The 144,179-nt window shown below is 41.4% G+C and overlaps 1 protein-coding gene and 1 pseudogene across 2 annotated transcripts; one reads left to right on the top strand and one right to left on the bottom strand.

Annotated features, from left to right (window-relative positions):
- Positions 1-7,985: 7,985 nt before the first annotated feature.
- On the bottom strand, positions 7,986-8,634 carry LOC308653396 (ubiquitin-conjugating enzyme E2 N-like; annotated as a pseudogene). The gene has a single exon. The product of its transcript is annotated as a ubiquitin-conjugating enzyme E2 N-like (transcript).
- Positions 8,635-35,299: 26,665 nt separating this feature from the next.
- KLHL6 (kelch like family member 6) lies at positions 35,300-122,962 on the top strand. The gene is made up of 11 exons (XM_081301075.1): positions 35,300-35,612; positions 64,252-64,417; positions 77,541-77,990; positions 84,200-84,437; positions 89,159-89,361; positions 90,698-90,911; positions 92,217-94,419; positions 120,730-120,851; positions 121,386-121,525; positions 122,288-122,457; positions 122,885-122,962. The coding sequence occupies exons 1-7, from the start codon at positions 35,320-35,322 to the stop codon at positions 92,516-92,518; spliced, it is 1,866 nt and encodes a 621-aa protein (XP_081157201.1). The 5' UTR covers positions 35,300-35,319; the 3' UTR covers positions 92,519-94,419; positions 120,730-120,851; positions 121,386-121,525; positions 122,288-122,457; positions 122,885-122,962.
- Positions 122,963-144,179: the final 21,217 nt, after the last annotated feature.

Raw genomic sequence — 144,179 nt, 5'->3', positions numbered from 1 at the left:
ATTACTTCTGCAAAACTCACTTTCATTCATGGATGAGCACAAAGCCATTCAAAAGACAAAGTATGTTGACTCCAACTTTGCCTACACTATAGCAATTGTTATTTAACCTTGCCAAAACCTCACAGGATGCCAGGTTCCTCAACTTTGTTGAATAGACAGTACTTTCCAACAGAGGCCACCCTGCAAGGAATTGTGGGATTTCTGAGACTATGAGTCTTTGGAAGGAGCCAAAAAGACAGATGTTTCTTTGCTACAATTTATTTTGGAGAATTTGATACTTCTTCCAGATTAGCATTATGTACAATGCCAAAATACAAAATCCAAAAGAAAAAAGTAAAAAGAGGACTTTCATTCTCAATCAGCCTTTATCCTGGATACAATTCCTTGATTTAGGAACTGAAATTGAAAATGGACAGTCCTTATTCCCTGAAGACCTTAAAAGAGCATGCTACAGGGATACTGCCACATCGATGTTCATAGAAGCACAATTCACAATAGCTAGACTGTGGAACCAACCCAGATGCCCTTCAATAGATGAATGGATAAAAAAAAATGTGGCATCTATACACAATGGAGTACTATGCAGCAATAAAAAATGACAAAATCATAGAATTTGCAGGGAAATGGATGGCACTAGAGCAGATTATGCTTAGTGAAGTAGGCCAATCCCTAAAAAACAAATACCAAATGTCTTCTTTGATATAATGAGAGCAACTATGAACAGAGCAGGGAGGAAGAGCAGGAAGAAAAGATTAACATTAAACAGAGACATGAGATGGGAGGGAAAGGGAGAGAAAAGGGAAATTGCATGGAAATGAAGGGAGACCCTCATTGCTATACAAAATTACATATAAGAGGTTGTGAGGGGAATGGGAAAATAAACAAGGAGAGAAATGAATTACAGTAGATGGGGTAGAGAGGGAAGATGGGAGGGGAGGTGAGGGGGGATAGTAGGGAATAGGAAAGGTAGCAGAATACAACAATTACTAATAGGGCATTATGTAAAATTGTGGATGTGTAACCGACGTGATTCTGCAATCTGCATTTGGGGTAAAATTGGGGGTTCATAACCCACTTCAATCTAATGTATGAAATATGATATGTCAAGAGCTTTGTAATGTTGTGAACAACCAATAAAAAAAGAAAAAAGAAAATGGACAGTCTTGCAAAATCTTCAATGGCATAGATGAGCATCTGTGTATAAATATGTGCGCTTAATCAAAAGGAACTTCTTAACTGATAGAAAAAGATGGAATTGGTAATATACCCTTAGAGAACTTGTGATAAAGGAGACCTCATCCCCAATGGTGATTAAAACTTTTTTTTTATTGTTGGTTGTTCAAAACATTACATAGTTCTTGATATATCATGTTTCATACTTTGATTCAAGTGGGTTATGAACTCCCATTTTTACCCGGTATACAGATTGCAGAATCACATCAGTTACACTTCCATTGATTTACACATTGCCATTCTAGTGTCTGTTGTATTCTGCTGCCTTTCCTATCCTCTACTATGCCCCCTCCCCTCCCTTCCCCTCTTCTCTCTCTACCCCCTCTACTGTAATTCATTCCTCCCCCTTGTATTATTTTTCCCTTTCCCCTCACTTCCTCTTGTATGTAATTTTGTATAACCATGAGGGTCTCCTTCCATTTCCATGCAATTTCCCTTCTCTCTCCCTTTCCCTCCCACCTCTCATCCTTGTTTAATGTTGGTCTTCTTCTCATGTTCTTCTTCCCTAGTCTGTTCTTAGTTACTCTCCTTATATCAAAGAAGACATTTGGCATTTGTTTTTTAGGGCTTGGCTAGCTTCACTTAGCATAATCTGCTCTAATGCCATCCATTTCCCTGCAAATTCTATGATTTTGTCATTTTTAAATGCAGAGTAATACTCCATTGTGTATAGATGCCACATTTTTTTTATCCATTCATCTATTGAAGGGCATCTAGGTTGCTTCCACAGTCTTGCTATTGTGAATTGTGCTGCCATGAACATCGATGTAGCAGTGTCCCTGTAGCATGCTGTTTTTAGGTCTTTAGGGAATAGACCGAGAAGGGGAATAGCTGGGTCAAATGGTGGTTCCATTCCCAGCTTTCCAAGAAATCTCCATACTGCTTTCCAAATTGGCTGCACCAATTTGCAGTCCCACCAACAATGAGCAAGTGTACCCTTTTCCCCACATCCTCGCCAGCACTTGTTGTTGTTTGACTTCATAATGGCTGCCAATCTTACTGGAGTGAGATGGTATCTTAGGGTGGTTTTGATTTGCATTTCTCTGACTGCTAGAGATAGTGAGCATTTTTCCATGTACTTGTTGATTGATTGTATGTCCTCCTCTGAGAAGTGTCTGTTAAGGTCGTTGGCCCATTTGTTGATTGGGTTATTTGTTATCTTATTGTCTAATTTTTTGAGTTCTTTGTATACTCTGGATATTAGGGCTCTATCTGAAGTGTGAGGAGTAAAGATTTGTTCCCATAATGTAGGCTCCCTATTTACCTCTCTTATTGTTTCTTTTGCTGAGAAAAAACTTTTTAGTTTGAGTAAGTCCCATTTGTTGATTCTAGATGTTAACTCTTGTGCTATGGGTGTCCTATTGAGGAATTTGGAGCCCGACCCCACAGTATGTAGGTCATAGCCAACTTTTTCTTCTATCAGATGCCATGTCTCTGATTTGATATCAAGCTCCTTGATCCATTTTGAGTTAACTTTTGTGCATGGCGAGAGAAAGGGATTCAGTTTCATTTTGTTGCATATGGATTTCCAGTTTTTCCAGCACCATTTGTTGAAGATGCTATCCTTCCTCCATTGCATGCTTTTAGCCCCTTTATCAAATATAAGAAAGTTGTAGTTTTGTGGGTTGGTTTCTGTGTCCTCTATTCTGTACCATTGGTCCACCCACCTGTTTTGGTACCAGTACCATGCTGTTTTTGTTACTATTGCTCTGTAGTATAGTTTGAAGTCTGGTATTGCTATACCACCTGATTCACACTTCCTGCTTAGCATTGTTTTTTGCTATTCTGGGTCTTTTGTTTTTCCATATGAATTTCATGATTGCTTTCTCTATTTCTACAAGAAATGCCGTTGGGATTTTGATTGGCATTGCATTAAACCTATAGAGAACTTTTGGTAATATCACCATTTTGATGATGTTAGTTCTGCCTATCCATTAACAGGGTATATTTTTCCATCTTCTAAGATCTTCTTCAATTTCTCTCTTAGGGTTCTGTAGTTTTCATTGTATAAGTCTTTCACCTCTTTTGTTAGGTTGATTCCCAAGTGTTTTATTATTTTTGAGGATATTGTGAATGGAGTGGTTGTCCTCATTTCCATTTGAGAGGATTTGTCGCTGATATACAGGAATGCCTTTGATTTATGCGTGTTGATTTTATATCCTGCCACTTTGCTGAATTCATTTATTAGCTCTAATAGTTTCTTTGTAGACCCTTTTGGGTCTGCTAGGTATAGAATCATGTCATCTGCAAATAGTGATAATTTAAGTTCTTCTTTTCCTATTTTTATGCCTTTAATTTCTTTCATCTGTCTAATTGCTCTGGCCAGTGTTTCGAGAACTATGTTGAACAGAAGTGGTGAGAGAGGGCATCCCTGTCTTGTACCAGATCTTAGAGGGAATGCCTTCAATTTTTCTCCATTCAGAATGATGCTAGCCTGAGGCTTAGCATAGATTGCTTTTACAATGTTGAGGTACGTTCCTGTTATCCCTAGTTTTTCGAGAGTTTTGAACATAAAGGGATGCTGTACTTTGTCGAATGCTTTTTCCGCATCTATCGAGATGATCATATGGTTCTTATTTTTAAGTCTATTGATGTGGGGAATAACATTTATTGATTTCCGTATATTGAACCAGCCTTGCATCCCAGGAATGAATCCTACTTGATCATGGTGTACAATTTTTTTGATATGATTTTGTATCCGATTCGCCAGAATTTTATTGAGGATTTTTGCATATAGGTTCATTAGAGATATAGGTCTGTAGTTTTCTTTCTTTGAAGTGTCTTTGTCTGGTTTAGGAATCAGGGTGATGTTGGCCTCATAGAATGAATTTGGAAGTTCTCCTTCTTTTTCTATTTCCTGAAATAGCTTGAAAAGTATTGGTATTAGTTCCTCTTTAAAGGTTTTGTAAAACTCTGCTGTATACCCATCCGGTCCTGGGCTTTTCTTAGTTGGTAGTCTTTTGATGATTTCTTCTATTTCCTCAATTGATATTGGTCTGTTTAGGTTGTCTATATCCTCCTGTCTCAATCTAGGCAGATCATATGACTTAAGAAATTTATTGATGCCTTCACTATCTTCTATTTTATTGGAGTATAAGGATTCAAAATAATTTCTGATTATCTTCTGTATTTCTGAAGTGTTTGTTGTGATATTGCCTTTTTCATCCCGTATGCTAGTAGTTTGAGTTCTCTCTCTTCTTCTCTTTGTTAGCATGGCTAAGGGTCTGTCGATTTTATTTATTTTTTCAAAGAACCAACTTTTAGTTTTGTCAATTTTTTCAATTGTTTCTTTTGTTTTGATTTCATTAATTTCAGCTCTGATTTTAATTATTTCTTGCCTTCTACTTCTTTTGCTGTTGTTTTGCTCTTGTTTTTCTAGGATTTTGAGATGAAGTATGAGATCATTTATTTGTTGGTTTTTTCTTTTTTTAAGGAATGAACTCCATGCAATGAATTTTCCTCTTGGAACTGCTTTCAATGTGTCCCATAGATTCCGATATGTTGTGTCTGTGTTTTCATTTATCTCTAAGAATTTTTTAATTTCCTCCTTGATGTCTTCTATAACCCATTGATCATTCAGTAACCTATTGTTCATTCTCCAAGTGATGCATGATTTTTCCTTCCTTCTTTTATCGTTGATTTTCAGTTTCATTCCATTATGATCAGATAAGATGCATGGTATTATCTCTACTCCTTTATATTGTCTAAGAGTTGCCCTATGACATAATATATGATCTATTTTTGAGAAGGATCCATGTGCTGCTGAGAAAAAAAGTGTAACTGCTTGATGTTGGGTGGTATATTCTATATATGTCAATTAAGTCTAGGTTATTAATTGTGTTATTGAGTTCTATAGTTTCCTTATTTAACTTTTGTTTGGAAGATCTGTCCAGTGGTGAGAGAGGTGTGTTGAAGTCTCCCATGATTATTGTATGGTGGTCTATTAGACTCTTGAACTTGAGAAGAGTTTGCTTGATGAACATAGCTGCACTATATATATTTATGATTGTTATGTCTTGTTGGTGTATGGTTCCCTTGAGCAGTATGTAGTGTCCCTCTTTATCCCTTTTGATTAACTTTGGCTTGAAATCTATTTTATTTGATATGAGTATGGACACTCCTGCTTGTTTCCGAAGTCCATATGAGTGATATGATTTTTCCCAACCTTTCACCTTCAGTCTATGTATGTCTTTTCCTATCAAATGCGTCTCCTGTAGGCAGCATATTGTTAGGTCATGTTTTGTGATCCATTCTACTAGCCTATGTCTCTTAATTGGTGAGTTTAAGCCATTAACATTTAGGGATATTATTGAGATATGGGTTATCCTTCCAGCCATATTTGTTTATTTATGTTACTAATTATGGTTTGTTTTCCTCTTTGATTATTTTCCCCCCTTTACTGTCCTACCTCCCACTGTTGGTTTTCATTGTTTTTTCCATTTCCTCTTCCTGTAATGTTTTGCCGAGGATTTTTTGGAGAGATGGTTTTCTAGCTGCAAATTCTTTTAACTTTTGTTTATCATGGAAGGCTTTAATTTCATCTTCCATCTTGAAGCTTAATTTTGCTGGATACACAATTCTTGGTTGGAACCCATTTTCTTTCAGTGTTTGAAATATGTTATTCCAGGATCTTCTAGCTTTCAAAGTCTGTGTTGAGAGATCAGCTGTTATCCTGATTGGTTTACCCCTAAATGTAATCTGCTTCCTTTCTCTTGTAGCTTTTAAAATTCTCTCCTTATTCTGTATGTTGGGCATCTTCATTATAATGTGTCTAGGTGTGGATCTCTTATGATTTTGCACATTCGGTGTCCTGTAGGCTTCTAGGATTAGGGATTCTGTCTCATTCTTCAAGTCTGGGAAGTTTTCTCGTATTATTTCATTGAATTTGGTTTGGACCTCTATGCCTTCCTGTATCCCAATGACTCTTAAGTTTGGTCTTTTAATGTTATCCCATATTTCTTGAATGTTCTGCTCATGGTTCCTTAACAGTCTTGCTGAGCTGTCTATGTTCTTTTCAAGTTGAAATCCTTTGTCTTCATTGTCTGATGTTCTATCTTCTAAGTGTTCTACTCTGCTGGTAGTATTCTCAATTGAGTTTTTAAGTTGGTTTATTGCTTCCTGCATTTCTAGGATTTCTATTTGTTTGTTTTTTATTACCTCTATCTCCCTGTGAAATTGATCTTTTGCTTCTTGGATTTGTTTATGTAATTCATTTTCAAAGTGATCTTTCATTGTCTGATTTTGCTGTCTCATGTCTTCCTTGAGACTCCAGATCATCTGAAACATGTATATCCTGAATTCTTTTTCTGACATTCCATCTGTTGCAGCTATTACCTCTTCTAGAGTTGAGTTGACCTGCATTGCTTGTGGTCCTTTCTTTCCTTGTCTTTTCATACTGCTCGCGTTTCTTTGTGCTTGGTGAAACTGTTGTGTTTTTGAAATTTTCCCTCTATTTATTTATATTGCTCTTGTATAGTTGAAAAATCTCCCTTGCTGGGCGGGTAGTGGCTGTGATCCTCCTCCAATTGGGGTGATCCGCCTACCACGTTGGCGGGCCGCTAGGTCTGCTCTGCCAGTCGGTCGCAGGTCTGCCCACCCTGCGGGCGCGGGTGGCGGCTCTGCTCGGCCCCTACTCCAATTGGTGTGACGTGTCTACCACGCTGGCAGGCCTCTGGGCCTGTTCCGCCGGTGGGTCGCAGGTCTGCCTACCTTGCAGATGCGGGGGGAGGGGGCTGCTCTGCCCTTCAGCTGGCCGCTGGGCCTCATCTGCCGGTGGTCACAGTTCCGCCTACCTTGCAGGCACGGGGGGAGGGGGCGGCTCTGCCCCTCAGCAGGCTGCTGGACCTGTTCTGCTGGTGGGTTGCAGGTCCGCCTACCCCGCAGGCGCGTGGGGCAGCTCTGTCACTCCGCAGGTTTCTGGGCCTGACCTGCTGGTGGGTCGCAGGTCCGCCTACCTTGCAGGTGCGGGGGGAGGGGGCGGCTCTGCCCCTCAGCAGGCCGCTGGGCCTGATCTGCCCGTGGTCACAGTTCCGCCTACCTTGGAGGCACGGGGGAGGGGGCGGCTCTGCCCCTCAGCAGGCCGCTGCTCCTGTTCTGCTGGTGGGTCGCAGGTCCGCCTACCCTGCAGGCGCGTGGGGCAGCTCTGCCACTCCGCAGGTTGCTGGGCCTGACCTGCCAGTGGGTCGCAGGTCCTCCTACCTTGCAGGTGCGGGGGAGGGGGCAGCTCTGCCCCTCAGCAGGCTGCTGGGCCTGTTCTTAATGTTCCCATTTTGATTCAAACAATCAAGCTTGTCCATCTACAGAATCTAAATGAAGTTAGACTTGACTACAGTGCATATTCTAAAGTACTGGTTAGCTGTTTTTAACCAATGCAATTAGTTCACTATAAAGGGGGGAGAAAGGAGCCCATAAAATTAAAATAAAACTACCTTTCCCCTCAAAACAAAAACAAAAACAAAACAAAACACCCTTACCCCTGGCAGCTAACCCTGATAGCTACCTTCATTCACAGTGCTTTATACTTAAGCCATGATGGGGGCTTTTATAAGCAGAGAGCCACCGCTTTTAAACATTTCACAATAATCCAACTTCTAGCCACGGCTTTTTTTTAAACATTTTTTTTATTTAGGTGTAGATGGACACCATATCTTTGTTTATGTATTTATTTTCTTATGTGGTGCTTAGGATTGAACCCAGTGCCTCACACATGTGAGGCAAGTGCTCAACCACTGAGCTACAACTCAGCCCTTGGCTCAAGCTTTACAACAGTAAATCAGGACAAAGCAAAGATTTGCTAATGTGTATTTAATCACCAAAGAACTGAAGATGTCTGAGCTTTCATTTTGTAATGTTTCTATTAAGACTGTGTCCACTAAATGCAAACAAAAAAGGAAGACGTCTTGGCAGAACAGGAGAAGTGAAGCACACTTGATGATAAGATGGATTTGAATATTATTCATATCATATAGACTAATCCATGCTCTAGCTATTTCTGTGGCTTGGTCTTGGTTGGTCTTCCACTGCTCCGCTACATCATTTGCTAACAGATCATCTGGATTAGGAGCACTTAACAAAGCCTGGATCCATAGCAGAGCTGTGCGGATCTGCAGTGCTGGAGATCACTTATCTTTCAATATCAGACATATTCTTCCCAACTTGTCTACATTAGGATGATAAATTTTGGTCATGAAATGTACTTTAGGTGCTGCCATTGGGTATTGTTCTGGAAGGAATAGTTTAGGCTTAAAAGTCCCTCCCTCAAAGGGGGAAACCTGGGGGCCAGCAATTTGAGTAAAGAAAATAACAGGTGTTGCTCTCATATGGTTCTGCTTTCATGCCAGGATCTGGTTCTGCCAGAAAATGCTGGGTTTCCTTGATGATCCTGCAGGGCAGCCTGGCCATCTTATCAGATCTGGAGTTTGGCCTCTGGTTTCGTCTCCGGCTCCGCTTGCCTCATGCATGAGTGGAAGTCCTGCTCAACTCACTAAATTCTAACAATAACCTAACAATAATATAGAAAGTAGTTTATATCTCTCTATTTAAAATTATTTGTTTGTTTATTTATTTATTAGGTAGGAAATTGAGGGATAGAGAGGTTAAGCAGCTTGTTGAAGTTTACACAGCTGAATAGTGGCAGAGCTTGGATTTGAACCCACACAGGCAACTTTCAGGGCCTTTGATCTTAAACATTGGGCTGCTGGTTCTCCAACTTTAGTGAATATCAGAATCACCAGGATGGTTCATTAAAACCTGAGTTTCTGGGCTCATCCCAGGAATTTCTGACTCTGTGGAGCTAGAGTGGGTCTGAGAATTTGCCTTTCTAACAAATGCTCAGGTGATGCTCTTCCCAGGCCCACAATTTGAGGATACTTGCAGTGGACTACAGGTGTGAGAGCTTTATGTAATTAAGACACACATGGAAACAACTTGGCAGGCTTGGAGTTGTGACATAACTATCCTTCATGGATTGTCCATTGGATTTTTATCTTCCAACTGTATATTATAAAGGAAAAGAACTAAAATAACATTTACTGGGAATATTTCATGGAGGATCTCGTCAACCCTATGAGATAGGTGCAATTACTATCAATCCTGTCAACAAGTGAGAATTTATAAAAGATTCATAGAGTATTCAGAAGAGAGAAAAGAGTCTTTTCTTTCTTCCTTTCTTTCCTCCTTCTCCTCCTCCTTCTTCTTTTTGGTACCAGGGATTGAACCCAGGGATATATTTAACCACTTAGCCACATGGAGCTTAACTAACTTGTCCAAGGTCACATGAAGTAAGTGATGAAGATGGGATTCAACTCAATTTATTAAATTCAATCCATCTGACGGTGTGTACTTCCCTGAACCATTATATTCTACAGCTTCTCTTAGAAGTCTACAATAGGAGTGGGTTTTTAGGGAAAGTAAAGCACAACTTCAAATACTAGGCTCATTGAGGGAACAGCTGCTGCTCCCCTGCGGACCACCTTCTCCAGTGGAGGGTCCATCAATGCGTCCTCACTGGAAACTTCAAGGCAGCCCAGGCCAGCAGCACCCTGCAAAACACGTCTGCAACTGTGAGCGCCCACTTGCTGCGTGTTTATTCTTAAGGAAAAGAAGTAAATTGAAGATCAGTTTAAATGCTAGAAACATGATTATAGCTTGTGTCTCACAGACTCTATATAATTTAGGATTTTTTTTTTTTCCTCACAGTAGACTGCTGTTCCACACTCAGAATTTTTCTGTTCACTTGTTGGTCCTACGAGGCTGGAAGCTCCTTGAGGGCAAGGTTGGTGGGCAGTATTTATTCACTTCTGTATCCCTTGGTGTCCAGTACTGTGGATGGCACATCCTTGATATTTAATAAATATCAATTAAACTTATTTTTTGGAAAAAGACCTGCCTAAAAATTCCTTTTCTTTGTTATTTTCTTGGATAGGTGATGACTCAGAACAGAGCCTACAGAGGAAGAGGAAGGGGCAGCCTGTGAAAGGGGTATACTTTGTTCAGTTTAGACACAGAGGTGACTTTCCGTTGAAGGGGGTTATTTTGAGAGAGTTAGAAATTATTTACATGTCGGTCAGTCTAGTAGCCAAAATGGTTCTCATTAAGTCTGGAGGAAATTCATGTCTCCGCTCTTCATTGTCTATTTGAAACTTTCCTTATTTAACTGTAGCTGCTCTTTACTTAGCATTCCTCTATGTCAGGTGCAGCACTAAGAACTTTCCATGACGATCTTTCATTTAATAGCCCCACAATGCTGTGAGTTGAGACCTTATAAGCCCCAACTTCAAGTCCATTTTATAAGTTGAGAAACTGAGGATCCAAAAACATTGAGCAAATTACCCAAGACCACACTCTGGTAAATGCAATAAGTAGAAATTAAATTCAGGTCTGTCTGACTGTAGAATTTGTGCACTTTCCAAAGATCTTTTGTTTTCCTGCTTCCTCATACAGGGCCCTTAAACCCATAAAAATGGGGTGACAGATTTTCATATTAAAATTCTTTTTTCAGCTAGGAGTGCTTAAAATCCCAATCATCCTTCTGAGAGTGTGGTGTCCCGTAAACCACCCAGAAGGAGGAATTTGTAAAAGGTCCATAGAGTATTCAGAAGGAGTCTCACTTTTCTTTCTTTCTTTCTTTCTTTCTTTCTTTCTTTCTTTCTTTCTTTCTTTCTTTCTTCCTTCCTTCCTTCCTTCCTTCCTTCCTTCTTTCTTTCTTTCCTCCTTTCTTTCTTTCCTTCCTTCCTTCTTTCTTTCTTTCTTTCTTTCTTTCTTTCTTTCTTTCTTTCTTTCTTTCTCTTTCTTTCCTTCCTTCCTTCCTTCTTTCTTTCTTTCTTTCTTTCTTTCTTTCTTTCTTTCTTTCTTTCTTTCTTTCTTTCTTTCTCTTTCCTTCCTTCCTTCCTTCCTTCCTTCCTTCCTTCCTTCCTTCCTTCCTTCCTTCCTTCCTTCTTTCTCTCTCTCTCTTTCTTTCTTTCTTTCTTTCTTTCTTTCTTTCTTTCTTTCTTTCTTTCTCTCTTTCTCTCTCCCTCTCCCTCTTCCTCTCCCTCTCCTTCTCCCTCTCCCTCTCCCTTTCCCTCTCCCTCCTCCTCCTCCTTTGTTTTTTTGGTACCAGAAATTGAACCCAAGGGTATTTAACCACTTAGCCACATTCCCAGATCCTCCCCCCACTTTTTTTTAGTGTATGTATGGAGGTTCTAGGGATAGAACTCAGGGGCACTCTGCCACTGAACCATATCCCCAGACCTATTTTGTATTTTATTGAGAGATGGGATCTCACTGAATTGCTCAGTGCCTCACTTTTGCTGAGGCTGGCTTTGAACTTGTGATCTCCCTGTCTCAGCATCCAGAGCTGCTGGGATTATAGGAGTGCACCCGGCCCCAGGGAGTCTCAATGTGAGTTTTTTCGCCCTTAACTTCTCTTGCCACATTTGCACCAGGAAGGATTAATGTGATAATTAACATTATTATGGATATGCTACATTGGCTTTTTAGGACATCTTTTTAATATGTTCTCTTTTCATTGGTGTACATGCACAGTGCTGACCAGCAATGCTGTTAATCCAAACTTGGTTTCTCTGAAAGTTCTTCTTAAGTGTCTTTTGAACCTGTTAAAATGTTTCTATATGTTTTTAAGAATCACAAAAGATCAGAGCTATTGCATTATATTATTTGCCTCAGATTTAAGATGTTAAGTCTAGAAAAACTTTAGTTAATTCAGAGATCTCTGGATAAAGGGGGTGATAGCTCTGTTGATACATATGAAAACTTCCCTTGAAATGGAGATGTTGAAAAAGCAGATTTTATTAACCTTTCATTTTCCTTGTTTTTCACCCCTCATCTAAAGATGTATTGAAATTCCGTAGCTTGAGATTTCAAACAGTCTTGACCGCATTTCTTTACCCTGGATGAAGTATCTTAAGGGTGAAAAGGACATCTGGTTGTTTCAGAATGAGATTGATTGGAAGTCCCCATCCCTAATTCCCTACCTGCTGCTATGCCTTGGTCTTATCCTTAGCTGAGCAGGTTCACAACATTAATTCTAGTACAACCAGAGTAAGACTGAGTTCGTGGGGAAGTGATGACAGTGGACGTGGGTGGCGGTGGCATTCAGTAACCTCCACCAGCAGTGTCAGAGGTGTAAACTGTAGAATCTAACACTTAGGGGTGATGAAAGTGGTTTCCTCATCAGGTCAATCCTTTGAGAGATATTGAGCCTTGTTGCCTTCATCTTTCAAGCCTAGTCACTCATCTCTTTTGGTCTGTTTTATGTTGCTATAACAAAATACCTGAAGCTTATGATTTGTAAAGAAAAGAGGTTTATTTAGCTCAGAGTTATAAATGTTTAAGAGTATGGTCTGTGTGTGGTGCCTATATCTGCTTGGCTCTGGTGAGGGCCTGTGGCAGATGGCATCACAGTGGCAGTGCACGTGGAGGAGAGATTCAGAGGGAGGTTCCAGGCTTCCTTATAACAACCTGCTTTGTGAGAAATCCTGAAGAGGTAGGAATACATTCCTACAAAACAGAAGTTCCTTGTAAAGGTCTAATAACCTCCTACTAGGCTCTACCTCTTGAAGATACCACCACGTCTCAACACCGCCACACTGGGGACCAAGCTTCTGGCTCATGAACTTTTGGAAGACACACCATATCCAATCCATACATCACCCATTGTGATCTTCATGCAGCTCCTCAAAAATTTAAAATTTAAAATATTAAAGTATAACAAGTTCCCACGTGTCCTTTTACTTTATTTCACTCTTTATATAAAATACTTTCTTTTGATGAGTAAATGGCAGATGTCATAGTATTTCACCTCTAAAACAGCATGAATCTCCTGCAAACAAGGACATTCTCCTACAAAGCCACAATGCCGTTATCACATGGAAGAAATGTAGCCTTAGATGGGAGGGAAAGGGAGAGAAAAGGGAAATTGCATGGAAATGAAGGGAGACCCTCATTGCTATACAAACTTACATATAAGAGGTTGTGAGGGGAATGGGAAAATAAACAAGGAGAGAAATGAATTACAGTAGATGGGGTAGAGAGGGAAGATGGGAGGGGAGGTGAGGGGGGATAGTAGGGGATAGGAAAGGTAGCAGAATACAACAATTACTAATAGGGCATTATGTAAAATTGTGGATGTGTAACCGATGTGATTCTGCAATCTGCATTTGGGGTAAAATTGGGGGTTCATAACCCACTTCAATCTAATGTATGAAATATGATATGTCAAGAGTTTTGTAATGTTGTGAACAACCAATAAAAAAAATTAAAAAAAAAGAAATGTAGCCTTGATATATCACCAAGTTTAGTTTATACTCAAGTCCATTCATATTCCTTACTTTCTGAAAGTGTCTTTATTGCTTGCTTTTTTGAGGAAGCAATATAATCAGACTTTAAATTTTTTTTTAGTTGTAGATGGACACAATAACTTTATTTTATTTATTTATTTGTATGTGGTGTTGAGGATTGAACCCAGTGCCTCACATGTGCCAGGCAAATGCTGTACTGCTGAGCCACAACCCCAGTCCATATCCAGACTTTCAATAACACTTTTGTGCTAGATCATTTCACAGATAAATTTGAAAATGCTCTAGATAGTTTTAAATATCCCAGGACTCAACTTTCATTAATTTTCTATTTCAAATCCAAATTCAAATTCAATATCATTTCATCTAGGAATATTTTAAAACCAAAATACTTGATGTAAATACTTTTAGAATGCTGGAATCTCCTGTGCCCAATATTCCTTACATGTTGAATCTAAAAAAAAAAAAAAAGACAAAACCCCCAAATGTCTTGCCTGTTTTATTTTGCTTTTTGAAAAAAATCTAAACATTTTTAAGTGTATAGTTCAATAGTGTTAAATATGTTCACACGGTCATGCAGCCAATTCCTCCAAAACTCTTTTTGTTTTGCAAAACTGAAACTCTGTACCCACTGCACACTAACTTCCATTTCTCCCTCTCCTCAACCCCTGGCAACTGCCATTCTACTTTCTTTTTTTTTTAATTGTTATTTTTAGATACACGTGACAGTAGAATGTATTTTGACATATTATACATACACGGAGTATCATTTATTCTAATTAGGATCCCATTCTTGTGGTTGTACATGATGTGGAGTTATACTGGCCGTGTATTCATATATGAAATTGGAAAGTTATGTCTGATTCATGCTACTGTCTTTCCTATTTTCCCTTCTCCTCTCCCTTCCCTTCATTCCCCTGTCTAATCCAATGAACTTCTGTTCTCCCCTGCCCTTAGTGTGTTTTAGCATCCACATATCAGAGAGAACATTTTGCCTTTGTTTTTTTGGGGATTGGCTTATTTCACTTAGCATGATAGTCTCCAGTTCCATCTATTTACAGGCAAATGACATAATTTCATTCTTCTCTATGGCTAAGTAATATTCCATTATGTATATATAGCAGATTTTCTTAATAGATTCATCTGTTGAAGGGCATCAAGGTTGGTTCCATAACTTAGCTATTGTGAATTGAGCTGCTATAAGCATTGATGTGGCCGCATCGCTATAACATGCTGATTTTAAGTCTTTTGAATATATACTGAGGAATGGGGATATCTGGGTCAAATGGAGGGTCCATTCCAAGTTCTCTGAGGAGTCTCCTTACTGCTTTCCTCAGTGGTTGCACCAATTTGCAGTCCCACTAGCAATGTGTGAGTGTACCTTTCTCTCCACATCCTCACCAACATTTATTGTTCCTTGTATTCTTGATAATTGCCATTATGACTGGAGTGAGATGGAATCTCAGTGTAGTTTCAATGTGTGCCATTATTCTATCTCTATGAATTGACCACTCTAGGTACCTTGTATAAATAGAATCACGCAGTGCCTTTTTGTGATGACTTATTTCACTCAGCATTGTCTTCAGGGTTCTACCATGGTGTGGTGTGTGTCAAAATTTTCTCCCTTTTTTAAGGTGGAATAATATTCCATTCTATGTATTTTCCACACTTTGTTTATTCATTCATTTGTTGATGGACATTTGGATTGCTTTCACTTTTGGGTTATGGTAAATGATGCTGCTATGAATATGAGCATTGTTTTTCTTTTTAAAATCCAGAATCTGAACAAGAATTATACTCCTGATATTCTGTTTATACATTTAATTTCTGCTAAAAATCAATGAGTCTTGATCTGTTGCTAGACACAATAAACTTGGACCACACTCAAAGGTACACGGACAGCATGGTACCTTGTATGGAGCTTGCTTAATCAACCAGATGCCAAATATGTGAACTCATGGTAGGAGCTGGCTCCCACATCTCATGTTTCTCTGCATTAGCCTTCTGCTTCTGCCTTTCTGTATCCTCATATGACTCCCTCACTCTGCCTTAGGGAAAAGGATGAGTTAGGAACTAGAAACTGTGAATATATGGCCTAGGCTCCTCTCCTCTTCTTTTGGGGACTGGCTGCTCCAACATGCCTTCTACCTTGCAATTCTGGAGATTAGGTGGGAGGCATGGACCAGACCCAGTCCACTGTTGCCATAACTGAGTGATAATTTATTGATTATACAGTATGACATTCCAACTTAGCTGTTAATAAAGTATTTGGCCTTTACCTCTTAACTATTTTTTAAAAATTTACATTTTTCAATTGGTGCAACTTCAGGATGAAAGGGAAAGGATTGCTGCTTATTGGGTTTCTTGAAGACCTCAATCATCAGGGAGACACTTGGATCTTGAACCTGACCATAGCTCACAGTGGCTCCCTCATGTTGCATAGATCTGCTCAGGACACCAAGTTCCAATTTGGAAGGTGGTAGATCTGCATAGAAACATGGGGTTGCCTAAGCCACTTTAGCATCAAACTGATTTGGCTTTCTTCCCCTGGTAGGAACATTCCTGTTCTCATCCCCAATTCCAGTTCTGAGAAGTAGAGCTCTCCCTCTTGCTACAGGCACAGGGACATTGTTAAAATTATTATTATTTTTTTTTAGACTCTGTTAGGATTTCAGAAAAGATATCCCAAAGATGGGCTTCTATGTGCTGAGAGTCCCTAGAACCTACGTCAGAATCTAAATGACAAACTCCTTCTGTACCCCTTCCTTCCTTCCTTCTTTTCTTCCTTTCTCTCTCTCTTTCTTTTTTCTTCCTTTAGTACTGGGGATTGAACCCAGGAGCACTTAACCACTGAGCCACATCTTAAGTCTTTTATGTTTTTTTTTTTTCAGGAGAAACCAGGGATTGAACTCAGGAGTGCTCAACCACTGAGCCCCACCCCCAACCCTGTTTTGTATTTTATTTAGAGACAAGGTCTCACTGAGTTGCTTAGTACCTCACTTTTGCTGAGGCTGCTTTGAGCTTGTGACCCTCCTGCCTCAGCCTCCCCAGCTGCTGGGATTACAGGTGTGCACCACTGCGCCCTGCTCTAAGTCCTTTTTATTTTGAAATAATTTTTAGTAAGTTTCTTAGGTCTTTGCTAAATTGATGAGGCTGGCTTTGAATTTGTGATCCTCCTGTTTCAGCCTCCCAAGCCCTTGGGATTAAAAGCGTATGCCGCTGGGCCTGGTTTCTGTGCTTATTTCAAATTACAGAAAAAGAGGGACTTCGATAGTCTCATATAATCTTTGTGCGCCAGGTGTGCATCCTTGAACTAGTCTCTAGACTTGGCTGTCTTGGATGATGGCACCTGCTCTAGATCAAATAACAAGGAGAAATAACAAGAGTTGTGTGATATCAGAAATGACTTCCTTCACAACAGAGGATGTGGACTGGCAACTTTCCATTAAATTAGAGCAAGGGAGGGGCTGGGGTTGTGGCTCAGGGGTAGAGCGCTCACCTAGCACATGCAAGGCCCTAGTTCTATCCTTTACAAACAGGGTGGGGGATGGGGCTCTGTGATTGAGTGCCCCTGAGTTCAATCTCTGGTATCTCCTGAAAAACCAAACCAAACCAAAAGAAAACACAGAAAGGACTTGAGATGTGAATCAGTGGTTAAGTGCTCCTGGATTCAATCCCCAGCATCACATAAAAATAAATAAATAAAATAAAGGTATTGTCTCTCTCCCTCTCTCTCTCTCTCTCTCTCTCTCTCTATATATATATATATATATATATTTTTTTTTAATTTTTTATTTTTTTTAAACAAGAGAGCTGGGCATAATGGTGCACAGGTGCACACTTGCAATCTCAGGAATTCAGGAGGCTGAAGCCAAAGGCCTCACAAGTTTCAGGCCAGTCTCAGCAACTTAGTGAGGCTCCAAGAAACTTAGTGAGACCCTGTGTCAAAATAAAAAAGATTTAAAAAAAGGAGCTAGGGATGGAGCTCAATGGCAAAGCATCTCTGGTTTAATCCCAGTACTAGAAAGAAAGAAAGAAAGAAAGAAAGAAAGAAAGAAAGAAAGAAAGAAAGAAAGAAAGAAAGACAACAACAACAAGAAGGTCAAATACTATAACCAACTTACCTAGTACAGCCTATGTGACTTGGGACAAAGCACCCAACTTCAATTTTGGGTCTTGGTTTCCTTGGTTATGTAACAGTGGTCTACTTTATGCTTTGAATATAGCCCTTGCTGCTTAGCCACTGTGACTTATTTTTTAAATGTCCATCTTTTCTTTTTTCTTCCGCTCTCCTTCCTCCTCCCTAATCTTTCCCTTTCTCTAATCTCAGGGGAAACAGGATTACCTTTTTTCCCCATCCTGGGCAAAAGTTATTTGTCCTTAAAGCACACACCCACCACAGGAACAAAGTAACTCATACTTGGGGATGGCACCAGAAGATCTCAGAAATGACTGTCTCCCAGATTAACAAGTGAGTTACAACTCTGAACAGAGAACACATGGAATATAGCCTTTGAGTCACCTCTTTAAAAGTCCCCTGTTGCCCTTGATGGGCAGAATCACAGCCTCTGGGACAGAAGTTTCCTGTGTTTCTCCTTTGCTAGCAAAGTAATAGAATTTCTTTTTTCTTAAAATGGTGTCCTCATTATTGGATTGGCAACTGGGACAAGGACCGAGATTTCAGTAACAGGTGTAAAACAGAAAAGTAATCAATATTATCAAGTTTTCAGGATAAAAGGAGATAGGACACATATAGAACACTTACCCCAGGAACATATCAATAATTGATGCTCTTTATTATATCATCTGTAACATTTTTTCAAGTTGCTGTGTGTGTGTGTGTGTGTGTGTGTGTGTGTGTGTGTGTGTGTGTGTGTTATTAGGAATTAAACTCAAGATTTCATGCATGGTAGGCAAGCACTCTACGTCTGAGCTACAGTCCCTGGCCCTTTAAATTACATTTTTAATCTGACTTACTTTGGGGAAGATTTCCCTGGGGAAGGACAAATTCTTCTGTGAATTGTTATGACTCTGGTTAGAATAATATTTCTGATGCAAAGGGTGGGGGTGAAGGAAATGTTTATTTCCCTGGGGAGATGGTCTATGGATGCGGCTCCCTTGACTACCTGGAACTGATCCAGGATAACATGTGGATGATAGATGGCCTATTGATACTAACAAAGACTATTGTACTGAAAGAATTTTTGGTCTGAGGCCAGCAGCCAGATTTAGAATGAAGTGCACATACTTTCTCTTCTTCAGAAAGGTTTGAATAATAATAACTAACTCTTGCAGAATCCTTAATATATACCAGCCACCTGTCATTGTTCTAGAGGCTTTGCATATGGTAATTCATTTCTTCCTTTCTACAAGACAGTGGGGTGGATACTATTATTATCTTTAATTTACCTGAGTAGAAACTGAAACATTGACCTGTGCTTAAAAAAAAAAACCATCAAAAAACCATCAATAACTGACCTTGCTTCGACCTTACACCTATCTCTATCCCTTGGTCCTCTGACTGTTCCTCCAGAACTGGAGTCTGACCTTGCTCTCCTTACTTCTTCCCAAGGTTAGCATTCTTTCACAAGACCCAAACCTAAAGGCCAGCTTCCTAAGGGCTGCCACCTGAGTAAGTCTGGTCCAGAGGGGAACCAGGATGTAATGCCAAAACAGGAAGAGTGTGAGGCTATGGGGTGAAATGTTTCAAAAAATTAGTATCTGTTGGAAAATTCCCTTCAAGGGAAAATTGGATTTACCCTTAGGGCAGGCATGGAAGCTGGAGGGAACCAATGTGGTGTCCATAGTGAGTACTAGATGGGGAGGACAGCACGAGCTCTGTGGAGGAAGGACGCTATGATGGTCAGCGTGCAGGGAGACAGAGGAGTGTCCAGTACTGCTCTACTTCCATTCCAGTGAAGCTCATTTGGACATAAGGGACGAGACTCCATACACATACCTTAAGATAGGGGGCTAGGCAGAATTTCTCTGAAATCCCAGAAGAGAGCCTTAACTGAACTGGAGGGTGCAAATTCAAGGAGGACCTCAGAAGGGTGAGGCAGGATGATGGCATGATGGTCAGTGTTTAATAGCCAGCTCTCAAGAAGACAGAAAACACTTGCTTTCTGTCTATGTAAGTACTTCTGTCATGGCCAGTTTCAACCACAAAAGGTCACTGAACTTAAAGTTGGGAAGAAATAAACACCATGAACTCTTTCAAGTTGGTGTGAGTCTCCCCCAGTATACTACATGTTAATTTTGGTTCTTTTTAAATTTTCCAAGGTTTTTTTTTTTAATAATTGCTGTTGAATACAGGGGCACTTAACCACTGAGCCACATCCCGAGTCCTTTTTATATTTCATTTTGAGACAAATTCTCACCACATTGCTTAGTGCCTTGCTAAGTTGCTGAGGCTGGCTTTGAATTTTCGATACCCCTGCTTCAGCCTACCAAACTGCTGGGATTATAGGGGTGCGCCACCTCGGTGGGCGAATTTTCCAAGTTTTTAACAAGGTACTTTTATTATTGCTTTATGAGCAGAAAACCCATAGCAAAAGTTAATTTTAAAAAAAGAAATGTGGGATTTCTTGGGATGGGTGGGATGGGATGATATGTGGGATGTGGAATGGTGCATTAAGAACAAATTTCCCTGATTTCACCCTTTCTGAGGGTCAGTCTAGGTCATCAGTTGCCTCTTTTCCTCTGGGATCATCTGCGGACTTGTGCCAGGTTTGGTTTGGTTCACAGCTACCCTTAAGTGGATTTATTAAGGAATAATCCACCTGGGCTTGGTGGTGCATGCCTGTAATCCCAGCATTTTGGGAGGCTGAGACAAGAGGATCGCCAGTTCAAAGCCAGCCTCAGCAATGGTGAGGTGCTAGGCAACTTAATGAGATCTTTTCTCAAAATACAAAAAATTAGGGCTGGGGACGTGGCTCAGTGGTTGAGTGCCCCTGAGTTCAATCTGAAGTACCACCCCCAAAAAGAAAAGAAATAATCCCTTCCTATTTTGTGGGACATTGTTTCAGGGAGAGGTTGATCAGAACCACATGGTGGGGGTCTTGGGAGCATTTGGCTTTCCTAAATTCAGGTCCTGAAAGGACATTCCAGGGTGATGTTTAGGGACCAGGCTATGTGGCCCTGAATAGAAAGTTTTTTAAAAGCTGTAATTTATATAGAATAAGCCTTTTTTCCTTTCTTTCATTTTTTCTTTTCTTTTTTACTTTTTAGTTTTTATTTATTTATATGTGGTGCTTAGGATGGAACCCAGGGCCTCACACATTCCAGGCAAGTGCTCTACCACTGAGCCACAACCCCAGACCACAGAATAAGCCTTTTATTCTGTTGACCAAAAGTGAAAAGTTATGCCATGGAAATTGTGTACTGTGTGTGAAATCTGTACATGAACATAAAGGCTTGACACAGATCTTAGAAAAACAATCTCCTCTGGGATGTGATTCACTAGTAGAATACTTGTTAACATGTGCATGGTCCTGGGTTCAATCCCTAGTAGAGAGAGAGAGAGAGAGAGAGAGAGAGAGAGAGAGAGAGAGAAATAATCCCCTTGGGATTAAGTTATGGAATATCTGAATCCAGTTTTGCCCTTAGATTTTGGTTCTGGGCTTCAGCCTTCTGCTCTTCCTCAAGCAACTTCCCAACTTCCTGTTTCTGACTAAGGCAGTCCCTAAGGGTTCACTCTTATTTTTGGAGCTATTTCTCTTTTGTTATTGTTATGATGGGATGTGGTTGGGAGGAGGGGTTGGCTTAAGGGGCCAGGGCTAGGCATTGATAGACAGGAGTCTAGGAGCACTGGGCAGCCTTGAGTGAGGCAGGAAGGAGAGGCCAGGCCAGGATGCAGGATGGGAATGTGAGAAGCTGGGGCCCTTCCCCTGCGAGCTCAGGATGCACAGGGGAGCCCTAGCCCAAGGTAGAAGGGCAGCTTCTCTGTCCTCTGGGTCCTCAGGTAGTAATTGGAGCCAGAGTGAGGCCACAAACTGGGAGGTAACGCTGCTCTTGTTTGAGGCCTGGGTGGATATTCCAGTTACCTTACACTGAAAAGTAAATACACACAAGTCCCAACTATGGTGCTTCAGTAGAGGGTGGATAAGAAACCAATTTAGGAGCTGCAAGTCTTGAGCTATAGTCTCATTTCAGCAACTAATTAGCCATTGGGTAAATAATTGACTTTTTATTTTATTTTTTAAGTATTAGGAATTGAACCCAGGGTCTATCACATGCTAGGTAAGTGCTGTGGCCCTCTTTATTCTATTTTGAGATAGGGTCTCCCTAAGTTGCCCAGGCTGACTTCAAACTTGCAATCCTCCTGACTCAGCCTCCCAAGTAGCTGGGATTACAGATGTGCACCATCGGCTATTCTGGCATTGTTTTGTGATGCGTTGTTTGAGATAATTGTAGGCTAGCCCAGGAAAGCTCTAAGGATTTAAGAATCTTTCTTAAATGTGGTCTGCAGGTGACTTGCCTACAACTCCTTCCTATGGGCTCTTATTTGGTCCATTGGAGGCATCTTCTAGTTGGTCTTTCAAATTTCATACTGGAGTCCTCCTTTTCCCTTTTTTTAAGCATCTGTGGAACTTCTGACATATCTCCATGCTCTACTAAGAAGCTACATCCCCAATGTTGACAGTTTTGATAAGTGTGCATCTAGGACCAAGGTTCTCAACTGGAGGCGGGGTGGGGGGGGATCTGTCACCTAAGGGACATTTGGCAATTACAGGAGACATTTTTGATTGTCACAACTGAGAGAGGACATATCCAGTGGGTAGTAGCAGCCAGGGCTGCTGCTAAACATTCTATAATACACAGGATGGCTATCCACAACACAGAATTATCCAGACCTGAGTGTTAGTGGTGCTATGGTTTGGCAGCCTTCATCTAGAACATACATGATTTTTTTTGTTTGAATTTTATAAGAATATTATTAAATCTATGCATTGTTTTGCAATCTGAATTCACAGTATTTCTTCAGGCAGTAAAGGAGACAGAGACTCTAAGCAAAAAGAATAAACATAGGTCTGAGGCCGAAAAATGGAGCAGATTTAGAGATAAACTATGTAGTTGCAAAATCATAGTAGAAGAATGCCCTGGTTTTGGAGTGAACAAATGAGGTTTGAATCTTCATTGATGTTAGATCGTGTCTTTTATGAACTCATATATAATCACTTGTCTTTGGTTTGTTGAAACAACACTTGCCATAAAAAGTCCGTTAAAGTGGCTGCCATGAGACTCCAGGGCACATTCATCTGAAGCACAGCGAGCTCAGCCTTCCTTCTCTCATGCTTATTCTTAGGAGTGGTGTAAGCCTTCTTTCTTCTCTTAGCACTACCACAAAATCCCAATACTAGATGAACAGTGTATTCCTTTTGAAAATCGTCAGACAAAGTGTGTCTGTTTTCTAGTTGCCTGCCAGTGAAGGCCAGTCTTTAGTGGTCAAGAGGACTTTTTTCCTTATCCTGGATCTTGGGCCTTTGCATTTTCTGTTGAATCTAAGGATTCAACCTTGGGGTGGTGGTGGTGATCTTCCCTGTAAGAGTTCTTATGTATGTCTCTATTTTAATGGAATTTTAGTGGCAGTTCCACATCATCTGTTGGGTTGGAAAGTAGGGTTAAATCTTAACTCTGTCTCCTAAGATCAAAGAACTGAGTGAGAGAAGAGATGCACTGGGATCTGGGTGACCTCACAGCCATTAGTCCTCTATAAGCTTCAGTTTCTATATGTTTAATTTGAGGAACCACAATACCTACTTTGAAGTATTATTGCAATCATTCATACAGGTAGTAGTTGGTAGGTGCCCTTCAACAGATGAATGGATAAAGAAAATGTGGTACATATATGCAATGGAATATTACTCATCCATAAAGAAGAATGAAATTATGGCATTTGATGGTAAATGGATGGAATTGGAGACTATTTGCTAAGTGAAATAAGCCAATTGCAAAAAACAAAGGCCAAATGTTCTCTCTGATATGTGGCTGCTAACCTACAGCAAGGGAGAGTGGAGAATGAAAGAATAGAAGTTCATTGGATTAGACAAAGGAAAATGAAGGGAAGGGAGGTGGGATGAGAATAGGAAAGATAGACATAAATTCCCTATGTTCATATATGAACACATGACCAGTGAAATTCCGCATCATGTACAATGACAAGAATGGGAAGTTATAATCCATGTAGGTATAATATGTCAAAATACACTTTACTGTCATGTATATAGAAAAAGAACAAATAAAAAATAAAAAATAGGTAGTGGTTGGTTAAGCACTTTCATCTGGTAGGTTTTCAATAAATATTGACTATTATTATTATTGTTGTTATCCTTTTATTGTCAAATAAAATAGATGTAGAAAATGGCCCAAACAAATAAGTAGCTTTGTGGATTATCATAAAACACATACATTCTTGTAACACCACTAAGGTCAAGAAATTGAGCTTTGTTAATCACTCCAATTTTCTTTTTCATGTGTTTCAGTCCAAAGTCAGCCTGGTAAAGTAATACATTTAGCGTATTCCTTTAAGATTTTAGCTTGGGATATATTTAGTTGGAGGGTGCCCCAACTGTTAGACCTCAAGTATAGCTGTTAAGGATGCAGTTGGGTATATAAGTCCGGAATTCAGGGAGCCGCCAAGGTCAAGGAACAAGTTTGGGCACGGTCAACATATAGGTGGCATTTAAAGCCATGGAACTGAAAAACAAAACAGGGGAGGGGGAAGATGGCGGCGAAGGGAGTGCATCACTCCCGTGTACCGCGTCACTGTTCGGAAGAATGATGAGTTAGAACAGCTAAAAACTATCTTGTTAGGAATTTCTAGCAAAACTGGGGTGCTCCAAAACCTAGTGGAAGGATTTTCATCGCAGGAGGATCAGCTACAGGGGCTCAAACGCGAGTGATTTGTCCGCACGGAGGGTCATGCCGCTTATTCAGCAAATCGCCCCGTGGCTAGAATCTGCGGCACACGCTGGGAAGCAAGAGATAGCAACACAAAGATACAGCGTTGCGGATTCTGTGGGCTCCTGCCAGCTGTGCAATCACGGTACACAGTGCTGAATTCTGGGTTTGAGACAGGGGAAGGAAGTGGTCCAGTTCGGTTCTCCACCAGTCAGACCACGGAGGAAGCCAGTGGCCACCATCTTGGAGAGTTGACATCATCATCCGTGTTTTCCACTGATCGCAGCTCATTCAACCATAGAACAGGTAATTTCAGGCTGCCATTCGCCTGCGTCTCGCAGACAAATTACTCAGGCGCAGTGCTAAAGAACCCGTGGAAACTGCTTCTTGGAGCCTGCTCCTATCAGAGCATGCACGGAGCCCAGAGTGGCCGAGTTCTGGCTCCCGGAGCTGCTCTGACCCAGGGCTGAGGAACCCGCGGAGACTGCTTCTCGGTCCGGATCCTGCTGAGTGCTGTGGGGGCCAGAGGAGCAGAGCAGAGCTGCAGCCTGCGTCCGGAACAGCCCCAGCGACCCGCTGGCGTGGTATCACTTCACCCCAACTCAGTAGGGGCCCAGCAGAGCCGCCGCCCGAGCCCGCAAGGTAGGCAGACCTGCGACCAACCAGCGGGACAGGCCCAGCGGCCTGCTGGCGTGGTAGACACATCACACCAATGGGAGTAGGGACAGAGCAGGGCCGCCACCCGCACCCGGAACAGGCCTAGCGGCCTGCCGGCGTAGTATCACTTCACCCCAACTGCAGTAGGGGCCCAGCAGAGCCGCCGCCTGAGCCCGCAAGGTAGGCAGACCTGCGACCGACGAGCGGAACAGGCCCAGCGGCCTGCCGGTGTGGTAGACATGTCACACCAATTGGAGTAGGGGCAGAGCAGAGCAGCTGCCCGCACCTGGAACAGGCCTAGCGACCCGCCGGCGTGGTATCACTTCACCCCAACTGCAGTAGGGGCCGAGCAGAGCCGCCGCCCGAGCCTGCAAGGTAGGCAGACCTGCGAACGACCGGCGGGACAGGCCCAGCGGCCTGCCGGCGTGGTAGACATGTCACACCAATTGGAGTAGGGGCAGAGCAGAGCCGCCGCCCGCATTCGGAACAGACCCAATGACCCGCGGGTGGGGTAGTCACATCACCACAATTGGAGAAGGGGCAGAGCAGAGCCGCCACCTGCGCCCGCAAGGTAGGCAGACCTGCGACCGACCAGCACAACAGGCCCAGCGGTCCGCAGGCGTGGTAGACACGTCACACCAATTGGAGGAAGGGCAAAGGAGAGCCGCTGCCCGCGCCCGGGACAGGCCCAGAGGCCCGCCGGCGTGGTAGTCATGTCACCCCAATTGGAGTAGGGGCAGAGCAGAGCCGCTGCCCGCACCCTGAACAGGCCCAGTGGCCCGCTGGCGTGGTAGACACGTCACACCAATTGGAGTAGGGGCAGAGCAGAGCCGCCGCCCGTGCCTGCAAGGTAGGCAGACCTGCAACCGACAGGCAGAACAGCCCCAGGGGTCCGCGGGCGTGGTAGACACGTCACACCAACTGGAGGAGGAGCACAGCCCCTGCCCGCCCTGCAAGGGAGACTTTTCAACTATACAAGAGTAATATAAATATATAGGGGGAAAATTTCAAAAACAAAACAGTTTCACCAAGCAGAAAGAAATGCGAGCAGTATGAAACGATAAGGAAAGAAAGGACCACAAGCAATGCAGGTCAACTCAACTTTAGAAGAGGTAATAGATGCAACAGATGGAATGTCAGATAAAGAGTTCAGGATATACATGCTTCAGATGATCTGGAGTCTCAAGGAAGACATGAGACAGCAAAATCAGACAACGAAAGATCACTTCAACAATGAATTACATAAACAAATCAAGAAGTAAAAGATCAATTACACAGGGAGATAGAGGTAATAAAAAACAAACAAACAGAAATCCTAGAAATGCAGGAAGCAATAAACCAACTTAAAAACTCAATTGAGAATACTACCAGCAGAGTAGATCACTTAGAAGATAGAACATCAGACAATGAAGACAAAGTATTTCAACTTGAAAAGAACATAGACAGCTCAGCAAGACTGCTAAGAAACCATGAGCAGAACATTTAAGAAATATGGGATAACATAAAGAGACCAAACTTAAGAGTCATTGGGATACAGGAAGGTATAGAGGTCCAAACCAAAGGAATGAGCAATCTATTCAATGAAATAATATGAGAAAACTTCCCAGACTTGAAGAATGAGACAGAATCCCAAATCATAGAAGCCTACAGGACGCCGAATGTGCAAAATCATAAGAGATCCACACCTAGACACATTATAATGAAGATGCCCAGCATACAGAATAAGGAGAGAATTTTAAAAGCTACAAGAGAAAGGAAGCAGATTACATTTAGGGGTAAACCTATCAGGATAACAGCTGATCTTCCAACACAGACTCTGAAAGCTAGGAGATCCTGGAATAACAAATTTCAAACTCTGAAAGAAAATGGGTTCCAACCAAGAATCATGTATCCAGCGAAATTAAGCTTCAGGATGGAAGATGAATTTAAAACCTTCCACGATAAACAAAAGTTAAAAGAATTTGCAGCTAGAAAACCATCTCTTCAAAACATCCTTGGCAAAACATTTCAGGAAGAGGAAATGGAAAACAACAATGAAAACCAACAGTGGGAGGTAGGACAGTAAAGGGGGGGAAAATAATCAAAGAGGAAAACAAACCATGTTTAGTAACATAAATAAACAAAAATGGCTGGAAGAACAAACCATATCTCAATAATAACCCTAAATGTTAATGGCTTAAACTCACCAATTAAGAGACACAGGCTAGTAGAATGGATCACAAAACAAGACCCAACAATATGCTGCCTACAGGGGACGCATTTGATAGGAAAAGATATACATAGACTGAAGGTGAAAGGTTGGGAAAAATCATATCACTCATATGGATTTCGGAAACAAGCAGGAGTGTCCATACTCATATCAAATAAAATAGATTTCAAGCCAAAGTTAATCAAAAGGGATAAAGAGGGACACTACATACTGCTCAAGGGAACCATACACCAACAAGACATAACAATCATAAATATATATAGTGCAGCTATGTTCATCAAGCAAACTCTTCTCAAGTTCAAGAGTCTAATAGACCACCATACAATAATCATGGGAGACTTCAACACACCTCTCTCACCACTGGACAGATCTTCCAAACAAAAGTTAAATAAGGAAACTATAGAACTCAATAACACAATTAATAACCTAGACTTAATTGACATATATAGAATATACCACCCAACATCAAGCAGTTACACTTTTTTTCTCAGCAGCACATGGATCCTTCTCAAAAATAGATCATATATTATGTCATAGGGCAACTCTTAGACAATATAAAGGAGTAGAGATAATACCATGCATCTTATCTGATCATAATGAAATGAAACTGAAAATCAACGATAAAAGAAGGAAGGAAAAATCATGCATCACTTGGAGAATGAACAATAGGTTACTGAATGATCAATGGGTTATAGAAGACATCAAGGAGGAAATTAAAAAATTCTTAGAGATAAATGAAAACACAGACACAACATATCGGAATCTATGGGACACATTGAAAGCAGTTCCAAGAGGAAAATTCATTGCATGGAGTTCATTCCTTAAAAAAAGAAAAAACCAACAAATAAATGATCTCATACTTCATCTCAAAATCCTAGAAAAACAAGAGCAAAACAACAGCAAAAGAAGTAGAAGGCAAGAAATAATTAAAATCAGAGCTGAAATTAATGAAATCAAAACAAAAGAAACAATTGAAAAAATTGACAAAACTAAAAGTTGGTTCTTTGAAAAAATAAATAAAATCGACAGACCCTTAGCCATGCTAACAAAGAGAAGAAGAGAGAGAACTCAAACTACTAGCATACGGGATGAAAAAGGCAATATCACAACAAACACTTCAGAAATACAGAAGATAATCAGAAATTATTTTGAATCCTTATACTCCAATAAAATAGAAGATAGTGAAGGCATCAATAAATTTCTTAAGTCATATGATCTGCCCAGATTGAGTCAGGAGGATATAGACAACCTAAACAGACCAATATCAATTGAGGAAATAGAAGAAACCATCAAAAGACTACCAATTAAGAAAAGCCCAGGACCGGATGGGTATACAGCAGAGTTTTACAAAACCTTTATGAGGAACTAATACCAATACTTTTCAAGCTATTTCAGGAAATAGAAAAAGAGGGAGAACTTCCAAATTCATTCTACGAGGCCAACATCACCCTGATTCCTAAACCAGACAAAGACACTTCAAAGAAAGAAAACTACAGACCTATATCTCTAATGAACCTAGATGCAAAAATCCTCAATAAAATTCTGGCGAATCGGATACAAAAACATATCAAAAAAATTGTGCACCATGATCAAGTAGGATTCATTCCTGGGATGCAAGGCTGGTTCAATATACGGAAATCAATAAATGTTATTCCCCACATCAATAGACTTAAAAATAAGAACCATATGATCATCTCGATAGATGCGGAAAAAGCATTCGACAAAGTACAGCATCCCTTTATGTTCAAAACTCTCGAAAAACTAGGGATAACAGGAACGTACCTCAACATTGTAAAAGCAATCTATGCTAAGCCTCAGGCTAGCATCATTCTGAATGGAGAAAAATTGAAGGCATTCACTCTAAGATCTGGTACAAGACAGGGATGCCCTCTCTCACCACTTCTGTTCAACATAGTTCTCGAAACACTGGCCAGAGCAATTAGACAGACGAAAGAAATTAAAGGCATAAAAATAGGAAAAGAAGAACTTAAATTATCACTATTTGCAGATGACATGATTCTATACCTAGCAGACCCAAAAGGGTCTACAAAGAAACTATTAGAGCTAATAAATGAATTCAGCAAAGTGGCAGGATATAAAATCAACACGCATAAATCAAAGGCATTCCTGTATATCAGCGACAAATCCTCTGAAATGGAAATGAGGAAAAACACTCCATTCACAATATCCTCAAAAAAAATAAAATACTTGGGAATCAACCTAACAAAAGAGGTGAAAGACTTATACAATGAAAACTACAGAACCCTAAAGAGAGAAATAGAAGAAGATCTTAGAAGATGGAAAAATATACCCTGTTAATAGATAGGCAGAACTAACATCATCGAAATGGCGATATTACCAAAAGTTCTCTATAGGTTTAATGCAATGCCAATCAAAATCCCAACGGCATTTCTTGTAGAAATAGAGAAAGCAATCATGAAATTCATATGGAAAAACAAAAGACCCAGAATAGCAAAAAACAATGCTAAGCAGGAAGTGTGAATCAGGTGGTATAGCAATACCAGACTTCAAACTATACTACAGAGCAATGGTAACGAAAACAGCATGGTACTGGTACCAAAACAGGCGGGTGGACCAATGGTACAGAATAGAGGACACAGAAACCAATCCACAAAACTACAACTATCTTATATTTGATAAAGGGGCTAAAAGCATGCAAAGGAAGAAGGATAGCATCTTCAACAAATGGTGCTGGAAAAACTGGAAATCCATATGCAACCAAATGAAACTGAATCCCTTTCTCTCGCCATGCACAAAAGTTAACTCAAAATGGATCAAGGAGCTTGATATCAAATCAGAGACACAGCGTCTGATAGAAGAAAAAGTTGGCTACGATCTACATACTGTGGGGTCGGGCCCCAAATTCCTCAATAGGACACCCATAGCACAAGAGTTAATAACTAGAATCAACAAATGGGACTTACTCAAACTAAAAAGTTTTTTCTCAGCAAAAGAAACAATAAGAGAGGTAAATAGGGAGCCTACATCACGGGAACAAATCTTACTCCTCACACTTCAGATAGAGCCCTAATATCCAGAGTATATAAAGAACTCAAAAAATTAGACAATAAGATAACAAATAACCCAATCAACAGATGGGCCAAGGGCCTGAACAGACAATTCTCAGAGGAGGACATATTATCAATCAACAAGCACATGAAAAAATGCTCAGCATCGCTAGCAGTCAGAGAAATGCAAATCAAAACCACCCTAAGATACCACCTCACTCCAGTAAGATTGGCAGCCATTATGAAGTCAAACAACAACAAGTGCTGGCGAGGATGTGGGGAAAAGGGTACACTTGCTCATTGTTGGTGGGACTGCAAATTGGTGCAGCCAATTTGGAAAGCAGTATGGAGATTTCTTGGAAAGCTGGGAATGGAACCACCATTTGACCCAGCTATTCCCCTTCTCGGTCTATTCCCTAAAGACCTAAAAAGAGCATGCTACAGGGACACTGCTACATCGATGTTCATAGCAGTACAAGTCACAATAGCAAGACTGTGGAAGCAACCTAGATGCCCTTCAATAGACGAATGGATAAAAAAAAATGTGGCATGTATACACAATGGAGTATTACTCTGCATTTAAAAATGACAAAATCATAGAATTTGCAGGGAAATGGATAGCATTAGAGCAGATTATGCCAAGTGAGCCAGCCAATCCCCAAAAAACAAATGCCAAATGTCTTCTTTGATATAAGGAGAGTAACTTAAGAACAGAGTAGGGACGAAGAGCATGAGAAGAAGATTAACATGAAACAGGGATAAGAGGTGGGAGGGAAAGCGAGAGGGAAGGGAAATTGCATGGAAATGGAAGGAGACCCTCATGGTTATACAAAATTACATACAAGAGGAAGTGAGGGGAAAGGGAAAATAATACAAGGGGGAGAAATGAATTACAGTAGAGGGGGTAGAGAGAGAAGAGAGGAGGGGAGGGGAGGGGAGGGGGGATAGCAGAGGATAGGATAGACAGCAGAATACATCAGACACTAGAATGGCAATATGTAAATCAATGGAAGTGTAACTGATGTGATTCTGCAATCTGTATACCGGGTAAAAATGGGAGTTCATAACCCACTTGAATCAAAATGTGAAATATGATATGTCAAGAACTATGTAATGTTTTGAACAACCAACAATAAAAAAAAATAAAGCCATGGAACTGGTGAGGTTACCTAGCATGACCAGCCAGGTGAAGCACAAATGAGGAGTCAAGTTATCACTTGGTTTTGTGCTATAATAATTAGATAAATATTTATTTCTCCAAATGACCCCTTTCAACTATGAAGTACATAAGGACATTCTTTTTCAAGAAAACTCTTTTCTAACTACCACAGAATATCAAAAACTTTGTTCTTTGAGGAAGTAAGAACAAGATATCCTATACTTGTCTGGTGAATCTAAATCACTTTGACACACATAGGCAGAGGCTCAATTTCCAGGTCAGGTAGAGGGAATCAGATAAAGGGTGTTATGAAAGTCTCTCTTAGATATTGTGTCACACGTGAACTTTTGGGGGACACTTCATATCTAAATCATAACATGGTGACAAGGTGGGGATAGATGAGACAGAGGAAAACTCTTAGAGGATGAGTGAGTTACACCATGGACAATTAGAATTCAATGCTCTAGGGATACTCTGAGAGATGGTGTAGAATATACTTCAGTATTGAATCACCAAGGGACAAGGGAGGAAGTGTATCTGTCTATACAATCCTGGCCCTTGGTTGAAGGTCATTCTTGGGAGTTGTAACTCTCTAGCATTTCTGGTGAGCTGGCATGCACTTGTAGATGAGGCAGAGTGATGCTTTGTACGTGTGTGTGGGTGAATTTTTGGGGGTGACCTTCAGGATGGGCAGAGGGGATACAGCATGGCACCATGGTGGGTGCTACAATTGTGTGACCTTATTCACTTTCATGACTTTTAAATGGAGAATAGAGTACTGAACTGCACTGGTTTAGTGGGAAGATTGAGTACATTAAAGTTCATAAAGTGTGTTTTAGCTAACTTTTCAGTGTTGTGACCAAAGAACAAGAACAACTTTCAGGAATAAAGGTTTATTTGGGGCTCATGGTTTCAGAGGTCTCAATTCATAGACAGCTGACTCCATTGCTGGGGCTCAAGGTAAGGAAGAATATCATGGGATAAAGGCCCAGAGGAAGAAAGAAGCTGCTCAGCTCATGACTTGGTCAGGAGGAGGGGAGGAAAGAGAGAGAGAGAGAGAGAGAGAGAGAGAGAGAGAGAGAGAGAGAGAGAGACAGTGTGTCCTCAGGGTCTTCAAAGGCATTCTCCCAGTGACCCACCTCCTCCAGCCATGCCACATCTGCCACCAGTGATCACTCAATCCATTCAAACTAGGATGGTCTGATTAAGATACAGCTCTCATAATTCAATTATTTTACCTCTGAATATTCCTGCAGAAACACAGGGGAAGGCTCATAGCAAAACCATAAAAAGTGCTTATTATAGTCCCTGGAACATAGTTAATGTCCATAAATGATAGTCTTAGCAGCAATAAATTAATGTGGGGAGACAATGACTTTTCCTCTGTACCTGACTTAAAACTTTCATTTATCACTATAATTTGTGTTAAAGGAGACAACTGGCTAGAGTCAGAATATGCAATCGTGGCTTTGGGATAAAGATTTTTCTTTGAAGCATCCCACTTCTGTGGGAACAGAACCTATTTTATGTGAGATTATAGAGCCAACTAGCCTAGCGAGATAAAATTATTTTCTCACTAGTAAAGTTTTTGCCAATAACTTGTGTGTTTTGTTGCCCTGTAGGGAAGTAAAATTTCCACAGGACAGAATTTGTACCCATGAAGAACATTTACTAGGTCATGCTGAATCTCAGAGTACATCCATGTTGACATAGATGCCAAACTGTGTTTTATTTTTAATTTATTTTTTACCATTGATCTAATCATAGATATAATCATACCCTTAGTATATCTCTGTATGTTCTTGCCTAGAGGAAAATGGAAGGGGAGTGTAAGGAAACAGAATCTGCTCATGTTGGAGGAAGGAACATAAAAAATACTAAGGGAATTTGGTAAACAGCTCTGTCATGAATGAGGAATCAAGTTTATTCTTTATTTGAGATGGGTGGAGCGGAGTGTGGCCAATGTTGTTTATAATTTGAGAGGTTCCAAGAGATAAGGTATGAGAGGGATGGGTTGTGTGCTGTCCTCACCCCTCCTGGAGGATGGAATTAGAATCAGGTAGGTGGAAGTCGAGTCTCCTGGTCAAGACCCAGAGGACAAGAGAGGGTTGTGTGTGCCCTGTGGAGGCACAGGGGGTGGCTCCTTCCCTCTCTATGTGTTATTGGGATCCTATTTTGTTCAGCTATCAGATGGTTGTTCCTCAATCTTGGAAAAGGTGGTCTAGTACCAGGAGATGAATAATATCTTGTCCCTTCCAATAGCCGTAATCCTTCTGTATTTCTTAGATTGATTTGGAGTGGCCAAGCAGTCCAGAAGTCTGATGGAGATCTTAAGAAATCTTTTCCTTTGGTAAAAAGAGATGGAGGAGACAAGGCCTCCCTGATTTTTCTTCCTGATTTTCTTCCTGATTTGTGAAGACATGATGTTTGGCACTGTGGAAACTATTATGTGACACTAAGGGGACATCTTCATAGGATGAGAGTAAGGAAGTAGAAAGATGGAAAAATCCTGTGTCCTTTTGCGCTGAGATGATGAATCAAACTTGGGACTCATTGCTTTTGCCTTCTTTTACTGTGAAATTCCTAGTATTTAAACCTCTTTTGATAGGCTATTTTGTTACTGAAGCCCAAAGCATCTTCATTGAGAGAACATAGGATAAAGAATAAAGTTTGGAGGAATATCAAGACCCTGATGTTAGGAGCAGGGATCCATAAAAGAGAGCAAGGCAGAACTGGACCTCCTGGAGAGGACTTTGAATACCTCTGACTGTGGGAAGGGATGGACTCTTATCCATCAGGAGGACTGGCAATATTCCCAACTGCCCGAGGGTGGATGAAAGCAGGAGTAGAACTTTGTTGAGGTGCTGTGGACTGTTGCAGCCATGGCAAGCCCTACAGTTCCATCTATGGGAGACAGAGGAGTCAGGGCCAACAGGATATTTCAGCCCTGGTAGCTAATGGTGGTGTAGGAAACAGAGGCATTGGAGCCAAACAGGGGTGTTGGAACCCTGCCACTCATTTGATCTAAGCTTCAGTTTCCTTAGTTATAAAATGAGGAAATTCATATCTGCCCCACTGAATTACTATATGGGTTAAGATACACTTAGTCCTATAAATTCCCTAGGATATAGTGGTATTTCAAATGATAGCTATTGCTAAGTAATAGAGACCTACAGAGATAACAAACATACTTTATGCCTTTCGAGACATAGTCTGTTGCTGTTGGGTGAGATGGGGCCAATTTAAGACTTGCTAGGGTCATCAGGTGTCAAACTACTCTAACTAGTTTTCTAAGAGAAGACCCTGGGGATGGAGTTTCTGGAAATGATTTCTTTTCTTCCTATAGAAGTAGATTCAAAACAACAGACATGTGTTTTGGGTGGGAGACAGTAATGATGTTTTTCCTTGAGCAGGGAGGAAGGTGAATACCCAAGATGTGTAGGGCCAGCAGCATCAGGAAACTTAGAGATAGGTGGGATTTCTCAAAGCACACGGAATACAAATGTAAATAACCAGAGCTTCCTGCTCACGGATGTGAGGTGGGATGTGAACCAAAATAACCACTTCTGGAAAGTGGGAGACGCTGAGAAGCCACCCCTTCTCCCCTAGAGTTCCCTCCTACACGCCCACTCTAAGTAATTTCTAAGTCTGTGATAATTCACAGAAAGAAGAAGAATAGGGAGTTGCTGGCGTTTGTAGTAACAGGATGAGAAAGTGCGAGACTTCCTGTTATGTGCGTGTGACAGCTGGTGATAAGTGGAGGGCCCTGCACAGGAAATCCGCTCAGCTTCTGCAATGTGACCTGCCTGAAACTTGGGCGCTCCTTCAGTCAGGATGTCCATGGCGGGACAAAGGGAATCCTGGACCATGGGCGACGTGGTAGAGAAGAGTTTGGAAGGGCCCCTGGCACCCTCTACAGAAGAGCCCTCCCAGAAAAGTGGAGAATTGGTAGAAATCTTAAATGGGGAGAAGGTGAAATTTGACGACTCAGGACTGTCCTTAATTCTTCAGAGTGGCCTGGAGACCCTCCGAGTGGAAAACGCTCTGACAGATGTCATCTTGTGTGTGGACATTCAGGAATTCTCCTGCCATCGCGTGGTTCTTGCTGCGGCCAGCAACTACTTCAGGTCAGCGTGCCTGGAACCAGAGCCAATCTGGGTGCAGGTTGCAAAGAAAATCAGTGTTGATGTGAAAGCCCAAGCTAGCTAGTTTGCTTTCACATTTATAGTTTATACACATCTATTGAGGTTTGTGTGTCTACTTAAAAGTACCAGAAAAGGAGGTATTGAACTTTAGTTTTTAGGATGTAGGCCACATTTTGAGAGAGACTGGCATCATTTAAAAGCATGTTTATATATAATTGTGAACTTTCTGTGTATATGTATGTCCTTGTTCCAAAGGATGGGATATGACTTAAGTCATGGGGATTTTTTACCCTTTGTTCTGACTAACATGTTGGAAAAATAATGATGGCTTTATTCATCAACAGAAATAGAGAAAAAGGATGTGGCCCCTCTTAGCGAGTGAGTGACTTGCTCAAAGTTAAGGGCCTTTGGGTGTATGCAGGAGGTAGTGGGAAATTTAGGGCAAAAGGCTCTGGTTCCAACAGATCTGTGGTCTCAACAGTGGGAGGACCTGGTGTCAGGAGACCTGGGTTCCATTCCATTTGATCTCCTCTTGACCATGAGACTAAACGGAGGGGAGTCTCTTAATGTTCTGAATTTGTCACCTGTCAGATGAGGACAATGATGATTACCTCTCAGGATTCTTGCAATATTTATACACGAGGGTGAAAAGAGTCTGACAGAGTGCCTGGCATATGGTGGACTCTCATGTATCTTCATTGAAATTCTTCACCCCATTCTGCTTTATTCTGCTAAGAATTACTTTTTGAGGGTTTACCACGAGTAAATTCCTGCAGTAGGAAAGTGGGAGAATCAAGAACCCAGTGAACACAGCTGGATCCAGCATTGTCCACGTGAACAGGGACTCAGGCAGGGAACCAGTCCAGGAAGACAGTGTGAATGCAGAAGGTATTTTGGGAATGTGAAAAAGAAATACCTTTATCATTTTGCTTATCAAGATTCTTTTTAACTCTGGCTGAGGAAATCAAGTATCCTGGAAGGCGTTTTATGTTTTTATTTTTTTGAGGTACTTAGGGGAAAAAATGTCTCTCTGGAATTCAAAGAGCAGAATTGGCTGGTTGTTGTGGGATAGAGTAGCTCCTGTATGTTGATAAGGTAAGGAGATAATCTTGAGTTTGTGGAAATTCATGCCTGTTATGCACCCGGTAGACATATTTATCTGAATTTATTTTTGTAGTGGTATGATGGAGATAACTGATGTCCCCTTTTATAGATGAGGAAATAGAAACCCAACATTTTATATCTGGTCATTATTGCAGCAGGGAATCTGTACATTCTAGAGGTCCTGGTTTTTAATGCAAGTTTTGGGCTTCTTTTCACAGGAAGCCTAGAAAGTAGAGTGCAGTCATAGCCATAAAAATGTGTTGACATAGATAATCCAATAGTATCAATCACTTGCTTTCACAATTGATCACAGACCTTCTGGGGGTGAATGAAAGCTAATTTTGCTCAATGCCCTGGGTACTTGTTTTAGAGTCATTCTTTCTGTTTTGAGTCACTGGGAAAATGCTAAAATAAAATGTATACCTGATTAGTAATTTTGTTAATGGGACAGGACCTATGGGACAGGACCACTGGCTGTGTGCCCTCGGCACATCACTGCTCTATTCTAGTTCTTGGGTTTTATTCTGCTAAACAGAAGGTGTCTGGGCTCAGATCCTTCCAGCCCTGTTGATCGAGGACACTTAGGGCAAGTCTCTGCCAGTCCTCAGAGGAGGTGGTGGCAATGAGAAGTTGGAGGCACACAGGGATGAACTTATCTCTCCATGTATGCAAAGTTTTTCCCAAACTGTCTGGTCATGAGGGGAAATGCCTTCTAATCTTCAGAACAGTGACTTTAGATCTAGGTATTTCCAATGTGGCTTTTCTTCTGTAATGAACACAGATCTGGAGACAGGATTCTTTTTTCAGTACTACTATTAGTAATGGCTTCTTTTTGTTGAACTTTTGTGTAGGCCGGCCCTGTACCACCAGTGTCTCATACACTAACCCATTTAATGGGAACAACAAGGCAGCAAGGTAGGGATTTCATCCCCATCTTACAGAGGAGGAGCTTAATAAGAAAGTAGCCAAGTTAGGCTTTGGAACGAAGACTGAGATTGAGTCTGACACTGCTTCCCTGCCTCTCCTGCTGTTTCTAAGGTTTTGAGAATCATCTGGAGCTGGGTTTTTCTTATATTCAGACTTAAGAAGGCCAAAGAGGCTCCCCACACAGCCTTCTGTGCTTTGGGAGGGTTTGGAAGCTGGCTGTAAAATTATATAGGCTTTTCCCCTTTTGTTTCTTTGAGAAAATAAACACTTTGCTCTAAATGGCTGACTATAGTTTACTTAACCAGTCCTACACTGACAGATATTTGGTTTGGAATCTCTTGCTGATGTGGACAATGTTGTAATGAATACTCTTATGCATGTGCCATTTCATATGTGCGCAAGTGTATCTGGGGATGCACTTCTGGAAGATAGTTGCTAAGTTAAATGCATCTGCAGTCATAAGAGATTTGGCCAACTTCTGTCGGAGACAGGTTGAATCACTTTACATTCTCCATGACTTTACCAAAAGAGAGTAGTATCAAACTGTTGAACTTTTGTATTATACACTGACAACTTAGAGCTGTATATATTTACAGGATATAAGAGATGTTATGATTTTTTAATACAACAAAGAATGACCAAATCAAGCCAATCAACCCATCATCACCTCAACATTTAACATCTTTTGCAACAAGAACATTGAACTGAGGTTTTGTACCTTTTGATTATCATCACCCCAAGTTCTTCAGCCCCAGCTCTGCCATCCATAATTCTATTTTCTGCTTCTATCAGTTCAATCATCTTAGGTTCCACATTTAAGTGAGATCACATGGTATTTGTCTTTCTGTTAAACCATTGAATTTTTGCCAGTTGATAGATGAAAAAGAATATCTCAATTTAGTTTTATTTTTGCATATCTCTTATTTTAATAAGGTCATGTGTTTCAGGGTGATCTGAAGTTCTTCTTTTGTGAACTGTGTCTTTATATTGTCTTTCAAATTATCATGTTTACTTTTAAAAATTAAAATTCATTTTTTATCAAAGATATGCAAATAGTTAACAAAAAGTCAAATAGAATTTTGAAAAAACAAAAATTCTTCCTCACTACCTCTATCCTTCAGTTTTGCTCACCAGAGGCCACCATTTTCAACTTCTTTTTTTCTATTTTATCTCTATATTTCTTTCTTCTCTCTCTCTTTTTCTCTTTCTCTCTTTCTCTTTTTTTTCCCCCGGTGTCAGGGATTGAACCCAGGGGCACTTAACAATTGAACCACATCCCCAGCCCTTTTTTAATTTTTTATTTTGAGACAGGGTCTTCTAAATTGCTTAGGGCCTTGCTAGGTTGCTGAGACTTGTTTTGAACTTGCAATTCTGCCTCAGCCTCTCAAGCCGCTGGATTATGGGCATGTGTCAACAGGCCACTGGGCTTGGCTTATCTCTATATTTCTATAAAAATATACTTATGCTATTTCTTGATTTCTCAATATTAGATATCATTTGTTTATTTCAGATGAGAACATAGCATTTATACCTAACTCCCTTACCATACACTCCCCAATCTCTCTCTCTTTTTTTAAACTTTATTTTATTTGTTTATTTTTTCAATAACCCAGTACTTCACAAGTGCTAGGCAAGTGCTCTACCACCAAGCCACAACCCCAGTCTTCTCTGTTGTCTCTTAACATATTGTCATTGTAAACTTTTTGCTGAATCTCTGTTGAGTTTACATGATCATGTTCGTGAATATAGTATTTCCTGTGGAGCCAAAAAATACAATATATTTCCTTCTTTGTAAACTTTAAAAAAAAAACATTTATTTTTTAGTTATAGGTGGACACAATACCTTTATTTTATTTTCATATGCTGGTGAGGATCCAACCCAGTGCCCCATGCATGCTGGGCAAGTGCTCTTCCTCTGAGCCCCAGCCCCAGCCCCTTGTAAACATTTTTGTTTTGTCTGAAGTTACTAGTCCACTCCTGGGCTAGGGATGCAGCTTAGTGGTAGGGTACTTGCCCAGTATTTGCAAGACCCTGGATTTGATACCCAGTACCACAAAAAGAAAAAAAAAATCCATTCCTTTTTCCATTTGCTTAGTTTTTTTTTTTTCATTTTCATTTGCTTAGTTTTTGAAGTGTCTTTTTCTCACAGTCTCTCATCATGCTCTTTAAGAACCTACCAGTTCCATCCCCACCCCACCCCAAGTTCTCATATCCAACACATGTTTTCTGGACTTGCAGCCCAGCTATTGCCCAGCTGCTTTCCACCATCCCCCAAACTCTCTCTGACTCTCTGCTTCGTCATATAGAGCCTCTCTCTCTTCATCCCCCTCTCTTCTCTCCTTCTTACTCTGATGAAACATATCCTCCAATAACTTCTTAAGAAAGGATGTATGGAAGGTAAATTTTCTAGGCTTTGCATGTTGAAAATATCTCTATTCACTTGATACAGAGATTGATAATGGTTCCCCAAAGACATCTATGTCTAATCCTGGAACTGTGAATATGCTACTTTAAACGGCAAAAGGCACTTTGCAGATGTGATTAAGTTAAGGATCTCGAGATGAGAAGATCATCGATTGTCTGGCTGGGCTCAATGTAATAACCACTCCTTACTAGAGGGAGGCAGGAGGATCAGAGTCGGAGTGAGGAGCCATGGCAGTGGGAGCAAAGGTTGGAGTGATTGGCCTTGAAGATGCAAGAAGGGCTCAAGGAATGTTGATCACTTCTAGAAGAAGAAATGAGCAAGAAAGCAGATTCTCTCCTTTAGCCTCCACAGGCAACATGGTTCTGCTGATCCCTGGGTTTGGGCTCAGTAAAACCCATTTTGCATTTCTGATTGCCTGTATTGCAAAACCATAATTTTTGTTTTTTCAAAAGCAACAGAATTGGGACTGGGAATGTAACTCATTGGTAGAGCACTCACCTAGGATCCTAGCATACGTGAGGCCCTGGGTTCAATCCCCAGGACTTGGGGGGAAAAAAGCCACAATGCTTACAGTTTTTCAGTAGTTTGTTACAGTAGCTATATGAAATTAATATGCTAAGATATAGTTTTTTGTTTTTTTTTTTTTTTTTGGTGCTGGGAATTGAACCCAGGGGAGCTTTACCACTGAGCTGTATCTCCAGTCTGGTTTATTTTTTATTTTGAGATAGGGCCCACTAAGTTGCTGAGAGTCTTACTAAGCTGCTATGGGTCTGACTAAATTGCTAAGGCTGGCCTTGAGCTTGGATCCTCCTGTCTTAGCCTCCCAAGGCCCTGGGATTAGAGACATGTACCACTGAGAATTCTTGAAAATAATTGTCTTTCCAGATTTTGAAAGTATTGCTACATTGTCTCTGGATTCCTTTATTGCTATGAAGAGGTTTGATGCTCTTCTGATTTCTGATCCTTTGTCTGTGATCCTTTTTTCTCTCTAGGAAATTTTTAGGATTTTTAAAAAACAATTTTTAAAGAAATTCTAAAAAATTTAGAAAATAGGATTTTCTCTTAAAAATGTTTTTATTATAGTTATACATAATATCATACTGACATAATTATACATACATGGAATATATTTCCATCCTCAGTGCTTCCTTGTTTCATGGTTATGTTTTATGTGTTTGTCTCTCTCTCTCCAGGTATTTTCCTCCAACCACTTTGATATGGATTTAATGGCACCTTTTAACTTGAAGACTTATGTCATCTAGTTCTAAGAAATTTTCTTGGGTTTTCTATAGTAATTGTCCACTTTTTCTTTATTCTCTAGTTTTGGGTCACCTGTTCAGTTGATATAGATTCCTAATCCTCTAGCTTTCTTCTCTTTTTTCCTCTATTTTCTATTTTTCATCATCTTATCTTTTTATTTTACTTTCTCTAGTTATATTTCTCAAATTTGTCTTTCCACCTGCTGGGATTTCAGTTTTAATTTCCAAGGGCCCTTTCTTATTTTATGAAGTGTTGCTTTTTTTTTAAAGAGAGAGAGAGAGAGAGAGAGAGAGAGAGAGAGAGAGAGAGAGAGAATTTTAATATTTATTTTTCAGTTTTCAGCAGACACAACATCTTTGTTTGTATGTGGTGCTGAGGATTGAACCTGGGCCGTGCTACCAGGCGAGCGCGCTACCGCTTGAGCCACATCCCCAGCCCCACCAGCCCCTGAAGTGTTGCTTTTGACAACATCCTGTTCTTGTTTTAATGTGGATTGTATTTTCCTTAATCTCTTTGAGATTTATATATATATATATATATATATATATATATATATATATATATATAAATACTTTTCTTCAGTTCCTTGTGATGGCTCTACATTTCTATTTTTTCTTTTTAGTCTCTTTTATTTCAAAGGCTATATTCAAATATATATTCAAATATCTAGTGATCTTTAGATATCAATTCATACTTACAAGTGAAGAGTGAAGCACTAAAAAGCTAATGGATGCTAGGATGGGGTGGGGTGAGGCTTTGTTCTGGAGTCATGGTATTGAGCACACTTTTTGTTGGGAATTTCCAGATATTAGTATTAAAGGTTTTTGCTCCTTGTACCAACTTTCTAAGGAAAGAATCTCCATATTCCTACCTAGGAAGATATAAGATTCGTTGTTTGCTTTCTGGGAAAAGAAGAAGACAGGGTATATCACTTTTTGGGTTTTAGATGTATATTTAATTCTCCTGTTGCTGGTTCCCCTCCCTCCGCTGTGCTTGGGGGCACAGGTTGTGCCAGGTGTCCATGAATTGGTTAAATTTCTCCAGAACAAACCTTGTGTGTCCTTAAGTGATTGTTCCTTTGACAGGAATGGTAGGGATGGTGATCTGAGCGCAGCGAGATGAAACTGCTTCTTTATATAGAATCTCAACCAGTGCCTGTGTTTGGTCCTATTCTGACCCTCCTTGCATCCCACCTTCATCTTCTAAGGTGGTCATGCGTAACCAGAGTCTTTCTGGGGTTCTCTGGAGAGGACCAGCTCAGGATGTCTTAGTGGCACTTTGGTTTCAGCTTCTTCCATATGGATCTTCTCTGAGTTTTTTACCTTCCCAGTTATCAGGAGGAATTCTGAGATGGCAAGAAGTAGAATTCATTCCAGGCTCAGCTCTATGTCTAGTCTTCTGTGACTCTCAGAGGAGGTACTGATAAAACTAGCTGTCATTCTGTCCCCGATGCACTGGGCTTTATCTTTGGTATCAGGTATTGCACCTAAGTGCTTTATAACAGTATCTTGTTTTATCTTTACAATATTTACTTCAAAGTGTTGTTATCATCCCCACTTCTCAGAAGCAGAAGCTGAGATCCTGAGTGGTTAAGTAACTTGCCCAAGGTCATGAGCTAGTGGAAGGCAGAGTATTGCTTTGTCCCCCCTCCCCCCACCCCAATTGTACTGGGAATTGAATCAACCAGGGCAAATTTTCTATCCATGTCCCTTAAAACTTTTTTTTTTTTTATCTTAAGACAAGGTCTTTCTAAGTCGTCCAGGCTGGCCTGAAGTTTGTGATCCGCCTGCCTTAGGCTCCAGAATAGCTAGGATACAGGTGTGTGCCACCATGCCTAGCTCTTCTTGCTCTCTTACATGTGATAATTGGTGATTTTTGCAAAGACCTGTTACTCGTAAAGAACTAAGCAAAATGAAGAGGATGCATATGGCAATAGCTCTTATTACTCTGTGACTAGTTAGATTTCTGTTAGCTAAAGAGATAATGAAACCAATGCTTTGTGATACTTTTTATATGAGGGAGAAAACCTTTTTGGCTACCAAGTATCCCATTGTTTCTGCCACAAACTGTCCCTAAACCCAAACAAACACATAGAGAAGCAATTTCAAGAATTTATTTGTGATGCCAGGAGACTAATGGGTGGGAACATGTTAACCAAATAGGGAGTACATTAGTAACTCAGACAATGTATTTCCTTTTGGAAGTCTATTTAAAAGTCTTGGTAGGAATGAGGAAGTTGGGGGGAAAAATGTTTGGTTGAGATTGAGAAAAGGGTGAAAGAGATTAAATCTTAAAAAGTAGCCTATATACATTTAAATGTCAAACAGCCAAATGGCAAGATGTCCAAATATTTATTGGCAGAAAATTTGGGGAAGTATAGATTTAACATCTCTAATATATTCTTTATTTTATGAAACTACTAATGTCTATTATAAGTTCACAATAAAGCTGCCATTTGTGTTATGCCTTTGGACAGATCCCAAATCAGTCACTGGAAGGGGTTGTGTGTGCTGTGCTCTGAGTCCTACCTCGTGAAGGGCTTCCATCTAAAAAAGGGCTTCTCACCACTTGGGGGGCTCATATCACTACAGAATATGGTGTATTATGTGACAGTGGTCTGTGAGTGTCAGAATGGGACGTAATAGTGATAAGGAAGCTGTTACAAGGCTTCCCTCAGTCCCATAGGATGACTGGCCCTTTCTATAGGTGTATGAAAGCTGTCAGGCTGAGACTGAATCCACAGCAAACTCTCTTGTTGCTGCTGATGCCTGAAGTCTTTGCCTGGATTCTGACCCCTGCTGTGTACCTCAGTCTCTGGGTCTCATTCCCCGAGCTTATCCTGAGGAGATTTAGCCCACAAGCTACAACAATCAAGCATAAAGTCAGGAATGAGAAGGGAATTGTGGGTACAGTCCATGCATTTGTTATCATTATTACTTATTAACCAGTGACTGGAAGGCAGAGAGTGGGGCAAGAGGCTACTTGTAGGCTATGTTTCCATGTTGTAATCCTTAACTCTTTCTCCATAATGGTGTTAGGTGTCTAGAGAGGAGCCAGCAAGTCTAGGTGATAGAGTAAGTGAAGAAAACAGGAATGAGACAAGGCTGAGTCTGAATTTAAGAATCTGGCAAATGGTGAAAGCGTTGAGGACTATGGCCGTCATTGTAGGTACATTACCAGTGTCATGTCCTGTATTTTATACTTTTAATATTTCCCAATATTGTGGACCAGAATCAATAAGGTGGTTAATATTTTAAGCATTGGAGCTTTATAATCACTTTCCTGCAATTCCAAAATTTCCAAAGAGCTTCGAGATGAAAAGTTTTTTTAAAAAATAATTTATTTGACAACCAAATCTGACTTGAACTGTAGTCATTTGATGGAGATACCTGCCCTAAACTGAAGTAAGGCTACTTATGGCAATTGTTGATATATTCTCTCCTGTAATGCTAACACATTAAATTAAGTTGTGCTGGAGGTGCTATATAATATTGAATACAAGAATTCTGAATTCCAGAGCACATGTGGCTATAAGATTTTTGGGTAAGGGATTATGGGACTTTCTCATAAAGCTAACAGGTTTCATTGTGGTGTTGTCTACCTTTTATTCACATGCATGTTTTTACATATTTGTAAATGTAGTTTTCATACAGTTTTGCATCTTGCTTTGCCCCCCTCTCGTCATTATGATCTTTTCCCTATGGTATTCCATAGTTTTGTAATTATCACTTATTTATTTATTTTGCTACCAGATGCATAATATAAAGATCATTCTCTCTCTGTGGACATTTAAGTTGCTTCCAAAATTTTGTTTTTATAAATGATGTGGCATGATAATCTTTGTATTAAGTATTTTTTTGTTGTTTAGAATATGGAAAGGATGACATTTTTTGAATACTTACTACATGTCAGGCACCTTGCTTTGCTTTGATTTCATTGAATCCTCACAACAACAATCTCAACAGTTAGATAACTACAATCTCAACAGTTAGATAACAAGTATATAGCATGGTCTCCATTTCACTTTCAGTGGAACTCACTTGGATAAGAAGAATGACTTTTCCATGGGGAAAACAGATCTGAACCCAGAGGACAGAAATGTGGCTAGTAGGGTGTTTTCCAGTGTAAGACCATTAAGTCTCCCCAACCCCCATGCACCTAGTATGGGCTGCATAAGCTGAAAATGAGGAGAAAATGTAAAAAGTACCTCCCTGTACAGGTACACACACGCATGGGCAGGATGCTGTCAGAGCATTCATCCCAATTTTTGTCTGAGGTCTCAGCAAATAAACCCCAAAGCAACAAAGACCCAGCATGTCTGAGAACACCCATCTAGGGCAAAGGGTTTAATAAGAAGTAAGAGGGTGGGTCAGGGTATGTGAGGTAAACACACGCTCTGAAAGAACAAGATCTCAAGATCCTGTAGGCCATCACTGGGCAAGCACCAGAAATTACTTGGTCTAGTGAAAGAATTCATGACTCTGGAAGTTGAGTCCAGGTGCTGCCATTTACTGGCCGTGTAAATCTTGGAGGGACTGCTTGGCCTGTCTGGGACTCAGCAATGTTACCTACAATACAGTCAGGCTAGTGGTTTATGTCTACTTATCTTGGTGAGTTGCTATGAAATGCAAATAATAAAATGGATTTATTTGTGAATTTATTTGTCTGCAAACATTTTATGTGCAATAATAAGTCAGATTTCTTAGTTTCAGTGAACAGGAATTGACTCTGGCTTATTTGAGGAGAGGAATTTATGTAAATGATAGTAGGAACTTGGAAATCCCCCCCAATCCCCAAACAAATCTGAAGAACCAAAATGATAAAACAGACAGGTGCAAAGGAGGTCAGGCAGCAGCCGGGACCATAGCCCAAGGCCACCCTGAACTGTGTGGGGAGGACTCCCCAGCTGCTGCTGTCCTGGAGGCCACAGCTGCACAGCTGCAGTCTCTGCTGTTGCTGCATCGCTTTCTCTGAAAACTGGAGGTTGCTACTGCTTCTGCTGCCTCTGCTAAAATTGGCTCTCTCCTCTGTCCCTGCTTCTTAGACTCACTAGCTCCCAGTTCAGAGCCTGGAGTTGATTTATCTGATTGACCAGGGCTGAGTTTTACATGTTAATGCCTTAGATGGAATAGGAACTGAAAGATAATACCAGGCCTTTGTAATTACTGGAGTGGGAACTGGCTTCTGCCATCACTGTGTCTCATTCAGAGGGATAATTCACTACACCTAGGTAGGCTTTCAGATGTTGGACAACTGGAAACTGACAAGTGTCTATAATATGTACCTAAAATGGACCAGGCTTGCATAGAATGCAGAATAGGTACTAAGGTACCATGAAAACTATACAGGCATTAGGGGATTCTGTGACTCTTGTCACATTAGAGATATGGATTCTGAGAACCTAGTAAGCAAGAGGACAGTTATTATTAGCACTTTCACTCTTATTCTCCCCTAAACCATGAGCAGTCCTGTGTTCACTTGTGGGAATGTGACACAAAGGTGCCATCAGCCATGGGTAGACTAGAAACAGATTGAAAAATGTGACCTATGTGGAGGCTGTGACTACACATTGTCCTTGGCACTACTGCAATGGCTGGCATTCAGCAGACACCCTGTAAATGTTAGAAGTGAGTAAAACCTCGCTTTTCCTCCTGCTGATTTAGTTACTGATGAAGTAGCATCTGGCCTGAGCAGGAAGTCCTTACAGAGTTTGGAAGCTATCACATGCTTTAGAAAAGGGAAGAATGATAAAGTATTGCCTTCACAGGAAAAATTGAAAAGAGCATTTAAAAAATCCAAAATGTTTCAGAACGTTGAAGATTTAACAGGTTACTCGTATCATCATCTGGATACAGATGTGCTATGCCTATAGGGTAGGTGATTCTTGTAGGAATTTAAATTTTTTTTAAGCACCGGGAAGTTGTGCTCTCAGAACAGAAGTGCAATCAGGTCCTTTGATTTTTTTTTCTACTTTTTAAAAATTGGTGCATTGTAGTTGTACATAATGATGGGCTTTGTTATCACATATTTGTTCGTGAACACACTATACCAATATAATTTATCCAGTATTACTCTCTGGCACATCTGTCCTTCCTCCCCATCTCCCACCCATGGTCCCTTTCTTCTATTGATCTCCCTCTGATTTTCATGAGATCCACCCCTACCTTTCTTTTCCCTTTTCCTCTCTAGCTTCCACATATGAAAGAAAACATGTTCCTTGACCTTTTGAGTTTGATTTATTTTGCATAACATAATGGTGTCTAGTTTCATTAATTTTCCGGCAAATGACATAATTTCATTTTTACTTATGGCAGGTCCTTTGATTTTTAAATTAAAGTTTCTCTGTCACCTCCACTCATGGTGTCTAAGCATGTGGGACTCCTTTCAACCAGGAGCAGAACATTTATTCTTCTCCAATTTTGAATAATCTTGTGTGTAAACTCCCAAATAAATCACGACAGATAAATACGTCTATGATTCAGATCAAGTCATGAGCACATCTCTGCATCAAGCCCATGGATACCTGTCCCTCCATTAAAATGTTTTTATAGAACTGAGTGCTAATATGGTAAACCCAATGGCATAGGAGAAGGGCTGGCCACATGCTCAATGGTTGTGTTTTTGGTAAAACTGCCATGGAGCTTACCATCCATCATGTTGCTCAATATTTCCGTACTAGTTAGCATTTTTGTTTTCAAGGGATGGAAGCTCAACTCAAATGAGTTCAGACAAGGAGGTAACATACATCATAGGAATTGCTGGGATGTAGCAGAGCCCAGGGAGAAGAGGAACCAAGTCCTCAAACACAATCAGGTTGCTCTCTCTCCTCTTCCCACTTGTCTCATGTGGAATTTTCAGTTTAAGTTCTGCCACATGGTTGGCAGCTTGCCTATTGGCAGATCTGAGACTCACTTCCCCCAGCTTTGGTTCTAGAGGGAAATTGAAGGACTTTCTTTATCTTGAGTCTGAAGAGTCCTTGGGGAAAAAACTGATTGGTCCAGCATCATTCAATTTCCCATTCTTCCACCAATTGCTGCCATCAGGGGGCACTATGATCAGCTCAGCTTAGGAGTTCACCATTGGTTAAAGAGGGATGTTTGTGTATGGTGGAGGGGAGGAGAGAGAGAGAAAGAAAAGAAAGAGGCAGGGAGAGAGAGAGTGTGTGGAGAAGGAGAGAGAGAGCGAATCAGATCAGGAAAGACAGAAAAAGAGACAGAGACATCTGCAAAAATGTGAGAACTCCCACATGAATAACATAATTTGAGTAGGACTGGTTGAGGAGAAGAGAATTTCCCAGAAAAGGAAGACACTGGATGAAAGGAGAAGCAAATGTTCACTAAACAGGAATCAAATCCTGTTTTTTTTTCTTTCACCAGCCAACTTACCATATTTCTGTATTTGCTTTGGCTGTCCTTAGCTTGAATTTTAATAACAGTTTCCTCTTTAATCACTTAATTCTTGTCTTCTTATTTTGGTTGGCACTGCTTTGAATTTTAAAACCCATCTCCTTCTTTAGGATAAGCCATCTTAAATTCTTTTTGGCAAGTCCATCTCTATATAAAGATGCCTTCCTTGCTATGAAAGAAGATCATTTAGGCAACTGTGTGCCCCCCACCAGCTGTAAGGGTATGTGTTCTTTCATTGCATGTATATTTCGTGGAAAGCTTGAAGGTCACAGTAATTACAGGAGTGTTGATACTGCTCTGACTTTAAAACACAATCAAAATAAAACTAGCAAGATAATCAAGGATTTACAAAAAGTAATAGACATTCATCAGATATGAATGTTGTGATTCAGGTCCCGGGGTCAAGTAAGAGCTTACTGAATTCAAAAGACCCTATGTCATGTAGAATAAGCTTGGGTTTAAAGAGGGCAGAAGAACAAGACATTTTGGTATTGGGAAAATAGTGGGAGGGGCAGAGGCCCAGTGAATAATTCCTGGAAAGAGAGGTTAGCAGACACAACACACACACAAATGGACAGAAGAGAGTAGAGATTAGGAAGAGATAGGAAAGTATCAGGTGTCTCACAGCATCCTTAAGGCTCAGGACAGCAGGTTGGGTTGGAGGGAGGTGGCTGTCTCATTTGCTGGTGGACCCAGAAATGGAGAAAAGAATTCTTAGTAACCTCTATGAAAGTCATCCTTGTTCCCACACGTCTTCACCTTACTACTGTTCATTGGCAAGCCTTCAGTTGCAGAATCCTGGATCATATTACCTCTCCTGGAGTACAAATACCTGGAGAGGAGGGAATGCAAAACACTAAACTTTTGTTACTGTAGTTTGAGTGGGTTTAAGGAAATTTCATCTGTCCATTCATATAGTCAACCAATGGACCCAAATTTACCAAGTGCTTACATACTCTAGGCCTGGCATAAGGTATGCAAAGGTGAATGAGTTGTGGTTCCTTCTAACCTGGAAGACACAATCTAGTTAGGGGAGAAAGATGAGTAAATCAATGTTTAGAGTATGGGGTGACAGGCACCACGATGGAGCCCTGACAAAGGGCTATGGGAGCTACAGGAGGGCATATCAAGCCAGAGAAAAAGCTGTCATAAAGGTCTTCCCAGAATAGATGAGAGTTGAGGCATGAGTAGGCATTGGCCAGAAGGGGCCAAGTGAAGGGGAGAAGGAAAATACATCTGGGGAGGAGGTACCATGCAGGGCCAACGCAGGAACCACAGGGAGAAGAGCAGAGGTGCAGTAAAGGAGATGTGTAGTCAGGGAGAGGGGCAGGTCAGGTCATGACAGGTTTTGTTGGGCGAAGCTGAGGGGTGAAACACATGTCACAGGCAGTGAGAAGCCAAGGAGGAAAAGTTAAACAGAAAAACAATATGATCTGAGATCTCCCTATAGGGTCAAGGTCCCATCAGTCTTTGGAGACCCTCAGGTGGTTTCAAGAAGTTACAGTGAGAGGAGATAAGGGTCAGAATGAAGGCAGAGGCGGTGGCCTGGGGAGGCAGACTTAAGATGCTGAGTTCTATCTGAGGGCCTGCAGGGCAGACAGACCTCCCATGGCCCAGGGAGAGGCTGCACTGCCTAGTGAGAAAGGGGAAGAATGGAGAGTGGGAAGATTGGAAGACAACTACACGGATGTCACACTTCCTTGAGGGTTGACTCTGAGCTTCAAGATTGGGAAGAGAAACAGGAGGTAGTGTGACCCTAGCAATCCTTCATGTGCCCACACATCCCATTTTAGAGAAATGCCCAAAAACATAATGAATAATTTAAAAGTAAGTCAAGTTCTGAACTTGAAATTTTTGAACACTTTGAAGGAGATTCACACTACAGTTATTACTAAAATCTCTTTCCCTTACCTCCGGAGCAGACCAGTGTTAGTTTTAAGGTATCCTCCTTTGAAAAAATTTTCAATTTTTATTTTTGGTATTGGGAATTGACACCAGGGGTGCTCTGCCACTGAACTACAACCCTAGTCCTTTTTGGTTTTTATTTTGAGAAAGGATCTCACTAAGCTGCCAAGAATAGCTTTGAACTTGCAATCCACTTGCCTCAGCCTCTTAGGAGTTGGAATTACAGGCTTTTCTTTAAATTTTCAAAAGCCCTCTATCTCAGAGGACCAGTTAGAAATAGAAGCCCCTTTCTCTGCAGTCCACATTAGGACGCAAGACTTGGAAAGTGTAGCAGGGACTAAGTGAGACTGGGTCCTGGTACCCCTGGTTAGCACAACCTTCAGGGGCTCCTCTTCCACCTCTGGCCTCACAGCTGCTGCCTGTCAGAAGCTCCTGCCTTTCTCCCCTTTCCCTCTGGCTTCTGTATCATGAAAGGCTAAGGAGGAGGCCTGGCTATCCAGATTGCACTGTGATAGCTGTCAGAGAGAGTAGTCTGGAATACACACACCATTGTCCTGTTACAACAGGCATAGCTTTGACTAGGGGAGCCTCAACATCTGAATACCTTAGGGTGAAGACTGGACTCACTGTCAGTTTGCAAATTTCTAAGTGGTTGGAACCAGGGAATGTTCAAAATATCTCTAGACAGGGCCAGTCTTTGAATTCTGGTCAGTGACAGTGGTCAAAGGGAAGCTAGCCGGCATCCCGGGGGGAAGGGGTGGGATGGAAAATGTTCAGAAAAAGAAGGTGATGTGGAACCTCCAGGGCAGTAGCCTGGTCAGGATGTGGCAGTGGACAGTAAGCACAAATGCTGACTTTGCTCCTGACCCTATAGGGAAGTGAGAATCTAAGCAAAGCTCACAAAAGAGGAGTGTGAAGGAAGTGGTGTTTGGTTAGGGGAAGCCAGGTTTTCATCACCAGCAAAGATGTGGGAGATGTACAAAACCAAAAGCAAATTAAAGCAGAGAATAACCACTGTGTTCTGTAATATAAAAATCTCTAGGTCCTGGGATAAACAGCAATGAACATGGAATTCTAATTCAGAGAATTGCTAGGTATTATGTTTCCTTGACACATGCCTTGGACAAAGTCTCTCAGGAGCTTATTGCTATTTATTCTCATAGCAGTTAGAGGAGAAATGTGGGTTTCGAGTTTGGGGTCGAGTAGGCAAATCTATGGGGCTTATTTGAAGTATGGGACTACATTGTATGTGTGGCTTACTTTCCATCCATCCATCCATCCATCCATCCATCCATCCATCCATCCGTCTGCCCAACAACTACTAGAAGTGTCTACTCTGGGCCAGTAATTTGAATTGAGAGAGAAATAAAATCTAATCCCTTTCCCTCAGATGTTTATTAGTCTAATAGAGAAGACATATTAAAACCAGACCACCAAAGTATATCAGAGAGGCCTGCCTGGAGCCCAGGGTGCTGATGTGAACGTTTTGGAAACTGCTAGTCACTGGGTATAGCTGCACCGTAGGATGGGAAAGGAAGTGCACAGACCACATTGTAAAGGACCTTTATGACAATGTTGACAGGACTCAAGGTTTACTTTTTCTGGTCACCTGTAATATAATCTTCATTGGCCCTTTCCTGTTCAGGATTTCTCTTGTCCGGTTGTATTAGTTGGAACTCTGCATTGCAAGTGACAGATAGTCAGTTCATACTGGTTCAAACATAAAGGAAAAAAAAAAAAAGAATTTGTTCATATGCTTTCAGTTCTTTTGTGGAACTGAAGATTAAACCCAGGACCTCATGCATCCTGGACAAGTGCTGTATCACCTAGCTACACATCCAATTCTTGTTCATGTAATTTTTTTTTTGGTACCAGGGATTGAACCTAGGGGTGCTCAACCACTGAGTCACCTCTCCAGCCATTTTTATTTTTTATTTTGAGACAGGGTCTTGCTAAGTTGCTTAGGGCCTCACGAGTTGCTGAGGTTGGCTTCGAACTCACAATCCTCTTGCTTCATCTTCCTGAGCCATTGGGATTAAAGGCATGTGCCACCATGCCTGGCTTGTTCATGTAATTTTAAGATATCTAGGAGTATTGTTTTATGTATAGTTGATCCTTGTCCTCAAACTAATCTCATCAGGACTCAGTCGCATTTTTTTTTCTCTCTCATTACTGCTTTCCTTTCCCAGGGAGGGTCTTCACACAGGGAGGCAAGTATCTTTGAACTTTCATTTCTACCAGTTTAGCAATCTCATGGGAGGAGAGCTTCTGTTCCTCAGTAATTCCAGAAAAGTTGTGGAATTGGCTTTGCTTAGATCAGCTTTGTTGTGTGTCTGTCCCTAACCAGTCACTGTGGCATAGAGGACATAACATGTGACTTGGACTGTGTTCGTGTCTGGTCTGAGAGGTAGGGTCAGCCCCATCCAAACATCCCAGGCTAACAAAGGATGAGAGGTAGCTCCCAATGGAAAATATGGGTACTCCTACTGAAAAGGATAGGAATGGTGCTGGGCAGGCAAAACAAGAACTGCCCATTAGATCTGAGACTGAGTCATTGCTGAAGTCTGCCACAAGCATTGTTATGATTGATGTTCTGTCCAGCCTGGTTGTGCAGGACAAAACAAGCTCTTCTTTCTGTTATAAATTTGAATGGAGTGAGTTACATGGCATGTTGAGACATCAGCAGTGGTCCCGTGGGTCTTGAAGGACTCTAGTTCCATAGTAATATGGCCAGGTTCTGATATCTCCGAAAGGTCCAGGTATCCTTGAGGAGTGGTGAACTTAGCCAAGGAGCATGGCAGACAGCAATTCTTTTAAGGTTTGGTAATGCTTAGAGTCCATGATGGGAAGCTCTGGGTTTCCAGTTTCACCTGTCATTTTGGTGCAAAGACTCAGCAGTGGCTGGGGGTTCAGAGTTAACTTCAAACTCCAGAGAGAAACGTAGAGAATTGTTATTCTTGTGTCTGTACTGGAGATGGCCATGAATATTCAAATGCTTCTCTGAAGATGTACTGGTCAGTTCTCCATTATTATAACAAAACATCCAGAGGCTGGGTACTTTAAAAAGAAGCTATTAAGCTCACCATTCTGGAAGTTCAAGGGTAGAGTTCTAGCACTGGCTTGGGTTTGGTGAGGGCCTCCTTGGCTGTGTCACAGGAACAGTGTATCATGGTGGGAGTGCATGCTAGAAGGAGAGAACACATGGTGAGACAGGAAGCCAGAGAGCACTAGGGAGGGGCCAGTATTGCTCTCCTACAATAACTGTCTTGTGAGAAGTCATCAGTGTCCCATGAGAACCACCTCAATTCCCTCTGAGTGCAGTACCCACATCAGCCCAACCACTTTGCACTAGGATCCATCTTTTAAAGTTCTCACCACCATACACCACCACAAGGAGGACCAAGCTTCCAATACATGAACCCCTGAGGGACAAACCACATACAAACCTCAGCAGAAGGCATCACTCCAGCTGTATGCAGTTTTCACCTCCAATGAACTGTACTACTCAAATATAAACTGTGGTGCCTTTTCTTTGCATCTAAACTAGGGGAAGACTAAGAGGCCAGGATGAGGCCTTCTTTCATCTGAGCTACACAGGTTAGGAAGAAGAGATTAATTCATTCTCATTCTAGGATTCTAGGGGGCTAGATCTCAGAAGGTGAAAGGGAGACTCTACAGCAAGAGGGGACTTTCCTGGGACATGTCTGCCCGAGCACTGCAGCAATTTTTTCCCTTGACTTTAATCTTTATTGAATCTCCTTCTAAGATGTGAACCAAGGGAGCCTGTGTAGGGGAGTTGGGGTGACTTCTTTCTAGGGAAATTGTTCTTAAGCTTTACTTTGCAAAGGAATTATAGGTGAGGCCCAGAGAAGCCTAATAAGATACATCTCCCTAACCCTACTGCCGAGGATTTTAATTCAGTAGGTCTGGGGTAGATGGGGTTTGGGATTCTGGGTTCTTAACAGGTACCCAAAGTACTAGGCAGCTGGGCCAGGGAACATGCTTTATGACCTACCTCCTGAGGCTGCTGTATCTGGAAGCTGAGGATGTAAGCAGGACTCTAGTGTTGGGATGGGATCCGCATGATAGGACTGAGGGACAGCTTGAAGTCAGAAATTGGGCTGAACTGAATGTTTATTTGCTTCTCTTGATTAGGACTATGTGGAAAACAGCAGGAGGAAGATTTCAGTGCCTTGAGCTTAGAGTTGCTGGGAAGCATACAGAGTGATGTCATGCCATACCAGGTCACAGTTGCATCTGCTGACTCCCTGCTTTGTTTGCAGTGGAAACCCCTATGATTGGCTGCATTGGTTTTATAACCAATAATCCCTTTTTAACAATAGAGGTCATTGTGCAGCACAGGATGACTAGTTTGAAACATTATTTTAACTGATTGCATACACATGGACACTTGTATTCTTGAGTAGAACTTCACTTACTTTGTAACTAACATTAAAGCCAGTCCACCACAGAAGATCTATCTCAGTGAAGCAGAGGAGTCAGTTCTTGGTATAAATGGGAATAGTGATGGGATTGGATGCAGAATAGAGTAGAGGCAGGCAGGGAGGAAGCCAGTATAAGACAGTGGAGCTGATGGGGTTTATAGGGCTTAGATTTGTGTTTGGAGTTCAGAGCTATGGTGGGTTGGGGAGTGAGTGAGCTATAAATAGTCGAACTGGGTGAAATGTTCTGAGCTGCTGAGTTTAAGAATTACAGGAGCCCCTAGAACTCATCAAAGTTATAAGTTGAATGCTTGAGTGCATGTGTGTCCTCCTCAAATTTCAGGCTCTGGGATCTGGGGCTGTGATGTGTTCATCATCATGGGGGTGGAGAGCACATGGGGCAGGACTCCCCATCCATGTCCTCTACAGGGTGCTTAACCATTCTTGGAGTGGCAGATTCCTGTCAAAAACAAAAGCAAAGGAACTAGGAAGGACAAGTTGACTCATTCCTTCATTTGCTCATTCCCTCATTTTTTCTGGAGACCAGGTCCCTACTGGGTGGGAGCGCTGGTCTAGTCCTTGGGGATACAGTAGCAAATATGGCAGAACTCAAACCCTCAATCAGTTCACATTCTAGTCAGGGGACAATTGTTAAACCAGTTAACAAGTAGGTGATAGCAGGGTTATGAAGAAAAATGCAGGAAGTGCAGGAAGAGAAGGTGTTAGGGAATGACTATTTTGGTTTGGGGACAGCATCAGGGAGAGCCTCTGAGGAGGTGACATTGGGGCAGAGATGTGAAGTAAGGAGTAGGCCCAGTAGAGATTAGAAGGATGCAGGGCCCAGGCAGAGCTTGACTTCACCCCAGAACACCTCAGGCTGCAGATGTTCTCATGGCTGATGTGGGAGATGGGCTCACTGGCTCAGGCTTTTTGGGGTCAGCACTGATTCACTGTACTAGGCATCTGGCTCACTGTTATGAGACCGTTTATGCTGTAAAATGAGGATCCTAATAGCTACCTCTGTTTTACAAGAAACTCATGAGAATTGGTCAGCGTCTTTGGAAAGTAGTTTTTATTATACAATATCTTAAATGTATGCTATGAGTTAAATTGTTACCAATTAATCCAGCTATGTGATCAGAGAACAAAATGTGGGCTGGTACACTTAGGGCTGATGCTGAGCTGACACCCTCCACCCCACCTATACAAAATTTGGCCTTGAACTCTTGCTGATTTTCTTGCACTGTTGAGTTATGGACCAAATCCAAAATGCTAGGTTCTGGTCACCATTCCATTGCTGATCACCTGTGAGGACCAAACTTTAACCACAGTTTTCCTGGATCTCCTGGCGGGAGCAGTGGGAGCCCTAGAAATTTAATTTTTGAGAAATAGATTTCTCCCCAGTTTCACTTTATTCATATTCAGTATGGTGGCCATGGCCCAGGGCAGTCTATTTAAGTGGCAGAAAAATAAGCAAAAACATCTTGGAAAAGAGCAGTGAAATGCTGGGATTTGGGAATCAAATGTGAGAGAAGGACACTGTTTTTAAAATACTTCCCTCCTTTCTCTCAGGCACAGTTACTGAATTAATGTCTTTAGAGCAACCTGTGCGTTGGTGTTTCCCTGGCTCTGGATGGATGGTGGACAGAAATATAGCAACTCTGACATCAGTCATACCAGTCATCCAAACACATCAGGCCAAATGCTGCCAGGTCAAGGGTCACAAGCTGAAGCGATGCAGGGTCCGCCCAGATACCTGTGGGTATCTCCCAACAGCCTGCTAAGGTCCTATGATCTGGTCTGAAAGGCCTTCCTTGATTGAGTGCTTACCAGGTGCCAGGTTTTGGGCTAACCACTTGATGCACATTACCTTGCTTATTCTTCCAAACAATTCACGGAGGCAGTGACTGTTGTATCATTGAACAGAGGAGCAAACTGATGTTTATTCACTTGCACTGAGTCCCGCAGTGAGTGCTGTGTTGAGCATGGAGCCTACTATGGACTGCAGCCCTTCTCTGCCTTCCAACAGCTAGCCAGCAGCTCTTCTTCCTTGCTTGCTCCTAGAGTCCCCCAAACTCCTTTGCTTTTGCACATCCAATTCACACATAGAAAGAAAGCCACAAGTGCCTGAGCATTTTCCTACTCCTGGGTTGGCCTTAACTGAAGGCTATCAGCAGTACCCACTGTCATAGCCTATTGCCTTTGCCTCTTTTGGGACCACTCTGAGGTATGTCTCCAGATCCTTGCAGGGTCAGGTTGAAGTGATTTTCTGCATGACTTTGGTCTTACTTGGCTTCCTCCCTTAACACATCCCTAGCATAGGAGGATCTTCTCCTGGAGAATCCAGGCACCAGTTGGTATGGGCTGAGCCGGGGCAGGATGTTATCAGTGATTGTGAATCCAAGAAAGAATTTGGATGGGGAATCTAGCAGTGACAGCCCAAATAAAAGTCCAAGTGACCCCAGAGAGACCAATAAAATATCACATTGAAATACATATTATTTATTTAAGAGTCCTCCTGTGTGTCAGGTGTCACAGGAGACCATTAACATACTTCATTAATGTTAGAACATCTCTCCATTAGGGTTTTTTAGTTTTCTTCTGAATGTTGAAGATCACAAATTGTCCTTGACTTAACAATAATTCAATTTAATTTTTGATGGTGTGAAAGTGATGTGCACTCTGGAGAAATTGTACTTCGACATTTGAGTTTTATTTTTTTCCCCTGTTCACCATGTGCTGTCTCATACTCTGCTGTGGTGCTGGGCAGTGGCTCTGAGTCACACAGCTCCCAGTAAGTCATTTGATCACAACACTAAACCACAGAGGCTCAATAGCACACCGTGTTACTACACTATGATGTTCAGTAGGTTAGGTGTGTAAAATGCATTTTTTGTGGGGATTGTAAAATGCATTTTTTGTGGGGATTGTACCAGGAATTGAACCCAGGGGTGTTTAACTCTGGGCTACATCCCCAGCCCTTTTTATATTTTATTTCGAGACAGGGTCTTGCTAAGTTGCTTAGGGGCCTTGATAGGTTGCTGAAGCTGGTTTTGAACTTGTGATCCTCCTGCCTCTGCCTCCCAAGCCCCTAGAATTACAGGCATTTGCCACCATTGAGTGGCTTAATTACATGCATTTTTATTCTATGATATTTTCAATTTACTATGGGTTTAGAGACACATGAACCCATAGAATGTTGAAGAGGACCTACATATGGTTTCAAAAATATTCACCTTTCACTAATCTTAAAATCACATTTGAAGTGAAATAGCATTTCTAAATTTGATGCTGGTGGGTTTCCAGAAGTGTTGCATCCATTATGTGAAACTTAATCCAACCCCATGATCATGCCCACTGAATGACCTATTTTCCATGTATTTGAACATAGGATGTTCATGTGGATGATCGAGGGATAATTGCAGATCTGGGTGACCCTGACACCGTGTGCAGGATTGATGCTGTAGAACTGTGCTGCCTAATATGGCACCACTACCACTTGTGACTGTCAAGCATTTGAACTGTGGCCGGTCTCAACCAAGATGATATTAAGTCTAAAATATAAATGTGAGATTTTTGCAGACTTAGTGTGGCAAAATAATATAAATTATCTTATTAGTAATTTGAAAATATTCCTTTCATGTCAAAATGATAATATCAGGTCTACACTGGGTTAAGCAAAATAGGTTATTAAAATGGGTTTTCATCTCTTTTTAATTTTTTAAAAGTGTGATGACTGGGACATGTCAAATTACATATGTCATTACAGACCTACTTAGCAGCACTGCCCTAGAAACTCCAACAAAGGGAGGCTCACAGCCTGAGCTTGTCCAGTTCCTCCAAGCGAGAGGCACTAGCTGAGAAGACATTGTATGGTTGACCAGCAGGATTTTTTAAATGAAATCAGGAGGCAGCAAGGCGAGACCTGCATGACATCACTCTTAAAGGCACATGATTGTGGTTCTGCAGACAGCGCCCTGCTGCTGACCAAGAGGATTTATGACTGAAGAAAGTGGCTTGTAAACCGGTCACCTGCCCAAGTGACATCATTGCTTCTTTGGTCCCAGGCTGGGATTTATTAACTTGGTAGCCTGGAATTCATATTTGCTCTTCCTTTCATGCTGTCATAGTCTTGTGAGAAGAAAGACGCCAGTTGGGGGAAGACAGAAGAAGGAGGAGGAAGGAGGGGTGGGAGGGTCATCATTGGTTAAAGCAACAAAGACAGAGAAAGGAGGACAGAGGGACACCAGAGGGCAAGATCTCACTGGCTAAAACAAAAGCTTTGAGAAGTCAGCAAGTCAAATGATCCCTCCACCCTCGTGAGAGTGTGTGTGTGTGTGTGTGTGTGTGTGTGTGTGTGTGTGTTTGGACTTTTGGATGTTTGATCCTGGGAAGCCACAATCTACCTTTGTCTTGCAGATTAGGTAAAGGGGAAGGGAAACAGATGAGTGATTACAATTCATCTTAAGACAATTTATTTCCAGTCGTAATAAATAGGAGGTGTGGGAAAGGAATGGGGAGCAGGACATAAGGATATAATCCCCTCTGTGTCTAGATGGATGTCCCAGTTTGGGGACCCCTATTTTTTAATACCAGGGCTCCATTCTGGGACCTTCCTATTTCAGTGATTTGACTGGGAGATAATTGTTCTCCAGGCAATATTCATTTGTACCTGTTGTTCAGGTATCTGAGACTTATAGAGTTCACTGAAAACTAGCTAGAGAAGTTCTCCAGCAGCCTACTGCCTCGGTTAATACATTTTTCTGGGAAATGTCCCTGGCATTGTCACAAGCCTTGCAACTCTGTTTGGAGGCAGTTAATTCTTGACTCCAGGGGCATCCATCACCAGCAAACTATGGTGAGAATATTCCTGTTAAAAATGTTCTCTCTGAGCTCTGCTGCTGTTTATGGACCTTCAATGGCTCCCCATTGTCCACTGAATAAAAACCTAGTGCCCTGGCCTGCCTCCAGGACCCTTCACAATCAGGACCCAGGTTTACCTTCCCAGACTCCTCTTACTACCTCCTTTCAATCCATGGACCCCAGCTGAATCACATGTAGAATCTTATAATGACCCTTTACCATTGTGCTCACATGGGTGACTGGGAGCTGTGGCTCCCTGCCAATGCCCAGCGTTTTCAGAGAGTCTTGTGTTGTATATCACTAGCTGGGGAGAAGATCAAAATTCTAAATTTGAAGAATTGTTTTTGCCCAATGTTTATACCTTTTGCACCACTGTAAAGTTGAAAAATCCTGTCAAACCATTATAAGTTAGAAATCATCTGTATTTGCTAGTTCTTTTATCTGCCCTTCTTCTTTATGTTCCTTCTACTCATAGTGTTTTTTTACCTGCAAATTCTATCCATAACTTTCACATATCAAAATTTTCCTTCTCCATGAGCAGCCACTGCTGGCTTCCACAGCACATTGTAGTCTTTTATGGCCTTTTGTTTGTGCCTATATATCCCTGCTAAATTGTGAACTATTAGGGTTTGGGGTTAATAGAGACTGTCAGTATTAGTCAACCTGAGCTGTTATAACAAAATATCATATACTCGGTGGCTTAAACAGTAGAAATTTTTTTTCTTACACTTCTGGAGTCTGGAAATCTGGGATCAAATTGCTAGTATAGTTGGGGTTTTGTGAGGGCTCTCTTCCTGGCTTGTAAATGGCCTCCCTCTCCCTGTGTCTTCATGGTCTTTCCTTAGTATATAAGTGAATGTGGGGGGGGGAGATCTTTTTCTCTTCTTATAAGGACACCAATCCTGTCTGATTTGGATAACATTTTTATGACTTTGTTTAATTACGTCCTAAGTCCCTATCTCCAAATGCAGTGACATTGGGAGTTAGGATTTAAACATATGACTTTTGGGAGGAACATAATTCAGTCTATAGAGTTCCACATTTGGTCCTTTAAAGTCATGCCCTTCTTAAATGCAAAATACATTGATTACATCCCAACAGCTCCCCAACTCTTAATTTATTTCATTGTCAACTTCAAAGTCTCATGTAAATATCATCTAACTCCGATATGGGTGAGATTTGAAGAACAACTCATCTTAAGACAAAATTTCTTTGCAGTTGTGAACCTGTAAAACCAGAATACAATAGTGGGACAGGATAGATATTCTCATTCCAAAGGGAAGAAATAGGAAAGATGGAAGAGATGGCGGTTCCCAAGGAAGGGCCAAACCTAGAAAGGTAAATCACATTTCATTTTAAAGATTGAGAATAATCCTCTTTGGTTTGATGCTGTGCCCTCCAGATCCAAGGAGGTGGCAGTATCACTCCCATGCCTGTAAGTGGGAGTCCTGTCCCCAAAGCTTTGACAGAGGCTGTCCCACCTATTGAACCAGGTTGCCCTGATTCTGTATCTCTAAATCACCCTCCAGTGATTGTTTTTTCCTCTTGAGGAATAGTGCATGTTGTCAGTTGAGTACCTGAATCATCTTGTCCCCCACCATCAAGTCCAAGTTCAATAGCTTTTCCTCATTTGCCCAGCCTCCATCCCTTCAGTTCAAACTGGCAATGTTTCATGTAATCCCGTAAGTATTTTATCACCCCAGGTCATTTTATCAAATGATAGCCCTTGGTGCTCCCTTCAGAGCATGCTTTCTCATGTTTTATAATGTTGGTATGCTGAGAATTTCCCTAGTATTTAATTTCTGTTCCTTTTTTGCTTAAAAATCCATCTCCAATTAATTGCTCTCCCTTTTCGTTTTACTAAGTAGTAGGAAGGAAAGCTGTTCCTCAACCCTGCTCAGAAATTGCCTCAGCTAAATATCTATTTAATCACGTAAGAGTTCTACCTTCTACAAAATACTAGAACACTGTGGTGTTGAGGGTTTTTTGTTTGTTTGTTTGTTTTTTGGCCAATTTATGAGAGCAACATCTTTCTTCCAATGTACAATAACATGTTCTCAATTTCCATGTGAGATCTCACCAGAAAGACCTTTAATGCCTATATTTCTATGGACATTCCGTTCAAGGCAATCTAGGCTTTTTATAGCATTCACCTCAAAACCCCTCCAGCTTCCACCCATTACCCAGTCCCAAACCAGCTTTCATATTTTTAATTATTTGTCATAGGAACGCCCCATTTCTTAGCAACCAAATCCATCTTACCTTGGGTTGCTATAACAAAAGACCATAGAAAGGGTGGATTAACCCACAGAAATGTCCTTTCTCACAGTTCTGGAGGCTGGAAGTGAGATCAGGGTGCCAGCGTGGTTGGGTTCTGGTGGGGGCTCTCTTCTTAGCTTGCAGCTGGTCACTTTCTTGCTGTGTCTTCACATGGTGGGGAGGGAGAAAGAGAGTGGGGCGGTGGATTCTGCTCTTTTTCTTCTTCATGTAAGGTTAATAATACTATCAGATTAGGATCTCAATCTTTTGACCTCTTTTAATCTTAATTACCTCCTAAAGACCTATCTCCAAATATAGTCACATTGGAGGTTAGAGTTTCAATGTATGAATGGGGAGTGGGGGTTACAATTCACTTCAGAGTACTGCTTAATATTTAAACCCGTCTCATTCCTATCCCAGTATCTTACATAGAGTGAGTGTTCTGTAAGTGCATGTTGAATGGAAAGAAATTGAATTCCAGCACCTTCAGGGAGTGGTTTTTATAAGCTGTGCTTTCTTAGCTTGTCGAATTTCTGAGGTCTCACATCTACTGGAAGGGCCACAAAGAGTGAACAGGTTTTTGTAGGAATGGGCTGAAGGAATTGTCTCAGCTACAGCTATTAAGGATCAGACTCATGGGGTAAGAATGTTGTGAGGCTGTTATTCATCCCCAAGAGAGATTCCATCTAGAATGTAATGCTAACAATCATAATTCTTCTAAGCATTTGGATTTGTTTTAAAAATATCTATCACAAGGATTATGAAATTGTGCATATGACTGAATTGCATTTCTTATGTGTAGGCTGGACCACCTGTGATGATGGTGCTGCAGCCACGTGGTGGGCATTTTGACCTCAGTCACAGATTAGTTTCATGTTCCCATTCATGGTTTTCTATTGTCTTCCCTCCTATTTTAAATTTACGTAATGTTGCCATATTTTTGGCACCTTTAAACAGAATTTGGTTACAGAATTTCAGAAATCTTTTCAGAAGCATAGTAAGATTTAAATGCATTTTAAAAATAAACAAAATTGCTCATACAAATTCCCTGAGGACTAGCAGCACACAAAAAAAACTTACACATATGAGCCTGGTATTGGGTGAAAAAAAAAAAAGCCCGTGTTTCTTCTTATCTATTAGTTAATGGGTTAATCCTTAACAAACTTTAAAAATAGCTCTTAAAGCCCCATTACAGATGAGAAAGCTGGAGCTCATGGAAATGAAAAACACGTCCCATTTTTGAATTGGTAGGGCTGATGTTCAAACCCTCATTCATCTGATGCTAAAATCAACATTCTTTCAATCCTGTTCCCCTGCTTTCAAGATAGAGGCAAAGTTCATTCCTAGGGAGGATCAGGGCCAAAAAAGAGACAGAGTAATCACCTTGAGGAGTTCTGGTCCTGGGAATCCATGGACAAGTGTTCAACCTCTGGGCTGAGGGGCAGCTGCAAGAGCCATTTGCACTGTTGGAGGGAAGCTGGGTTCTGAATGGTGAGGCTAAGTTCAGGCCACAGGAGAGCTTGTATGAGAACTGAGTCAGCTACTCAGGAGACTGAGGCAGGAGGATCACAAATTTGAAGCCAGCCTGAGCCTGTTTTAAAACAAAAAATATAAAGGGCTGGGTTTATAGCTCAGGGGTAGAGTGCCCCTGGGTTCAATCCCCAGTACTAAAAAATAAAATAAACATCAAAAAATCCCCTGTTTGGTACTGAGCAATAAGAAGGAAAGAACAGATGAGGCTTTGAAATTTCCCAAGAAGGATCCCCAGCATTTTGAGTCCATAAAATAGATCTGAAACTGGTGTTGGGGACCTCAGTTAGCCTTGGCAGAGCAGGACATTTCAGTTCAGGAAGCGCTGACTAAATGTCTGATGTGTGGTGGGTGCTAGAAAAACAGCCACAGCCAGGGTTCTGATCTTGGGGACCCCCCACTGTTCTAGGGGGACAGACAGGTCTAAAAAGGGATCTCTTTAGGACAGATCTGGAATCAAGGGTCCTAGTAGGATTCATATTCACTCATCTTTCTTCCAGGGCCATGTTCTGCAATGACTTAAAGGAAAAGTATGAGAAGAGGATCATCATTAAAGGGGTGGACGCTGAGACCATGCACACGCTCCTGGACTACACATACACCAGCAAGGCGCTCATCACCAAGCAGAACGTCCAACGGGTCCTGGAAGCTGCCAACCTCTTCCAGGTATGTGAACAAAGGGGCTTGGTGCTCTTCTCTTAGGCAGGTGAAAGCAGCAGTCCCCAGAGCCTACCTGGACTGGCTCCCAGGCCTGTATCTCACCCCACCACACACACACTTAGCTGGGCCTGTGCTTACTTGAAAGTCAGAAGATGTTCATTTAGAAAATTTATGAGAGGTGGTGAGATGGGACATTGACTCCTTCATGAGATGAAGTCAGGGGATCTGGGTGCCTAGAACATAGACATGGTTCTTGACTGCAGGCACAATGACACATCTTGCAACAGTCTAACTGGAGCCAGACCTGCAGCCAGTGCTTCATATGCATAACCTATGATTCTCAGCACAACCTGGAGAGGTGACTACTTCCCCATTCATGAGCAGGGAAAATAAGGCCATTCAGAGAATGATTGACACTGCTGTGATTTGAACCCTGGGTTTTCTGATTCCAGGGTCCACATGCTTGCTACAATACCATGCAATTTCTCAGGCAGTGATGTCTAAGTTCTGGGGGAAACAGGGCCTGTTGTGATTACACTATGTAGTGACTGAAAGAATAAGACTGAAAAATATGGGATATCATTGAAAACCCTCAGAATTAAGTTTAATTTTAATATAACATGTATTTCTTCCCATCCAATTATGTTGGCTTCAATGTGGTTACAGTAATTATATTTAACTTCATAAAATAATTAGACCCATAGATGATGTTAGTTGCATCCACAATTGTATCAGGGGTCCCATCCCAAGTCACCATCTTTACCTGAGTCGAAGGTCACACCATTGAAATTGAGTCTAATGGGTTCAGGCAGAGACTGTCTCATTGCTTGGATGTTGAGACTTATCAGAAACATATACAATATGTATATACAGCATACTTTTTAGTATTTGCAAAACCGAGAGAAAATAGATACTTTCATTCATTGCTGGTGGAAGTGTGTAGAAATTTTTCTGGAAGTCATTTGGAAACAGATATGAAAAACTGAAGGAATAATTATGGATTTTCAAAGTAGTTCATATAAATAGTTCTGTAGTGAATTGGGTTATATTCCCTAGAAAGATATGTCTGAGTCCTAATCCTTAGAACCTGTGAATGTGACCTTATTTGAAAAGAGGGTCTTTGCAGATGTAATTAAATATCTTGAGATAAGACTATAATAGCTGGTATCTTTGTGAGAGAAAGGAGAGAGGGGGGTTTGACCTGAAGGCAAAGGTGGATTGGGACAACAGAAATGTATCCTCTTAGAGTTTTGGCGACCAGAAGTTCAATATCAAGGTGTCCGCAGGGATGTATTACCTCTGGAAGCTCTAGGGATGAATCTTTCTTTGCCCCTTCCAGTTTCTGGTGGGTTCTGGCATTTCTTCCATCTTGACCACAGCTAATCTCTGCAGTTGTGGCCACATTGCCTCTTCTTTGTCCACAGGTCCCCTGAAGGTGTCTGTGTTTTATAAAAGTATATCTGAGTACATCTAGGTACCATGCTGAGGAGAAACACCTCCTCTCAAGCTCCTTGTCTTAATCATGTCATGTGTCATATAAGTAATATTCACTCCTTTGCCACACAGGGTAGTATTTATAGGTTCTGGGGATTATGGCATGAACATAACTTTTGGGGGCCCAACATTCCACCCTCCACAGAGGGTTTCTTCAAATACCCTCTGATGAGTTGATTCTTGGCAATCTAGTCATGTTTTGGATAGAGGCCTTGATATGCTAGTTTGAAGCTCAGTGTACGTAGGCCAGGGTGGAAAGCCAGTGGACAGGAGAGTTTTTCTAGTGCTCTCAGCTAGCCTGCCAGTTTTCTTTTTATAGGGGGTTCCTAAATGTTAGAACCCATTGGGCTTTTCCTAGGATTGCTCAGTTTCTCCAGATAAGGCTCTTTTCTTCTGCTCCAGGGTTATTAGTTTGTGTGTGTGTGTGTGTGTGTGTGTGTGTTGTGTGCAAATCTTCACTTAATCCCTATATTTTCAATATGATGCCTGCATGTGTCTTCTTCAGGTTCTGGTGTCCCTGAATCTAGAGCTTCTTTGGGCATGACTTCTCCAGAAATTAAATCTTCTTTTCTAGTGGGAGTGGGATAGGAATTATTAGACCATAAGAAGTTAGGGGGTGAAAGGAGGCACAGGAACTTCTTCATCTGTCCCCCTGCTGTCAGTGGCGCCTACCCTGGCCTTCCTTCTTCCATAAGACCTCAATAGTCCTGCTATTTTGGGTTCAGAGGGGCAAGCTTGTTCCCCTTTAGGCCTGACCTTCCCTCTCAGCAGTCACTTGCTAGTCTCTTGTTTTCTGTGGTTTGGGGTTACTGGTGCCGCCTGGTTTCATTGAGGATGGTGTTTTATGTTTCTGTTTTTTGTTCTCCTTTCAGTTTGGGGTGATTTTTCAAGAGATAAAAACTCTTACGATATTAAAGACTATGATCTTTTATAATGTCTTTTGAAAATATTTGCCACTGGTCATTTAACTCATAATTTTAATTATAGCTTTATTCCACGTACAAAAGTGTTTAGTCAGATCTATTCATCATTTCCTTATTTTTTTGCTTTTGGTATACATTTTTAGAAGGGCTTATTTAGAAGGGCCTTCCATCGCTTTTTCTTATGCTTATTCACTTATAACTTCATTTAATCTTTTGTATTTACAGCTTTGATATTTAAATATTTGTATATCCGGAATTATTTTGGCATCAAATATTTTCTTCTCCAATTCCCTTCTCCACCTCCTCCTTTGCTTCCTCCTCTTCCTCTTTCCCCATGTTCCCCAGGTGATGAGCCTCAATAGAGAGGTTGGTTTTAACAAGAGAAGTGGGAGAAGGAAGATAGGATAGAGATAGGACAAGCTCTGTTCATTGTTGACTCCTCGACTCTGGTAACCCAACCTTAAAATTTTTCCAAATCTCTTTCTAAGAAAAAAAAAAGTAAGTTTCTCCCTGAGGCTATTTTAAGAAAACTAGAGAAACACTCTGTGGACTTCTGGGTCTCCATTTAATCTACTGATTTCTCTGGACTACTTGCTACGAAGTCTCAGATATGAAAAACTGGTCACAAAAAATAAAAAAGAAAGTCAAACTTGAAAAAACAAACTGGGACTCCTTTCATATGTGAAGGATAAAAATTAATAGGTCACTGAAATCACTTCATAGTTTTAAAAGAATTATTCTTTGGAATGGGTAAAACATGCCCATGTTCCAATTTCAGGAAGGCTGAAGGGAAGGCAGTGAGGGTTCGCCATTGTCACTCTTAGGTCTTGCTGTTCTTTCTGTTCTATGTGCATGCAAGACGATATGCACATATACCAGTCCCATTCATTGCTCTCATTTTACAGACACAGATGTTGGTATACTCTATTTCACATCCTGCTTTGTTTTATAATATATTTTGGAGATTGTTATAGGTCGGTGTGTGTAGAGCATTGTGTTTTCAATAGCCATATAATATCATTAAAGTCTCCTGAGATGGGACATGTTCTCCATAATGGTCTCAAATAAGGCAGAGAGGGTAGAGGGGAAAAACCATGGGTTCAGAATCAAGCAGATTTGGGTTTAAACCTCAAGCCAGCCATTTGTTTGCTGTGTGCTTGTGGACAAGTTACTTTTCTGAGCCTCAGCTTTCTTGTTTGTAAAATTAAGATGTAAAAATTAAGTTGTTTGTAAAATTAGCTCTCCTTCCAAGGAGTGATATTGTGAGGATCCAATGAGATGATGTTTGTAAAGTACTGGACATATAATAGATGCTGAAGAAAAGTCTCTTCCCATAATTTGTGTGTTAATTTTTACTTTACTTTGCATGGTTTGTGCCTTGGATAAACTGGCTGACACTGAGATACAAGAACATTTCCCTAAGAATCCCTAAGTTTTTTTCTTTTTTTTTTTTTTGGTACTGAAGATTGAATCCAGGGATGCTTAACCACTGAGTCACATCCCTAGCCTTACAAAATTGCCAAGACTGACCTCAAACTTGCAATTCTCCTGCCTCAGCCTCCTGAGATACTGAGATTACAGGCCTGCACCACCATTCCTGACAACATCCCTAAATCTTTTTGGTGTTATCCCCCCCATCCCAAATTAGGATTATAAAGTACCATGTTTAAGTTTATTTATTTTTTTATCATGTCCACATGGTATGAAGTGAACAGATGCTTTATTTCAATTAACTCAGTCATAGGTAAAGAAAAGTGTGCTGGAGTTGAAATTTATGATCATTTTTTAACACCCACAGAAGCCGGCACCTCCTTCGTTGAACTGAAATCAATGGCTGTGAGATTCTCTCATGTCCCCCACCCCACCTGATAGTAAAGGTTTCTTCACACCACAGAGGTGACTCAGTTTGTTTTCTGCCTGTCCCTTTAGGTCTTCTCTTAGTCTTTTTCTGTTACCCATCAATTGTGGTTTTCCCAGAATTTTCCAGTCCACAAAGGGCCAAATCGTTGACCAAGTCAGTTAACACTCACTGTTTGGAAAGAGCAACTTCATTAGCTGCTGGCCAGTGTGCAGACTGGTGGCTCAAACCAATTGGGTATGGCTTGACATGGGACAGTTCCTTTCAGGAACTGTGTACAAGTACTGACTGATCTACCCACTACAGGACTTTTGAAGCAAGCTGACCAAAATTTATTGGTTGGTTATAGGAGAAACAGCTCTTCTCTGAGTACTTTTTGGAGAGATAAAGGTAAGAGAGACATCTAAAAGGAAAGGACCAGGGGACTTTTTCTGTGAGATGATGTCTTTGAGATGAATATCACCCAGCAGGGTGCCTTAACTGGACCTCCAGGCTCTGAGTTCTAGGTAAGCAGCCAGTAAGAAGCCATAGACACCAGACAATGATTGTATAAAGTTGGCAAAATTTCTCAATCTTGGAGAACTTCACCATGCTCATTACTTTTGTTTTTACTCATTTACTTTCACTTTTTCATTTTCTTATAAAAACTCATGAAAAAAAAATTAGGGCTTGGAAGCTTATCTACAAGGCAGTAAGAAGATGTAAGGTCAGGGTGGCCATATCCTGTATTTAATCTTGGAAGAGAAAGATTTTTAAAATACAGAGCAGTTGGTTAGAAGCAGCAGCTTAGAAGAAGAAAAACAAAAAACAAAAATCAACACAGGTGGTTCTCTGTGAGGAAAGAAAGGGGGATGCTGGTCATCTTGCCTGGCCTGGGAAGAGTCACATGATACCTCCATGGTACCCTAAGAGTAGCGACATGACTTCTTTTCATGGTGACCATTTGAGAAGACTTTGGTGAAGATTCCAACGTTGCTTATTTTCTAGTTAGTTCTTCTGTGTGTGACAAATGAATGCTCATGAGACCTATGTGGAAGACAGTCTTGTGGCCAGTGGCCAAACCAATTGCCTAGGTTGGCTCCTGACTTTCTAATCCATGGAACATAGTAGACACTCTATAAATATTGGTTGGATGAGTAAATGTGTGAATGAATGTGTGAATGTGTCATTCTTGTTTATTACTACAGAGTAGTAGGACTTCCTCATAAATTACTTAAGAACTCAATGAATATTACTTGGCCTGGCGCTTAGAAATGTCATGGCTGAGTAGAGGAGGAAGAATTCCACATGCTAATACCAATAAAGTGCTTCAATTTAAAGTATCTACTAAGCGCCACACACATAGTAAAAAGTAGGTAATGTGCAAATAGATTTCTGTTGTCATTGACGGGGGACCCACAGATTAGATTATATCCACTTAACACTGGAGTAGCTGATCACCCTAGGTAAGAAAATCAGCTCAACTATTTCTTTTTTCTTTTTTGGTACGAGGGATTGAACTCATATATCATATCCCCAGCCCTATTCTGTATTTTATTTACAGACAAGGTCTCACTGAATTGCTTAGTGTCTCACTGTGACTGAAGCTGGCTTTGAATTTGTGATCCTCTTGTTTTAGCCTCCTAGCTGCTGGGATTTCATGTGTGCGTCACTGCTCCTGGCTCAACTATTTCTTTACTGTCATCTGGATAAAGTCTTAACACTTTTCAGATGAGGAAACTGTGGCTCAGAGACAGTTCAATTCGTCAAGTGGTGAAGCTATGATCTGGAGTTTAAATCTAGAACTTCTGACTCCATATTAGGCTTCTAACCCCTACCCCCAAAGTGCTCCCTCCCAGTGGCTGATCCAAGCACATTCCAGACAGGAAGGAGGAACATTGACTGGACCTCACAGACTGGGTAAGAGTTCAACAAGTGGTGGAAGGGTTGAGGGGAAAGTACTCCAGGCAGCGTCTCTCTGCACTTGTCCCACCTTAGTGAGTGGGTCTTTTGCAGGTCTTACCTCCTTTCTTTCCTGCCCTCTCCTTATGGCTTCCAGGAACAAGCAGACCTCTCAAATAAGATTAAAGCAAGGACTGAAAGGAGGGGGATGAGAGCATCCTAAGGGACTGGGGGCAGTAACTCCAAGGCCACTTAGTCATTAGGGTTGATGGAATGCTGATTTGGACTAAAATAATACTTCAGTTACTGTGGAGAGGATTTGTAGGCACCTCAAGGGAGATGAAGGATCACGTGGGAGAAGTCTCTAAGGTCTTAAGGTTTTGGAGAATGTAAAGGGGAAGGGAAGAGGAGATTGGAGATGAGAAACATAGGGTACATCCTCTTTTTAAATTTTTTATTAACATGTGTAAACTATATATATTAATGGAATTTAGTGTGATATTTTCATATAGGCATCCAGCATGCACTGATTAAATCCAAATTTTTTCACCCTTCCCTTACCCCTTCTCAATCTAGTAATCCCAGGTTGATTTTTCAAAGTTTCCACATATGAAAATACAAAATATTTATCTTTCTGCATAAGTTCTATTCATCTTGCTGAAAATGATGGAATTTCATTCTTATTTAAGACTGAGTAGTACTCCATTGTGTATTTATACCACATTTTCTTTATCCATTCACCTGTCAATGGGCATCTACGCTGATTGCATCTTAACTATTGTGAATAGTGCCTCAATGAACATGGGCACGCAGGTATGTCTTTGGTAAACTAATTTCATTTCCTTTTGATATATAAAAAGAAGTGGGATGTCTGGATCTATTTTTATTTTTTTGAGGAAGAGTAAAATTAGCGAGATGGGGTTTTATCAAACTCAGAAGCTTCTACATATCACAGGAAACAATCAATAGAGAGAAGGGACAACCTATAGATGGAGGAAAATATTTGCAAATTACTTATCTGACAGAGGATGAATATCCAGAATATAAAAGGAACTCAAAAAACTTTAAAATGTAATCCAATTAAAATCGGACATATAATCTGAATAGCAAGATGTTTTTCAAAAGACGAAATACAAATATATCTTTTGTCAGACCCTTTTCTAGTTGCTGCTGGAAATACAAATATATCTGCCTCTTTGGGACAGATATTTCTCATGGGAACTGCAGTCATGTCTCAAGTGGTTTATTTGATCATATTTTTGGTCTCTCTGAAAGAGAGTCAGGTGCTGGCTGTATGCAGCCTTTTGTTCACATGTCTCCCAAAACAGGAAGTTGCCAGTTTGTTGTCATTGTCTGTCATCTCAGCTCTAACAAGTTCATGTGTCATGGGTATACTCTGAGAAAGAACATTTACCCTAAGGTCTTGCAAAATCTTGTGGCAAAGCAAAAAAAAAAAAGTATTAAAAAATAAATTCTTGTTCTCATGATTGCCCTGCACATCACATCAACCAATTTCTAGTTTTTGGTCAGGATCATGGGATGCTGACACTCAAAAGTGTTATTAAAACATATTTTGGGGAGACATAGATAACTTGGAGCCCCCTGCCCACCCTGTGTTCATAAAGCTGTTTGATATTTTTCTGGCATTTTGTTAGCTTGACAGTGCACGGTACACTGTCAGAGTAATGTTGAGTGAGGAGAGTTAGCAAGAAGAAACTGTGTATGTGTGTCCATGGGTGTGTGTGCATGTGTGTGCATGCACCTGCATGTGAACACTTATATGTAGTTCTGGGGACTGAACACAGGGCCTCAGAATTGCTCTCCTAAGCCTGTAAGCAGAGATTGTGAGGATCATTTTGCTGCCACTAGTTGAATGACTTCAGGCAACATTCTCTCTGTCTATATCTATGTCTATATCTATATCTATATCTATATATATGATATATATATACGTGTATATATATATATATATATATATATATATATATATATATATATATATATATTTGTGGATGGACACAATACCTTTATTTTGTTTATTTAATTTTTTAATGTGATGCTAAGGATTGAACCCAGTGCCTCACATGCAAGTGCTCTATCAATGAGCCAAAAGTTCAGCCCTCGGGCAACATTCTTAACTCTGAATTCTTGACTCTTTCCTCTATACAAATGGTAATACTAATATCCTCTTTGTTTACTTGTTGAATGAAATAACAGATAGAAAAGTGTCTAGCACAGATCTTAGTACATGCTAGGTGTCTGAGAAATGGTTCCTTCTATCTCTCCTTCCCCCTTTTCTCTTCTTTTGTTGCTGCTGGAAATAAAAACACAAATATGACCTAGAACCCGCCTTTGAGATGCTAGTCTCAACTGGCCAGAGTGCAAGGCAGAACACAGATGCTCCACAGAAGGGGCAGGTATAACCCAGTGGAGCAGAGAGAAGAATTCACTTTGTGTTGGGGAATTGGAAGCTATCAAAGAGGGAGAAAAAAAAACTCCATAGAGAGGTAGAATTTGTCTACTTCTTTTCCATCCCCCGATTTTCCATTTCCCTCCTTTCTGTTTTTTTTTAATATTTATTTTTTAGTTTTCGGTGGACACAGCATCTTTATTTTATTTTTATGTGGTGCTGAGGATCGAACCCAGCGCCCTGCGCATGCCAGGCCAGCGCGCTACCGCTTGAGCCACATCTCCAGCCCCCCTCCTTTCTTTTTACACAATTTTGACCCAGAATTTAAAATGTCCAGAGTTGGGGAAGGTTCCAAGCCCAGCCTGACCAGACAGGGCTCCATTTCTCTTGATGTGGCTCTCCCTCATTTGTTGGCTCTGTCCTCAGGTGGATGGATACCAGGGAGTAACTCAATGTCCTCTGAAAACTCAGTTCTCAGAAAAATGCTACATGCACAAACAAGGGTTTGTGTACACTTGTAGGGGTTCACAGACTGTCTGAAGCCAAACCACTGGTCTCTGCTTTAATACCTGTGAGTGAAGAAAACATCCCTATGAAGGTCTTCGATCCTCAACATGGTAATGTCATCAGGTATCATCACCTCTTCCTCCTTCTTGGGTAAACTTAAAAGGAACCTGTGTTGAAAAATCAGGTGAGCTATTCTGAGTCATTCCTTAAAAGTCAGGCTCTTGAGGAATGTGGGATTTTAACAGAGTCTTGGAAAAGCAGGATTGTGCGGGCCAAGCAGATGGCGTGAGCATCAGAAGGCACAACAGGGATTCTCAGGGAATGTCTGGAGGTGAGGCAATGGGTCTAGCTGTGGCTGCAGTACTGTGAGGGAGGGTCATGGTGATGTCAAGAGCCAGCTTGTGGACGGCTTTGAGGGGTTGGAGGAGGACTATTTTTGGTTTCAGACTGTGGACTCACTGGACTTGGGTACATAGCACTGGTCACAGTTGTAATTGTACATTCTTTGTGTGATTAATTGATTAGTGTCTTCTGTTCCTCTGGTCTATCAGCTCTCATGTCCCATGAATTATCTGTATCTAGCATGAGTCAAGAATATCCAATTTAATGGATACTCAATATATATTGGTTTATGAACAGGTAGATTAATGGCTGAATTAACAGTTTCAGAGTGGAAAGAGACAAGCTTGGATCAATGTTTCTAACAAACATGGGCTTTAGTACTTGATTTGATTTTGTCTCTGTTTCCTTTTTTGTTTATCAATGGGTGTCACACAGGGATGGAAATTGGCATCTTGTTGGTCCATCCTTCCTGTGTCAGGGCAGATTAGATTGAGCTCTGCGGTGAAATGTACAAATGATCTGCCAGTCCCTGTCCCCCCCCCCATCTTCCACATGTTATTTGACCTGAAGCACCTTGAAATAATGCAAAAACACACAGTTTTGGAATTAGATGGGATTATTTCATTCTTTTACTCTATTTCTTTTTTTAAAGTACTTATTTTTTAGTTTTAGATGGACACAATATCTTTATTATTATTTTTTAAATGTGGGTGCTGAGGATCGAACCCAGTGCCTCATGTATGCTAGGTGAGCACTCTACCACTGAGCTACAACCCCAGCCCTGGCTCTATTTCTTATTAGCTTCATCTGTAAACAAGGAATGATCCCAAATATCTATTTCATCATGTTATTGTGATGATTAAATAACTCTTAGTATAAAGAGTTTGGCATACAGTAGGTGTCTTTGTTTTGTTTTTTACATTTAAGTTGATTTTTTTCTCATTGTGTACTTTAAAACCATAAGAAAAATATTTTTATAAGTTTTCCTTGATTTTAAAATGGTCATGTTTGGTATGGAAAACATTGTCTATACAGCAAAATATTAAAAATTCAAATAAAACATTTTATCTACAGTCATTATTAGCATTTTGTGTATTTCCTGTTATGGTCTTTGCTCCTGAGAAACTTTGTCTATTTTAAAAAGGTAATTCCTATATACAATGAGAGAGGCTACAAAAGGGTAAGCAATGAAAAGTAATTCTCCCTTTAACCCTGAACCCAGCCATTAGGTTCCTTTCCTAGAGACTACCAATGCTACCAGGCCTTAAATGGCGCCCTATGGAGAGTCTAAATTTCTAGAAATATCTGTTTAACTTCATATTGTCTTCCTCTCATGTGAAGCTAGCATGGTGGATACGGTGTCTTACGCTGGAGGCCGCGGTTTAAGAGAGTTTCCTTTTAGCTCTCAGATGTCTTCATGGGCAGGGCCAGATAGGACTCTAGTGGCAAGTTCTGAGGGCTCGGTGATACTTGGTCTCGGTTGTGTATTTTTGTTCTTTGAAATGAAAATCTGCAAACAACTGAACAGATGTTAGACTTCTGGGTCTCAACCGTTGACACAGTTGCTCAAGCGAGGAGCAGAGCGGTTGGAGCCACAGACAAGGGGACTGAGGCAGAAGTTGTGCTTTCTCCAACTTTACTTTGAATCCCAGGGAAATATTTTCTAAATGGACAGTGGGAAGATGTGGTCTGATATGGAAAGATTATATTTTGCAGTTGAGATCAATTCAGAAAGTCAGGAATGCATGTCTCCAGGATGCTCTGAACCTGAGTCAACTCAGTCCACTCTAAGACCACTCCTGTACCTACCCTTTCCCTCAGATTCCACAGTCCTATGTCCCTTCCACCCCATATCCTATCACCAGATCTCTCCTCTGCACACTTCACCCCTGCCTGGCCAGATCTGTCCCATCCATCCTCTCACCAGAACCTGCCTTCTCCACCATGCCCTTCCTCTCAGCCTTTCACTTTCCTCTCCTTTCATTAATAGACCTGCCCAAGCACACTGAGAACTCGACTCTTCAAGGGGCCCAGTGGACAAAGAGGGAAGATAGGAGACTGGACTTGATAAAAGCTAAGCTCCATAGAACAACAAATAAGAATGGACTGATGATGCATCTGAGACAACTCATCTGTAAAATGGGCATTAAATAATATAATGGATATGACACTGCTTCAAAATCTGTAAAGTGCTGTCCGAACACAAAAGATTAAGATTCTCATGAGGATGATGATAAGTTAAACTGGGATATGGAAGCCAATCAATAATTCTACCAATTAATTTTTAACTATTAAAATGATACTAATTCACTTTAGAGGATATATATATATATATATATATATATATATATATTACAAATAAAGATAGGAAAAAAATTCTTTCTCATGGTCTAATTAGAGAGTGTGGTTCCTTGGATTACAGTTCTTACTGAATACCTTATCCATCTCTGTGGGACCTGTTTATGTGGGAGGACTATTGTTCCTTTGATGGTGAATTTTGCTGTATGACTTACTGTGGCCAGTTAAGTGTGAATGCAAATAGCACAGAGCCACCACTGAAGCTCTAAGAGCTCTTGTGTGGTTCTGCCATCTTTCTTCCCCTTCTGTCATGAGACCAGCATATTTCACTTATGAGCTTTTCCTTCATCTGGGTCCTGGAATAAAGAGCCCTGTGAAGGACATACAGTAACAGTGAGAGATAATCGTTTCTCTTGTGAGCCCCTGAGGTGTGAAGGTTGTTTGCTACTGCAATATAATCTGTTCTAAGATACCTATATTGATGCACAGGGAAATAACACTGTTAATACTTTAGTCTATTTTTTTTTCAGTGATTACATCATATATATTTTTCTCTATAAAAATAGACTTGTAAATGAGCATATTATTTGGTGAAATGCTTTTCTCATCTGCAACAATTTCAACATATAATCTTAGAAAATAAGGATTTAAAAGATAAGTATTTTTTCTTAAAATACTCATAATACCAAAATTAATAATACTAAAATTAATAATTTCTTCATATCACCAAATATCAGTCATTATCAACATTTCTCCAACAGTATTTTATTCTTTATTTAAATCAGAGATTTAATTTTGCAGGAGACTTAGTTTGCATAAGTTGATATGTTTCTTAAATCTCTGTATCTTTAGGTTTGCCCTCTCCTTCTCTTTTTGCTCTTGTAAATATATTTGTTGAAGAAACGGAATCAGTTGTCCTGGGGAATTTCCCACAGTCTGGATTTTGCTGATTGTGTTTTTATGGTGTCACTTAGCATGTTCCTCTTTCCACTGTATTTCCAGCAAATGGTTTATTAAACCTAGAGACTTGGGCTAGGGATGTAGCTCAGTAGTAGAGTACTTCCCTTGCATGTGTGATGTCCTGGGTTTGATCCCCAGCACTGCAAAACTAAATAAATAAACAAACAAACAAACAAATAAATAAATAAATCTAGGCTCAATTAGATTCAGTGACAGATTAAAAAAAAACTCAATACACTATAAATATCTTCCACATCATTTATTATCCTATGATAATGTGTGTGTTTTTTTAAAATGATTATGGAGTTGTTGACTAGAGCAATGTATCATTAATTTATCTAGGCTGTTGTTGGACGTTTTGGTTGTTTCTGCTTTTGCTACTCTACACAGCTCACTGATAAACATCCTTGTGGCAGTCCACTTTCTGGCCTGATTAGCTCCCTTCTATTCCATTAGTTCCTGCGGATGGTGGATGCCTGCGCCAGCTTCCTCACAGAAGCCTTGAACCCAGAAAACTGTGTTGGAATCCTGAGGTTGGCAGACACACACTCTTTGGACAGTCTAAAGAAGCAAGTTCAGAATTACATCATTCAAAACTTTGTGCAGATTCTGAACTCCGAGGAGTTCCTTGAACTTCCCGTGGACACTCTGTACCACATCTTGAAGAGTGACGACCTTTATGTGACTGAGGAAGCTCAGGTGTTTGAGACTGTGATGAGCTGGGTCCGCCACAAACAGTCAGAACGACTCTGCTTGCTCCCCTGTGTTCTCGAGAACGTGCGCTTGCCACTTTTGGACCCGTGGTACTTTGTGGAGACGGTCGAAGCAGATCCTCTCATCAGACAGTGCCCAGAGGTCTTCCCACTGCTCCAGGAAGCCAGGATGTACCACCTTTCTGGCAATGAGGTGAGTTGGAGATGAGAGATGCTATGTTTAACCAGATTAATTAGAAGATGCTATACTGTTCAAAATTTGAGTCAAGAAGTTCCAGAAGCCCTGAATGCCTGATCTGTAAAATGGGGATGATACTACATTTTCAGACAGTTACTGAGAGGATTGGGTGACAGAGGAAACCACCCAGCACCACACCTGATGCATCCTTGCTCTTCTCAATTGTGTGAGAGCAGGAGGTTGATGAGGGGCAATGCGTACAGACAGGACCGTGCCCTGTCCAGAGGCATGCCACTTTCCTAATTTGTCCACTCTGATGAAACCTTATATCTCTTGGATGGATTCTTATGTTACTTTACCTTGGTTCAGACTTTCATCCTTTGCTTCTCAAACTTCTTGAAAGTTCTCAGAACTCACCTCCCTGCTCTCAGTCTGATCTCACACTGATTCATTTCCACAAGTAGGATTATCTAAAACTCAAGTGTGAGCCTCTTGCTCATTGGCTTACCTTCTTCACTGGATCCCCGTCATTTCTGGGGTGAAAACCACCCTTCCTGCCTAACCCCCACCCAGCTTGGCTTCGCTGGCATCATCTCCCACCTCCCTGTTCTGCTCTAGTCTTGATGTGTTGCTTGTTGTTCTCCAAAGTGGAAGTGTAGTCCAGTCTCCAGGCCAAGGCTGGTGATATCCGAATGCCTTTTTCTTTTTCTTCCTCTAGTCAACTTCCACTCCCACCTCAACACTCAGTTCAAGCATGTTCTTCAGAGACCTATGTGTGTTCTTATAGCATTTGGTGACTTCCTTAATTATAGCACCAGCTGTCATGTGGTAAACCTTGAGTTCAGGATCTGTAAATTCCTTTAGGTAGAGAGCTTGTTATAGTAGGAAATGTAACTTACTGGACTTTTCATCTCCAGATCTTAGAAGCGAGTCTCTGGTGCATAGTGAGTTGGTGGTCAATGTTTACTGAGTGCTTAGACAAATACCAGGATGGTGAATACACAGAGCATCTGGATCTACCTGGGTCTCCTTAACAATTTCTGAAGAATTTTTTTTTTATTCAAAACTTTATAAATGTGAGAGCAAGTATATTACAGAAGAACAAAACTGGCAGGAAGTAATGCTATAGGGACATCTTGCTAATGATTTGTACACATGCAGACCCATATACATGTGTCACTATACAAGAGTTCTGAGATTAGCCACCAAGCCTTCTTTGTTAGGCCATTGGGGAAAACCTTACCCAAAGGTAGCTCAGCAATCATTTGAGGCTCCTCTGGCTCTTCCCCCCACCCCACCGTGTGTCTTTTTCTAGCTCTCTGTCATTCTTAGATCCACTTTTTATTCATTCATTCTGGAAATGTTTCCTTAAATATTTGGTAGAATTTACCAGAACCTGAAATTTTCTTTCTGATATTTTTTAAAATTACAAATAGCATAATTTTCATAGATACAGTTCTATTCAGGTTATCCATTTCTTTTAGAATGAGCTTTGGTAGTTTGTCTTTCAAAGAATTGTTTCACTTCACGTAAGTTGCTGAGTTTTTTAGCATACAATTATTCATAGTATTCTCTTATCACCCTGTTATTATTTATAGGATCTGTTGGGATATCCAATCTCTCATTCCAGATATTGGAACTTCATATCCTATTTTTTGTTTGTTTTTTGTTTTTTTGTTCCCCTGAACAGTTTGGATAGAGGTTTATCAATTTTATTTATTTTCTCAAATAGCTAACTTTTGGTTTTATTTTCACTATTGTTTTTCTATTTTTTAAAATTTATATATTTCTACTATGATCTTGATTATTTTCTTTCTTCTGCTTATTGTGGATTTAATTTACTCTTCTCCTAGTTTATTAAGGTAGGAGCTGAGAACACTGGTCTTGAGTTTTTTTCCCCTTAATAATAGCATCAGTGCTGAAAATTTCCCCATAAGAATTACTTTTCTCAAACCATATATTTTAAAATGTTGTGCTTTCATTTTTCACAGATAAATCCTGAACATCAACTTATGTCTTAGTCTATTTTGTGTTGTTATAAAAAATAACTGGAGGCTGGTAATTTAAAAATTAAAGAGGTTTATTTGGCTAATGAGACAGTCTCTGCCTCACTAACCTTTTGGTCTGACAGAGACATTGGGACAATTAGACTATGGGAGAAGCCCAGATCACCATCCACATAGGTCCTTTCCCATGGTGGATATGTGGGAACTTGGCAGATAATTCACACTGGGTATCATACAACTGCAGAAAGGTTTCTCTTAGGTCAATTTAAAGTACAGAGTCTTGGCTAACTGTACTTCCAATATTCTATACTTGAACATGCTAGTTACTTTTGCTTCTACCTGCTATTTTCTAAGACCTTAAGATACAGGCAATAATTTCTCTCATATAGAAAGTCTCTATCCTGTTTTCTGCAAAAATTATTATAATTACACATCTTCACTGTCTTTTGTGTTTTCAAGGTCTGGAGGGTGGGGTGGGGTGGTGAGCAGATATGGGTTTTAATATTAACTGTACAATTTATTGACAGTGTAATTTCAGGCAAACTACTTTGCTACTCTAAGGCTCAGTCCTAATCTGTAACACAAGAATAATAATATCTAGCAAGAGACAGAACTGTTTTAAAAATTGAATAAAATAATAAATGAAATGTGTGTAGTACAGTGCTTAGTACAGTGTCTAGTGTCTGATAAGTGTCCCACAAATGGAAGCTGGTGTTATTCTCACTCAATTCCTTTATGGTTGCTCTGTCTCCTACAATCAAGCATTTTCTTCTCTGGAACTCAAATCTCTTGTTTCACTGGTCTCAGTCTTTTGCTGCCTTATTTCTTCAAATCCTGAAGAAGGCACTTTCTCATTTCCATTTTATATTCTGGACAACTGAATCAATCACAGATCTCCAAATTGGGTCTCATTTCCAATTGGTCTCTTGAACTGTAATCTGTGCAGTGCTTGAATGATCTTGGGTTTATTCCTGATGGCAGTAGAGTGAGTTCAGAGGTTACTCTTGTGAATACACTCCTCCTCTTAACCTTCATTTCCAACCTTCATCTCTTCTTCCCTAGACTCTTCTCCATCTTGTAGGCTGGTGGTAATGATAGAAATTTTAGAATCTTAAAAGCAAATGTTGATCTACATTTTGTTTAAAAGTAGTAGCTGGAACCTTCATTGGAAGAGTTTTTTTTTTTTTTTTTTTTTTTTAGGACAGAAAAAAAGTTGCCTCTTCATTTAATTGCTTTCTAAGTTTCCAGGGACTAAGTTGGTCTATTACAAAGGTTTTCCTGACAAGTATGATATGGGAAGATGCAGGCAGAGGCTCACTCTTGAGGACAGCTTTGTTGACCAATATGGTCATTTCTATTTGTCCTCAAGTATAACTCTGTGAACAATGAGCAGTTAGTCAGGTACAACTGTTCATTTTGGTTCGTTTGTTTGTAGTACTGACAATTGAACCCAGGCAAGTACTCTACCACTGAGCCATATCCCTAGCCCTATCTGTTCTGTTTTTAACAATCTGAAGTTAAACTGGTTAGACCTGATCGTTGAGTGCAATTCATTGGAAAATATTTATGTAAGTCTACAACAAACTTTCACATCTCTGACTTCAAATTGACATCTTTCAAACCTTGGGGTTTAATATTTTACCAAATTTGCAATTTGATGATAGTGACTGCACTCAGCACTATTAAGTTACAAGCTTAGTTACAAGGCAATTCTCAATATCCAACCAATCACATCACCAAGATGATTGTATTAGTTAATTGTATTAGTTATCAATCATTGAAAAACAAACTACCCCAAAACTCAACTGTTTAAAACAAAACAGACAGCTGGTGGAGCCCGCTTGAAGAACACTTGCCTAGTATGTGCAAGGTTCTGTATTCAACCCCCAGCACTGTAAAAAAAAAAAAAAAAAAAAAATTCAAACAGCAAACATTCTCAAGTCCTGGGTGGGGTTAGGCTGGGTATTTCTGATGCAAGATCCCTTACCAGGATGTAGTCATGTTGCGGGGGCTACAGTAGTTTCAAAGTTCAAGTGGAGTTGTAGGACACACTTTAAGCTAACTCACAGAGTTGTTGGTGGGCATCAGTTTTTTTTACTGGCTGTTGGCTGGAGGCCTTGGTTTCTTGCCATGTGGGAATCTCCATGTCAGCTGACTTCCCTCTGAGAATGAGAGAGCAACCAAAATGGAAGCTGTCATGCCCCTTGAAGCCTGATGGACCATCATTGCTGCTCTACTATTCATCATAGAGATCAGTTCTGGAACAGTGTGACGAGAACTACATAAGGTGTGATTACTGGAAAGCAGGGATCACTGTGGCCATTGTGGAGGATGGTTACCATAATAATGTAGAATGGAAAAAATAGTCCATGTAAGAGGCTGGGTTACCTAACTTGCCCATCCATCCATCCATCCATCCCCTCATTCACTCATTCACCCTACGCGTATAGAAACCCATAAGCTCCAGTTGTTGGTGTTGAAACCCACAATTTTAGTTTACACCAATATTTGACATTCAGGAGCAAAGAATACCCTGTCAGCCCTGGGAGCCAGGAAGTAAGGCTATTGCCAGTCCAGGTCCCCATCAGCCTCCACTGCCCAGAAGGTTGTTGAGGCAAGAGAGTATAAGCCTGGTGGATAAGACAGGAAGCTTCCAAGAGAAGGCTGAGGCCTGGTTGTCAGAATTGAAATAAGAGTCACAGAGAAACCAGTTCTGAAGGATGATGCTGTCCTTTACACAAAACCCAACCACACCTAAATCTCCTCTGAAAGAGGACCAGATTGGTGCTGGATGTTGTGTCTCAGACGTAGGTAGGGGAAATTTAGGGACAGGAATTAGGGTTGGTAGCTGGAAGGAAAGTTGCAAAATGTCAAAGTTTGTCTTTGGTGCCAACTCATTGCTTAGATCCTGTCCTGCTGCTTTGGTGCCTTCAACTGACTCCAAGTTCCCTGGAGCATCCCTCCTGACCTTCCTACTTTCTACTGTTGATGCCCTCAGGCTCAGCCCATTGCTTAGGGTTTGTCCTGCTGCAAACTCTATGGCCATGGTCCAGTCTCAAGAATTTACTGGAGCTGGTTCTTTGGCACAGAAAAACAAGGAAATAAAGACTCATGGAAAAGTCAAGATTGGGTGTACTGTGGTCATTGAATTCACCCTGTAAGGACTCAGTCTTTGGTAATGTAACCAATTTGTCAACACCAGTAAGCAAAATCAAAGTTCTATAACTGTGTTAGATCAGCCTAATTTTGTAGGAAACAGTGGCTGCTTTGGCAGTGGACAAGGGGGCACTACCTCTCTGACTCTCATCAGTACTCCCAAGGAACCTCCCCACTGAGAACCAAGGATGGGATGCAACCAGGAAGAGGCAGCTCTTCCTTGCTTAGTGATAGCCATTGACATCTGCTACTGCTCCCACAAACAGGACAATCTGATGAGGGTTGTGTATGTGCCAGGTGCCCCACTCTACCTCATGACATCAAGAGTGTCCACAATGACCTAAAGACACAGAAACAGTAACAAGCATTTTACAGAGACTGTATCACTTCTCCAAAGTCACATGGCCACAGGGGATGGAAGCCCAGTGTATTTGACTTCCAAACCCCTGGTTTTACAACTGGATTCAAATACCTGTAGTGTGGAATTCCTTATTCAAGTCTCTGAAGGATCATAAACTGTGTAAGGACCAGTTCCCCAGCCTCTCTGGCTCTGCTTCTTTTTCCTCCTAAGTTTCTGCTCTATATGTCACTGTAAAGGACTTTCCTTCCAAAAGGAGGTTGGTGGAGAGCAAAATCTGAGATATTAAGAAATTGAAATCAGGGGAACTGGGAAATAGCCCGAATTGAAATTCAAGAATTTAAGGCTTCAGACCAGGTAGGAAGCATGGGAGAGGGCAGTAAGTACATTTGATGGCAAATAGACATTGTCTTCTTAAAACAGAATAAAAGAAAACCCAATAGGTAACATTTATTGAGTACACATTACACACCAGGCTCAAGAGTAAGCACACTATATATCAAGCTACTTAATTCTCACAACAAACACATAAGGTAGTTAACACTAAAATTTCCATTGTATAGATGACACAGAGGCACACTGAGGTGAAGTCACATGGTCATACATACAGATTTTGGAATTGGGACCTGCTCCATATGGCTTCACAGCCTGAGCTGTGCTTCATCATGTTATTCTGCCTATATGTCCCCCCCATTGATTTTCAGATCATTTCGGAGCGCACCAAGCCCAGGATGCACGAATTCCAATCTGAGGTGTTCATGATCATTGGTGGCTGTACAAAGGACGAACGGTTTGTGGCAGAGGTAACCTGCCTGGATCCCCTGAGGCGCAGTCGCCTGGAGGTGGCCAAGCTCCCATTGACTGAGCATGAGCTGGAGATTGAGAATAAGAAGTGGGTGGAGTTTGCATGCGTGACATTAAAAAATGAGGTCTACATCTCAGGTAAGCAGGAGCCATGTGGAGCCAAAGCAAGCCCATACTCCGCGATAGCATGTCACATTTTCCCAAGTGAAAGCCAGGGAACCATCCTATGAGAATGACTGTGAGTTGGCAATGATGTAACTCTGACTGGGTCAGGTCATGGAACCAGGAGCTCAGGTAGTCTTACCTGGAGAGTGCATTATTAATTAATAAACTCTAAAACGTGAGCAGCATTGTACTGGGATCTAGGGGAGCAGGCAGACAGGTCCAGTCCTTCTGGGAAAAGGAAGAAGTGATACCAGGGTTTATTCAGGGTCTGCTACAAGCTAGCATAGGACTCTGAACCAGGTGTGGGAATATAGTAAGGAATGAAAACTTCTGCTCTTCTCCCAAACCTGACCCCCTCCTAAGTTTATTAGGTCATATTTTGAGAGACTTTGAAGTAATATGAAAAGCATACATTTTTCTTGCTAAATTGTCAATTATTCACAATTACTTTATGGCTGACTTCAATTAGACCTGAAGTTGCCATGCAAGTCAACAGTATGTCCCCAGCCACTAGTATTATGCCTGACTTCAGAGTAAACAATCAATGTTTATTGAATGACATAGTCTCAACATTTTTTATTGCATAGTAGATGAATCTACTTTAATAACATTTAATCATTTGCTCTCACATTGATTCTGTAAGGTAGATAGGATAAAACCGAGGCTCAGAGAGGTTCTAGAATATAACTAAGGTCACACCCTGGTAGGTGTCAGGCAGGATCCCAACCCAGGTGCTGAGCCTGAGTCCCAGGCTCTCATCCTCACATCAAAAAACTCAACCCTTCTTGGGACCCTAGGGGAGAGTTGAGCATCCCTTCCCACCCTTGGAGGCTTTTCTGCAAATGAACTTGTTTGGGAAGAGCAGCTTCCCAAGCTGGTTTCCTCCAAAGTGAAGGGCAAGTCTGCTCTTCTTTGTATATATTCATACCATCGATTAGGTTCTAGTTTTATTTTATATTGTATAAATATTTGTAATTGTTATAGAAAATTCAAACAATACAAATATAGAAAATAGGTAGTTTGTGCCATTATAATTCTATATTTTTACAAAAATAGTGATATTGTTTTGGGGTAAGTAGTATTAGTGATGTAACAATCCTAAATCTCAGTGAATTAAGATGATAGAGTGAGGGGAGGGGTCCATCTGCTTCCACTCAGGCCCTCAGGGACCCAGCCTTCTTCCATCTTGTGATGCTTCCATTTCCCACATGTGGCGTTCATTTAGGGAAGACAGAGAAACCCAGTGGGTTGAGAAGGCACATATCCTCATAAAAGCCTCTCAGCCTGGAAAGCGCACCTCGATTCTGCTCACATTCCATTGGCAAAGACTAGCTGTGTGCCCTTCTCTCCCAGCATACAGGTGTCCTGGGAAATGTCGTTTAGCCTTGTGTGGGGGGAGGGAGTGGGGAACAGGGTTGGTGGTCATAATCCATCTTTGCCATTTATACAGCACGTTATTCTACCACTGTCCTTTTCCTCTTGAATTTATTGTTCATTTTAAAGTGATACCAGCAATACATGCAAGCATGCTTGTCTACACAGTTAAATCAACAGAAACGTGTACTTCCATTAGCAGTATAACCTGGGTATCGTTACATGTTGGCACAATGGATGTATGTATGTTAAGTGACATACTACATGTCAGTTACATGGTGAGAGCTCCATGAGACCTATCATTTTCACCAGTGCTTTTCCCTTCTTTGGTAGTGGGGATTGAACCCAGGGATGCTTTACCTCTCAACTACATCCCCAGGCCTTTTTATTTTTTATTTAGAGATAGCATCTCACTAAGTAGCTGAGACTGGCCTCTACCTTGTGATCCTCCTGCTTCAGCCTCCTAAATTGCTGGGAATACAGGAGTGTGCTACCAGGCCTGACACCACTGCTCTTCTTTTTGCCAGCTGTAAAGCAGTCTATTGAATGAAAAAAAACCATCATTTTTTACAACTTTTTTTTTAAATCTCCTTGGGGGGAAAAAACCCACTTCAGTAGGCATTCTTAAACACTTAAACTTTATATACTTGTGCTCCTCTTTGGAAAGTTCCTGGAAGCAGTCAGAAGATCTGTGAATAGAGAAATTTGGTATATATTGCTAATTGTCCTCCAGAAAGTTTGTATCAATTTGTTGTTCAATCAGTGTTGGATGACAGTGCCCATTTTCAACATCTTTGCTAACAATTTTAATTATCAATAATTTACATTTTTAATAGACTAAATTTTTAAATTTATACTTTTGGAGCATTGGTGAGGTTGGACATATTTTTACATAGTTATTAGCTAATTGCATTTATTATAAAAAATTATCTATTTATACTCTTGGGCTGTTCTATTGATTGTTGTCTTTTTCTTACTAATATTTGGGAGGTCTTATTATGTATCCTTTGCCTTTTGTGTTGCAAACAGATAATGGTTGTCTTTTTAACTTTGATTTATATTTATATAGTCATTTTCTTTCCTATATAATTCCGAGTTTCATGTCATGCTTAGAAATCTTCTCCCTGTCTGCCAGGACGGTGGTGCATGCCTATAATCCCAGCGGTTTGGGAAGCTAAGACAGGAGGATTGTGAGTTTGAGGCCAGCTTCAGCAACTTAGCCAAATCCTAAGCAACTCAGCAAGATCCTGTCTCTAAATAAATATAAAACAGTGCTGGGGATGTGGCTCAGTGGTTAAGTTTCCCTGGGTTCAATTTCCAGTACCAAAAAAAAAAAAAAAAGAAAGAAAGAAAAAAGAAATCTTCCCCCTCTCCCCAAGATTATTAAGATGGTTTCTTATATATTCCCCAATTACTTTTACAGCAGTTACATTTGACTTTTATTTTAAATGTAATGTGAAATCGGTATCTAACTTAATTTTTCTCCTAATGAATAGAAATTGTTCTAATAACATTTATTAAATAATTCTATATATTTTAGTCCTGTTTGTGTCCTTGTTATTAATTAATCAGTTTGTCTACTTTTGTGCTCATACTGTAGTGTTTTTATTTTAATAGCTTTTAAGCATATTTTAATATTTGCCGAGGAAAGCCTACTTCATTCTTTTTTTTTCAAATATTTCTTAGAAGTTTTTCCAGTGATGGAGCACTTGCCTAGCATGTGCAAGAAGGCCCTGGCTTTCCTCCCCAGCACCAAAAAAAAACAAAAAAACAACAACAACAGTTTTTGGAAAAGTATACTTTAAATTGGCCTTCAGGGAGCCAATCAGAGTGACTGTGCATTTGGAATGAGTGTGCAGCTCAGCAGTAGAGCACATAAGAGCCCTGAAAAACAAACAAAAATACCAAAAAAAAAAAAAAAATCATCCTAAATTTTCTTTTCTCAGTGAAATTTAAAATTATCCTGTAGAGTTCCCTTTAAAAAGTCCTTCAGGCACTGAGTATGCAGATCCCCTGAGGGAGGGTTGGTATCCCTGCAATAACGTCTCCACACCCACGCATACACTGTGCTTCCAGTTAGTCAGATTTTCTTTAAAATCCAGAAATAAAATCATAGAGCTTTTTTTTCCTATTTTAAATAAAGATTGCATATATTCTCTGAAAGTTTATACTTACTTTATAATCTTTGACATTACCTAAATGGGATCAATATCATACTGTTTTGAATAGAGACTTCTAAAAGGTGTATGAGCCAAAGGAAAAATGGTCAGAGTATAATGAATAAGAAATTCAGAGAAAAGGAAGCTCAGCCTCCCTTAGAGTCAGGGAAAACCAAAGTGGGATAGCAGAGAGAGGAGCAGGGGGACTCTCCCCTGCCAGCTGTGGGTGGGACATGAGGAAAGGTCATGCCACAGCTTCCCAAAGATGCTTGGTGTGTGCTCATGCCTCTGACCTAGAAATCCCACTTTAGGGTTCCACCCTAGAGAAACACTTAAACCTGTGACCCAGAACATTGTCAGTGATATTTTTCTTTGCCCCACTAGTGCACATTCATAAGTCTGATAAATATAGTCTTTTGCTTCAAGCAGTTGGTGATGCTGCATGCTGGTGGAGAAATGGAAACATAAAGGTGTTTAAATGTTTTATTAAAGTCACCCCAAAAGGCAGCCCTCCTTTGTCTTGGTCTCTCTCACTAACTGCTGAATTATGTATTTTCTGTTTATCAAGAGAGTTGTCTTCAATATTGACCAATTCACTCTCAAATGAACTATTGTGAGAACCTCTTACTTTATAACAAAAATTAATTTTAGAAAAGGGCAAGTCCCACTTGTATTTTTACTAGATCAGAGCTATGAACCAAGAGAACTTTGTAAGATTTCTTGCTGATTTTTCCAAATTTGTGTCTTTGCTGTTTTGTTTAAACTTAGAACTTGAACTGCCTTCTAATTTACCAGGTGGTCAAGGTCCTGCCATCTCTGCCCGGTCTCACTCCCTGCTCCTTGTGGGCAAAAACACAGAGTCCAGGCTCCCTCTGCGTCCCACTCACCCAGGTTGAACTCCAGTGGCACTGATGTGGCACTGCACACCATGAGGCCATGGCTCCCCTCCCAGCCCACCCACCCCACCCCCAGATCCCTGTATTTGCTTTGTCTCCCCCGAGTCTTGCCATAGACCATATTCACCTTCAGAATTTCTCTTGTCTCCCCTTGGAGTGAGGCTGGCATGAGGATTTAGCACTTTAGGAGTTCTAAGAAATGATGGGAGAAGCTGCATTTCTGACTCATCTGGTGGTTTCTTAAATGTTTTGTTACTTCTTATAGGTGGCAAAGAAACACAGCACGATGTTTGGAAATACAATTCTTCAATCAACAAGTGGATTCAGATTGAATATTTAAACATCGGCCGCTGGAGGCATAAAATGGTGGTGTTGGGTGGCAAGGTCTATGTCATTGGAGGTTTTGATGGCTTACAGAGGATCAACAACGTGGAGACCTACGACCCCTTCCACAACTGCTGGTCGGAGGTGTGGGAGATTATTTCTATGACTAACTCTATCTGTGTTATTACTTCAGAGCTTAAAAAAAAAGGCACGTGCCTATGATGGTGGCCAGCATTTTGATTGCCTTGCTCCTATGGAGAACATTTTTGGTGGCTCTGAACATTCCTTTCCCTAGGAGTCAGGGCTTCAGCATTGCTGATCAAATCAAAGCAATAATGTCCTTCCAGGTGGGGAGGCTTTCTCTGGGCAGCCACAGCCCTCTATGTGGAGGCTGTGGAGGGGAGGCTTACCCTGCCCTGAGATGGTAGATCCCATGGTCACATGTCCGGCCCAGTGTCTTGTCCCCTCAGATGCATTCCATGAGATTCGTCTCCATACCAGGCATGCGGGCGTCCGCCCACTGCACTGTTTGTGAACCCAGAGTCATTTGGTCATGTTTAGAAGTCAGCCCTTATTTATTTCCCCATTAATGATGAACCATTTACATGCCCACATGTAAGACTCTCAATGTGACCTCAGGTGTATGTCATACTCAGGAAAAGTAAAGTGACTTCGCCTCCCGTAGTTCCAGATTATTCTCAAGTTCAAATTTTCTTTCTTCTCATCAGAGCATATTCCAGCTTTGGGAAGTATAAAACACAGTCACTGTAGGTACAAGCAAAGGTCCCCAGATCACCACAACATCCAACAAAGGCCTGTCAACCTGAAAAGTGCTATATAGAGAGCCCTTAACATCTCTGGGGGTGTGCCCAACATGTTCCCCAATCATCAAGTCCCATCACAAAGTTACTCCATGACTCAAAGAGGTTATGCAAATAGGTAATAGGCTCTTAAAATTCTTTTTAGTATCCTGGGATTTACAAGGTAGAAGTACAAGTCTGTCTTAATCCCCAAAGTTGCAATGTGCCCTCAAATGGCTGGTTAAACCCATATACTAGCTTTTATTCCTGGATATAAACACTAAAGACAATCAATGCTGTCACATAGTAGGCACTCAGATATTTTCTGAATGAACATGTAAATGAATATATATGTTTGAAAAATCATTTTCCTCCAACATTGGCTGACTTCATCTATATAACACTTATTTCTGCCTGTACCCTCTCCTTCCTTGAGAACTAGACTCGGGAAAACAGGTGGGAACATCCCAACACACAGCTTGCCCTAGCCTGCCTGTATGGAGGCTGGGAAATGCATGCTTTGATTCTCTCCGCATCTTAAGAAGAGTCAAGCCCACGGGCCTTGTCAGTTCAGGAGAAGGATGCCCAGGTTTGCATCCCAGAGCATATGTCCTGTGAGTTCTTCCAGCAATTTAGGCAGCATAGCTGACACCTTTTTCTTGTGCCCCATGTCTCTGCAGGCTGCACCCCTCCTTGTCCATGTCAGTTCCTTCGCCGCCACCAGCCACAAGAAGAAGCTCTATGTGATTGGGGGAGGGCCTAATGGAAAACTGGCCACGGACAAAACTCAGTGTTATGACCCTTCCACCAATAAATGGACTTTAAAGGCAGCCATGCCTGTGGAGGCTAAATGCATCAATGCAGTGAGTTTCCGGGACCGCATCTATGTTGTTGGTGAGTGAGTGACGGTTCTTTATTTATCTGAGGTCCCCCTTCATGCAGCTATGCCAGAGATCAGATATAATTCTCTTGAGAATTCCTGGATGAAGTGGGTGGAGCTGAAAAGGAAGAAAAGTTGGGGTTGGTTCAGGTCTTGGTGGATTTTCCTTTACAGTCCTAGAGGCAGAATAAAAACTGTTTAGGGGTAACAAAACAGATGGATACTGTGGCCCAGAGGAAGAGGCCTGAAGTCATTGCAGGAGGAAAGTTGTTTTGTAAACATTAGGAATATATAAAAGTTGAAATGTGCATGGTATAATAAGTGCCCAACCAGTGGTAGCTATTATTACTTCCTAGTTTGTGTTCATGGAAATTTCTCTCTCGCTGCTTTTTAGGGGCTCTGAGAAGTTACATTTAGTTGAGAGAAAAGTCTAGCCAGCCAGACCACAGTTGGCATGTAGTTGTTAAGGATGGTGGCTCCCAGTTAGAATAACCAGGGAGCTTTTGAAAAAAATATGGGTAACTGGTTCTTACCTCAGACCAATGAAATCAGAATTCAGGAGGGAAGGAGGTTGCTGGGGAACAGTACAACTTTTTTTTTTTTAATCTCCGGGTGATTTTAATGAGCAGCCAGGGTAGAGAACTACTGATGAAGGAGGTGCCAAGATGCCAGGAAATAAATAACTTCAGTGAATGAGAGCTATTCAGAGAAGGCATTTGGGGGCAAAACATTGGAACAGATTAAGGGGAAAACACTTTTCTCCCTTGCTTTAGATTTCTCCTGTGTTCATGGTTAGTTTCCTGACTGTTCCAAAAGTCTAATCTCAAGATGGTTACCTTGGGCTTGTGTCTCAAATCATGCTGAGTCTCTGAAGAGATGCCAACCCGGCTACTGCCAGGGATGGATGATTTCTATCAACCAGTGCTCTACCGGATGCTTTATGTGCATCTTAGAACCACCATGGTCTTGGTGCCCATGGTAACAGAATAAAAAGTGCAGAGCTGGGATTATGGACCACGTCTTCCAAAGGCACCATGTTTCTTCCCAGGAGCAGTCTTAAGGTACCTTTTGTTAGCTACGTTAAGCCAGTTGTTCTTTAGAACCAGGACTGCAGAATTGGAAGGACATTGTGAGTCATCTCGGTGGCAACTTGCTCCTCTTAGGATCCATCCTGGCTTCCTGGGAAAGGGCCATCAATCCACTGTTTCTCTTGGCAAGATGGGAGTCCTGCCCTAACCGGAAGCAGAATTTTAGTGGCTAACGGGATAGAAACCCAGAAAAATGGTAGGATGCTTCCCATGTGTGTTCTTCCTCTCCAGGAGGGGCCATGAGAGCACTGTATGCCTACAGCCCTCTGGAGGACAACTGGTGCCTGGTGACGCAGCTCAGCCACGAGCGGGCCAGCTGCGGCATTGCGCCCTGCAACAACCGGCTCTACATCACCGGCGGGCGGGACGAGAAGAACGAGGTCATCGCCACGGTACTGTGCTGGGACCCCGAGGCTCAGAAACTGACGGAGGAGTGCGTCCTGCCCCGGGGGGTGTCGCACCACGGCAGCGTCACCATCAGGAAGTCCTACACCCACATCCGGAGGATCGTGCCTGGAGCTGTGTCTGTGTGACTGACAAGGGACCCTGGAGGGCGCCATGGGGAGCACTTAGTTCTACCTTGTGCCCTTCATCCGTGTCCACCCGCGGGCTCGGCTTGTGTTTAAGGCCATGCATCGGGAGCGCACCCGGCTCGCTCTGGGGCACCTAGCAAGTCACAACTTTGGAACACTTGAAAATGGCCAGGAATGTTTGCATGACCTACCTCAGGAGGAAGGCTGGAAGAGGAGTAATATTTAACATTTGCGACACTTCTACCCTATGCCAGGTCTTTTTCTATATTAACTCATTTAACCATGGGAATGACCGCCTGTGGGATATTGTCACTCTAGTCTGAGAAGAAACTGAGTTTCAGAAAGGTCAAGTGGCTTGCCCCAGGGTATTCATTTAGCAAGTAGCTAAGCCAGGAGTATAAACCCAAGTCTTTCCAGTTCAAAGCCAATGTCCTCCACACCATGCGCCTGAGGGGAGGAAAATCAAAACCCATACCTGACTCGGGTCTTGTTCTGGCCAGTCTGTTAGAAGATTGACTCAGCAAAGCAGGGAAATAAGTGTTTCTTTTTCCTTTTTTTCTTTTAACTCCTGTATTTAAACCTTATGAAATCCTTAGTTTTGGAGACTTTGGGGGCTTTTGTCAAGAGTGTCTCTCTCATAGGCTGTCCCACTTGACAGGGGAGGCAATTCTGGGAAGACCAGTTTGTATTGAAAGAGATAAAAAGTTTTGTGTTCTGTTCTCCTGGCATCAAAGCTTTTCTTTTTTATGGTCACTGGATGGCCTATTTTGGACTTGAACTGACATTGCCAGATGGAATTACCTTCACCACGGTCTGGTGCCTGGACTCTTAATGTCCAACAGTTGTACTGTAATGTAGAAAAGAGGTTTCCAGAGACTCAAACTATTGTTTTTAAAATATGTAAACATCTCAACACTGCTGGCCACTGCAGGAATGTCAGATTCTTCTTGACAGTGTACTTTCTACTTTAAGACAGTGATCTGGACCCACTCACCTGTAGTTTTCAGGATCTTTTAAAGCCTATCTTCTTGAGTTTTGAATAAGCTTGGCTCAATTTTGATTCTAAGAACAGAGTCTGCCCTTCACTCTAAGAAAAGAGCTTTCAAATGAGCTCACTGGAAATTCATTCTAATCCCCAAGATGGAGAAACAGGTTAAGAGATCCTGTTTCACACGCTGTAGTTAAAAACATAGCAACTGCATTACCCCAGGTACTTTATTTTTATTGTATGATTTCAGTTCTCTTTATAGAGTTTTAGTTCATGTCAGAAGGGGCATATTGTGCTTGTACTTCTCAGTGGTTTGGGAAGTCAGAGGTATTAGAGTTGATAGTGAACTTAATTTACAGAAAAAATGTTAAGGTCAAGTCAAGTGTGGTGGTCTAAGCCTGTAATCCCAGGGACTTGGGCGGCTGAGGCAGGAGGATTGCAACTTCCAGGTCAGCCTAGGCAACTTGGTGAGCCCCTGTTTCAAAATAAAATTAAAAGGGTAAGGATGTACTCAGTGGTAGAGCACCCCTGGATTCAATCCCCAGTTCCACAAAAGGAAAAAAAAGTTATGGTCAGAAGAACCTAATGTTGTAAACGTATATTTAAAACTTGGAAAATTATATCTCTATTTATGCCTAGCTTGTTGAAAATAATTTATATAAATGCATGTTGGTGTGTAAAATGCTCTGCCTTAGGGTCAGGTGATCTATTCTCTGAGAAGAAAAGTAAGACGGGACAATGCACACATACTTATGGATATTGAGAACACACTGTCATGCACCACAAGCTCTAATGACCTTCACGAAGCTCTCAACTGCAACAATTTAATCTAGTTCAGCAATGTTATCTAGTTCAATGCATGTTTCTCAATCTTGGAACATCAAATCTCTACCCTAGAGACCTCAATAAATGGGTAAGTGGGCTACCAATCAATATTCTAATTTTTCTTTTCTTCAAGTTAGCCAAAAATGAGATGCATACTTATGGGGCTGAGTCCAAGACTTGATTGCCTGTCAAGGGGGTCTCTTCTGAGAGCTGTGCACTTAGGTCAACTAGTGGTGATTGCTTACATGTTTGTCTCTTGCAGATCATTGTCTGAGCCATTTGTGACTTACAGGAAAAATCAGCCCTAGTCCAAAGGCCATTTCAGGGAAGAGATTCCAAAGAGGAAATCCAATGACAACATCACTGGCACACAACTCTCAGAAAAAGAATGTTCCTTGCCAGGGATCCAATAGGGACTGTCCTTTGATAGAAGCAATCAGCAAACTTATAGTTCTTTGGAGGTGTGTGTGTGTGGGAGGGGGACGGGGGTTAAGATAGTGCTGGGAAAGTAAGGACGTAGGATCTCTAAGTTATAAACCTGATTTTAAATGCAGTTCTTAAGTTTCAGGGGTAATTCAGAATGTCTAAGTGCACACAAGGGGAGGAGTCTCTATGATTTTTGTAACACCAATAAAAACATTGTGGTAAAGTTACAGGTATTCAAGATCCAGGAGTTCTTAATAATAACGTGGGTCAGGGGACAGATTTACCTATTAAGAAGATCTAGAGTGGTGCATGCCTGTTATCCTAGCAGTTCGGGAGGCTGAGGCCGAAGGATTGAGAGTTCAAAGCCAGCCTCAGCAAAAGCGAGGTGTTAAGCAACTCAGTGAGACCCTGTCTCTAAATAAAATTCAAAATAGGGCTGGGGATGTAGCTCAGTGGCTGAGTGCCCCTGAGTTCAATCCTTGGAAACCCCCCCTCCAAAAAAATGATCTACTGTTCTGCATTTGAAGCTGCCAGCCTGTAGCTTTTAGGAAAGGAAAAAACGTTCAAGTCATTTTGGGGAAACTTTGCAAGTATAGTCATCAGAGTTTAAGCTTCTAGGCACTAGAAGCTCTTAAAATCTATTTTCCATTCCAAGTTAATAAAACAAAACCCCAAGTTTGCACCAAGTTAACGGTTATGTACCACCAGTATGGGGAGAGCAAGCTGAGGCTAACCCAGAAACAACCCCAGGACTCAGAGGGGGAATAGAAGGAGGTTCTGCCACAGTTGCATGTGGAGGCAGGGCCTCTGCATGGATAGACATGGTAGAGGAGGAGGATGTCAGGTTTTGAAGATGAGGGTCTAGAAAATGATACTGTGGCCCAGATATTGTGAGCGTGACTCCAGTCCCAAGAAGGGCAAGAAAGAATAAAGGAGCAGGGGACTTGCACACAAGGAAACAAAGAGGGAACCTACTTCCTAGAACTGAGGCACAAGTTAGAGCAGGGCCAACAGTTGGGGCAATTTGCTGTGGGGCCTATGAGCTGCCTGGTTGGGTCTTGCATCCTAATAGAGATAACAAGACCCAGAGCCTTTGATGGAGTAGAATCTGTAGAAGAGGTTAAGGCTGGTCAAAGCTGGTCTGACAGGCAGGGTAGTTAAGCTCACCAAAACACAGATAAATGTCTTCTTTTTTGCTTTCAGCCATTCTGGTCTCAGTGGTTTCAGGAAACACACACATGTACAAACTCGATGTCCTTGAACTCAAAGTAACCATGCTCTCAGGGAAATAACAATTATCATTCTCAACATTCTTTTATAGCTGTGAAAGCATAGCTTTGCTATTTATAAAAGTTGAGGTAGTAGTGTTCATTCTTGTCCTATTTGATTTTTACTTGTCCATAATTTTTAAAATGAGTAGACATCAATGGATTTTTTTTGTATGAAGTCCTAATTTGGGGTTGCAAAGTCATTTTTTCTTTCTAAGTGTTAGATCTCATGATTCAGAGAGTCAACTTCCATGTAAATTCCCATATGTCTCAAATATAGGTACTGCAAAGCCAGTCCTGACAGGTCAGATTTTTATATTTATAGGCGTAAATAGTGAACCAAACCATTTAAGCATTTTTGGTTTCATGAGATTGCAGTTTTTTTAAGTGATCAAAGCAAGGATGTTGTTTATAGGTTAAAGAAGTTTTAATTTATTCAATAAAATGTGTATGGAATGGATAAGAATGTGTTGTATATAATCAGTGATTTTTTTTTACTTCTTTTGGTTGATATGAATAAATACTATCTGAACTGAAAATAAATGTAGTTGGTGGGAATTTAAAATGTTTCAGTAGATCAAGAGAGTTTAGATTAATGCAGAAGACAACATTCACCAAGTTTGCTTTGTAGAATGGTTAACAGTACAGTTTTTCCCTCCCTAAATCCACATTGCCTCTCTGAACAAGCTTTCCCAACTCATTTGCAATTTATGCGACTTTCATCCTGCCTGGCTTCACCCCCTCTTACAGGATGCCCTCTTTTAGGTTTTGATTCCAGATCTGACTTCTAAGCCCTCTACCAGTGTCTTCCCTGTCGTCTCTGAGGCCCCAACCAACCCCACTCTTTTCGTATTAGTATATGAGATGGAGGGCTGTAGTTCTCACCCATTGAAGAACTTGACATCATTTTGGTTTGTTTTGGATTATAATGCAAAAGTCCTACACAACTGAAAAGGAAACTTGAGGCTCCAAAGAAATTTGGTGTTCCATGAATAGCTTAGGACCATTCCCTCTTGGTTTCTTATTCTTCTGCCTTAGGAGGTCTTGGTGGAAAACCTTGGGAAGCACAGATTCAACTCATGGGGAGAGTTGTTCTGGAGTTATTTCTGGGCTAGAAATCCAATGGACAGTGTACTGGCTATGACTTTATGCTCAGCCAATTTATTAACTTTATGCTCAGCCAATTTCCCTATGGGATCTCAGGGATAATTGGATGCTCAGACCTCTCCCTGTTCCTGTGGGCCCATGCCTCATTTTGTATTTGTGTACACTGTCATAGTTCAAGATCCCTGGTCTAGGGACCTGTCAAGGTCTAGTGCATCCTGGCCTTAGCATTGATCTGCTTGTTTACCATTCACTGTTTTTCACTTCTGTTTTTTTTTTTTTTTTAGTCTGAGATTTTCCTTTTCTTCTTGCCTGCTCAGATGTCTGAGGTCAGTTGTTAGCTACAACAAACTGTAAATTATTTCGACAATTTTGAACTTTTTCAGGTAGTACTTCAAAAGGGTGTGTGGGGGGGGGTCATCCCAGGGTTGTAGCCTGGGAATACTAGAAGCCATGCTGACATGGGAGTTTCCTAGGGCAGGGTTTGAATGGGAAGCAGGGGCAGGGAGCTTCAAGATCCAGGCTTATTTGCTTTATGAAGCAGATAAGAGTTCAGGAAAATGATGTGTTGACCACTTGCACCAATGTTGGCAGTATTTTGGAAAAAGAATTGACCAATTTCTGCAACACAACTTGGGCCCACTGTGAGGCCAGGAGTGCCAAACCACTCCTTCTAGAACCTTCAGAAAACAACCAAAGAGAAAAATAGTATGGAAACTTCTTTGAACCTATATAGGCCACAAGCAATGCTTTTAAACTTTTAAAATCATGTGTCAATAAAATACATCTTTCAGTATGTCTTATTTTAGTTTTTCATGAAGTGCTGTTCACAGTCCAGCAAATTAACTTCATCACTGGCCAATGGGTCACAAATCACAAACCACATCTGAAAGACAAGAAGGGCACTGACTAGGGAAAGGGCAGGCAGCGGGTAGGGGAGAGGAACCAACCTTTGGTTTCACATATAACTCAACACCACCTAGAAATCTGAGGGGCAAATCTGACTGCACAAAGGAATCTTTTGAGTCTGACCTTAGATAGGATTTTTGCGGATGAAATTCATTCTTTCATAATAAAGATGAATTTCCCAGAAACACAAGACTGAACCAAAACTAGTCAAAGAGATTAGGCCAGTGACAAAACTCATCTAAGCAGAAATGCTAAGATTTTTTTTTTTTTTTTGATGCTGGGGATCGAACCCAGGGCCTTACACATGTAAGGCAAGCACTCTACCAACTGATCTATAACCCCAGCCCCAGAAATGCTAAGATTTTTAATTGTCAAAGTGCATCCTGGTAGAATGTAGCATTCCCAGAAAAGGTCACTGTAGAAGTCTGGAGAAAAAGCAGTACATTAGGGGCTGTGGCTGTGGCTCAGTGGTAGAGTGCTTTCCTAGCATGTGTGAGGCACTGGGTTTGATCCTCAGCACCTCATAAAAATAAACAAAATAAAATAAAGGCATGCTGTTCATCTACAACTACCAAAAAACATTTTAAAAAAAGCAATACATTGGATTTTGTTCTAAGTCCTTTGTAGATGTTTGTGAAAGAAGTAATAGGGTGAGATTACTTCTTTCAGATATTTTTTGAGCTCCTACTATGTGCCAGGCATGATTTTTAGGCACTAGGGCTCCATCTGTAAACATCGCACCTTGCTTTCATGAGCTGACATTCTAGTGGCAAGAGCAATAACCAAACCAAAACATGATACCAAGTAGTGATAAGTTCTGGAAGACAAGTCAGGCTGGGCGAGGTTATGCAGGCTACTATAAGTACCTTGTCTGGTAATGAGCCCCTTAAATAGAAACTCGCAAGAAGCAAAAGTGTGAGGCCCAAGGTACCTGGGGGAAGCTTGATCCAGGTAGCAGGAACAACCATAGCAAAAACTCTGGGGCAAGAGACTCAATGTGTTTAAGGACCAGTAAGAAGGCCTGTGTGAATGAAGTGAATTCAAACCTATGACTGGGAGTCTCAAAAGTGACTGTAAGCATGCTGAGTATAACTGCATAAGATGATAGCAAACAAGGCAATTTCAGAAAGGCTAAAGATTCACAAATGTTGCACACCCATACATATGGCTTTCAAATTCAAGTCAGCTACATTCACAGGAGGTGGTTAATTGGAAGGAATTGCCACCTTGAACCCAAAGTGTTTGTAACCTAACAAACTTTGAGCTCTTTCTCCAAATCCTTCATTTTTTGGATCCTATCCTGAGCACTATTGTCATGGTGGGCAAGGATGGCTGTCCAAGCTGACTAGCCACCCGGTGGAGTTGGGGAGAAGCTTCTCAGATAACTAAGACCTGCTGCTAATTCCTTGTGTAAATGGAAGTAGCAGCACTTGGATCATATGCCTTGTTCATCTTGTTCATTGCCTCTTCATCCTGGTGATGGGGACAATACCCACCGGGAGGGATAAAAGGGAATAAAAGCCCAAACTTTTAAAGTCGGTGAGATTAAGAAACTTATCTGATTTTTAAAAACAGCTCATTGGTGTAGGCCGAGATTCAGCACATTAAAAAACAAACTGCAGTTGGCCCTCTCTGTGCACAGCTCTACATCCATGGATTCAATCAACCACCTGTTGAAAATATTTGAAAAAATTGTGCCTGTATTGAACATGTACAGACTTTTTCCTTATCATTATTCCTGGAACAATGCAGTATAAAAACTATTTAAATAGCATTCACACTTCAATAGATGAATGGATAAAAAAAAATGTGGCATCTATACACAATGGAGTACTATGCAGCAATAAAAAATGACAAAATCATAGAATTTGCAGGGAAATGGATGGCACTAGAGCAGATTATGCTTAGTGAAGCTAGCCAATCCCTAAAAAACAAATACCAAATGTCTTCTTTGATATAATGAGAGCAACTATGAACAGAGCAGGGAGGAAGAGTAGGAAGAAAAGATTAACATTAAACAGAGACATGAGATGGGAGGGAAAGGGAGAGAAAAGGGAAATTGCATGGAAATGAAGGGAGACCCTCATTGCTATACAAAATTACATATAAGAGGTTGTGAGGGGAATGGGAAAATAAACAAGGAGAGAAATGAATTACAGTAGATGGGGTAGAGAGAGAAGTTGGGAGGGGAGGGGAGGGGGGATAGTAGGGGATAGGAAAGGTAGCAGAATACAATTACTAATAGGGCATTATGTAAAATTGTGGATGTGTAACCGAAGTGATTCTGCAATCTGCATTTGGGGTAAAATTGGGGGTTCATAACCCACTTCAATCTAATGTATGAAATATGATATGTCAAGAGCTTTGTAATGTTGTGAACAACCAATAAAAAAAATAAACATAGATGTTTTCCAATAAAAAAAAAGAAATAATTCTAGGCCTGATTTTTGTTATGTTGATATATAAAGATGTCATGGTTAGACCAGAGACCCTGCACCTGCTTTAAGAAAATGTAGGCCCAACTCCAACATACCAGCTCAGGCACTGACTTCTTTAACAAAGACTCCTAAAGCGCAAGAAGTAAAATTTTAAAAATCAACAAAAGGGATAGCATCAAACTAAGAAGCTTCTGTACAAAAAGGAAACAAACAAGAATGTGAAGAGAGAGCCTACTGAATAGGAGAACATCTTTATCACCTGCTGCTCATATAGGCATTAATATCCAGGATATACAAAGAACTCAAAAAACCTAACACCAAACAACACCAAATAACCCTGCCTGGAATGGTGGCACATGCCTGTAATCCCAGTGGCTCCAGAGGCTGAGGCAGAAGAATGGTGATTCCAAAGCCAGCCTCAGCAATTTAGTGAGGCCCTAGACAACTCAGTGAGACCCTGTATCTAAATAAAACACAAAATTGGGCTGGGAAGGTGGCTCCGTGGTTGAAAGCCCCTGAGTTCAATCTCTGGTACCTAAAACAAACAAACAAACAAACAAAAACAAATAACCCAATCAATAAATGGGCAAAGGAAATAAATAGACACTTCTCAAAAGAAAAAAATATCAATGGTCAACAAACATGAAAAAATGTTCAACATCTCTAGCAATTAGAGAAATGAAAATTAAATCTATACTGAGATTCCATCTCACTCCAGTCAGAATGATAATTTTCAAGAGTAACAATAAACATAGGCAAGGATGTGGGGGAAAATGATCACTCATACATTGCTGGTGGGACTGCAAATTTGTGCAACCATTCTGGAAAGCGGTATGGAGATTCCTCAAAAAACTAGGGATGGAACCAACATTTGACCCAGTTTCCCACACCTTGGTATATAGCCAAAGGATTTAAAATCAGCAGCCACATCAATGTTTATAGCAGCACAATTCACAATAGCTAAGCTATGGAGCCAACTTAGGTGCCCTTTAACAGATGAATGGGTAGAGAAAGCATATACACAATGGAGTATTACTCAGACATTAAGAATGACTTTATGACTATTGCTAGTAAATAGATGAATCTGAAGATTATCATGCTTAGTGAAATAAGCCAATCCCCAAAACCTAAGGTCGAATGTTTTCTCTGCTTTGTGGAAAGCTAACCTACAATAAGTGGGGTAGGGCAGGAGGAGAACCATTGAAATTCAATGGAGTAGACAAAGGGGAAAGGAAGGGAGGAAGGATGGGAAAAAGAAAGATAGTGGAATGAATTGACACAACTTTCCTGTCTACATCTATGAATACACCACAGTGAATATCTCACCATCATGTACATCCACAAGAAATGAATTTCTAAAAAATAACTATGGGTAAATGGCAGAAAGGAAGAGATGAGATTAGGGGGAGAGAAGGAGAAGGAGGGGTACTGGGGACTGAATTAGAATGAGATATATTGCATGCTTTCATAATTATGTCAAAATGAATCCTACTGTCATGTATGACTAAAAAAACAATAAAAAATAAAAAGATGTAAAAAAAAATAAATAGCATTCACATTGTTAAGCATGATAAGAAATCTAGAGATGATTTAAAGTCTATGAGAAGATGTACAAAGGTTTTGTGCAAATACTATGTCACTTTGTATAAGGAACTTGAGAGCATCTTTGGATTTTGGTGTCTACAGGGAGTTTGGTCTATTCCCCACAGATACTGTAATAAAACAGTGTAATAAAACACCAGAGTGGCTAAGTGCAAACCAACAGATTGTTATAAAAATGTATATAAAATGTGTGACAATTCAGATACAGAGTAGAAATGTGGTGCTAAAAATGTTTCTTCTAGGTGATTTTAGAGAATATGTCTTCCTAGGAGGTAGGTTGGCATCCCCAGTGGAACCAAGGCTGGAAATGTAAGGGTGATAAAGGATTTGTCACTCAACCTCCAATTCAGATGGCCTCTTCACAAAAGTAGGGTAATAATAGACAACATCTCACAGGGTTTGGATGAGGATTAGATGAAATCATTCACATGAAAAGTTTAGCTCATTGCCTGACTTTGTAAATGCTCTATAACATTAGCTGTTGTAATTTTCCTCACTTGACTAAGAGCCCGCAAGGCTGGGGACTATTTTCTTGCTAGTCTTTGTTCCCTGCAGCACACAGGGAACACTGAAGAATATTGCGGCATCAATGCCTATCAGAAATAGTTGAGGTTGGGAGGACTGGTCCTGAGGACCTGCTGCCCGTTAATTATCCCCATTATTGATCACCTGTTGAGACTTTCCACCCTTTGGAGGTTGAACAATGACAACATAGATATAATTTCTGGGTTATGCAATATTTTTAAGAATTTGTAACCAAACTGCTCAGAAAGAATATGGAATTCTCTTTTTAGATAAGGGCTTGTGCTATCTGGAGTGCAGTCTCCACTGCTTGGCTCAAAAAGTATTTGAGTGTGCAGACTCTGACATACACTATCTTGTTTGATCCTTGCACAAACTCTGTGAAGTGAATTGATGTTTCAGGGTTGAGGCTCAGAGAGGTTGAATAACTCCCCTAAGTCAAGAATTTGATTCTCTGAAGCTGGGGATCTTCTTCTGCCAATTGCTGCTTGCAGGGCAGAGGATATACTGAATGGGTCTCATTTAACTTCAGGGTTCTACGATTTGAAGATTTTAGATCACGCATGTCACAATTTTAAGATGACCCTGAAAAAAAATCTAGGAATTCTTGTTACTAACTCACTGTGCGATCAATGCAAAGCCAGGGACCCATGTCAAAAAAACACAAAGGACTGAAAATGACTTTAAGTGGGTATATTTCCAGCTCTAACAGATTTTCCTGCAGGAGGTAAGACTGCACTTCTAAAGGTTTCCACCAGGGGGCAAAAGATGTTCACAAACTCCTCCGTTCTGCTCCTATTAAAGAGCAGAGCCAAGGACCAACCAGGGTTGGTGTATTTTCTTAAAAAGAAAGAAACTCCTGCTAGCCCTAGAGCTCTGCTCTCTTAGGCCACCTCTCTGAGAGTGTGCTCTTAGAGTGCCTGTGGCCTTCTCTATCTTGGGATCACTGAAGGAGACCCCATCAATTGTAAGTCACGTCTTTATTTTAGATGATTCTAAGAAAGAAAAATGATAAAATGCTTTAATGGTAGAATTACACAATGCAGTTTTTCTCACCAGCTTTTCATGGCCTTAAATGTCTTATCCTCTATCATTAGGGCTTTGGCCATTTTCCCTGCCCTTCACTTGCATTGCTTGGCATAATATTGTATTCTAATATTTATAGCTAAGGCAAAAATACTTTAGCACACATTCTCAGTAACAAAGCTAATATAACAATGTAGCTTCATTTGCTTTGTATCCCCAAAATATTATTGCTTTTCAAGAAAATATTCGATTGTGGTCCTTTCCTCTCTAGTAAATATGTGTTTCACTAATAAAAAAATATGGTCCATTGCTCTATTTCTATGCTTTTCAGCATATAACTTGGTTTCAATGCCAAATCAGAGCATTATTACCATTAAATAATTTCTTAGAAAGTCTTTATGGAAGTATAATTGACATACAATAAACTGCACTTAAAGTACATGTTCTCATATATATGAAACCAGTATCACAAACACGGTAATGAAACGATCCAGTCCAAAAGTTTCCTCCTGCCTCTTTATAACCCCTTCCGCTCACTCATCCCCTCCTCCACCCCTGTATACTGGCAGCCAGGGATCTGCTTTTTGTCAGTACTGATCAGTTTGCATTTTCTAGTATAAATGGAATCATAAATATATGTCTTTCTCCTCCTCTAGCTTCTTTCACTCAGCAATTATTTTGAGATTTATCATTATTGTGTGTATCAACACACTAACTCCTTTTCTTTAAAAAAAAAGAAAACAGGGCTGAGTTGTGGCTCAGCAGTGGAGCACTTACCTACTACATGTGAGGCTCTGGGTTTGATCCTCAGCACCACATAAAAATAAATAAGTAAAATAAAGGTATTGTGTCCAACTACACCTAAAAAGTAAATATTAAAAAAGAAAACAGCCCTCATTGAAATATTATTTACCTTCCATAAAATTCATTCAATTTAAGTTAATGATCCAATGGTTTTCAGTGTATGTATAGAGCTGTGCAAACATCACTAATATTCTAATTATAGAACATTTCCATCATTTGCAAAGACAACTGATACCTGTTTGAAATCATACATTTCCATCCTGATCCCTAGGCAACCACTCCTGTACTGTCTGTACAGGTTTGCCTATTCTTAACTTTTAATACAATTGAATGATACAAAATGTGTATGTACATATAATATATAATACATATAACACAATAATACATACAATATAATATAAAACATATTTCATGTAGTTGAATGCTATACAATATTTCTTGAATGCTTTACTTTTTTGGTGACTGAACAGTATTCCATTATGTGGGTATACCACATTTATCCATTGATAAAAATTTTGGTTACTTTCACCTTTGGGCTATTATGAATAAGGCCACTATAGATATTTAAATACAAATTTTTGTGTAGACATATTTTTCATTTCTCTTAGATATATACCTGGGAATAAAATTGCTGGGCCAAAGTGTAACTCCTTGCTTGATATTCCAAGAAACAGCCAAACTATTTTTCAAAGTAGCAGAACCATTTTGTATTCCCTCCAGCAAAGTGTAGCATTCCAATTTCTCTGTCTTCTTGTTAGCACATGCTGTTGTCTGTCTTTTCTATTATAGCCATTCCAGTGAGTCTGAAGTTGTATCTCCTCATACTACTATTTTAAATGTGTATTTCCCTAATGATCAATAATGAGTATCTTTTTGCTTATAGGCCATTCAAATATCTTTGAAGAAATGTCTGTTTAAATGCTTTGTCTCTTTTTTTTTTTTTAAGAGAGAGTGAGAGAGGAGAGAGAGAGAGAGAGAGAGAGAGAGAGAGAGAGAGAGAGAGAGAGAAATTTTTAATATTTATTTTTTAGTTCTCGGCGGACACAACATCTTTGTTGGTATGTGGTGCTGAGGATCGAACCCGGGCCGCACGCATGCCAGGCGAGCGTGCTACCGCTTGAGCCACATCCCCAGCCCTGCTTTGTCTCTTTTTAAATTGGGCTATTTTGTTTTCCTATGATCGAGTTGTAAGAGAAACTGTGATAATAAGCATTTACTGTTTTAAGCTACTAAGGTTCAGGGAATTTATTACTGAAACTAATTATTTTTATTAGTGAACGTACTATATTTATAGATGTGGATAACAAATACATACACATATACAGGGTGAGGGGTAGTTGGCAGCTGGGACCTGGCTCAGGGATGTGCCCTACCTTCATTCTCCAGATAAGACTCTGCAGGAAACCCCATGAGACTCCTCTTCTGGGCTGTCATCCAGTCCAGGAGTCCCTTACTCCAGCAGCAAATAGTGAGAACAGGAAAATGACTGTCTTCCTGAGAGGTCTGCAAGGGAGTCTTGGAGGGATAGAGGGAGCTGTGTCCTCTATCACCCCCTGTGGGAACCAAAGGGGCTGAGCCTCTAGGGTTCAATGGCCTCAATGTCCCAGACAATGCAGGGGCTGTCAGGGACCACAGAGCTCCCTGCTGGGAGGCTTTGGTGGTGACCCTGGCCTGGCTCTGAGGCCTGTCTCAGCCTGGAACCCCCACAGCCCAGGTGGGCAGGATGGGAACTGAGAGGCCTGCAGGCAGCTGGCACCTTGAGCTGAGGTCATCACCTGGAGCTGGGGCTGCTGTCCCACTCTCCTGCTGGGCCCTGCAGGGAAGAGGGAGGGGTGGGGCTGAAGGTCAGGACACAAGAGGCTCTCAGACACTTGACTGAACCATGTAAGGGATTATCTAGGCCACCCTGCCCCTCTCCAGGGTTTGCCTGAGCCTGGAGAAAGGAAGGATCCTCTGAGCTCTATCAAGACCCAGATCCCACCTCCCAGTGTCAATGCTGCCTGTGATAGGGGAGAGAAAGAAGAAGACCCATGTTGGATAGTAATGGAGACACTGGGTTCCCTCAGCTCCTAGTGCCTCAGGTGAGGATGGGGACAACTGGGGCACCCACAAGAACCTCAGTTTTTGTAGAACTGGATTTTCCTTCTCCTTAGAGGGAGATGCAAAACTTTACACCCTAACACAGTGTATACTTATAAGTACATTTATGAAATTAAACCAACAGCTTCCTGGATGATATTTACCCTTAGTGTGATGACTTCATTTGTCCTTCCCACCCCATCCCCATGTGTTCTGCTCTACTCTAGAGGAAAGCAGGTGAAGCTCTGTGGGCATGTGTGAGGGGTCACCAGAGTCCTTTCAGGGCGAGTCCCAAACTGCAGCTGCTCTGGGTGTCTTCTCCTATGGCCCTGGGCTCTGGGCAGCAGAGACAATGCCCTATTCACTCTCTATCCTGGTAGCTCCTGGAAGAAACCTGGAATTCTTAGAATCTGCAAACCTTGGAGAAGATCCTGGGGGCAAAGCCTGGTTTATGGGGAGGAAGGTTCGGCTCACATGCATCCAGCCAGCTATGGTAATTGACCTGTGGGGACTTTTCAATGCACAAACTGGGGTCAGGGGCTGTGGGTCCTGGCCCCTAGACTATGTTCCTTCCTTACTCTGACTCTTCCAGTCTCAGCTCCCAGGGCTGCCTTTTGCTCTAGTTTAAATCACCTGCACATTTAGTTCATTCCTGGTTCATGGCCCTGGGCTCTGCAGACCTGAGTTTTTGGTATTAAGTCTTAGATTCTAAAGAGCTGACACAGAGACAACACAGAATCTCAGACTCAGGGTCTGGCTAGTCATGAGCATGTGTGTGGGTGAACAGAGGAGAGGCCCACTGCCCACTGCCCACTGCCCACTGGTGGAATAAGGGGCTTTGGTGCCAGCCAGACCTGAGTGTGTTTCTGTCTTTGCCACACACAAGCTGTGATTTGGGGGATGCTCCTTTGCCACTCTACACACTTTTCTTTCTTTCTTTTTTTTAGTTGTAGATAGAGACAATATCTTTATTTATTTATCTTTATGTGGTGCTGAGGATCGAACTCAGGGCCTCACACGTACTGGGCAAGCGCTCTACTGCTGAGCCACAATCCCAGTCCATGTTTCCTTATTTCTAAAATGGGGATAATACTGCCTATTTTGTAGGGTAGTGTGAAGAATAGCAAAAAAAAAAAAAAATGTATCTAATGTACAATTCATTTGAATTGATGTGAACTCAAAAATAGCACATGCTATGTTTATTGTTAATAGTAATCACAATGATTGTAACTGGTGGGTCTCAAAACAACTCTGGATATCTCAGGTGCCCTGTGACAGCTTGGAGGGGATTTGGCTGCCATTGTTTGCATCATCCCAAACAAAAAGAAAACTTTCCTAAAAACTTTGGGGAGGGGGGCTGGGGATGTGGCTCAAGTGGTAGCGCGCTCGCCTGGCATGCATGCGGCCTGGGTTCGATCCTCAGCACCACATACAAATAAAGATGTTGTGTCTACCGAAAATTAAAAAAAAATATATTAAAATTCTCTCTTTCTCTCTTACAAAACAAAAAACTTCGGGGAGGAAGCAGATTATGTTTGTGAACAGGTTGAATAATAAAAGGAGAGGAAAAACACACACAAAACCAAGCAGAGGACACAAGCCCACGCCAAGCATTTCCTTTGGTTACAAGTGATAGCTGCATTCTTGGAAAATGAACAGAAAGACTCTGGTTCCAGGGGCTGGGGATGTGGCTCAAGCGGTAGCGCGCTCGCCTGGCATGTGTGCGGCCCGGGTTCGATCCTCAGCACCACATACCAACAAAGATGTTGTGTCCGCCGAGAACTAAAAAATAAATATTAAAAATTCTCTCTCTCTCTCTCTCTCTCTCTCTCTCTCTCTCTCTCTCTCTCTCTCCTCTCTCACTCTCTCTTTAAAAAAAAAAAAAGACTCTGGTTCCAGCCAAAGCCCCCTCGTATGCTGGGAGGATATAACCTTGGCCTCTGAGACACTCCCAGTCCATGCACCAGAATAAATACAGTATGTTGGGACAGAAGGATAAGAGGAATGGGAAAGGTGGGGTAAATCCATGTGAGTGATGGGAAGCCCTGTTCTTCCCCTCAGAGGCAAACACAGAAAATAATTTAGGAAATCACTTGGGGGGGCTCAGCATTTAAAACCTAGCAGTCATTTTTGTTTAAATAATTGAATATGTGAAAATTTTCAGAATAAAAATGGAGTCTTTTTGTCAAACCCTAACAATAAGAATACAACCATGCCAGGAAGTTATAAAGGAGGGGAGACATACATGTGTAAGAACTATTATTCAAAAAAGACTTTGCCAGAACCCAGACCTCACACAAAGGCCACCACAACCTTACACAGAAAATACTTGTGCAAGGATGTCTGCCCAGCAACTCTGTTTACCTTGGACTGATACCACCCTTTCATTGATCCTTGTAGCCAAGTATTATTGTTTCAAAACATCTTATGTAATACTCCTTAAAAAAACTAAAAAAAAAACAACCTTCCTCTTGCCTCAATCTCCTTGAATACACCCATAGTTTCCCCTGGAATGGGTCTGCTTTTCTTCAATAAACTTTATTAATCTTTAAAGAATCTCTGATTGTTATTTAGGTTCACAAGTGAAATACCTTCATGAGCGAACATAACATAGGATTTCAATTATCCGTGTCAGAAAACACATATTTGGTGAATTACGGATTTTGAAAAAAAAATTATGACATGATTGCCAATTTTGCTCTAAATTCGGCATTTCTCTTTATGTTCGCTAGATGGCGGAATGGGACCACAGCAGGTCCCCCAGTTCAGTGTCAGCTCTGCTCACACAGGTTTAAAATGAGGAAATTGGGTTCCATTCGGATTTTTCTTTTCCTTCCAGAAAAGAAATGTCAAAAATTATGCACGGTTTTCCAAGGACCCTCTCTAGCACACAGAGGTTTTCCATTTCCCCGTCTGAAAGTCTGAACCTGAGGCGTTTCTTATCTTGGAGAAAGGAACAGTATGAGAGAAAATTGACCCTAAGCCAGGTGCTTTTGTGTAAATTTCATTTATTTATCTGCACATGGAGACTCTAAAGTGTCACTTCTGTTTTGATTAAAAAGTGCCATCATTTTGTTGCCTGGACATTCTCTAGGTATATGTATTTCAAATGTGACTACCAGGCTCAAATGAAGGATCAGCCTGGGAGAGTAAATCTAGTGACACTAGAAAGAGACTTCTTTGGAGGTGCTCAACTTTTCATTCCTGGCAGTGAGGACTAATGTGACAGAGTTCTATACTTCTTGAGCAAAGAGGCAGATAACATCCAGATAACTGACTTAACACACAGCCTAATCCAGAAACAAAGGGTCAGAGCTGTGGGAGCCAGTGATCATAATCGCCAGAGGCCAAGGTCTCCTTCCTTCCAGTTTGGTGATCTGGCTTCCAAGTAACACAGCAGCAGGAGGGCCACTGAATCAGCATGTGCCAGGTTCCTCACCCGGATGTAATCCTCACTGACTCCTGACAGCCATGCTTTGATGCAGGGTGCACAAGGCAATTGCACTGAGTCACTGAGGTTATTTATTCAGGCCTTATCTCTGTACCAACGTTCTGCTAAGGGAAGTGGAGACTAACACAGAAATATAAACCTTAGTGCTTTGTCTCTATAGAGTTTGTGATGAAAAAGAACTTCCATTGCTGAATTTACACAAACTGGTTCCAGAAAAGAAAACTAGTTTGTTCAGCATAAGTATTCAGACTTTGGAGCCGATTCCTGATCAGTCAGGATTAAATGGGATCCAAATGCCTTCCTGTTATGCATTGAATTCAATAGAGAAAAGTATTTCCACATGTGGAGGGAATTAAATTCATTCTGGTTGAGAGCTATAAGGACAGTCTCTGAAAGTGCCACCTCCTTACTGCGCCCCCCACCCCCAGATCCCCACCCTGTGATTTAGCCAAATCATGAATCAATTGAGCACACATAATGGGGAGAAAATTGATTTGTGTATCAGAAGAGAATCTCCCTTAGGTTTTTCACTCATAAATTCATCCATTCAAGTTTAACTACTTCCTATTCCAAAACCAGGTTAAACTTGTACTTCATGATCCTCTACAGACTTTAAATCAAATCAGGGCATTTCTCTGTTCAAACCCAAAACCTTTTAATGATTCACTATTTTGCTAAAGCCAAGTTCTCAAGAAAAAAAAGCCTATAGAATCTTTTTTTTTTAAAAAGAGAGAGAGAGAGAGAGAGAGAGAGAGAGAGAGAGAGAGAGAGAGAGAGAGAGAGAATTTTTTAATATTTATTTTTTAGTTTTCTGCGGATATAACATCTTTGTTTGTATGTGGTGCTGAGGATCGAACCTGAGCTGCAGGCATGCCAGGTGAGCGCACTACCGCTTGAGCCACGTCCCCAGCCCCCCTATACAATCTTATATAGTCCCATTTCTCATTATTTATCTCTCTAGTGTCATCTGATTTCTTCCTTTTCCTTTTTCTTTTTCCAAGCATTTTTTCTGCCCTTTGAAGCACCCCACCTCACTCCCTCTTTCTTTCTGTTTTTTCACATCATGTCTCAACAAATATAACTTTCAGATCAAATGCTGGTTTTGTATGGTCCACAGCTGAAAATGGTATTTGCATTTTAAATGGTTGAAAAATTCAGAACATGAATACTATTTTGTGACACATGAAAAGTAAATGAAATTTAAATTTCAGTGATCATACACAAAGTTTTATGGGAACAGCCATGCACACTGTTTCCCTGTTGTCTATGACTGATTGTGTGCTATCAGGTCACAGTTGAGTAATTGTGATGAGACCATGTGATCCATAAGCCTGAAGTATTTATGAGCCGTGTCCGGCAAGGTGGCTCACACCTGTAATCCCAGCAGCTTGGGAGACTGAGGCAGGAGGATTGCCAGTTCAGAGCCAGCCTCAGCAACTTAATAAGGTATTGAGCAACTCTGTGAGACCCTGTGTCTAGATAAAAAAAGGGCTGGGGATGTGGCTTAGGAGTTAAGTGCCACTGAGTTTAATTGCTGGACACACACACACACACACACACACACACACACACACACAAGAATGTATTTATGACCTGGCCCTTTACAGAAAAATTTTCTGATCCCTGAGTAAGGTCAGTATGATATCACTGTCTTTCACATCTCTCCAATTCTACCCACCCTTGAAAATTCAGTTCCAATCATCCCCTTCCAAATGTTACATCTTTAACAGATTCAGCCAAAATCAATACCATAGCCTTGATTTATTTCCCAACCTAGAATTATTATTAAATCAATTCACTGAATGTTTATTGCCTTTCTGCAATAAGCTCATGCATAATAATTGGTACTTAGGATAGAAAATAAACTGGTTGTAATCCTAGTCTTTTGTGATTTTGCATTCTATTTATGAAAATTATTTTAATGAAGAGTGATAAGGTAGTAGTACTTACGCAAGATTTTTTCATACACTGGAGTGATATCTAACTTAGCCAGGGGTAGGGGGAAGACACTGGCAATATTTAGTGAATTAAGCTTGAACAGAGTTTGGAAAAAAGTAAGTGAGGGGAAGAGGAATGGAATTGTAGTTCAGACTAAAGGGGGAAGTGGGAGGAGAGACCAGAGGTAGGAGGTGTATGCTGTACCACCTGCTTCTAAGTTATTTGGTGGGGATGACGAGGTCATAAATGGGTAGAACAGATACTGTATAGCCTTACAGGCCATTTGGTTCATTACCTCTTTTTATAGATAAAAAAAGCCACAGAGGCTTAGCGCCATGGAATGATTTGCTAAATTCTGGGCTTTGGAAAGCTAGAATGGAAGTTGAGATCTCTTAACTGTCATCAACTTTAATACTCTTTTTCCCACTAGGATGTTTTGAGCCTGTATTTTGGTGAATATCTAAAGTCCTATTTGCAGGCTATTAAATAAAACACAAAGTGAAGTCAACATGATATTACAAGAATGCTGGGTTTCAACCAGGTGCAGTGGCACTTACCTGTAATTCCTGCAACTGGGGAGGCTGAGGCAGTAGGATCACAAATTTGAGGATAGCCTTGGTAATTTAGCAAGACCCTGCCTCAAAATAAAATAAAAAGATCTGGGGGTGTAACTCAGTGGTAAAGTGCTTGTGTGCAAAGCCTTGAGTTCAACCTCAGTACCAAAAAAACTCAAAAACAAACAAACAAACAAACAAAACAACAACAACAACAACAACAACAACAAAACTGGGATTCAGGAAACTGGGCTTCCAATTCTATTCCTTCTTCAAACATACAGAATAAAGCACTTTGATTCTCAGGGGTTCAGTTTCTTCAATAGACTGATTAAATAATTTTGACAATCCTTCCTGGCTCTCATAGATCATTTTTTAAATATATTATCATTTCTATTGAAATGTGTTAGGTAATATTTGGTCTAGTGACTCTTGCTTCTCATTTCTCCCAAGAAATGAAGCAAAGGTCATGAGGCTTTCTATTCATTTACAAACTTGATTAACTAATAAACAGTTACTGTGTAACCGGGGGTGGTAAATAGGGACCACAGGGAGAAGGGGAAGGGAGGTGGGCTGCAGAGGTCTTGGAGAAGGTGAAATCTGACTGCTTCATGTGAGAGGTGCTGGGCTTGGCCAGGAAGTTGGGAGAGGCTTCCAGGAAAGAGACACCACAGGCACTGGAGTCCATGCCACGTGAGGGAACCAGGCTGCTGAAGCAGGGTTTGGATGAAGAGCATGGGGAACAGGGGAGCCCACTGAGGAGAAGTTCATCATCCAGGGAACAGGGTGACCTCAGCCCAGGAGGCCCAGGGAAAGTACAGGCTATTGATTGTGCCACAGCAAGCAGGGCAGATAAGTGTCCAGGAATCCGTTCATTAAATGTAGAATAAGGTCCTCAGGGCTCAGACTTAGGGAAACACACTCTTAGTTTTACATTTTCCTTCTGATTTGGTGTTCTCAAATTTCATAATAAATTCCCAAATCTGCAAATGGCAACAACATGAAGCATGGTAGACCCATACAATGATCATGCTGAAACTAATGCTATTTTAATCAAATGCATTAAAAAAAGCTCTGATGAATGTGAATGCTTCCCTAGCTCCTGGGAGGAGAGTTCTGCTCGGTTGTTCAGATGCCCTATGTATTTTCCTCCCTTCTTTTGTATCTCAGTTTAATGTTTGGGGTCATTTGACTTAGTCTTAACATATATTTTCATTTTTACATAATAAGGTATCTGATATGCTTTTTGGAAGTGGGTGTGATTCAAGTAAGTTTCTCCATATATATGTTCTTCAATATCATGCTATGCTACATAAGGACGAATAGTTCTTCCTACATACATTCTTTTTGAACAGGGGACTTGAAGTCCTTTCTACACTCAATCTTATAACATTTCTATTGTATTTTAAAGATTAAAGAGGATTTTATTCTGTTAATGTGTCTTATTTTATTTGTGCCACAAAACCTCTGACTACTCTTTCATCTTCAGCACCTAGCATAGCACCTTCAAACTAGTTATAGTCTCAGTGATTGGTTAAAAGAATGATTGATCAAGTTAAGTAAGAAACAACAGTCTGTGAACAAAATATGTGCTAATAATTATTTGCATTTCAATGAGGAAGAAAGGCGTTGTGCTGGAGTCATGAGGACCTGCTCAGGGAGCCAGGAGCCCATCTTTCTTTTAGCTTCATGACCTTTAAGGGACTTCATCTTGGCAATTTGAAATTGGCCACGGTGGGAGTATTTGCACCATAGGAATTGGCAAACACTACAAATCAGCACCCTCTGAGAGCTAGTTTTTAAACATCTGTCAACATACCAACGAAATTAGGATTCAGACTAGTTATGAGAAATGGCTGAGGTTGAACTGCTGGCTAAGAGGTCAAGTGTAGGTCTCCTGGTTCGTGGTCAGAGATTATTTGGGCATTGGATGAGTCAAGGATGAAAGAGTAGCCAATTTTTGAGTCTGCAGCACAGTTTTATATATGACAGGGCTTGTGGGTAGAGAGACACAGGGAAGTATGCTGGAGAAAGGAGATTGCATCCAGGTCTCAGGGGTTTACACTTTGGATTTAGGAAACATGGCTTGAGTCTCAGAGTCACCATGGACAGCACATCCATAATCCAGACACAGCCGGATACTACCTGAGAGATTCTGGTCCACCACAGAGATTCCTGAAATAGGAAAGAAATTATTAAGGTGGGCACGGTGGTCTATGCCTGTAATCCCAGCAACTTCGGAGGCTGAGACAGGAGGATTGCAAGTTCAAGGCAATCCTCAGTAACTTAGCGAGATCTTTTCTCAAAATAAAAAATAAAAAGGACTGGAGATGTGGCTCAGTGGTTAGTTAAATGCCTCTTGGTTCAATCTCCAGTACCTAAATAAATAAACAAACAGATAAATAAATAATTGCTTCAATATATGGGAAAGAATTATGCTGGTAAATGATTCCAGCAGAAATAGAAAACAAAACAAAACAAACAAACAAACAAAAACCCAAAACAAAAGCTAAATAAATATTAGTAAAGAAAAACATTCTGAAATTATCAATATCTTTTCATCTGGATTACACACTGGATTATATAGAAACAAAAGCACGTGTCGTGAAAATTCTCAAGGGGAAAAAATGTGACCATTCAGTATTCAAAAGTCAAAAAAGGTTTAAAAGAGGCTTTCATTTGTATTTATTTTTAAAATAATATCGATTTCGGGAGGGAGAATGGGAATAGGAAAGATAGTAGAATGAACTGGACATACTTTCCTATATGCAAATATGATTATATGACCAATGTAATTCTACATCATGTACAACTAGAAGAATGAGAAGTTACACTCCATAAATATACAATATGTCAAAATGTATTCTACTGTCATGTATAACTAATAAAAACAGATAAAAAACCCAAAATATGAGAACAAGAAAAAAATATATATTTCATAACTTATCTTCATTGATTTCATTTTTTAAACAATCACTGCTTTATGTTATAAGAACCACGGCCGTGCCACAGTTTTTGGAATATTGACATAGAGCACAGTCAGACTTGTGCTATGGAAGCAGAGTCACCTTGAGTGTTATGGGAATTAAGGATCTTGTTGGGAATTAGAGCTTTGGCAAGCATGGAAACATCTGGGAATGGATGGGCTACAAGAAGGTGTAGAAGCAGAGAGAAAAGTTACTTTCCATCCTCTTAGGGACCTGGGGTGAACGGACCAGTCAGAACTTGCTGGGAAAGGCATTTCCATCTGTGGACTGTAAGGGAAGCTGATGGAGAAGTCCACAGGGAGCTGTTGTTCCTGACTTGGAGGGCCTGCAGACAAGTGACAGTGTTGAGCCACTGTTGCTCAGTGGGGCCACCAGTTGGGAGGACAAGGTAGATGTGAAGCAGAGGAGATCTAGGATCAGTGTCCAGCTGGCACCTCTATGCCTATCACCACAGCATACAACCACCTGCTTTGGGCAATAGCTGTGGCTTCACTTCCAACCCCTGCATCCTGTGCAGTTTCTCTTTGGACCAGCTCCTGGTATCATATAAGGAAGAGGAGTCTTAGAAATGTAGTTTCCAGATAGACCACATTGATACACAAACCAGCAGACATAGGAATGTTAAATAAGCAAAACTTCTTGAATTATTTGAGTCTTCAGTTGGCATTTTAATAATTTTAGTTGGAAAAACTCAATTCTGCTAATGCCTATAGCAATTGGAATTATTGTTAGAAATTCTTTTAAGGCAACACTTAGACCTGGAAGGAAAAATGAATTCAACATATTATATGTAAAAAGGAGTAAAATTGCTTATGACTAATTATCATTATCACAAAAAATATTCCATATTTTCATCAAATATCACTACCACATATATTGAGTTTTAAAAAATCCTCTATTAAGGCGCTAGAGTCATAGCACAGTGGTAGAGAACTTGCCTAGCATGTGTAAAGCACTGGGTTTGATTCTCAGCACCATATATAAGTAAATAGAGTTCATTAAAAAATTTAAAATTCTCTCTCAAAAAAATTCCTAGAGCTATACAGTGATATATCATTCTAGAAATATATGGAAGAAAGAGTGATGTGAATTGTTCAGTCATATAAACTTGCTCTGCTGCCATGTTTCTCTGCCATCTTTGGTCCATCTTTACCTATTTAGCAGATATATTGCTATTCTACTAATCCCTTTACTTCTAAGATAAATTTATTAAATAAAATTGTATCTTAAGAGGATACTGTCCACAGTTTCTAACATTCCTGTGTTTTAAATCTGCAGGGCCATAAGGTGTTGATGTTGTACTTTAGACTATTAGATAAACCAAGATGGATTTACAGAAATTGTATTGTTTCTGGTTGCTTGTGTTTGTCAAGGACTTTGGTAGTTATCTTTTCCAAATATTAGAATAAGAGATATCTCAATGTGCAAACATATTTCTAAGATTTTACCTATACCTCTTACTTTAAAAATATTCAGGGCACTTTTATTTTATTTTATTCATTCTTTTTAGTTATACATGGCAGTAGAATCCATTTTGATATAGTCATACAAGCATGGACTATATCTTATTCTAATTATGATCCCATTTTTGTGCATGTACATGACGGTGGGATTCACTAGGGTGTTTTCATATATGTACATAAGAAAATTGTCATATTCATTCTACTGGCTTTCCTTTTCTTATCCCCCCTTCCTTCCTTTCATTCCCCTTTGTCTAATCTACTGAACTTCTATTCTTCCCTTCCCCTTCAGGACAATTTTATAACTTTGGAATTATAATTTTGGAAATGGTTTGGGTGGAAACAGAACCCCAGATGATCCATAAAGTGGGCAATGAACACTTATAATAATTATCTATTAAGGAAATGGAAAGGAAATTATATTTTAGTTGCACTTTAAATATCAGCACAAGCAAAGTTAAATGCAGAATTCCTAGTACAAATGGTTGCCTTTGGGCCATCACATAGCCCCTATACCATAATCAATAACTATTTTCTTAATATCTCCATGGGCTGTGTTTTTTTCCTTTGTTCCACCTCATCACAGGACTCAAATCATTTTGCTCAGTTTAGATAGCTATGGCAAGGATGGGTGCCAACTGTCTTTTAAAATATTAGTGTTAATCAAACAGCACTCATAATTGACCCTAAAACAATCTCACTTATGCTGGGTATGATGGCTCACACTTATAATCATAATTCCAGAGACTGGCTAAGGCTGAGGCAGTAGGATTGCAAGTTTGAGACCAGACTAAACTATTTAGTGAGATCTTGTCTCAAAATAAAAAAATAAAAAGGACTGGGGATGTAGCTGAGTGGTAAAGTGATCCTGGGTTCAATACCTAGTATATAAAAAAAATCACTGTTCACTCAAGCTGGACGTGCCCTCCTGAGTAGGATGGAAGTGACCTAGAGGGAACCTCCAGGGATTAGCACAGGACTCTGCATGCCCCTGGAAGTATGAAATGTATGATCTGCCAGTGGGAAGAAGAGAATGCTGAAAGACCTACTGGAACAACAAAGCCTCCTCTTCCTTCTCTCCAGGTGAGAGGCACTTTCTGCAGCCTGTGGTGGCATGAGGATGTTGACTGTGCATCCTGCCCATTAGGACAGCCCCAGTCACTGTGCATAGCACTCCACACATGTCATTGTGATTGTACACAGCCCTCACTCGCCCTGCAGGACTGGGGCACACGGAAGTTGGGGAACTTGCTGAGATCCCACGTAGGAAGCTAAGTCAGGATCCCGCCAGCATGTCTCTAATGGGCCTGGCCTTGAAGAACACCAAGGCCTGTGATCTGAATCCACAGCACAAGTACTGCGCAGGGCCTGAACTGACAGGTATCCAGGCCGCATATTAAATTGTACTAGTGGACCCTGCTACCATGGTGACATGTTTCACTTGTGTTAGCCATTAAACAAATCTGTTGTCAAACCTGCTTCATGAATATGCCTGTGCTCTCTTGCTTTCAGGGTTTGGTCATCTCTTTCCATGATTAATAACACTTACCCTCCTCACTGTGTGTTCCCCAAAAGTCCACTTCTCTCCTGTTCTCCCTGTTCACTATCCCTAACCATGCTAACATGCAAACCGCAGCTACTCTCATTGTCTAGCCCATCTCAATATTACAGTTTTCTTGTTCTACCAGTTTCCAGAGTTATCTTTTGCTCTGTGAATGAAATCCCTATTTTCCTTCATTTTAAGCAGCTGCTGTTGAGTCTGCTATTTTTATTTCAGTCAAATTCCATCATCACTGAGCTCTGTGTTTATTTCCAATCTATTTCAAAATCTTTGTGCACTTTTCCTCCAACAGAAACACTTTGTTCTGAACCATAAAACCTACTACTCTGTTTATATCCTCTAAGGCTTTCCCTGGGGATCCAGTTTCCTCTAGAAAATGTTCCCAGATGGGCAAAGGGTCCTCCCTTTCCACGCTGCTTCCCTGTGTTTTTTTTTTTTTTTTTTAAGTTGTTTCTTGAGGAATAATTTACACACAGTAAAATTCACCCTTTTTCATCTATGGTTAAGGATTTTGACACATGGATACTGTCCTGCACTCTCCACTGGGATCAAGGTTAGCAGCACAATTCACAATAGCTAAACTGTGGAACCAACCTAGATGAACTTCAGTAGATGAATGGAAAAAAATGTGGCTTATACACAATTGAATATTACTCAGCAATAAAAGAGAATAAAATCTTGGCATTTGAGGTAAATGAATGGAGTTGGAGAAGATAATACTAAGTGAAGTAAGCCAATTCCCAAAAAACAAATGCCAAATGTTTTCTCTGAGATAAGGTGACTGATTTATAGTGGGATGGGGGTGGGGGAGCATGAAAGGAATAGACCAACTCTAGATAAGGCAGAGTAGTGGGATGGGAAGAGAGGAGGCAGGGGGTTAGCAATGATGGTGGAATGTGATGGACATCATTATCCAAAGTACAGGTATGAAGACAAGAATTGGTGTGAACATACATTCTATACAACCAAAGTTATAAAATTGTGCTCTATATGTGTAATATAACTGTAATGTATTTTACAGTAATTTATTTTAAAAATTAGAAAAAAGAAAGAAATAGCAGAATAATGACTGCCAGGGGCCCAGGGGTTGTTGGGCTGTGGACTGGTAAGGTGCTGGTCACAGGAGACTGCTGAGGGCCATTGCCAACACCCCATGCCATCTCCCCAGGAACCATATTATATGGTCTCTGTATTAGCCTGCTTTCTCTGGCTCTAACAAATTACCCAAGAATGGGTACTTTATTAAGAGATGAGGTTTATTTAGCTCAGAGTCCAACATTTGGCAGCCCCTGTGACTCACCTTTGGTGAGAGTGCTCACAACATGGTGAATGGCATCATGGTGAGAGGAGATGCAAGGGGTTGAGACTTCATCGCCAGAACCTGGGCAGCATGAGTCTTGTTCTTTTTATAACAAGCCTCTCTCACAGGAACTAATGGGGGCCCATGAGAATTTCATTACTCCCTTCCAAGGGCCTCATCCCCAGTGGCACAATTACTTCCCTCTAGGCCCCACCTCTTGCAGGTGCTACCAGCTCAACACTGCCACACCCAGGACCAAGCCTCCAGCCTATGAACCTTTGAGGGACAAACCACATCCCATCCTCACCAGCTCCAACAAAGCCACCATTGTAAGAGCAGGATGTCCCAGTCTACAGGTGTGTATGTGAGGGCAGGGGAGGGTTGCTCTCAGAGGGCACTGGAAGCAGCCAGAGCCCCCATTCCGGAACCTCTCTGATGTCACACTTGTAGTCAAGGTACTCTGGGTGCCAAGCCAGGAGAAGAAGCGGTTGGCTCTCATTTGTTTGAGAGCAGGCTCAGCATGAGCATCTCAAATGTTTTCTGGTCCCCACCTGCACCCCCAGCCAGATCCTGTTTTTCCTCGAACCTTTGGGCTTGTTTGACTATCGCAGCACTGGTCTCTCTGAGCCTAGTGTTCTTCACGTTTCTGTGAGTCTCCATGCCAGCTGTCGGGTTTCTCACCAAGAGACACATGGGAAATAGACAGTGAGAGTGCAGAGGCAGGGAAATGGAGGGAGGCCAGGAGGGGAAGGAGGATATTTAGTGTGAAGCATAGAGATGTGGGGAGCCTATCGGGGAACTATGAGAGGCTGGCAATCCTGGTGACATTTGGTGGAGGGTATGGTGTCTGTCTCTTGCCTGGATATTCAGATCTGCCCTTAAGGTGTGTGAGTCTGATCTCAGGTGAGCCGGGCTGCATGGGGGCCCTGGGTTGCCCCAGACTAGAACTGAGTCTGGCCCTGATTTCAGATGCCGAGCACTGGCCCAAGATGGAGAGTGGGGCTTTCCCATGGCCACGGGGATTCTCTACCTCCTCACTATGTACAGCCTCATTTCTATGAATGCTTCAGACCCAGGCATCTTACACAGAGGTAAGGCCTCAGACCTGTGGGAGAGGGAGGTGGCACCCCAAAGGCTGGTGCCTAAAGGGGTCATTTCTAAAGGGCTGAGCCCCCCTGTGGCCTCAAGATCCCTTCTTACCCAAGTCAAGTAATGACTTGGGCCCTGCACTTCATTTCCCAAGCCACTGAATTGTGAAAAAACAGAATCCTGGAGGTTTCCCAGTTGCTTTAGAAGAGAGGCCTGGGCAGACTGGCATAAAAGGCCAACAGGCTCTTCAAAAACCACGCACTTCACTCTTCCTCCTTCCCATTTCACATATGACTCCAAGCACTGATCACTATTCCAAAGGGGGCGGGGGGGGGCTCCATGTAGATCTCTTGTGGCTGGAAAGTCCTTCTCTCTGACTGCCCGTTCATCTGAGTGGTCAGTTTGCTCAACAGGGACTGGGATTCCCCTGCACAGCTCCTCCTCACCTTCCTGTTGCCCAGTCATACTATGGGTTGCCCTGAGCAGCAGAGTGATACAAGGGCCTCCTCCACTGCCCAAACCTCTTTCCCTGCCAGGCGCCTTCGAGCAGGACCCTGAGGCTCCCTACGTGGCACGAGTGAATGGCAGGTTATACCAAATGCCATGGTGTCCCACCTGTTATTTTCACCGCCTGCCCCAAACCTTCCACTGCAAAAGCTGTGACATCTGTGTGGAGGTGAGTGCTCCTCCTCCCTGTCAACTCACAAACCTGTCCCTGGGCACCTGGCCAGGACCAGGAACCTCACATCATGAGTGGGCCAGGTGGAGGTATCAGACCATGTTCCCAGAGTGCTTCAAGTGGCTCTAGGCCACGGTTGGTCACTTATACATGTCATCACCTCTGTGTCTGCTCCTGTCCAGGGAGGCTGGCCTTGTTTGCACAGGTGTTGATATGCAAAGGCCATCACAACTGTGCTGAGCCTTGTGGAGTCAGGGGGAGGAAAAGCAGTGACTGTCCCCTCCCCTGGCTTGATGATAGTAGATCCCAAGCCCTTTAGGCTGACTGCTGCCATGTCCTAGGGATCTTTGCTGGTGTTGGTCTGGGTGTCCCAGTTGGAGGGTTTCCTGGATTCTGAGTGCCTTTCTCTGATGTGCATACCCTGCTGGGGTTCACAAGTGCAGATGGCTGGTTGGGCAAGGGTGTTTTTTCATCCTCATCCACTGTCTGAGAAAACAGAGACCCAGAGATGTTCTATCCTGCTCCAAGTGATACCAGGCAGGTCTTGTATCTAAAGACTTCACTCGGGACAGGTGAACTGATGAGCTATGGGGCTAACTGTGCTCTAACCATGGAAATGCCAGGTTCTCCCTGAGATTGGAACCTGTGTGTATGGTCAAGAGCAGGCGGCCTAGAGGGCTGAATTGGGGGATGCCTCAGGATTAGGGGGTGATGGAGTCCAATCCAGACAGATCCTCAGTCCTGCCTCCTCTCCCCTAGGAGTTCGACCACCATTGCAGGTGGGTGAATAACTGCATGGGGCACTGAAACATCCGGCTCTACTTGCTACTCCTCCTGTGCCTTTGCCTCTACCTGGGTGTCGTGCTGACCACGTGCGTGGTTTTCATCATGCAGAGGAGGCACATGGCATTCCTGGACTATACCATGACGTATCCACACAGTCCCAAGGGCCCACCCTGAGAGGAGCTGCTTGTGGTGGGGAGAGAGGGGCAAACAGCCAAGTAGGGACAGAGGAGACCCAGGACAGGGCTAGAGGGAGAAGTCACTTGGGGAGGACTTGTGAAGGAGATGTGGAAGTCCAGTGGGGTCAGTGACATGGGCCGGGTAGGATGCCTGTGGAGTTAAGAATCTAGAGGGGGCACAGAATAGGGTAATAAACGTTGAAAAGGGACATGTGGGCGGACAGTGTGGTGGAGTGAGGTTTCACTTGGGTGTACTGGACTAACTGTCCAGTCCAGGAAGGGAGAGTGGGTGGGCGGTGCTAGCTGGGGTGGGAGGGAGTGAGGGAGGAGTTGGATAGAAAAGCGGGGCCAGGGAAGAGCTATTCCATGGCTTCACTTCTTAGCCTGTGCACAGCATCCTAGTGGCTGTACCTGCTGGGGCCCTCCTGCTACCCCTCATCCTGCAGTTGTTCATCAAGGGAGTGGCCATGGGCGCCGCCAGGCGACCCTAAGAGGACCAGGTAAGTGGTCTGAGTGTGTGTGTCCTTGACTGTGTGGAGGCGCCTTGCACCTCTGCAATTAGGCACTTTGTGTGTTTTCTCCACTGCCCTTGGCCCTGATGTTGCTTCATGAGTCCTTCCAGACACACCTCTGAAGATGCAACTCAGAAATCTCTATACCCTGGAGCTTGGTGGTCATTCTCCCTCCTGGGTGCATTGCATTGAAAGCCTACTATGTGCTAGGTGGCAGTTATTTGAGGGATGGGTGTAGAGATGAGTAAGTATGTCATGCACTTGTGTTGATCAGCAACCTGCAATCAGAATAACACGGGGAGACACCCAGGAACACTGTGAGAAGAGTGGTCCATCCTGAGTGGTGTAAGAGACTGGGAGTTTGGCGAAGCCCACGCTGTAGAGTAAACATGCCACTCTCTGTGTCCTGTGTGCTTTTGGAGAGGAGACAGGAGGGCATTGACTGTGAGAGGTACAATTTTGCAGAAAGGCCCAGAAACCTGAAAGTAGGGTGTTAACAGAATGATGAAGAAACGGATCTAGTTCAAGCACAAGGTGGCATGACGTTGGCCCCAAGGGTGTCAAGATTAGAAAGACCCAGAACGTCAAGTGTGGAATGTAGTTTTCAAGTAGTGGAAACCTGGGAGCCATGGTAAAATTTTGTAAAAATGTCAATTATTGAGGGTAATTACAAACAATAAAATTCACCCTTTTTAATCTATAGTTAGGGATTTTGACAAATGACATCGTGTACTCTCCACCAAGATCAAGGTTAACCAGTTTCATTAACCCAGAAAATCCTTTCATTTTTGTTGTCACGTTCTCTCCCTGAGTCCTTGTGGTGTTTCTCTTTCCAGATTCATGCATAAATTGTGTTTTGGGCTTTCTGGTCTGGCTTCATTCACTGAGCACAACACATTTGAGATTCATCTATGTAGTTGCTCATATCAGTAGTTTATTGTCTTTTGTTTCTGTGTAGTATTGTATTTCCCTACAGATTATTTATACATTCACCAATTGAAGGATTTTTACTTTGCATCTAGTTTTTGGCAGTGTTTTTGTTGGTCTGTTTTGTTTTGTTTTTGTACCAACTATTGAACCCAGATGTGCTTAACCACTGAGCAACAATGCCAGCCTCACCCACCCCCAACCCCCGCACCCTTATGTTTTCTTTTTTAAAAAATTTTTAAAATTTTGAGAAAGGGTCTTACTATGTTGCTTAAGGCCTTGTTAAGTTACTAAGTTACTAAGTTTCTGAGGCTTTGAACTTGCCACCCTCTTGCCTTTGCCTCCCAAGCCACTGAGACTACAGGCACGGGCCACTGCGCCCAGCCAGTTTTGGGCAGTTACAAATAAAGCTGCTACAATAACCATTGGTGCACAGACATGTGGACATAAGTTTTCATTTCTTTTGGATAAATTGTTAAGGGTGGCATTACTGAGTCATAAGGTAAACATATGTGGGACTTTTTAGGAAATAACTGTACCGTTTCTACTTTCTACGAGCAAAGAATGAGAATTCCAGTTGCTCCACAACCTCACTAGCTTTTGATACTGTCATTTGTTACTATTCTTTCTTGTTTTCAAATTGTAGCCTGTCTAATAAATTAGTAATGGTACCTCACTAGGGCTCCAGTCTGTATTTTCCTAATGACTAATAATGTTCAGCATATTTTCATGTCTTCTCAACCATGGGTATTGTTGGTGAACTCTCTGCTCCAATCTTTTGCCCATTTTTTAAAAAAAGTGTTGTTTTCTTATTGGGTTTCAGGAGTTCTGTATACTGGATTCAGATCTATGTTTTGCAAATCTTTTCTTGCAATTCATGACTTGTCATTTCATTTTCTTCATAGCATCTTCCAAAGAGCAGGAGTCCTTAGTGTTGCTATTTTTCCAGCACTGGGGATTGAGACAGGGTGCTGGACCACTGTGCTTCTTCCCCAGCATTCATTGTTGTTCACTCTTAATGGAACCTCATGTCCTGTGTGAGGAACAGTTTCACTGCTTTCTTCCCCATCTGTGTGTCTTTATTGGTTTTTCTTTGAGCTTTGACTAGGAATGATAGGAGTGGGCATCTCTGCCATGGGATTCCTTTAGTATGGCAATGACTTGACTAAAGGCTCTTTCAGGAAGACTGGTGGGCAGCATCAATGGGGGAGGGGAAGCTGAAGACCCCGAGACAGCTGAACAGACAGAGGAGCCTGTCTGCTCATCACCTCCCATCCTTTTAGTCACCAGCCCACCACTGCCATATGTGGTTCCCTCCCCACCTGTGACTCCTGTGCTTGGCCCTTATTCCTCAGCCCTGTGGTCTGCCTGTCTTCTCCTCTCTCCAGCTTCTAGTATCACCATTGAGTTTGCCTGACAGATTTTACCCTTCCCCCATCCTGTGGTTCTTCTAGCCCCAGGTCAGGCCATACACCATTGGCCTTCCTCATCTGCTCAGAGTGAGGCCCTCCAAGTCAAGGGTCCCCAAGTCTCAAGGAACCTAAATGTGGTCTGCACTCTGGGATTCTTCAGACAGGGCTCCTTTACAATACCTGCAGCACCCATTTCAGGCACTGATCCCATGCTCCAACTTTTACTCCCACCATACTCCATTCCCTGACTGCAACTCTTCCTGGAGTCACTTGTTTGGTGGTTGGTGGCAAAGACTCTGGCAAAGACCACATAATTTCAAATCCCAGCTCTAGAACTCACCAGCAGGGAGACCTTGGGTATGCTACTTAGCCCCTGGTCACTCAATTTCCCTATCTGTAAAACAGGGAATTGTGGGTTAATTCATGTAAACCACATAGAACAGTGGCTGGAACCAAGAAGTGCCCTAGGTGCTGCTGTTACTATTATTACCATTCCTTCCCATGGTCATCTCCACATGTTTGTGCCTCTTCTTAAAAGCCATGCATATCCCACCCTTAACATCCCAGGCCTCCACTCCACCTGTTGTACCTTCTGGGCCTAATTTCCTGAAAGAGTTGACCTTGTTCACTATTTAACCCTTCACTTCCTTGCCCAGGTCCGCCCAGCCCTTGCTGTCAGGATGATGCTCTCATTAATTGCCAAAGCCAGCATACCTCTTCAGACTACACTTTCTGGACTGGACATAGCCTCTGAAACCAGAAGTAGCTGTCTCAGCACTTAACTCTCTGAGCTTCTCCTCTTTATGTACCTGGGTGCTGTGAGCTGGGTTGCCTACATGTTTCCCATGATACCCTGTCTCTGCTCTACCCTGGGCAATCCCCATGGTGCTCATGGCCTTGTGTTGCAGCTGCCCTCACCACTGAAAGGAGGCTGGCCATGCTGTTTGCAGGGTGCTTTCTATCCCCAGTGCAGTGACTAGGTTTTATTTTTTTGCTACTTGGTAATGAACCCTGGGGCACTTTACCACTGAGCTACATCCCCAGTCCCTGCTACTTTTTATTGTAAATCAGGGTCTCGCTAATTTGCTGAGGCTGGTCTCAAACCTGCCTCAGTGTCCCAAGTCACTGGTATTACAGGTGTGTGCCACCATGCCTGGTTGTACAGAAGCATTTCTGATGCCCTGAAATATTTCTGATGGGGGTGCATCCTAGTGGTAGAGTGTGCGCTTAGCATGTGCAAGGCCCAGAATTCTTCAATCCCCAGCACAATTTGAGAAGACCTCTGAATCAATGAGTGAAGCTACAAACATAAGAATCAACATTTGGGAATAGAAGAAAAGAGAGAAAGGAACAGAGAGAGGCCTGGTGCCCTGATCCCCCAGGATAAGGGGAAGAAGGAGAGGCAGCAGGATGTTGGTCAGAAGATGGGACAAGAAGATGATGCCACTGGATTTTGGTCCTGTGGAGTGTGAGGGTGTTTGAGATACACAATTGGAGCAGGAGCCCCAGGAGTGGAGCCAGTGGGAGAGGCTGGTCTGGGTGCCTCAGAGATGTTGGATTGTAGTTGTGTGTGATAGTGTTCCATGTGGGGAGAGGAAGGTATTCAATTTTACTGCTCAGTTCTTAGAAATTTATAAATTATCATTCCTTAAGCATATACCTTATGTACAATCAATATTTCCTATGCATGATATATATCTAATCAAACATTCTTTCTCTAAATTTAAAAATTCGGCAACTTTATAATACATTAATTTATTTCTTCTGGTACTAAGGATTGTACTCAGGGGTGCTTTACCACCAAAGCTGCATCCCTAATACTTGCTATATTTTGTTTTGAGATAGGGTGTCACTAAATTGTTGAGGGCCTTGCTAAGTTGTTGAGACTGGCTTTAAACTTGTGATCCAAGTGCCTGGGATTCTGTGTGCACCACTGTACCTGGTGGTATATTCATTTCTTAAGTGCTGTGAACACCATAAAGGAGGCAGAACCTCATAGAGGACAATGATTTATATTGCTTTTTGGACATATTCCAGAGCTGTTCTGATGTGGAATCGTCTTTCCTTCAGTGGAGAAGAGTGTTGGATAGAGGTGCTGGATAGAGTTGGATAACAGAGCATTTGCTACCTAAAGCTCAGGAAGTTGGATTGAAACTCCACCTGGTCTGGAAGGAGGAGGGGTCGAGGGTGATGGATGAACTCATCGGAAAGAGAAAGTAGAATAAGGGAGAGGAGAAGACAGTCAATGTCCAGGGAAGGACCTGACCTTTGAGCTTGACCTTTCCTGCTTTGTGTACTGAAGGTCTTCAGCTCAGATTTTTCTGGAAAATCTGATTTTTGACTAGGGAAATATGTCTGGGCATCCCCTGCTGCTACTAGTCTCCCAGATAGTTAAATTCAATGAAGTAGATTTTTAGAAAAAATCGAGAGATAAAAGAGTAAAGTGGGAGCAGGGTGGTGATACCATCTTTGGATCACTTGAGCAGAGCAGCACTAGAAAGATCATAAAAGTTACCTGGAAGGATGAGGTGAGGGGACAGGTGTGGCCAATGGAGACAGAGCAAGGATCCTGCAAAGGGAAGCACAAGGGGATGAGGAGTCCTGAGTAGGCAGGAGAGGTGTCAGGGTCAGCAGTGTCTGGGGAGAGCTGCTCACATGTGGGTCGAGGGAGGTCACTCTTCCTTGGAGCCTGGGAAGGCAGGAGGCCCTGGTCACGCTTGGAGCCTTGCCATGAGCCCAGATTGAGCCCTGGCTTAACAGACCAATTTAGCGAGGGTCACTGGGAGATGGCCTTGCCCAGTCCTGCTGATTCTGAGCTCCTCTTCTGTTCCTCATCTCCCTCCAGCTTGATAACCCATATGATGAAGGCTGCAGAAGAAACTGTTCATCATTCTCTGCGGACCCTTAGGACCCAAGTGAGTTGTTAAACCAAGGGCTCAAGTGGTGAACCCTGGGGCTGGTGGTTTGGGATGAAGCTGGGTCTATTTCCCTGGTTTTTGTCTCTAGCTCCCAGGCCTTAACACTTCCTGTTCCTTTGCTTTGGGGTTTTCTCCAGGGCACTCTGGGAGTTTCTGGGAATTTCACTCTTCCTTGGTGTTTTAGGTTCTTGCCCCAAGAAATATGGTAGAGGGGAATGGCAGCCTGGATAAGGCTCCTGGATGAGAGCCCTGGGCTCTGTGCTTTCCCAGGTGAGGGGTGAGAGTGGTCAGAGAGACCTGACCAAGGTGGGTAGTGACGCCTTGCATTTGTCCTGTTGCTTCCCAGGTACATGTCAGAGGCTGTGTGCCTTCAGGTGGAGCAGGGCACCACCTGGGGGCCAACGTAATATCTTAAAGACCTCCTTGGGCCCAGGTCTGCAACTCAGGCCCTCCCAAGGTGTGGCAAGTCTGCACCCTTACAGAAGGTAAGGAGTATCGGTTGAGCTTTGAAACATGGGAGTTTGTGGTTGCTCATGTGTTGGGGGAAGCCCCCGATGTCAGGCTGGCCCTGAAGCTGAAGACCTTGGAGCCTAAGGAGTGGGATTATGGACCTGGAGGATGTAGGGTCCAGGTCACAGGGCTTCAGAGCACATCCAGTTTCCCTGGATAGACAAAGGGAAAATACTGCACTGCTAACTATCTGGTTTGCCTGGGACAGTTTCTTACCTTCCTCAGCCATTAATGAAGTCTTGGGTTGGGGTTGGGGTTGGGGTTAATTCTCTTTTTTAATTGGAAACTTTTACTCAGTCCCATATGAATCAGATGGAGTGGAGTATTAAGAGTGAAGTGGGGTGGGTAACCCCCAGTGCCCCCCAAGGACCCTTGCAATGACTTGTGGTGCCAGCCCTCTCCTTTTTCCTGCCTCCAGGAGATGAGGGACTTGACTGTGAGCAGTGGGGTGTAGGTTAAGGAGAGCCCCCGTGTCCTGACTCTGTGTTTATCTTCCCATCAGGCCAGTGCTGCAACATCCCACCCAGTGATACCAGGATGTGAGCCCTACATCAAGGTCTCTCAGGCCTGAGCCCTCACTGAATCCCCTGTTGGGGCTGCCATGACACCCACAGTTATCTAATCCTTATAAAATTCTACCACGCGGCCTGCGCAGTGGTTTCATTAATGAGGTTCTAGGCATAAAGTTAGTTAGAAGAGATCGAAATAAAACACACAAACCAGTTACCTTATTTATATTGCTAGGTCTGAGATGGCTCACCTCTCTGGTTCCCACCTCTAGCCGCCCAGCAGGGCAGCGAGGATTACTCAGGGCTAGCAGGAGAGAGAGAGAGTGAACACGCCTGGGAGTAGCCCTTTATTGGGGAACAAGAGATTCAGGGGAGAATTCCATCCAATGAAGGTTGGGGGGGGGCTGCACTCCAAGGTCAGGGTCAGTGATTGGGTCCCCGGGGTCAGTGGTCAGGCACACCCCCACACGGATGGGCTCTCTCATCAGGAAAGGGTCGGGAAAGCTTCGACAGAGCCAAAGCGCCTCAGGCCCTTAACGGGAGTCACCCAATCACGTGTCAGAATGGCTTCCCACATATCCCCCCTTTCTTTTCTTAACAATGAGGCAGTGGTTCACTCTCTGGAGTTCCTGGGCTCTTGATTGGAAGAATCGCCATCCTATAGTTACAATACAAAAGAGAATTAACAGCAAAGAGAATAATCCAATAATGTACCAAGCGGAGTGTTTAAGAATATTTCCAGGGTTGAATCCATTTAACTCCTTCAATATTTGGTTAGCCAAAAAAGAAGGATCTGAAAAATCAGCTCTATTATTTTGAATGTCTTGGATATGGTGATGAAGTTCCAGAATATCCAAGCTATTATTATTATTTTGCCAAATACCTAATAAATGGTTTTTAACTTTCTCCCAATCCCAGAGAGAAGCATTGTACTTGGCAGCTGTAACACATACATACTTATAATTAGCATGGCATTTAAGCCTTTCCTTAAATTTTAAGTCTGAGAGTTCATTACCTATGTCTATAACAGTCGCCTCTAAGGCGTTTAATTTAGTCTCAATCCTTTCGTCAATATTTACTTGATTACGCAGAGCCTTGGAAGTCTTTTGAGCTAAATTATTAAGAAATTTTGCATGCTGAATATTCTGAGACAATGTCAGAGATGCAGAGACAGTTGAGGCAATAAAAGAGACCAGTGCTAAAACACCAACAATTATAACTCCAATAGCACATTTAGGTCTTGTTAGCTGGGCATGAATTTGCTGCAAAACTTGTAAACCAGCATCAGCATACCATGGCTCTGAAATATTAGCAGGTAATAAAATGAAAGAGGGCTGATGAAGTATCAGCACTCCTTTTCCTCTATTATACCTAGTAATATAATTGGTTAGGTTGCACTTATTACAAGTAACAAAATATCATCTTTCCATTTAACTTTTACATTTCCAATAATTAAAACATAAGGAGATTGGACACAGGCTCTTAAGCCATAGCAAGATCCCTCTTTATAGTTCTTACCGACAAATTTTGGTAAAGGTTTATCTGTAAAATGTAAATACTCTGAGGCAGCAATTAAACGCCAAATATCTCTTTGAATACCTCCCTGACTATAAGTCAAAATATTACTAACAAATCCTGCAGGTGTCATAGCAGAATTTCTTTGTAATTGTCTCTTATGAATTTTTGGAGACCAGTCTAAAATATACCCACTAGCTTTAGACACCTTATGTTGTACAGGAAAGGTATTTACACAATCCATCCATTTAGGAAAGGTGCCGATCTCAATTATAGAACTATTTGGACAGTGGGGTACTGGTGGAGGTTTTGCAGAAATGACTGGCTTGTTATGGGAAAGTCCCATCTTAATTACTGATCTAGTATTAGGTTTTAAGTCCCCATAAATAGAATTATTTGTCAGTCTAGGTTTACCGATCGCTGTCTTTTCTTTGAATGATACTTTCAGACAGCCAGTATGTTTATCATGTGACCAACACAAAGGTAATTGGGCACTGTAGCCAGAATAATTAAATCTAGCCACATGATTGGGAGTAATATGAGTATCTGTAAATCCTCCCATCATGAATGAGTCATTAGTAAATACTGGAATAGATTCTCCAGTCCACACAGCTGGGTGTACCAGGGGTGGATCTGGGAAATATGTCCAATAAGTGTCTACTTGATTCCCTTTTACCTGACAGCCCAGTAGGGCAATTACTGTTGTTACCATCAAGACTGAGGTCCTGTTCTTTCCTAGGCATCGAAGTATTTGGGAAGCCTGGGTTGTTAGCTTCTTCACATCTTTCCATGAAATCAGCTTTTCGGCTGGTTCAATTTGGTCTTTCTTCATCTTTTTCCGATATCTCCTCCTTCTGGGTAGTGGCTCCTCCGGGTCGATCCTCAGTCGCTTGAATCTGGGTTCTATCTCCTCCATGTCTGATAGCACGTTCAGGCACCCAAATAGGACGGAAAGCACCTTCTGGGAAGATACAAGCATGGCCTTTTCCCCACATTATTACCGGGTCCGGACCCTTCCATTGACCAGTCTGTAAATCTTTCCACAGAACTCTGCCTAAGGGGCCTGTTACTGAGGGAGACATTTGTCTCTCAGCAGCAGTGTGACCTTCTGAGTCACAGTTTAAAAAATTTAAAACAAACAAGGCATGATTAAGGCTATTTTGGGGAGTCACAATCTTATTCCCCCCTTTTAATTTTTGTAATTGAGCCTAATAGATAAATGAGCTCGTTCCACAATGGCTTGACCTTGGGGGTTATAAGGAATTCCTGTTTTATGATTAATTTTAAACTCTTGGCAAAATTGTTGAAAAGAAGAGCTTACGTAAGCTGGAGCATTATCTGTTTTAATCTGCATAGGACACCCTAAAACGGAAAAAGCTGCTAAGCAATGAGAAATTACATGTTGAGTATTTTCCTTAGTACGTGTTGTGGCAAAAATAAATCTAGAATAAGTGTCCACTATGACATGCACATAACATTGCTTACCAAATTGAGGAATATGAGTTACATCCATTTGCCATATTTGATTTGGTTTTAATCCACGGGGATTTACCCCTGATGGCAGAGATGGAGTATGAATAACACACTTAGGGCATTGGCTTACAATCTGACGAGCTTGTTTTCTGGTAATATTAAATTTTTTATGTAAGCTAGAAGCATTTTGATGATGTAAGGAATGGGAAGTTAGGGCACAGTCATACAAAGACATCTGTTGACAAAAAGCTACTAACTTATCAATTTTGTCATTACCTGAAACTAGAGGTACAGGAAGATTAGTATGGGCACGTATGTGTCCTATGAAACATGGGTACTTTTGCATTAGCACTGTCTTTTGTAAATTATCAAATAATTCAAATAACTCCTGTGATGAAGTAAACCCAATAACTGAGGTTTTAATATTTTTGGTAACTCCGACTGCATAAGCTGTCAGAATAGATATTAATAGGCTCATTTGAAAAGTAATCTAAAGCACAAATCAGAGCTTGAAGCTCTGCTCTTTGGGCAGAAGTATAAGAAGTTTGTATTATCCCTGTGTGAACACGGCTGAAGAAACCTGCCTTACCGGAGTTGGAACCATCCGTGAACACCGATAAAGTTTTCTCTATTGGATAAGAACATACAATTTTTGGAAAAATAAGTGACGTTAATGATGCAAATTGTACAATCTTATCACGAGGATAATGGCTATTTATCTGGCCAGGAAAATCAGCAAAAGCTATCTGCCATGAGCTAGAAGTTTGAAAAAGCCAATTAGTCTGTTGAACAGAAAATGGAATAATTATGATATCAGGCTCAGATCCAATTAATTGTAAAATCCTAGTTCTACCTTTAATTACTAATTGAGCTATAGAATCATGAAAAGGAATTAATGTTTTTTGAGGGGAGTGGGATAAATAAATCCATTCAATAACTCCTAATCTTTGCCATATGGCTCCTGTTGGGGTATGCTCAGTTGGAAATATTAATAAATACACTATTTCTTTAGGATCTATTCTAGTAAGCTGTGCATTTTTAATTGCAATTTCAACTTTTCTTAAGGCTGTCTTAGCCTCCAAGGTTAGTTGACGTGGAGAGGATGGAGAAGGATTTCCTTGTAATATCTGAAATAAAGGACTTAACTCAAAAGTAGTTAGTTTTAAGGATGGTCTTAGCCAGTTAATATCTCCTAATAGTTTTTGAAAATCATTAAGGGTACGTAACTCCTTAATTCTTATCTGAAGATTTTGAGGATGGACTGTACGTCCTTGAATTATCTGACCTAGATATTGAAAAGGAGATACCTTTTGAATTTTTTGAGGAGCTATACATAAACCCATTGCTGTAAGCGAAGTCTCTAACTGAGTAAAAATTTCTGAAAGTACTTCTGGATTAGCATGAGCCAATAATATATCATCCATAAAATGAATAATATAGGCATCAGGAAAGCTATTTCTTATGGGATCTATCGCCTGTCAACATATTTTTGGCACAGTGTAGGACTATTATGCATTCCCTGGGGAAGTACCTTCCAGCAATATCTTTTAACAGGTTCCTTAAAATTAATTGCTGGGACAGTGAAAGCAAATCTTTCACAATCTTCAGGATGTAACCTTATAGAGAAAAAGCAGTCTTTTAAATCTATTACCATCAAGCTATAATCTAAAGGAATGGCTGTGGGGGAGGGAAGCCCTGGCTGTAATGATCCCATAGGCTGAATTGCATGATTTATCGCCCTTAAATCCTGTAGTAATCTCCAATTTCCTGACTTTTTCTTAATAACAAAAATAGGTGTGTTCCAAGGACTAAGCGTTGGTTCAATATGACCAGCCTGAAGTTGTTTCTCAACTAATCTATGAATTATTTTAAGCTTTTCCCCTGAGATGGGCCACTGAGAAATCCATATAGGCTCCTCTGTGAGCCACGTGATTTTTTTCAGCTGTCTTAGGGATCAGGGAAGTACTTAGGGCCCCTAGTAAAAATTTTGGTTTGGAGCATTTATTAATCTTTGTCGTGGAGACTGGCTTGTAAACAGATACTCTTTCTGAAGGGTCTCCTTATCATCTCCAGGAAAATACCTCTGATTAACTTCTTCAACTGACCTTATAGAGTTTGGAGTAACTAATAACAATCCCATTTTGGCTAAAATATCTCTTCCCCATAGGTTAGCTGGTAAAGACTCTAACACATAAGGCTTAAATACTCCACTGTTCCCATCGGAATCTTCCCAACGGAGATAGTTGGCACTTTGAGCAGGCTGTGAAACCTGTCTTATCCCCTCTGGGTTAGCTGGTGCCACATGCAAAGGCCAGTTCCTAGGCCAAAACCTACTGGACAATACCGAGATATTAGCCCTTGTGTCTATTATTTCTAGGAAATTTTTATTATTAATTCTAAGTTTTAATAAAGGGCGTTCTTGCCGTACTAACTGGGACCAGTATACTCTGTCCGGCCGTTTAGAAACTGAATCTACCGGCAGGTGCCTTTCTGAGACACAAGGCAATAATATTAATTGAGTAAAAATATCCTTTGGGGTGAGCCTTAGGGCATAATGGGATTTTATAGTAACATATAACTGTCCTTTAAATTCTGAATCTATCACACCAGGTATTACCTCAATGGCTCCCTTTAATTCATTATGTTCCAAAATCAAACCTACAGTATTATCAGGAAGCGGCCCGAAAATCCCAGTAGGGATTTGTTTTGGCCCCGTTTCAGGATTTAATTCAACTGTCTTTGAAGGTCCTAAGAAAACTGTCTGTGATCTCTGTCCCGGTAAAAATCCCGGGCTGTCCCGGTCGGCGCCAGTGACGTCACACTGTGTGACCTCCCTTGGAATTCCCTGTATTGTTGGGCTCCCGCTAGGAGGGAATGATGGCGGCGAGAAGGCGGGCTGATCCGCTCCATTTGAATCCTCCACATGGGGCTGCGAGTTTAAGTTCACATTTCTAACCTTTGGTTTGGCCCCTAGTGCCTTTGTTTTTAAACGGCTTAAGGGAAAGGTAATTAACTTAGCCTCAGGCTGATTTTCCATTTGAATAGACTTAACAGCTCTTTGAATGCCTTTTAAAAGTTCCTCAGGGGGCCATGAACTCTGGCCCATATATTCAAAAAGACAAACTTCTAGGGCTGACCAAGTTTTCTGTATATTTTCTATGCCTCCAGGTAGTTCATTAGAAAGACAGACTCTCTGTAACTTCCTTCCTAATTTCTCCCAAGTAAGTAAATTTGGAGACTCTTGGTCACAAAACCAAGGACAATATTCACTTACAATCTTTAAAAATTGTAATAACTGAGTTTTCTTTATCTGTTTTCCTTTCTGATTAATTATACTGTCTGAAATAGTCAGATATATTTCCTTATCCGTAGAAGTTGAATTTCCCATTTTAAGTAATTTAACGTCTCTTTCCTTCAATATCTCCAGGTACTTTTGTGACCCAATTGTCACTTTTTCCTTTATCTTTATTTTTATTCTTTATCTTCCTTTATTTTTTTGCCTTATCTTTATAGCGCGCTCCCACTCAATCTAACTAATCTAGAATGCCCCACGTTGGGCGCCAATTCTACCACGCGGCCTACGCAGTGGTTTCATTAATGAGGTTCTAGGCATAAAGTTAGTTAGAAGAGATCGAAATAAAATACACAGAGCAGTTACCTTATTTATATTGCTAGGTCCAAGACGGCTCACCTCTCTGGTTCCCACCTCTAGCCGCCCAGCAGGGCAGCGAGGATTACTCTGGGCTAGCAGGAGAGAGAGAGAGAGCGAACACACCTGGGAGTAGCCCTTTATTGGGGAACAAGAGATTCAGGGGAGAACTCCATCCAATGAAGGTTGAGGGGGGCTGCACTCCAAGGTCAGGGTCAGTGATTGGGTCCTCGGGGTCAGTGGTCAGGCACACCCCCACACGGATGGGCTCTCTCATCAGGAAAGGGTCAGGAAAGCTTCGACAGAGCCAAAGCGCCTCAGGCCCTTAACGGGAGTCACCCAATCACGTGTCAGAATGGCTTCCCACATAAAATATATTTTTTGTTGGTTTTTATCACTTCTCTGTATTTGTTCTATGGTGGGAGAAGCAAGTTTCCTGTGGGTGTTGGGAGGTTATGAGTGTCTTGTCAGAGCCCTCCTGGAAGGGAAGATCCTTTCTCTCTGGAGACCCAAGCTCAGGAACCAACACTGTTTGGCTTTTTGACCTTGGGAAGACACTTAGAATTTCTCTCATCCTTAAAATATGGCAACAGTAATAATCACAGTGACTGACATGTCTGGCTTCCTGGCAAGGGCTGGAGATGAGAGGAGAGAAAATTGACCAACCTGGAAAATACCCAATGTTACCTCAAACTACTCCACAATATAGAAATGGAACTTATTTATTAGTAGTTCTAATTGTGTGTGCACATGTGTGTATTATTTAGGAGTATATGTGTGTGCGTGTGTGTGTGTGTGTGTGTGTGTGAGAGAGAGAGAGAGAGAGAGAGAGAGAGAGAGAGAGAGAGAGAGATTTTGTGTGGTACTGGGGTTCAAATCAAACCCAGGGCTTTATGCATGGTAGGCAAGTGCTTCACCACTGAGTTACATCCCCAGCCCATTTTTATTTTCAGACATGCTCTCACTAAATTGGCCAGGCTGGACTCCAACTTGTGGTCCCCTTTCTCAGCCTCCCTGATAGCCTTCCAAGTTACAGAAGTTAACTGCCATGACTATCTTAGGGTTTTCTATATGCAAGATCTTGCCACCTGCAAATAGATAGATTTTCCTTCTTTTTTTCTCCCATGAATATTAAATATTTTTTTGCTTAATTTCTGTGGCTATAGTTTTTAATAAATATAAGATTTTTCATAAATATCCTTCATAAGGTTGAGGAAGTTACTTTTTATGTGTCTGTGTGTGTGTGTGTGTGTGTGTGTGTGTGTGTGTGTGGTGTGTGTCTTTTTTAATTCTGAAAAGGTATTAGATTTTGTCAAATGCTTTTTCTGAACCAAATGATCATGTATGATATTTTTCCTCCACTATTAATGTGGTGTACTACAAATTGACATTTTCTCCAAGTTTTAGTGTTTAATAATTAATAGCTTGACTGACCAGGTCCCAGAAACAAAGATACTATCTTTAAGAAACTGGGGGGAAATTACTCTTTAAAGTAAATACATAGTATGTGATAAGAATGTGCATTATAATATAAAACCTTTCAACACATAGTAGTCAACTGCAGAAACCATTTTTAGCTTAGGAAAATTGTATTGCAAATTTCAGTGTAAACTGCTAGCAAACTTCAATTCCTTTGTGTGGCAACTATCTTATTTCTGCTTTTAAACTCTTCCACCCATGCCTGAGTTATAAGGTCTGGAGTGCTTTTTTCCCCAATCACAAGTGTGATTACTAATATTGTCGATTCTTACAATGATCTGATGAGATAAGGTCTGACATGTATCTTGCATTCATTGCAAGAGCACCACCAAGGTGATCCTGCATGATGTTGCAGTCAGTCTTGGCCATCTTCCCAGTTCTCAGTTTGGTGATGATGTCTCAGACTATCTCCTATATGACATTTTTGGTTGGGATGTACTAGGGATTTAACCAGGGGATGATTTATCCTGAGATTTGTCCCCAGTCCTATGAGACCCTGACTAAGTTGCTGGCCTCAAAATTATGATCTTCCTGTCTCAGCCTCCAGAGTTGATGGAATTATAGACCTGTGCCACCATGCCCAGCTATACTCTATACTTATGAATGTTGAATCATTTTTGCATTTCTGGGATTAATCCCAGAGTCAATGATACATAATATATTTAATATGCTGCTGAATTTAGGTTGTTAATTTTTTAAAAAATATTTATTCTATAGTTGTAGTTGGTCAACTACCTTTATTTCATTAATTTATTTTTGTGTGGTGCTGAGGATCAAACCCAGGGCCTCACACATGCTAGGCAAGCACTCTACAGCTGAGCCACAATCCCAGCCCCAGTTGTTAGGATTTTTAAAAAATATTTTTGTATTTAATACTCATAAAGGGTATTAATCTTTGTTTTCCCCGTGATGTCTTTGTTTGGCTTTGGTATCAGGGTAATATTGGTCCTGTAAAGTAGGTTAGGAATTGTTCCTTTCTCTTCTACTTCTTGGTAGAGTTTGAGAAGGAGTTGTGTCTATTTAAAGTTTTGGTAGAATTTACTAGTGAATCCATACTTTTCTTTAGAAGAGCCTACTAGCTTGTCTACCTTGTTTATTTTCCCCTTTACTACTTTTAGCTGTTTTAGACTAGATTCTTTTTCGTTATTGGTTTTCAGGAATTTAAGTGCATTTCTAGTATCAGTTCTATTGACCTTATGAAATACTTCCTCTTGTAAGAATTTCACTTTGTAATAAGTTGTCATTGCAAAAATGTTTTATGTTGTAGCTGAGATTGATGGGAAAGGAAGATGCTAGTGTGTTATTATTTTGCCTTGTTTCTTTGTTATTAATATTTTGTATTTTTTTTAGATTTACACTACAGTAGAGTATATTTTGACATATTATACATACATGGAGTATAACTCCCTATTCTGGTAGTTGTACATGATGTGTAGTTTCACTGGTGGTGTGTTTATATATGAACATCGGAAAGTCATGTCGAATTCATTTCACAGTATTTCCTATTCCCATTCTCCCTCCCTTCCCTCCCTTACCCCTCTTATTGTGTGTTAGCATCTGTATATCAGAGGGAACATTCAGCCTTTGGTTTTCTGGGATTGGCTTATTTTACAGTTGCTTTCAAAAATATTTTTTATATATTTTGAAATTGTAGATGGACACAATACCTTTATTTTATTTATTTTTTAAATGAGGTGCTGATGATCAAACCCAGTGCCTCACACGTACTAGGCAGTGCTCTGCCACTGAGCTACAGCTCCAGCCCCTTGCTTTAATTTTTGAGATGGAGTTTTACTATACTGTTCTGGCTAGCCTCCAACTTGTGGTCTTCCTGTCGGAGCCACTGAGTAGAGGGGATCACAGGCCTATGCCACCATGCTTGGCTCAAGATGCAAGTTTTAAATGAAAGAAGATGTTTGTGTTCACAAGTGAATATTTTTGTGTTATGATTTGTACATGTGTGTGGGTGTGTGTGTGGTGGGGGTTAATGTGGTACTGGAGACCCAACCCACGTTCTACCTCACTTGTGCTAGGCAAGTGCTTTACCACTTACTTATGACACCAGTCCTTGTATGGGGTTTTGTTTACTACATAACATCATAACTCTATGGATTCAGATGATAACAACCAAGAATTCAAAAAGCTTTTTGTGTTTGAAAAATACAAAAAAAAATTCAAAATACATGGTGCTAAGATCAATAGATTAATGAAACAAAATATCCACATACAGACACTAGAGATCAATATGCAGGCTGTTTAGAAGGAATTATTTGGGGATAAACACCCATGGAAGGAAGGGAATGGGATGGGAAGATGCAAGACTGAGCAGAGGGGAGTCACCTGAGGTAGGGGCACAACAAATCTCAGGAAACCCCAAAATCACATGACACTTCAAAATTGTCCTTCTTTGGGGTTCAGTGGCTGGGCCTGTATGCCTGTATGCCTGTATGCCGCAGTCTGGCTGGGCACAAAATCACGAGCCACCACACACCTTATAGATTCAAACAGCAACTCTTTATTCCCGAACTTACACCGGCACTCTACACACGTTCTGGGGAAATTCACGTTCTGAATCCCAAATACTCTCTGAATCCCACAAGAACTCAACGGGAACTCAAGGAGCGGGCACTCCAGAGGCAGCAGGATACGCCATATTCCCAGCAGGGTACACCTTAAACCTGGAACCGCCCTAAACCCAAGGAGCAGAATACTCCCTATTCCCAGCAGGATACACCCTAAACCTGGATCCGCCCTAATCCAGTAGGATCCTCCCTAAACCCGGATCCACCCTGGTCCTTGAGCAGGGTCACCTTTCTCAAACATACATGCAATGTCACTGCAAATGTCCAAGGCAAGTCCATTTCCACGAGTCCTTCCTCTAAGCAACATGGGGTATGCTGGCAAGGAAATTGTCATACCTACTTGGCTAATGGCTCTCAGCACCTGTAGTAACCACTCCTTGGATACAATCTGTCCCTGGAAGGAGGGGAGGCAGGACCCAGATTTGCGGCTGTCTCCCACCCACACTCCAGCTGCTGGGTGGGTAAGTTCTTCATACTGGAGGGGAATCTGGGAGGCACCTTCCAGGGTCCACTCCACAGACCTTAGTGTATATGGAGAAGTCCATGTCTGTTTAAGTGTTGGTCATGAATCATGAAATGAAATCTACTTGATAAGTGATGCTGGAAACATTGATTGTAACCATGGAGAACACACATGGATTACACTGTTATCTCATCTTACCTGACATTAACTTCAGATAGATTAAAGAACTGAAAGAAAAAAGAAACAATATACCTAATACTTATCAGCTGGAAGGTGAGGGAAATGCAAGTAAACTTAGATGATGCCAATAAAATGATTAATAAATTTGATTACATAAAAAAACATTTTGCATTCAAAATTTTACACAAAATTAAAAGGTAAACAACAAAACTGAGAACATGTTTGCAATAAACACACTGAAAACATTAACATGTATTCATTTATATTTGATTGGTTCTTTATGTTATCCTATCCATTCCTCCCCCTTTTTCTTTATTTCACTCCATCTTCTGCATTTGACAGAAATCATTTGACCTTTGAATTTCTAAGTATGGATTTTTTCACTTGGCATGATATTCTCATTACCATCCATTTACTGGCAAATACCATAATTTTGATCTGTATTTAAAAAAGAGATCCTGGGGAGGAAGAACATGGCAGTGGGTGGGAAAGGAGGAATCCCGTGACCTCCTCAGCTATGCTGGCAAAGAGAGACTTCAGAATGACTGGATGATGTCTGCTCAGGAACGACCAGCAAAGTTGGGCTGAGGTGGTGCCTAAGTGAACAGTTTGAGCTTCTCAGAGGCTGCAGTGTGCTTGGGCATGGGTGAATCCAGGCCACCCCGCGCGGAGGTACTGGCTGGTTGATTGGCGACCCGCCGCGACTCAGCACTACAGGAGACCCTTGAGTGGAGTAGAGAAAAAAAACTTTGGATCTTTTGAGGATCTTTTGAAGTGGTGCCAACCGGGCCTCCATGGGCCAGCGGACTGAGAGTTGAGGTAGGATTTAAGAGAGGCAGACCAGACCCACCCTTACCATTGGACACCCCGGCAAGGAGACCGGTATCCACCATGGCAGAGAACTAACGTCATCAGAGTTTGGCAGATGGGATCCCTCCACAGTGAAATTGGCGACCACAGGTGTGTGACCCTCAGCCATCCCTCCCTATGAAGCTGGGAAATCTCAAAAATCTCTCCCCAGCTCTCCATGAGCATGATTATAGGAACCAAGGGATACAGGAGGGGCATCTGATCTCCAACTCTTCCTCCCACCAGCGCTGACAGCTGAGGATGCCTTTTTAGCCAGCTCCCGGGGGTGTGGCTACAGGAGGGAATCAAGCAAAATAGGCTGACAACCTTGGTGTCTGGGTGAATGGCAAACAGAGTGCCCAGTCATTCAAAAGAACAGGGCACCCAGGGGGCTGTAGGCTCGGAGAGTAGCTAGTTCTGTGGAGAACAACACTGATGAGGGGGGCCTGACTGGCAGGAGATGTGGGGGGGTTGCGTGGGGGGGGGCTGGAGACCAGGAAAGGCACTGGGCAACCAGGATTGGAGAGTTGCTCAATGGGGAAGAGGTGCCGCCTCATAGGGATTGTTTCCTGCATATTGAAGGCAGTAGCTTGGCCCAGAGGGCACAGCTCCACCTACTGGAAGAGAAGATGATCGAACTCTAAGACTGCATTTATCTTTTTTTTCTTTTCATTTTTTCCCCTTTTCTTTTATTCTTCCTATTTTTCTTTCTCTCTTCCTCTTTTGTGACTTCTTCCTTCCCCTTCCACTAGCTTTCCTCCCAAGCATTATGACATCTAATATGTGTAATTTAATAAATGTCTATTTGTGAATGTTCCAAGGCAGTCTATACTGCTCCCAAGTCCCTAGCTACCCTCAAATACTCCAGTGCATTCTCCTGTTAACATCTCCCATCAGTAGAGCAATCTTCCAAGGTTGCTAAGATATACCAACCGGGCTGGGGATGTGGCTCAAGCGGTAGCACGCTCGCCTGGCATGCGTGCGGCCCGGGTTAGATCCTCAGCACCACATACCAACAAAGATGTTGTGTCCGCCGAGAACTAAAAAATAAATATTAAAAATTCTCTCTCTCTCTCTCTCTCTCTCTCTCCTCTCTCACTCTCTCTTTAAAAAAAAAAAAGATATACCAACCCCCATACCATCACATAACCTGATCTAAACAAAGTCCTAAGACCAAATCACAGATCACTATACACCTTCAGAAACTGTATGCCTTTTATGAAACGAATGAATTTAAAGTATTTACTTTAAAGTACAATAAAACCCAACATCTTTAGACATAGTCTCCCATCACAAAGAAGAGATCCTGGAGATATACAAAAGCAAAACAAATTTATAGGAGTAAATAGTAACACATCAAACAGAGGTGGAAAGTAATTTGAGCATCATGAAAAAACAGGGAAAAGGATTACAAATAATGCAGGACAGCCTAAATCTACAGGAGAACCTATAGAGGCATCAGAAAAATGGTCAGACATAGAACTCAAGGCATACCTGCCTCAGATGGAATGGAATCTTAAAGAGGTCATTAGACAGCAAATGCAAACAATGAAAGTACACTTCAACAACAAATTACATAAACAAATTCAAGAAGCAAAAGAACAACTCTACCGGGAGATAGAAGTTATAAAAAAAATCAAACAATAATCCTAGAAATGAAGGAAACTATAAACCAAATTAAAAACTCAAATGACAGTATCACTAGTGGAGTAGATAAAGTAGAAGTCAGAACATCAGACAAGGAAGACAAAATATATCAACTCGAACAGAGTCTAGTCAACTCAGAAAGGCTGGTAAGAAACCACGAGCAAAACATCCAAGAGATATGGGGTATCGTGAAAAAAACAAACTTAAGAGTCCTTGGGGTAGAGGAAGGTATAGAAGTCCAAACCAAATGAATGAGCAATCTGTTGAATGAAATAATTTTAGAAAACTTTACAGACATGAACAATGAAATGGATGTGTAAATCCTAGAAGCCTACAGGACACGGAGCATACAAACTACAATAGACCAAATCCCAGATACATTATTATGAAGATATCCAACATACAGAACAAGGAGAGAATATTAAAAGCTACAAGAGAAAGGAGGCAGATTACATTTAGGGATAAACCAATTAGGTTAATGGGTGATTTTTCATCACAGACGCTACAAGCAATAAGATCATGGATCAACGTATTTCAAACACTAAAATGTAATGGGTGCCAACCAGGAATATTGTATCCAGCAAAATTAAGCTTCAGTTTGACAATGAAATAAATATCGTTCACAATAAACAAAAGTAAAAGAATTCACAGAAAACAGCATTGCAAAGCATTTTGCGCAAAATAATGTACGAAGAGGAAATGAAAAACAACAACCAAAAAAAAAAAAACAGTGGGAAATACGTCAGTAAAGTGGGGGGGGGACTAATCAAAGAAAAACATAATTAATTAAAAATAATTAAATAAACAAACATGACCGGAAGTAAAAACCATATATGAATAGTAATGCTAAATGTTAATGGCTTAAACTCAACAATAAAGTGACATAGGCTGGCAACCTGGATTAAAAAAACAGATCCAACAATATGCTGCCTTCAGGAGACTCATCTGATAGGAAAAGACATACACAGGTGAAAGGTTGGGAAAAATCATACCACTCACATGGTCCTCGGAAGCAAGCAGGGGTGGCCATTCTCATATGGAATAAAATCAACTTCAAGCCTAAG

The sequence above is a fragment of the Spermophilus citellus genome (genome assembly GCF_964194105.1).
Source record: "Spermophilus citellus genome assembly, chromosome: 7".
Taxonomy (NCBI): domain Eukaryota; kingdom Metazoa; phylum Chordata; class Mammalia; order Rodentia; family Sciuridae; genus Spermophilus; species Spermophilus citellus.
The sequence above is the reverse complement of the archived record's forward strand: the minus strand, read 5'-3'. Positions and strand labels throughout refer to the sequence as shown.

Coding starts and splice junctions, on each gene's coding strand:
- KLHL6 (XM_081301075.1), top strand. CDS start 35,320: ATGTCCATGGCGGGACAAAGGGAATCCTGGACCATGGGCGACGTGGTA. Junction 77,991..84,199: donor ACCACCTTTCTGGCAATGAG/GTGAGTTGGAGA, acceptor ATTGATTTTCAG/ATCATTTCGGAGCGCACCAA. Junction 84,438..89,158: donor AAATGAGGTCTACATCTCAG/GTAAGCAGGAGC, acceptor TACTTCTTATAG/GTGGCAAAGAAACACAGCAC.